The 137,247-nt window shown below is 54.1% G+C and overlaps 8 protein-coding genes across 8 annotated transcripts in view; 5 read left to right on the top strand and 3 right to left on the bottom strand.

The window, feature by feature from the left end:
* Positions 1–40,879: 40,879 nt before the first annotated feature.
* Positions 40,880–42,721, bottom strand: CEBPB (CCAAT enhancer binding protein beta). The gene has a single exon (XM_063404154.1). The coding sequence runs from the start codon at positions 42,408–42,410 to the stop codon at positions 41,436–41,438; it is 975 nt and encodes a 324-aa protein (XP_063260224.1). The 5' UTR covers positions 42,411–42,721; the 3' UTR covers positions 40,880–41,435.
* On the top strand, positions 42,425–49,079 carry LOC134554369 (zinc finger protein 318-like). The gene is made up of 3 exons (XM_063404914.1): positions 42,425–42,646; positions 42,721–43,518; positions 46,922–49,079. The coding sequence occupies exons 1-3, from the start codon at positions 42,425–42,427 to the stop codon at positions 47,051–47,053; spliced, it is 1,152 nt and encodes a 383-aa protein (XP_063260984.1). The 3' UTR covers positions 47,054–49,079.
* A 473-nt stretch (positions 49,080–49,552) lies between these two features.
* Positions 49,553–63,961, top strand: PEDS1 (plasmanylethanolamine desaturase 1). Its single transcript, XM_063404151.1, has 6 exons — positions 49,553–49,766; positions 52,808–52,927; positions 59,696–59,787; positions 61,090–61,234; positions 61,870–62,082; positions 62,817–63,961. Exons 1-6 carry the CDS (start codon positions 49,640–49,642, stop codon positions 62,936–62,938), a joined length of 819 nt encoding a protein of 272 aa, XP_063260221.1. The 5' UTR covers positions 49,553–49,639; the 3' UTR covers positions 62,939–63,961.
* Positions 63,962–66,681: 2,720 nt separating this feature from the next.
* On the top strand, positions 66,682–80,088 carry UBE2V1 (ubiquitin conjugating enzyme E2 V1). The gene is made up of 4 exons (XM_063404152.1): positions 66,682–66,806; positions 75,737–75,885; positions 77,865–77,990; positions 78,278–80,088. Exons 1-4 carry the CDS (start codon positions 66,785–66,787, stop codon positions 78,422–78,424), a joined length of 444 nt encoding a protein of 147 aa, XP_063260222.1. The 5' UTR covers positions 66,682–66,784; the 3' UTR covers positions 78,425–80,088.
* Positions 80,089–87,857: 7,769 nt separating this feature from the next.
* Positions 87,858–103,955, top strand: LOC134554368 (uncharacterized). The gene is made up of 5 exons (XM_063404913.1): positions 87,858–87,914; positions 99,959–100,172; positions 101,254–101,453; positions 102,257–102,428; positions 103,296–103,955. The coding sequence occupies exons 1-5, from the start codon at positions 87,858–87,860 to the stop codon at positions 103,382–103,384; spliced, it is 732 nt and encodes a 243-aa protein (XP_063260983.1). The 3' UTR covers positions 103,385–103,955.
* A 19,299-nt stretch (positions 103,956–123,254) lies between these two features.
* Positions 123,255–126,946, bottom strand: SNAI1 (snail family transcriptional repressor 1). The gene is made up of 3 exons (XM_063404150.1): positions 126,787–126,946; positions 125,754–126,257; positions 123,255–124,616 (listed from the first exon to the last, which is right to left on the bottom strand). The coding sequence occupies exons 1-3, from the start codon at positions 126,863–126,865 to the stop codon at positions 124,435–124,437; spliced, it is 765 nt and encodes a 254-aa protein (XP_063260220.1). The 5' UTR covers positions 126,866–126,946; the 3' UTR covers positions 123,255–124,434.
* Positions 126,947–131,282: 4,336 nt separating this feature from the next.
* Positions 131,283–134,984, bottom strand: RNF114 (ring finger protein 114). The gene is made up of 6 exons (XM_063404149.1): positions 134,670–134,984; positions 133,771–133,921; positions 133,199–133,305; positions 132,578–132,692; positions 132,295–132,402; positions 131,283–132,155 (listed from the first exon to the last, which is right to left on the bottom strand). The coding sequence occupies exons 1-6, from the start codon at positions 134,927–134,929 to the stop codon at positions 132,090–132,092; spliced, it is 807 nt and encodes a 268-aa protein (XP_063260219.1). The 5' UTR covers positions 134,930–134,984; the 3' UTR covers positions 131,283–132,089.
* A 148-nt stretch (positions 134,985–135,132) lies between these two features.
* SPATA2 (spermatogenesis associated 2) overlaps positions 135,133–137,247 on the top strand; it is a 7,879-nt gene continuing 5,764 nt past the window's right edge. Inside the window, exon 1 of the mRNA XM_063404148.1 lies at positions 135,133–135,318. The gene's annotated coding sequence lies outside the window, so the exon portion shown is untranslated. The remainder of the gene's footprint in view (positions 135,319–137,247) is intronic.

Below are 137,247 nucleotides of genomic sequence, written 5' to 3'. Positions count from 1 at the left end.
CTGCCCGCCCCGGCTGCCCCCACCCGCGGCTGCTCCCACCGCAGCTCCCCGAGCCCCGGCAGCCTCTGCCCCTGCAGGGCAGGTATGCAGACTCTCCAGCTGCCCCGTGTCCCCTTCAGCTGCAATCCAACTATCCATTTTTCTCAGGAATGTGAGTTTGGCCACAAATTCACAGCAATTTCACTGAAGTAACTTTCAAAATTGAAACGATGCCAGCTGAGGAATATTCTTTAGGGTGTATCTAGGAGTGTTCTGTGAGAAATATTAATCCTTTGGAAGCCAGAGATAAATTGCATCCTGGATCACCCTGGGAACTGAATCTTCCCATCCCTGGACACTTTCTGCCCTAAGCATCAGTATTTAGTCTAAGCTGATGTGGCTCAGAATCACAGTACTCAAACCACTTTTGCTGGTTCGTGTGGAATACATCACCATCAGTAAAAAGTGTGAAGAAACCTGGTCCAAGGGCACTGTGCATGCGTGGTTTCAGATATGAAATTTTAAATTTGAGAAAGTTACCTGACGAGGAGCCTGAGGAGCTGTGTCTTTGTTACAACAGAGCTGCCATGGTGCCCAGCAGCTTTCAGCCAGCTGAAGGTCCCGCTGGTGGGGCGAGTGAGGAGGGGAAAAGGCCTTGGCTCTGAGCAGGGGCTGCTGAGCAGTGAGGAAAACACCCCTGCGTTATCAGCACTGTTTCCAGCACAGCTCCAAAGCACAGCCCCACAGCAGCTACCGGGAAGGAAATTAACCCTTTCCTGACCAAGGCCAGCACAGAGATCTGTGGGAGCCCTGGCAGAGGCTGTGCCACCCTCCCTCCTGTCTGGGACCACAGGAGCTCGTTTGGTCCAAGCAGTTTCCTGAGCTGCTGCCAGGAGCTGGAGGGTGAAGCCTGGAGATAAAATGTCTGTACAGCTCCACTGGAGAATCATGGGGACCCAGTGGAACATGGCTTGTGTTCAAAAGGTTCACAACATTTAACCTCACAGAGCTCTTGGGCACTGGGACCTGAGTGCTTTAGCCTTTACTAAGCAAATATTTTAATGATTTGAGTCTTAACAGGAAAGTCCAGTGGGGGCTGTTGAACTCTGGAATTCGCTGCAGGGGGGCATAGGAGAGATTAGAGGCCATGGCTAATCAAAGAAAATCTGCTTTACATTGTAGTACTGCTTGCAGGGCTCCAATTCATATCTGTGACTCCCTTTTGCCTCAGAGGGAGGTGCATGTGTAGACTGACCCTTTCTGTGCTGTGCTTTCCTATCAAGATCTCCCAGAACAACCTCAGTTTCTCAGGCAGTGGATCCATGGCAGTTTTTGCAGTGACATTTCTCTCCCTGCAGGCAGTTGTCCCAGTTCTTGCCCTGCTCCTTTTTGGTTCAGCACACCTTTTCCCATGGTTGTGGGGTAAATGGAACTGTCAGCTGAAAGGAATTTTTCAGCTGCTCTGGTTGAGTGTGCAGCTGCACAACCAGCTGTGCCAGCAGCACGGGGAGTGTGGAGGGTGGGGGCTGCCCCAGCCACGGGAGGTGAAACCACAGCGTCCCTGGTTAAACCGAAACGCGCCGGCACCGTGCTGGCACCGAGCCACCAACAGCCCCTTCTGCCGGGCACGGAGGGAGAGAGACACAGACCTGCAGGGCCAGGGCTGCCAGGGGCTCCTCAGCCCAGGAGGCACAGACATTTGAAATAAAAAGCCTCCTGACACAAGTGTGAGCGTCAGCTGGTTTGTGCCAAGGTTTGTCACAGCTGTCACCAGGGTCTCACAGTAGTGCTCAGGGCCATGGATGTGTGTGATCCCAGCAGGTCACACTGTGCCAGTGTGTGATTTGTGTGTGTGATTTGTGTGTGTGATCTGTGTGTGTGATCCCAGCAGGTCACACTGTGCCAGTGTGTGATTTGTGTGTGTGATTTGTGTGTGTGATCTGTGTGTGTGATCCCAGCAGGTCACACTGTGCCAGTGTGTGATTTGTGTGTGTGATTTGTGTGTGTGATCTGTGTGTGTGATCCCAGCAGCTCACACTGTGCCAGGGTGTGATTTGTGTGTGTGATTTGTGTGTGTGATTTGTGTGTGTGATTTGTGTGTGATCCCAGCAGCTCACACTGTCCCAGTGTGAGCCTCCACTGCCCACAGGCTGCTTGTTCCCACACCGCTGCCAGAGCAGCTCATGCATCTGGAGCACAGCTGGCAGGGCTTTGTGGCATTGCTGCACATCAGCTTTGGGCAAAGCCTCCCTTTATGTTTGTGGTAGTTGGAGGCAACCTGGATGACTTTGTACCAAAGCAGATGAGGCAAATGCTGTTGTGCTAACTCATCTTCCCTTGAAGCACCTGTGGAGCAATAACTTTTAGAAACACAGTGGAAAGATGAAGCCAGTGTGAAGAAACAGCTCAAACAGCTTCCTCTGTTTCTGCAATGCTTCTCTAACTATGTTTGTAAACAGGTTTGAAAACACTTAACCCTGAGCTGTGCACCCACACTGATCCCTCAACTCCTCTTTGCTCCTGGGTAAGAGTCACATTGATGGGCCCAGGCACCAGAGCACAGCCACACACATCCCAAATGATCCTTTGACAGCATCTACATCCCAGTTGGAATATGTATTTTTAAAGGCAGCTTTTTGCAGTTTCATACTTAACTACCAACTAAACTCCTTATCAGTGTGATTCTATCAACAGGAAACTGGTAAGAAAAAAAGAAGTACCCACCCCATAGCCCACGATGTTATCTAATCTCTGTCCAATCTGCTTTCTGCTTGGGGACACATGCAACAGGCTGCAGCAACTGTGTGTCAGAAGGTCAGGGAATGCAGACAGGGACAGCAGTGCAAACAACCAGCTGCGACTCACAGAATCCAAAGTTGAAGCAGATTTTTAAAGCTGCTTAGTAATCAAAATGTCTCACTGTGCAAATCAGCCTTTTTCTTGTGGTCACAGCTCCTCTGTGCTCACTGTAGTGTTTGTCACTGTGCCACAGGTGTGACAAGAGCCTTGTGAGCACAGAAAGACACCCAGGACATGGGCTGTGGTGGGCTTGGCAGTGCAGGGTCAACAGTTGGACCTGATGACCTTAAAGGTCTTTTCCAACTTAAACAGTTCTGTGATCCTATGATAGAAACAGCTTTTAGGTTAAACCATGTACTTGTACTTTGCAGGAATAAAGTGGTTTCACTCACAGTAAAAGACTTTTTCTGAGTGCAGAAGTCAGTTCCTGAAGTGTCCAGCTCTTGCAGTTGTGTGTGATATCAGACTTAGCCAAAAGCTCTTACAAAAAGTATATTGTAAAATGATGTATGGGTGTGCAGTTGCTACAGGTGGCTGCTGGTGTTTGCAGTTACAGCTCTTGGCACTGGAAGATGCTCTAGAACTGCTTTATTGTTCTACATGTTAGAAAATATTCACTCTCTGGTGCTTCTTTTCAGTTGAGGTTGTGAGACTGAATGTCAGCCACAATGACTGAAACAAGGCCCTGATGTGAGACACAGCCCTGGCTGAAACTAAACCTCGGGCAGCAGATCATGTCCCTGTCCTGCCCTGCAGAAAGGGTGCAGTAAGAATGACAAAACACGGCCAGGGCACCTCTGACCAGCTGGGGCAGGTGGCACAGCAACCTTGTAATCCCTTCCCACTGACCCCAGGGTTGCCTAAAACCCCTGCAATCGCATTATCCGTGTTAATCTGTTGGTGTTATTGCACTAAGCATGTTAATGAGGGACTGTACAGGTATGGTGAGCTGGAATTTGTGTGAGGCTGGAGAACTGAACAGATTAATGGATGTGTGCGTGACGACATCCATTTACCAGCAGAGTGAGAAGCAACCAAAGTGGGAAGATTGAGAATGAGAATTCAGAGTCAAAGCTTCTTAGCACTTTCATAGACCATGGAATTAATTAATCCCCAGTTCTGGGATGCTTTTCTTGGAATTGGTGGGGTAACAAAAGAGTCTAAGGCCAAATGTACACAATACTGCTGCACTGAGGGGGTGAATACAGAAAATGACAACAGATCTTCAGTGTATAAAGGCCTAGAATATTTTTATTCAGAAAAAGTAATTATTGGAAAAATTTACTTAGCTGCTCTAGTTTGGCAGAGTTCAATAGGAAAACTTGTTATCACCAAAGCAGCAATCACGCTGGGAAGGACTTTAACCCACCTGCTCCTCTCTCCCTGGAAAGACTGAGGGTTTTTTCTTTTTTTTCTGTCTATGGCACTTCTTAGTATTCTATTTCTAAACACTTAGTTAATTCAATAAAATATGTCATTAAGGTCTGCTTTAGAAGGAGAGCTCTGACTTGGGTTTTGCAGTTGCTGAAACCTATGAAAACTGTCTTGTCTCTTGCTGTGTTTAACATCCAACATTCAGCCTGAGTTACTGGTGCATCTCCCTGGCTGCCTGGCCCTGTGCTCACTTCCCTTCAAGTGGTTAAGGCAGTGGTTGGTTTGTGTCTCTAATTTAGCCATGGGAAACAGATCTTCCCAGCAATGTGGTACTAGAAAAATCCCTAGAACCATTTCGTGTTTTTTCTTCCCACTCAGTATTATGAAACATTCATGATAATTACTGAACACTAGCAAATGCTGGGCTCTGATGATGTGTGCAACAAGGCTGATAATATGCTTTTTATAGCATAGGTAGGTTCACAACAAGATCTCCAAGATCCTGCCCTGCTCTGGGTGACACAGTGGGGTGGCACCTCACTGGTGTTTCTGCCCACAGCTTCAGCTAAAGGAACCCCTATTAGACATGAGGAGGGAGCAAAGGGATTTAAAAAGGGATTGTTTATATCACCTTACAGCTAAAGTAAGACAAGTCTTATTACACCTCTGAGGTGCCTTTATCAATGTAACTTCTCATGGCAAGTTAATTTAGTCCTGCCATAACTCAGTGATATTTCTCGGTTTGGACTGGGCTCTTTCTGTGGAGAGAGCTGTATGGGTGTGAAAAGCAGGGGTTACACTGACAAAGCTCCGTCCCCTGCACGCAGACAGAGTTTTTGTGAGGGGAATGTGCCAGAGCCCACAAGAGGTGAAGGGACATGCAGAGCCGCCTCCACCCTCCCTGCTCCTCACACGCAGCCACTGCAAAACAAACAAACAAGACACGACTGGCTTGGCCAGGACGGGTTTGGAGACTGAGTCAGGCCCGGCATTCTGGCTGCGAAAGAAGGGATCTGCTTTACTTGGGAACGGAACGCATTGACACAAGGATCCCTGTGCAGACAGCGGCCAGCAGCGCCCAGCAGTGCCAGAGCCTGGCTGGGCACCAGGAGCGTGTGCCCGAGCGGGACCGCCACTCCCGGGAGGGGGGACAGCCCCGGTGTGCGGAATGCACCGGCACCGCGTCCCGGGGGACAGCCCCGGTGTGCGGGGTGCACCGGCACCGCGGGGGGACAGCCCCGGTGTGCGGGGCGGCACCGGCACCGCGTCCCGGGGGACAGCCCCGGTGTGCGGAATGCACCGGCACCGCGTCCCGGGGGACAGCCCCGGTGTGCGGAATGCACCGGCACCGCGGGGGGACAGCCCCGGTGTGCGGGATGCACCGGCACCGCGTCCCAGGGGGACAGCCCCGGTGTGCGGGATGCACCGGCACCGCGTCCCGGGGGGACAGCCCCGGTGCGCGGGGTGCCGGGCCGTGCCCTCCTGCGGGCTGTGCCCGCCTGCCGGAGCTGCCCCGAGCGCGTCCCGCTGCCAGCGGTGTCCTGCGGGCACAGAGGTGTCAATGCCGCGGGTCCCCGCTGCACACGAGTGTTTGTGAGCACAGGTGTGCACAGACAGGTGTGAGCACAGACAGGTGTGTGCACATACAGCTGTGAGCACAGACAGGTGTGTGCACAGACAGGTGTGTGCACAGACAGGTGTGAGCACAGAGGTTTGAGCAGACAGGTATGAGCACAGACAGGTGTGAGCACAGACAGGTGTGTGCACACACAGGTGTGAGCACACACAGGTGTGAGCACAGAGGTTTGAGCAGACAGGTGTGAGCACAGACAGGTGTGAGCACAGACAGGTGTGAGCACAGACAGGTGTGAGCAGACAGGTGTGTACACAGACAGCTGTGAGCACAGACAGGTGTGAGCACACACAGGTGTGAGCACACACAGGTGTGAGCACAGAGGTGTGAGCAGACAGGTGTGAGCACACACAGGTGTGAGCACAGAGGTGTGAGCAGACAGGTGTGAGCAGACAGGTGTGAGCAGACAGGTGTGAGCACAGACAGGTGTGAGCACACAGGTGTGAACACACCTGCTGCAGTGCCATGCGCAATGCCAGGTGCAGCTGTACCTGTGGGCAGGTCCCTGCAGGTGTTGGTGGCACCGTGTGTCCTGCATGTGCGTGTGCAGGAGGCTGGGTAGATCCGAGTGGTTTGGGCCTTTTTGTGCCATAGCTGGGATTCCTCTGGCAGGAGAGTTTCTTCCTTGGTTTCCACAGCCATAAAATTAAACGAATCCTCAAAAACAAGTTAATTGCCAAGGCCTGTGTAGTAACTATGATCGGTGTTTAATTGGCTTTAGATTCCAGACAATGTGTAACAAATTAGCCTCAGTCCAAGGAATCCATCTGTCTGCAGGCAAATTAAAGAGCTGCACACAGATCCTGATGACCCAGCTGTGATGTGGTGTGTCTCTCTTGTGTCATTTAAGTGCACAGTATTGTGGTTCACTTTTGACTTCATAATTAAAACAAGTCAAAATAATGCTCAATAATTTTGACTATTTTGTTTGACTAGTTATTCGAACAGTGCCTGATTGTTCGGGAGAAAAAAACAAAAAAGAAGAAAGTTAAAAGCGTGTGCCTGTGTAGAAAATACTTATTGCACAATTTTTGCATGCACAATTACCCCAATGGCAAATGCAATTACACACTGAGCACCTCCGGCTGCATGCACACATTGGCAAGTGCTCAGCTCCGGGTTTTATGTAGTCTGGTGAATTTATTTGGCATGAGAGGATTTCAGGAATGAAGTCTCAGTCTGTGGACACAAGGAGCTGACCTTGCTGTAAGACATGCCCTATCCTAGCTTCCCTCAGACGTGAGGACTGAATTCCATGCCCACTGCCTGTTCAGGCACTGGCTTTTTCCCTGGAAAGCAGTGATGAATTTTGAACTCCACAGGATGCTCCTGTGTCCCTGAGGAGCACACAGCACTGCTCTCTGAGTGACTCAGGCACGAGTTCCTCCTCAGGAGTGTCTCCTCCACGAGCAGAAATCTGGATCTGTCTGGATCTTCGCTAAATCCTCTGGAAGGGTCACTGCTGGTGTTTGCATGGTGCTCCAGGAGCGAGCACTAAAATTATTTTGCTGGCTTACACAGTGGATCTGATTCTCCCATCACTTATGAAAACTTTGTAATCTTATCTGACCTGCTTAATTCACTTCCATGCAAGAGAAAAGAGAATCCAGGCTGTTGCTGCTCAGAGAAGTGACCAAGAGCTGGGGCAGTGTTTGGCTCCATCTTAGCCTTGTTGCTTTTTACTCAGCCCTCTTGTTAAGCTCCTACTTCTTGAGTGTCTTCTATCAGTAAATAATAGTTTTCAGTACGTGAAAAGAACGTGACTGAGAGGATCCTTTGCACAAGGATACAGAGACAAGAAGGCCCTCCCATCTGTGGAATGACCTCAGGCGGCCTGTCCTGGTGATGGACTTGTTAAGGGAAAGAGGAAGGAAGCAGCAGGGCTGCAGCCCCCCTCCCGTGTTAGGCTGCTGAGTTCCCATGTGGTGGAGGAGCCTCTGGTTATTACACAACCTTCCCCACCAAGGCCAGCCCGTGTGCCCTGCTGAGCCCTTGGCTGGAGGATTCTCGCTGTAGTCTCGCTCAGGGGCCCTCCTTGGCCGTCCCTCCCTGCCTGTCCCTCCCTGCCTGTCCCTCCTTGCCTGTCCCTCCCTGCCTGTCCCTCCTTGGCTGTCCCTCCCTGCCTGTCCCTCTTTTCCCGCACCCCAGAAGCGCAAACCCCGCGCTAACCCTGCCCGGAGCCGCTGCGGGGCAGCGCGGGCTGCGGGCTCGGCACACGCAGGTGTGCGGGGAGGTGACACTGCCCCGTCCCCAGGGAAAGGTTTGTCCCTTTTTCACAGCGTGAGTCAGGGAGCAGCTCCCCAGCTGACAGCAGCAAAACCAGCCAGGGCAAGAACATGTGGCAACACAAAACGTTGTTTAAGAGGCCAACGCTTGACAATCCTGAATTTAGCTGCAGTTCCCTGAGGCTGGCAATATCGAGGGGAAAAAAGACTATTTTTAATGCTCTTCCAGCTCAGCATTATAAATCAGCAACTGCTCTGATTTAGTTACAGCACAAGCAGAAAGATGTTTTTCTCCTGTTGCTGTCCTAAGGAATTCACTTGGAGATCTAAATGTCAGGGTCTCTCCTTTGTTTCGTGCTTGAAATGTGCCCTTATCTCCAGATCTGAATGGGAAGTGTTTTGCCATCCTGACAAGCTCCTCAGAAATGGGAGAATGTTGCTGCACACACGCTGAGCTGAAGCTGCCATCCTCTGTGCTCTGCACTGTGCCCAAGGCAGAGGCCCGTGCCAGTGAGAGGAGCAGCCTGGTGATCCTGGCAGCCTCCTGGGGTAGGGACAGGTGCTGATCTTGGTTCTCCCTACCCCTGGCAAGTGTCATTGCGGGGCTGCTCCTCCTAGTCCAGGCTGGGAGGCCTTTCTCTGCCATCACTCCCGTAAAAAATACCTACAGAGATGAAGCTTGGTAGAGATCTCTTCCCTCTGTTTAAAATCCTTTCCACTGAAGATTCCCAAGCAGCTGCAAATGGCAAAGCTGCAAAGTGAAGGCTTTCCTGGCCCATGTAGAGCTGGGTTTGGCTTTGCAAGGAGAGCCAGCAGCCACAGCGAGGTCAGCAGAGCTGGTTGCCGGCTGGAAGAGCCCATTTTTCTCCTCTCTGTTTTGTTTTCTACATTATCCCATCGCTCTAGCTCTTCTGGGCAGGAGGTGATGGGTTGTACCCCTGACCACCACAGCCAGGCTGACAAGAGTCCCTGCAGCAAACCCAGTCCAGCTGGGACAGAGCTCCCAGTTCATGCTGGTCAAGAGTTACTGGCAGGTACTGGCTCAGCTGTGCTGGTGAGGTGAGACAGGTACTCAGTGCCTGAATCATACACGGAGGATTTGTTTACAACATGAGCAACAAAGTCTTCGCTTGTCCTTTCAGTCAAAGAGGAGGCACTATGTAAATGGGATAATTTACACTATTTAACTATATATCAGTTTTTACCTTCAAAGGCTGTCCAAGTGGTTTATTTGCCATAAATTTAACCTTGGACTAAAGCTGAGATGCTTAGATACCCCAGTGATAGGGACCTTAGAAATGCTAAGGCAGAGATAAAGAGAGCAGCATCAGATTGAGGGAAATGAGAACTGTCTGGCCCCTTCACAAACACCGAGGATAAACAATGGGGATCTTTGTGCTTGGGCTGTAGGCGTGTTGTCAAGGTAAATGAGACCTGGCAGAGGGCCCTATTGTCTCCTTTCCCACAACTCATTAAGATTTACTTGTTTTATCATCAATGAGTATAATAACCAGAGCTCTGATTATGCCACAAAGACATCCCAATGCCAGTGATTCATGAGACAGAGATTGTGTGAGTCACCAGAAGGGTCTTCCCAGAGGTGCCCTCCGTGTCTGCTGGGAGGGGATCAACATCTCAGGGTGGGCTCGGCAGGGAGCACCAGGCTGATGCTGCCCCTGTGTGAAGCCCTCTCTGCTCTTCACCCAGCCCTCTCGGCTGCAGTTTCTCAGCACACCCTCCCTGGTGTGCATCAACACCCCCACACAGCCGAGCTGCAATAGGGCTGCAGGCTGCCTCACCTCAGAGGCTTTGCCAGAAACGATTGCAGCACATAATGAATCAGCTGGATTATGCTCACCTGGAACAGGCCTGCCAAAAACTCTGACCTGGTTTCCTCTCCCCCCACTCTCATTTCGCTGTGAGAGCCAAATGGGCTCTGGGTGCAATACAGTGCCACTAGATAAATTGCCAACCCACAAAATTTTGCAATAATCCGCTTTTGTCTTTCAGTAGCATCTCTTATCAAGCAGCTCAGAGTTATTGTTACAGACCTCAGTGCAGCAGATAAGTGTTGTTCCCCAAGCTACAGAGGACCAAATGAGATACTGAAAGACGAACAAGATCTCAGAGTAACTCAGTAGTAAAAGTGAGACCACGCTGGGCTGCTCTGCCACCTGAGCTATTTATGAACCTACACCCAGTAATTCCCAGCTGCAACAGAAGTCCACGAGATCCCAACACAGTTCCGTGTGCTGCCCCACAGTTCAGCTGCTAAGGAGGCAGTGGAAGATCTGTGATCTCCCTGATGCAGGGGCCTTGTTCCTCTACAGATGAAAGTTCAATTTCTGCTGTCCCAGCACCTTCCTCCTGAGCTCGGTTCAGGGGAACAGAACTGCTGCCCATGCCAGCCTTGGCAGAACCCATTAGAGATGCAAATTTAGAACACAGACTTGTATTCCAAATCTGTAATTGTAAATACAGGTGATTGTAAATAGTCTGTAACACTGGAATACTGCATTTAATCCTTGGCCTGCCTGTGGACAAGGAGTAGCCTTATGAAGCCTTTAGTCTGGTAATCTGGGTTTGTGCTCCTGGTGGTTGTTTTGCTGGAGATAATGCTTGCAAAACAGCAAATATAGCATGCCTATCTCTCCTAGTTTCTGGTTGAATTAGTGGATGTACCCTAATTATTGAAGAGTTCATTGCACAAGTCGTGTTGTAGGGTTTTGTCCTCACATATATATGATGTGTCAGATAAAAAGACTATTTTTGAGGATTAACTGTGCCCCAAACATCTTTAAAATCATGTAAGTGCCCAGAACTGAATTATTTTCTCGAATAAGATAAATCATTTATTTGCATATATTTGGAGTTTTACAAACAAGTTAATTTTTGAGGCTAGTGCTGCATAATTTCGTGAAAGAAAAAAAATGACAAAGCTTTTTCATGAGTGATTTTTGCATCAATTGTTTCAGCAGAAGTGAAGTAACTCTGAAAGAGCCATCCTGCCACTTGCAGAATTGTACTTCCTGGGAGCCAAGCACTGGACATCATTGCAGGCATGTGCTGCCTTTGAACCTTGTCAAAATCAGTTCAGAAACTGGATGGGGGTTTGATCCATATGAATCTTAGCAGGACAGTGCTTTTCAGAATAAAAGCCATCAAGACTATTTGCAGGAAAATCATAGCATGACGTTTTTCTCCACATCCACCCCAAAGCTCTCTCATGAGTAAGACTCCATTGCTGTATTTTTTCAGTCAGTTGAAAAACATATTTGCAATAATATGCAAAATAGATATAGGCAACACCTTACACAACACAGGCTATAATGCACCAACCACCTCAGCTCCCAGCATATCCATAGGCTCTGTAAAACAGGGCAAACCTGGGCATTGTTTGCAGGACAAATGAAATGACATTTTCAGTAAAGATTCTGCTCAATGTAGGGCAGAGAAAAATTCCTGCTGGTTTTCTGTGGGAAGAGATGGCCTTTTGACCAAACAGTCCTCCAAAAGTTTAAATTCTGGTGAAATGTCACAATCAATTTTAAATATCATAGTTTTAGCACCTGTGCCATTGTCTCCCCCAGTCAGATATATCTGGGCAGGAGACCCCCCTGGATGGCTGATAGGAAAGTGCTTCTGCCTATGGATCACTTTCAAAGTATTTGCCCCCATAATTAGTGTGTAATTAACAGTGGCCATCAAATACCTGGCCCTGAGAATGGGTGACTCCCACAGACCTTTCCAGGCAGCTGCCAGGACACTGTGAATGGGATTTGCCTTTGCTGGAATTCTGTGCATCCCCTCAGGAACCTCAGAGGTTTTGCCAGCTTCAGACCATTCAAATCGAAAAAGGAGCAGGGCATTTCTGTGGGGCATGGGACCTGTTTAGCCAGGGACCTTCCAGTCTGCTGACTCCTCGAGGTTTTGCAATCTCCCTGCTCTTTTCACTGCCTTCTCATCCCCTGAGTGTGGATGTGAGAACATGGGAAGAGCTCTGCACTGAGTCACAGCACGCTCTGCTGAGCCCATCGGGCCGGGATGCCAGGCTGGTTCAGTTCTGCTCTGGAGCAGGGTGACAACAGCAAAATATCCAGAGAAACGAGGGACAGGGAGAGGGGCAGTGAGTGCTGGGCTGTCAGTGCTGCAAGGCAGCTCCTCTGCCTTGGGGGACAGAGCCTGCAGGGCTGGAGCTGCCCAGCCTGTCCCAGGCCATCTCCTCTCCCCCCTGAATCCCCGGGAGCCCCAGCAGAGGGACTGGGTTTCACTGCAGCACACAAGGCAGCTCCATCAGGAGAGTGAGAGAAAAGTGAGAGTGTTTGTGAGGCAATAAAGCAGGGCAGGGGAAGGCAGGGCAGGCTGAGGGTGACCCAGAGGGCAGAGTCAGCCCTGTGCCCCTCTGCCGTGTGCCAGGGGTGTCAGTGCTGCTCTTGGCAAACCCTGTCCCTTGGCCAGGCCCTGTGCCTCAGACTTGCACTGTTTGTGCTCACCCAGCTGTACTTTGAATTGCTTTCCTGAAAACTACTGGGAAAATCCCAGCTGCCTCTAGGAGTTGTGGAAGGTCCTGGCTGGCATAATGAGACAGAAATCAATTGACTCTTTTAGAGTGGCACTTGCTGATGCCAACAATGTAATTTGGTTCATTAGTCTGTATGGACTTGATCTAACTCTTGCTAAAGCCAAGGAGTGAAGGCAGAGCCTGTCCTGACAGTCAGCCTTATCACCATCAGGAGAGAAGGGGCTCACAGCACCTGCTGTGTGCTGCCAAGAATTAATTGTGTTCAAGTTAATGCCTGAGTTAAGATTAAGCCCTGCCTGATTGACAACTATTGCTATGGCAGGAAGCATAATCCACGAGGAGATAACAGGAATTAGCCATTTTGTCTGGGTCACCTCTGCAGACGGGAAAAAAGGGAATCCTGCTTTGCTGGTGTGTTGAAATGCAGCACAGTGTGTGCCAGGGCTGCAGGCAGGTGTGCCCCGCACAGACAGGGGCCGTGGCTGGCCCTCAGCAGCTGTGGGGCCATGCCACAAAGGGACGGGCAGGGAAAAGGGCTCCCATGGTGCCAGGGGGCAGAGCAGGCTGGCAGGGTGGGGAACAGGGCTGGGCTCCAGCCTGAGCTCTCTGGGGGAACAGGACAGGCTGGGACTGACTGCTCATGAAGGGGCAGAGCAGAGGGGATAAACCAAGCCTGGAGTCATCAACATATCTGCTGTAGGAACAAAATCCCCCTGGGGTAGGACAGAGCCTGGCAGGGGGATGGACAAGGAGCATGGAGGATGGGGAAAAGGAGCAGTGGTTTAGGGGTGGGCACTGGGTGCTGTGAGCCCTTACACTCTGTGTCCATTGAGGTTTCCCCACTGCTGAGCAGGTTCTGTGATGAGAATTGTTCCAGAGTACAATAATAATAATAACTTTAACCTTGCAGCCCTTAACAGTGTGTCAGGTGTGCCCCTGTGCCAGGGTCTGTGCCAGGCCTGAGGCAGGTCAGGTTAAGCACTCAAACACTGCAGCAGTGTCTGCTCAGTCCTGTGTGCCCGAACGGCCAGGGAACATCAGAGAGCTGGAACACAGCACTGCAGGGACTGGAAACAGCAGCACTTCTGAGAAATGTTTTCTTCATTATGAATGTGTTTTGTTGGGGGTTTGTTTGTTTGGTTGTTGTTTGTTTTGGTTTGTGTTAAGAGTTATGAATATATATGGCAGGGACAGTTTGTGGCTCAGAGCCTCCAGCTGGCACAGACTGGCCAGGGGTCACTCCCTGGTGCTCACACACTCAAAGGGCCTCGAGAGCTCCTTGTCTTTGCTTTGGTGCAAACAGGGCCTCATGGGTGAGTCTGTCCATCCTGACACCCTGCTGCTCCCTGGGGCTCCACAGGAATAAGCAGGGATTTTTTTTTTTTTTCCATTAGAGATTACTATTATTTACAAGTATTATTGTTCCATTTCAAAGTGCAGCTTAGCAATTGCAACATTTTCCACTTCTCCCTTGGCATATCTCCTGGCATTGCAGACTAGGCTGGGAGGTGCTGGCAGGAGGGACCAGAAGGGATGTCCCAGGTGGGAAAAGGCATCAGCCTCAGTCAGAGGGGCATTTATGACCTCCAGGCTGCCCGGTGGTCCCGAGCACTCAGTGCAGTGCACCCCGGGCTGAGCACCCGGGGCGGGGAGCGGGGCTTGGGGGACACGGCCGGGATGTCCCAGACGGGGCAGGACGGATCCTCACTGGCACGGCTCCCTGCGAGCCCCTGGGACAGGCTGGGGCTCGGATCCTCACTGACACGGCTCCCTGCGAGTCCCTGGGACAGGCCAGGGCTCGGATCCTCACTGACACGGCTCCCTGCGAGCCCCTGGGACAGGCCAGGGCTCGGATCCTCACTGACACGGCTCCCTGCGAGCCCCTGGGACAGGCCAGGGCTCGGATCCTCACTGACACGGCTCCCTGCGAGCCCCTGGGACAGGCTGGGTGGAACTGCTGTCCCTGCACCCCGCGGGTCACACCCTGCCTGCCCAGGGTCAGTCACTACCCATGGTCAGACACTGCCCAGGGCCACACATTGCCCGGGGTCAGTCACTGCCTGGGGTCAGTCACTGCCCAGGGTCAGACATTGCCCAGGGTCAGACACTGCCCAGGGTCACACCCTGCCTGCCCAGGGTCAGTCACTGCCTGGGGTCAGTCACTACCCAGGGTCGGTCACTGCCTGGGGTCAGTCACTGCCTGCCCAGGGTCACACATTGCCTGCTCAGGGTCAGTCACTGCCTGGGGTCAGTCACTGCCCGGGGTCAGTCACTGCCCAGGGTCAGACACTGCCCATGGTCAGACACTGCCCGGGGTCAGTCACTGCCTATCCAGGGTCAGTCACTGCCTGGGGTCAGACACTGCCCAGGGTCAGACACTGTCCAGGGTCAGTCACTGCCTGCCCAGGGCTGGGTACCAGCTGGGAGCTGCAGCTGGCAGCAGAAGCACCGCCCCAGTTAAATCCCAGTCCTGTGTGGGACTGCCAGCCATGAACCCTTCTCCCCAGCTGTGGGGCCGTGCTGGATCTGCTGCTGCCTGGGCAGCTCCTCGCTCTGTCTCCTCTCCCTTCACAGGGCTCAGCCTCACTGGAAAGGAATCGAGAGGGGAAATTGCTGGGAAAGGGCTGTGCCTTCCCCATCTCTCCTGAGGGATCCAGTTCAGAATGTCCAGCCTGTTTGAAGCCTGAGCTCTTCAGGCCAAGAACGTGTATTATCTAGTTTGTATTTTATGGCAGTATATGAATGTTTTGTTGCAGTAACAACAACAACAATAATAATTAGGGCCGTGAGAGCCCTGGAGGGCTGGACAGGAACCAAGCCCTGCAGGTTCTCTCGGATGTTCAAGTTTGACGAGGTTGATCCATCCAGGTTTAACCCCCGTGGCTGGTGCCCTCTCTCACCCTCCCGGCTGCCAGCACCACCAGGAAGTCTGCGCCCTCCTCCCCTGTCAGCTGGGAACTGGGATACCCTGGGGCTTCTCGAGGGAGGAACCCACAGTTCCTGAGGAGGATGTGAGTGAAACTCACTGAAATTCCGTGAATGTGGGATGAGGGTCGTGAATCATCCGATCTTCAGCCGCCGCCAAGCCCGAGCGGGACTGAGAGCCCGCACAGAGCCAGCCGGGCTCGGGGATTGCCACACTCCCCTTTGGCCAGACAGTGCTCGGGATCTCTGGGTGAAAGTCCCCCTCTGTGTCCCTCTAAAAACTCCGTGGACACGATGAGGCTGTGTGAGGTGCTGCCACAGGTAACTGGAGCCATCCTCTTCCAGAACCTCAGTCCCAGTGTCTTGGTTTCAATCTGCTCTCCGGGTGACAGCAGGAGCTGGAACTCACACTGGAAGATGAAAAAGAAATTTCTTTTTCAGATTCCCACACAGAAAAGCTATGTGGGCCTGGAAGGTCGGATGTTGCTGATGCACCCAAGGCTCAGCAGTGGTTGTGTTTAAGACATTGCAGTGCACTTGGGCCCCACTCCTTCCCAATGAGGCAGCTGCAGTGTGGGACGGGGGTCCAGGCACCCCGAGCTCTCCTGAGCTCTAATCCCAATTCCCACAGTGTTGCCTCAGCTAATCGCTGCCTCAGTTTTCCTCACTTGTAAAATGTGGGGGTAATAACTGTGCATAGCTCACAGAGGGCTGTGAGGATTCATTAATTAAATGATGTTCGGGAAGTGCTTTGAAGATGAAAAGCCCTATATAAATGCTGGGTGTTACTAGTGCTTAGTGAGTACCTTCACAGCCACAAGCAGGGTGTGCCTGCAGGAAGCAGAGCCATAGGCTGAGGCTTATGGCTAAGTGCCTTTAAAAATAAATATGATCAGTAAATGCTTTAGGGAGGTCAGCTTCCCTCTCCTCCCCCTGGGGGTGAGCTCCCACCTCAAAGGAACTGGGGTTTCTCTTTGCCTCCTCCACTTCTGGAAAACCAAAAGAAGTTTGGGAGTGCTGAGGAGAGAGCTGTACTCAGACACCACTCGAGTGGTGATGCTGGGAGCTGAGCCATCCCAGGCAGGCAGTGTGCTCTGAGGCAGACAGGCCCCGAGAGCAGGGACGGGCTCCAGCAGTGCAGGGGGCTGGCAGGGCAGCGGCTGTGCCAGTGCCCCTGGGCAGAGCCAGCGCTGCCACCCAGGACCAGGGCTGCACACTGGCACTGAGCTGGGCAGGTAGCACTGGCACTGGCACTGAGGTGGGCAGGTGTCCCTGTCTCTGTCATGGAGATGGCCAGGTGTCCCTGTCCCTGTCACCGAGGTGGGCAGGTGTCCCTGTCTCTGTCATGGAGATGGCCAGGTGGCACTGTCCCTGTCATGGAGGTGGGCAGGTGTCCCTGTCCCTGTCACAGAGGTGGGCAGGTGTCCCTGTCCCTGTCACCGAGGTGGGCAGGTGTCCCTGTCCCTGTCACGGAGGTGGGCAGGGGCTGCTGCTGCCCTGACTGCTCTCAGCTAATGACATGCATGCTTTGGGGAGCCAGAGGCAAATCTGTACTTGCTGCTTCCTACACCTGTTGGACTGAAAACACAGATGCTGATTTCCTCTTCTCTGTGCCCCTGGAAAATCTAGTATTTAATATTCACCTGACTGGGCAGAAAGAAGAGAAAAGGGATTTTTGATTAAGTTAATTGTTTTTAATGACAGCCTGCCACATTTGACAGATCCCTGTTGTGAAGCCTCAAGACAGGCAGCATTTTCTCTCAGATGCACTCTGTGTGTGTCTGTATTTTGTAAGCTGAGCTGAAGTTTCATTTGCTGGTTTGGGCAGGGAGATCACTTCTTCCACAGTTGTCCCCAGGTTTCTCTGGGGGTGCCAGGCCCAAGTAATGAGGTGTTACCTGGGGGAGATGTGCAGGTGGGACTAATGGCAGACACTGGTAAGGGGAAAGCTGCATCTCCTGGCCTAAACTAGCCTTGGTGACTGAAAATCAACCTAAGACCAAACACTGAACCAGAGTCAAATGTGATATATATATTTGTATATGAGATTGAGGCAAAAATTGGACATTCTTCTGAGACAGACATATGAGTGCTTCAAAAACACATGCTAGTTATTAAATGATATATAACACTAACATTAATCAGATATATTATTAGTTCTTTATCATCTAAAATTATACAAAAAAAGAACATGTAAATACCTGAGTCATATCTGAGGCTGAGGCCAGAGGGTATGTATCACATTGGGAATTCTTGCTGATGGACTGCTGAAGAGATCAAAAGAACAAGGGGATGTTCCAAGGGCAGGACAGACCTGGGTTTGGGAACACAGAGACTGTGGGAGCAGGCAGTGATTAACAGGTTCTGTGCAGTCTGAAGGGTTTTATTCCACCCATCCTGGAATGCCCCCTCGGTTTGTCCCTTATCATGAAGCCTATCAGGTGGCTTGGGTCTGGAACACAGGCTGGGACACAGGCCTGCTGTGACACCTTACCCATTGATTAGGATGATAGCCTTCCCAGAGTGTTGTGATGATTAATTATTAATGTCAGTAAAGCGTTTTGAAGATGAGGAGTGCTACATGCTGGCTAAAGATCTTAATTACCTCAGCCTCATGATGAAATTTTTATATTTACATAATGAACCAGGCACAGAAGAGGCACAGAGATGGTCTCTCCTGGTGGACAGATTCTTACAGCTCAGTTATCTGTGCCATTATCACTATCTAAATGGAATCAAATCTTTTTTTCTACGGGGAATCTGCTTTTGGAGTGAGCAAAGCCCACACGCTCCATGTGAGGCTCCCGGCGTGGCAAACAGCCACGGTACCTTGGCTAATTCCAGTCCCTGCCCATGAAACTCACCTCACCCAGAACTTGTTTCAACTTCTCCAGCTGTTCTTGGCATGTGTTGAGATTTCATAAAGTTGATGCCATCAACTCCCACACATATGGCAAGCCAGAGTGAGAGAGAAAACCCACACACAGTAACTAATATATAGGGAGAAGAGGTATTTGCATGGGAGAGCACAAACACGAGGCTGTGCTCGCTGGCTCCTGGCTGCTCACGCCGAGATGCAAAGGGATATGCAGATGGGGAGGGTGACTCAGAGAGCCCTGGCCAACGCAGAACTCCAGGAAGACACGGGATGCTTCCAGCAGGGCCCTGCATGGGTTCTGGTGGTCAGCGGGGTCACTGGTGGCCAGCGGGGTCACTGTGGTCAGTGGGGTCACTGTGGCCAGCGGGGTCACTGTCACTGGTGCCCACAGGCAGCGTGGAGCAGAGTCAGGGAGCAGCAGGCTCCTGGCTGGGCACAGGGACACAGCAGCTGCTCCCTGGGACACTGCAGAGGAGTGTCCAAGGTGGCACATGGCTAGGCCACTGCAGCAGCTCTCATTCACAAAATCATTTCCCCACTGAGTTAGTTTTGCTGAGACATTTGGCCTGTGATACAGAAGGTTTGTTCTCCTTGTGTGTCCTTTTTCCTTTTCCTTTAGAGGCAAGTGCACAATTTTTCAAACTTTCAACGAGACTCATTTTCAATCCATAATGCATTATCAAGATGACACCTAATTATTATCAATTTACGATCTCACCCTAGTTAGGAAAAAACTGGAAACTGCAGGCAAGAGAGAGTTTGGTGACAAACACGGAGTGCAGGCAATAAAACCCATTTCCATATGCACTTTTAGACCTGGGCAGATTTCCAGGGGAATCCATGCCTGTCTCCTAGAGACAGCTCCAGGAGAGCCAGTGGGGATTGTCAGCACTGAGCACCCACACCAAACCTCTCCATGGGGTTTGATCTGCCAAGCTGGGCAGCAAGCTGGGGTGCTGGGGACAGAGCCAGGCTGGGAACGACACCAGGACTCAGCACAGCACAGGGGATGAACCCTACACTCCTCTGCCCGCTCAGCCCCAGGCCAGGGGTGCCAGTGGGCCCTGGCTGTGTGTGGGTGAGGCACCTGGCAGTGCCCTCCTTGCCGGGGTCTCCACCTGAGCTCCAGTCACCCCTGGGAGCTCCCCAGCCCCGTGCACCTGCCCTGCAGTGGGACCAGCGCTGCAGGGGCTTCGTTAGTCACTGACGGGCTGCACACCTAGAGAGCATTTAAATCTGTTTTATAGTGATTGAAAGACTGCAATGAGATTTTGCTAATTAACTCATTGCATACCCAGCGAGCCCTGCAAAAGCTTGGCCACATTGTGGGGTTTATTGGACACCAAGTATCAGGCTTTCCATTTCCTCTTCTATTTATATTCTCTGCTCAAATGAAAACCACAAATCTTTCCAGGTGACCTGTTTATTAAATGAATTTAGAGCACTTAACATTTGCATTTATTAATTTTCTAGAAAAACTGGTATTACTAGTTACTGAGAGGTAACTGCTATCTCAGATTTCACTGGATGCCAGCTGCAAATCTTGGTGATAAGACTTTGGAGATGATTAAGCCAATGACGTGATTTTTTCGGTGGCACTTGTAGCCAGCTCCAGCTTTGCAGTGACCTGCGAGGACTCAGCACCTCGGACAACACCTCCACAACCCCTGGGCACAGCCAAAATAAATGCAGAACATGTGTAGGAGCAGATTTTTCACCCGTGTGCACAGAGAGCCCTGGGAGCTGCGAGGGAATGGCAAGTTGGAATTATTTGTGTGAATTGCACGTTCCAGCAGAATCCCAGAGCCAAACTCCTAAAGCTGCTCATGTCCCAGCACATCAGCACGATCTGGTTGTGTTTTTAGTGAGAATGTTTGGGTTTCTGAGCTCAGGCCCTGGACTCTGAGATTCCCTTTTCTGAAGAAGAGTCTGTAGTTCCTTATTCCCAGGCGAGGACTCACTGACCCCTCTGTGCTCTGGAGTTTTGTTCTACATTTCCTTGGTTGCATGATCAGAAATGCTCTTTCAGTAATTTAATCTCATTTCTTTTCAGTAATGACAGATCTTTTCTCTTGGCAAAACCACCTTTATATTCCTTTACTGGGTCACTGTTAACTCTTCTACGCTCTACATAATAACACTGGAGATTTTTCGTAGATAGGCTTTCTGCCAGTCTCCTTCATAAAAATGAATTATGTCTGGAGTAGCTATGAACTTGGAACAATTCCTACCTCCCAGGTAAAATAACTCATCTGATGCAGAGACATACCATGAATCCTGCACAGACTGAAGAGCCTGGGAAGATGGAAGGAAATTTTTCTAATTCGTAGCTGAATTTTCTGATGAAGGACATGTACAACCAGCTGCAAGAAAACAAATGATTGTTCTGATTATTTCTCACTGTAGGAATAATTGGTAACATTGTTCTTCTTGGCAAAGATGAATAGTTGGAACCAGACTATTTCACAGAGACAAAATATCCACAGGGAGAGATTTTTGAGGCAGTCATAGGATGCACCCTACAGAGTGTGATTCTCATGACATTAAAGCTGTGCTAATGGTGTTGTGATCAACTTCTAATGAAGAGAGAAATGAACCTGATAAACACAGCGTAAATGTTCTATGGAAAGGACAATAAAAATATCACATTTTAGGCAAGGTCTGTCTCTCATTGAAGCCAAAAGGGTTGAATTCATTGAACTCATCCAAAACAGGAAAAAGAATTTATGACTGTGGAGGACGAAGAAACACTGCTGTGAGTCCGAGCCACTGAGTAACTCCATACCACAGAAGAGATCCCCCAGCGTTTTGCAATAGTAACTGTTGTGTTACTTTGTGGAATTCTCTGATCCTTTGATAATGTTTCCTTCTTTTAACAGCAAAATCCACACTGCTTCTTGAAAGCTTTTAGAATATTTTTCCTTATGCTTTTATCCTAGGGAAGGCAGGACCACATTTGGTATTTAGGACAGGGAGCTGGCAATCTGGATTCTTTTCAGCTTTGTCACTAACCCGTGGTGTGGCTTTGATCTCCTCAGTGTACAGCACCACTTGGAGAAGCCCTGGGGAGTCTCCTGTGCCTCGGGAAGGGTCCTGTCCGTGCCACCAAAGGCAGCCCCAGTGCAAACCTGGCACTGCCAGCCCCTGCACTGGTCCTTGGCAGCCTGGCACTGCCCTTGCAGAGGCTCCTCAGGGTTATCCTCGTGTGCTGCTTTCCCTCAGTCTGGGACCTCCAGGCTTGGAGCTCTGCAGCTTTGGCTTCTCCCACCTCTCCCCCAAGGACAGGCAAAGCAAGTGTTTATTTAGAAACAATTAAAATTGAACATTTAGATACTAGACTGGAAGGAAGCAAACAAGTAAAATGTAAAGCAAACAAATATAAAATATTTCAATTCTGGCTCCAGTTTTGCTTTTAAAGGCTTTCCCCTGGAATGCCAAAGAATCCCCACTTGCTCAGGGACTGGCACCCATTGGTCCCAGGCTCAATGTACGCTGTGCTCCAACCTCCTGTGGACAGCCCTTTGAAGTTCTCCACTCTTTTATTTCCTAAAATGAGGTTTTATAATATAAATGGGTCTCTAATTGACTTTTACCAAAGCCAGAAGCAATGGATACTTTAGCAGTGGTTCCTCTGGGTTTAGACCTAATTGACCAGAAGGTGTGTGACCTCTGTAAATACAGCTCTGGCCCTTCCTGCCTCATTATTCCTGCCTTCCTCCGGCCAGCCTGCTCCCCACCCTCTCTGAGCTGCTCCCTTTGTTTCTTTATACAGTTATTAGTGCTATTCAAGACACTGCTCATACTCAGGTTCTATTAACTTATGGCTTGTTACAGTTTCCTACAGAGACCCGGATATGCTACTCTGTGTGAATATAGATTATTGATTGGTAACTGTTGTTCTCACAGGACTTTGTCTATGAGTGCAATAATTCCAGTTCCATCCTCTCCCAGTTTCAGGCTAAAATTCTGAAACCTCCTCAAAAATGCCTCCACTTTTATTGCCAGCCTTGAAAGGAGTCACTGAGCATCTCTGATGGCTGTGCTTGATTTTGGGAGCTTTGTTTGAAGTGAGGCAGCCCCTCGAGATCCCCCTGACTGCTGGGATGTGGGGTCCTTGCTCTGGGGGGTGAACACACTGCAAACAACAAGCTAAATAAAAACATGGGCTTTTTGTAAATGCCTTTAAAATGGGACTTTCAGTTTCTAAAGGCTGGCAGGGAGCTGGTTTTGAGTCAGTCTTTGTGTGGTCATTTTCATTCTGGAATGAGACTGTTCTTGCACAGAATTACTCTAAAATGTGTTGTCAAGAGACATTGTCTTTTGTTTCCATGAGTTTGCAAATACTCCCAAACAAGTTTGATGTAAGCCAGAGTGTCCCAGCTTTTATCTTGCCGAATAAAAGCTTCTCCCTGAGCACCAGGAGCCCTGGGCTGGCAGGGAGCTCCGGGAGCTGCTGGAATGAGCACATTCCTGCCCTGCCGGTGCCAGGCTCTGTGCCACGGCCTGCAGAGGTGCCTCTCAGCTGCTTCAGGGGGTCTCCCTGCAGTGCTGCCACCGCTCCTCGTCCTGATGAGACTGTAATGAACTTTCTGAGCTGCCTGGATTCTTCTGATGAAGGGCATTGTATGCGTACAGTTTGTTTGTATTGTTGCCTAATTATGAACAGCAATTAAGACTTCACACCTACAATTTGCATTCACAATTTGTAAAATTCCCTTGCCTGGAGTTCTCCACTACTGCTGCCAACAAGGCATACAGCAAATTTTATTCTTGTCCCCAGTGCCATAGAACGGAGCTCTCCATCAGCCTCACATCTCCAGCTGGCAGCACAAAGAGCCAAAGCTGTGACTGGAAGCCACAGTGGCTCACGTGTCCCCTGGCAGGGCTTGTCCACACCTCGGGCAGGAGGAGGGCAATGACAGTGCCCAGGCAGCCAGCACACAGCACCAGGGCTGGCCCTGAAGATCCCGGGCAGGAGTGACTGTCCCACAGGACGGGGCACGGCCACTGCAGGGAGGCTTGGCAGGACAGGAGCTGTGTGGGGACATCCTTGTTCTCATCCAACCCTGCACTCCCCAGGTGCCACCGGCTGGCAGTGGCCTTCCCAGGAGCTGGCACAGTTCAGGGCTTCATCGTGGTCCAAGCACCAATCCTCATCCATGTAACTGTGTCCACAGATATCCTGAAATGGTTTGTGGGATGGGGAACACACTGAGCACATTTATACACACCCAATCTGCAGTTTAGTTGTACCTTAAAAACACAGCTTTGGAAACAGTTCTCCTGGGGAAGGATAAAGCCAATGCTGTATTTTTTGAGCTTTTCTGCTGTGCTCTCAGGCTGGCTGGGGTTGGGCAATGCGTGAGCAGGAGGCAGCAGCAGGGAGGAGCAGCCAGTCCATGCCAATGGCATTTCTGGGGAGCCCACAGCGCTGTGCCACAGCAGCCACAGCACAAATGCCATACCCAGGCACGGCACTCACTCATGGAAGTGCTCACCTTGGAGCCACAGGCACTCACCAGGGGCTGTATCATTAATTTTGTTGCTAATTCTTTACGTTGTGACCAGAACATGGCAGCATTGTTTGGACAAAGAGAACAGCACCAGTCCTTCCTTTGTGGATGCATCTCCTGGAAAATGCTCCTTTTCTGACTCTGCTGGGGAGTTTTGCAACAGTATCTAGGAAATATATTCCAATGGGAATGTCTCCAAATGGTGACTATAACATGAGTATAAAGTCTTGCTAATAAATTAATTGACTTTGGGTTTTTTAGCTAGAAAAATAAACGCAGGCTCATGTTGTTTGAGTGAAATGTGATTCAGCATGGGCAACATCAAGAACACAACTAGGATAAAACCTACCACACAGTAAATCAAAGAACAAGAAAAGTACAGGGCTATTAATGCTTTACTACAACATTCCTCACAGCCTCTCTGCACTGTGGATAACTGCAAGCCAACATTTTTCAACTGTCCTAAAGAATGTGAAATGTAAATGTTTAGAAGAATGTTTTTGTGCCAAGCTGAGAGTGATCATAAACATCAGCTTCTAATAGAAACATTTTCAAAAGATGCTCTCCGTGCTGCCAGCGTTTGAGAGCAACACCATGTAAATTAGGTCGGAGTCTCCTTGGATTCCTGACACTCCATTCCTGCCTTTTAATTGCCAAGAATTGTTGGATTGGTGCTATGTTTGAATTTAAAGTATGAACTGCAACTGTATTAAATATGCTGCTTAAATGTCGTGTGGATAAACAATAAATCACCTGCCTGGGATTTCTTTTGGGGACAGGCCTGAAGAAAATGTTAAGGGAAAAGAAGCACTGCTCTAATGATGACCCCTATTCCTGTGGCATCAGGAATGTGCCCGGCGTTTGGCTGTTTGTGTGCAGTTTGTGTGTTGGGTGTCCCTGCGGGCCAGTGACACACCGGGAGCAAAGCGGGACCCGCCCTGCACAGCAGGGAGGGGACAGAGGGGACAGGGCCATCCCCTGCACGTGCTGGGCTGAGCCCTGCTCTGCTCCTCCACAGGAACCCCCTCCAGCAGTCATCAGCAGAGAATCCTGGCCAAAATGCTCAAATCTAGGGAAATCAAAAAGCCTTGGGAACTACAACCAGTTTCAGCTGACTGGTTTGGTTATATCACCCCGAGATTCCCAACAAATTTACATTTTGTAGGTGAAATATTTTAGCTTTGGGATTTAGAGTTTCCATTTTAGTTTGGTACTTAATAATATTTTAAAGACCCTTAAAACAAAATTAAATATTTGGATCAAAGTATCAAATGTCTTTTTTGTCACTGCTGCTAGTGAATCCAATTTAGTATCTTTCCAGAAAAAGACCCCTCTCTGATCACAACTCAGAGCATTTCCTTATATAATCAGTGTTCAAATTCTCCCACTTCCCACCATCCGTGACAGCAGATGGTCACTGATGACATGAGGGTTAGACATGACGTGGTTATTAGTGGATCATGGTTATGGATCTTTGCAGGGTTTATTTTAATAAAAGCCTTGGAATAACTTCAGAAAAATCTGGGTTTAGATAAACTTTCCAGGTTTTATGTGCAGCCAGCCCTGGATTGGGAAGCAATTTAAAAGGAGATGTTGGGAGGCAGAGAGGGCAGCTGTAGGTGCCAAGCCCAGGAACTCAGAGCTGACCCCAAAGCCAGGGCTGGTTGGAACCCACACTGCTGAAAGAGCAGTGCAGACAAGTGCAGTCCTGGGGATTCATTCTCAAGGGCAGCAAGACATTTTTGTTCATTCTTTGGTTTTGCATTTGTGCTTTGGGATGTTCACATCTCCCTTTACAGACTGCTTGCCCAGGGGCCCTGCTCTCCAACTCTTTTGATTGCTAAAGAAACAAATATGATCTTTAGATGGAGTTAACACCTGTGTCAGAGAAAGAGAGACCAAGAAGGAGCAGGAGAGGGGAGGGGACCAGTGCAGCCTCGCAGCTGGGAAGAGGGGGAAAGGACTGAGCAGAGAACGGGAGGATGTGAGCTGTGCTCACAGTGAAATCACTGGGAACTCTGCCATGAAAACAGAACTGAGTTGTTCTTTCAGGTATGAAAAGTACTGTGAATGACAAACACAACTCCCATTAAGAGGTTAGGACAGGAAGCTGTTTTCTTCCAGGGATGAGCCAAGAAGCTGCAAAAGCTGAGTCCCTAAATTTGTGTGTTTAAGCCAAGCCTGGACAGAAGCCTTGCTTCCGGCATCCCATGAGGGTTTCTTTTAATTCCCATTCATATCTCTTGAAGTCCTTCCACCTTTCCCTTGATTTCTACTGGCTTTCCTTCTCTTTTCCACCTTTTCTCTGCAGTCTAAAGCATGCAGGAGTCAGAGGATATCTTTGCATTGTCTTTAGGAGCCTTCAAATCAGAGCAGGGAAGTCACAGTTCTCAGGTTTATAATTTGTTTTGCAGATAGATCAGGATATTTTGCTAATGTTTTGATTTGAGCCTCAGAAAGCCCTGGAAATAACAGAGGCAGCAAATGGATAAAACACAGTCTGTGCCAAAGGGACAACCAAAATCTTCATCCCAATACAAGCAGGTCTTGGTGCAGAACTAGGACTGAAGGCTAAGTCCCGGCTTCCCTCCTTGTGCTTTTACAATTCCATCATGAAAACTCCCCCAAATTATCATAAAATTGTGCAAAGAGCAACAGCCAGCAGAGACCAGCTCTGCCTGGCTCCTGTGAGCCTGCAAGGCTGTTGGGATAGCGAGGGAAGGGACACACACTATTCATCTGGAGAAGGGTTTTTTCCCCCCTTTTTGTCGCTGTCTTTGTGGTGGTTTGTGAAATGCTGGGAAGGAGCAGCACAATGAAGAGAAAACGTTCCAAGGAAAGCGGGCATTGCCCAAGCAGCACCCAGTGCTCCAACCACGGGGCTCTGCTGAGGGTGGCACACACTGGGGACTGGACTCTGCTGGCAGGGGCCCTCCCTGCCCCTCTGAACGCACAGAGCAGGGGCAGGCAGAGACCCAGAGCCTCTCCGTGCCTGGCTGAGGCTCTCCCTCACTCCAACACAAATGCAGGTGCAAAGTGAAAGAGTCCAGAATTTTTTTGCACAGTTTAGAGCCATAAAATGGAAGCTGCCTCTGAGCATTTGGCTCTTCCTCTTTTGCAAGTTTGGGCCAGATGCAAAAGAGGACTTAAGCACTTACAATTCCATAGGTTACTCCCTTCTCAGGATAACATTTCTTCCAGTACCAGCAGCTTTTTGTCTGGACATGCCCAGAACTGCTGGGATCTGAGCAGCTCAGTGCAGAGTTCCCACCTAAACCCCACAGGGATCCTCCAAGGAGGAAAGGAGGGTCCCTTTTCCCAAGACAGCCAGGCCAGGAGTGCTCCAGCCCTGAGGCACCCCAGCAGGACCAGTCCCCTCTCAGGATGCAGGGGCAGCTGCTGCCCTTCAAACCTGGACAGGCAGGGGAGGCAGGACGGGGCTGCAGAGTTTGGTTTGCACTGGGAGCTCAGCAGAGGGAGAGTGCTGGGCTGTGTGGTGTGAGAGTCAGCTGGGACTGGCCAGGAAAATGAGGATTCTCTGAGGAGAACGAGCATTCCCTCCAGGAGATCGAGCATTCCCTCCAGGAGAACGAGCATTCCCTCCAGGAGAATGAACATTCTCTCCAGGAGATCGAGCATTCCCTCCAGGAGAATCAGCATTCTCTCCAGGAGAATCAGCATTCCCTCCAGGAGATCGAGCATTCCCTCCAGGAGAATCAGCATTCCCTCCAGGAGTGAGACCAGGAATCTGAACACTTCCAACACAAAGAAGAAGAAAAACTCCAGGCCCTTTCAAGGAAAACATAATGTAGTGAATTAGAACAAAACCAAAACAAAACCAGAAAAACAACCAACCAGAAAAACACACCACCAAAAAACTGAAGAAACCACAGTTATTCTGCTGGCTAATATCACCAAGACATGATGGTACTTGCAGCTTCCTGCTTGGACCTGGCTTGCTCCAAAGTTATTTTGTGTGTTAATCCTGTGGTTTAGATGATGAAGATTAGGTCTGAGTGAGCTGGTTCAGATAAAAGAGGAAAAAGGCAGCAACCATGCCTTCACCCAAACTCCAACCCAAACTTTGCTAAGCTTTGAATAAAATAAAAAAAAAAAGCATTAACTTTTCCTTATTGTTCCTTTCTTTTGCAATTAAGATTTTGTTTGTAGGTGCAGTTATTCATCAGCTACAGTTATTCATTCAGAGCTTTGGAAGTCACCGTGCTGTGAGGAGGAGGGCTCTTATGCCTGCAAACACAAAAACTCACATTCCAGGTTCACAAAAATAGGTTTCTGCTGCCTCTCCTGAACCTGGCTTTTTAATGGAACTGGGATTTTTAACCCTGTTACTGCTTCACATACTGCAGTGTGACTGCCACCGTTCCATGCAAGTTTCTGCCCAGTTTTGGTTTCTGTGCATCTTGGCCTGGAATGTTCAGTTACAGATTTCCTGATAAAGATCCCAGCTGATAGGCAGCAATTTGGCCAATGTTCCTCAAAAAAATAGGGATATAAAGTCATGTTCCAAAACCTAGGCGGAAATGTGTGAGTGATTGATTCTCAAGAAAAACCCCAAACCCAAAACTAAACAAACAAGAGCTGCCTGCTGCTTGGCAATTCTGAAAATCAAATTAAAACAATGTTCTTTTACTCTACTACGTAATACTTTTTTCAGTACCTATTTTTAAATGGTGCCTCAGCCAATAGCACACTTTAGGGCTTGATTAGCACATATTTGGCATGCGGAGCACCAGGGAAAAACTCAATTACTGCATTTATTCTGGAGCTGGACCACTCTTTGCAGATTTTGAGTACACATGTGACAAGGCCAGTGTTTGCTCCTGTGCAAAGACTCTGTGAGTACTGGCACAGCTCTCGTAGCTCCTGGCCTTGTCCTCATGCCTGTGAGTCCCAGACAGGTCCTGGCAGCTCCGGGGTTCTCGGCAGCCCCTTGCACACGCTGTGAGCCCCGGGGGCTGCAGGAATATTGCCCATGGACACCTCTGTGCAGACAATCCCCCTTCCCTGGTGCAGCCCATCACAGCACAGCAAGGGCAGGAAAACCCATGGATCTGTCCCCTGGGGGATGCACATCCCACGAGGGAGGAGCTGTGGGGCCAGCTCACCACAGCATCAGCATCTCACCAGGCAGCTGCACCTCGCTCTTCCCAACGTGCAGGCACATAAATGAGATCAGACCGGGGTCTGGCTCCTTCACTGGCACTGGCAAGAGGCAAGAGCCTTCAAAAAGAGGCTGAGCTTCCCAAATGGTCGGGAAATGAGGATTCTAACAGTTCAACAGGATTAATCTGAGCCTTCCAGCCCTAAAGCCGGGTGAAGTGCCACAGAGGGTACGAGACTGCAGGAGGGGCTGTGTGGACACTGCTGCTCACACCTGCAATCCCTGGTTCGGGTGGGCACCGAGGAGGGAGCTGCTTTCTGTGCCAGCTGCTGTTTGTGCAGGGCTTTGGTCAGGAAATATCAAAGGTGGGATGAGTGAGGCAGCTCCAGAGAGTGACTCCCATCATGATAACAGAAGAGACTCTGCTTAACATTTGAACTTTCTGACTGCTTATTCTAATTCAACCACAGAACCTTCTGAGAGTTCAGCCGTCACTAATTAAGACCTGCAACCATTTCTCTGTGGTTTACCTGTGCACTTGGCAGCTTTTGCTTCAGAGGGACTGAGCACTGCAAAGTGTCCGTGCTGGGAATGCCCCTCAGAGCAGAGCAGGGACCAACCACCTCCACAGCCCTGCGTTAACTCCCTTGCCCCTTCCATGGCTGGGGATGCTTCTGTGTGGCCTCACTTTCAGGGTGAAAACAAATAACCCACTTCAAAAATAAACTGCCCTAGGAAGTGTCTTTGAAAATTTTTAATGCCAAATTACAAAAACATAACATGCAAATGTAAATAATTTCCCCTGCAATGAATGCAGGAAATAAAGAAATGGTATGAACAATAGGGAATTGGACACATCTGTTTTATTTCCTTCCTCCTCCATCTCCCCACAGTGTGATTTAATAAATATTAATGAAAAAGAGAAGGAATAACATTTATCTATTAATTTTTCTGCTTTTCTTTTCTGATCATGCCTAATTTAGGAGTGTTTTGGGGTTACATTTAGTCACATATATGGTTGTTTGTTTGAGCCCTTTGCTATCCATGATTCATTCTGCATATCAGCCCAGCGTGGAGCTCATGCCTTCGGTGTCTGTTCCATGATGCTCAGTTATCTGCCTGCCCCGAGCCATCCTAAGGGATGGATTTGCATGGACACTCTTCCCCTGTGGAGAATGCCAGGAATGACTGGTCTGGTACTACCTGGCCAGGTGAGCTTCCATTCAAATGATGCACATGCCACCAAAACAATCCAGATCAAAGGTCTGCCTCCCAACAGAATTCAAATGTAAGGACTTCTAAAGCAATTTTAGCAGTTGGCTTTACAAATGAACTTATGTCAGCTGCTCTGTATGATGAGTGCCTAAATTACTTCTGTATCTAATCTTATCTCGCTATCTGTCTGTCTGTTTTTCAGCATTTCAGTGCCCATCACCACATTATCCAGGCGCCACCATAAGATTAAGAAGCTTTGCAGTGACATTCCCAACATGGCCTGTTCAAAGGTCATTAGCAGAGCCCTTCATACTGGAAAAGCCTGGAGGAGAGCAGGGAAGTGAGCCACAGGAGAGGAAAAGGGAAAGGAAATGGAAACGGAGGCAGCAGCTGCTGGGGCCTTTCTGGTTGTGCTCACACCGTGTGGATTGCTCAGGTGAGGCTGCAGTGCAGGGGCATCGTGGCAGTGGCCTTTGTGCTGCTGCAGGGACTGTCACCCCTCTATGCTCCTGTCACCTCAGACTCTGGCTGGCATGGCCTCGGCACTGCTGTCCCTGTGCTCCCCTGTGCCATTCCCATGCTGGCTCTTTATGATTTCTGTAGCTCCAGCCTCAGAGCAGGGTATTTCTCTCAAAGATCCCAAGCAGAGAGCGGGCACTGCAACCCAGGAACCACCTTCTCTGAGAGAATATATTAGTTAAATTTGATTTTCCTCCCAGTGGGCAAATCCCCCCAACTCTCCGTGCTTGAGGCAGCAGAAAGGGAGATTTCAATGTACACAAAGCTCCACAGGACCGTGGAACCAGGAGAGAGGACTGTGCCCCAGGAGTCCCAGTGCTGCTCCCACTGCAGCTGTGGTGTCCCTGGGGACAGCCTGGGACCCCGGGCTCCGGGCAGGTGGCACTGCCCACCCCTGGTGCTCTGCTCCAGGCAGGTACTGGTAAGTGAAAATGTGCCAAAGCTGTTTTCTCCAGTGCTGCCTTCAGAAGCCTGGCCCCGTCCTGAGGAGCCAATGGCAATTTGCTGAGTGCTGCTCAAACAAACCCCGGAGCCCTTTGTGCCCCTCTCGGCACAAAAGCAGCCGGGGATTTACGCTGGGGGATAAATAGGTGGTTCCAAAGTGAGAAGGAAAGAGCCCAAGTTGGAAGCTAACCACAAAACGTGGGTGTAAAGGATTACCAAAGGCTTCCAGTAACTCTGCTATCATCAGAGACTGGCTTTATGGGTATGGCCTCAAGAAGTTTCCCTCCACTTAATTAAAGAGGCAGATAAGTATCTAGGTGGAGTGTGCAGAGAGGTTCTGAATGAGTTATCCACTAAGGCTGGTTCGCTGCACCTATTGTTAAAGCCAGAATATAATATCAGATTAATGCATTATATTTGCCTATTATAGCACTATGTCATCATTATATGACATGTTATAATTAAAGCCCTGCATTAGAAACAAAACTATTTGGCTTGGGATAAGTTGCCTTTATGACTTCTGTGGTTATGATTTCCTCCTTTTCTTAACCCCTTAAAAATGCATAATATAGCTATTTGTAGCTGTATAAAGAAAGTTTCTAGTTTCAGATTCTAATCTCAGGTAATTCAATGTAAATAGAGTCAAAATCTGGCACATAGGTCTTTTCCTGTGTCAGAATATTTGCTAGTAGAGGGAAATCCACGTTGTTTGGGTTGACACAATCCCAGAGATGGGCAGATTAAAGAAGAGGGTGCCTGACTCGCCATCCTTCCTGCTCGTCCCCAGCTGTCCCCACCAGCTCCTGTCTCTGTACCACTCCCCAGGACTGTCAGGAAGTCTCTTGGCAAACCGTCTCCCTTCCTTTTCCTTCCTGGAACTACACGAGGAAAAGTCGGTTCTTGGAGCAGTTTGTGGGGCGGCTGCCGGGAACCCAGCGCTCGCAAACGCCAGCCCGGAGCGGGGCTGTGGGACGGCTCCGCACGGGAACTGCAGCTTGGGTAACTGCCTATGCTAATGGCTTTAATTAGCATTTGCATATGCACGCTTTTCAATCGCACTGCCTGGTGACTCACGGGGGTGAGCGCCAGCCTCAGCCTTGCTGTCGGCTGAGGCAGAGGTGCCAGAGGTGCCAGCGGTGCCAGCGGTGCCAGCGGTGCCAGCAGTGTCCCTTGTCCCCCACACCAGCTGCACGGAGCAAGGGCTGGCACCAGGCAGGGCAATTCCCAAAAACTGCCGGGCCGGGGCTGCTGCCCAGGCGAACCTGGCAGAGCACAGAATCCTCCTGCTGCTCTTTGGAGGCACCATTTATTACCCAGCATTTTGCAATGCCCTTATATAAATCTAATTGATGTCTTTCATGTTAGTGGCTGGAGTGTGTGCTTGTTTGGCTTGGACATGACCACCTTAATGAGGCTAAGGACGAGGGGACCGCTGCCAGTAGCCGGGGGTGACATCCCACTGTCCCCGCCAGTCCCTCCCTGCGAGCTGATTCTGTTGCTGCAATGTTGGTAATGCAGCAATTTTCTTCCTGATCCGTGATGACCTTTCCCCTGGACTTGCAGAGAGCTGGATTTGGCCTTGGAAATTGGCTTTGTGCACCAGAAACTGTTCTGTTGTTTCTGTTTCGCTCGGAAATGTGCATTCTCCTCCCTGGGCCATTTCTCCCATGCGGGAAGGCCCCCAGAGTAAGTGCCAGATGTGTCACATCATCAGGCTGGGCACTCACAGGCTGCTGATGGAGCTGCTGGAGACACGTTTTTAGCATTTCATCTAAAATATAAAATTCCTACAGCGAGAAGTAGACAAGTAAGAATAATAATATGAAAATTTTGATTTTAACTTTTGCCTTGAACAGATATTTACCTGGCTTTTGCCACTGGTCCCGTGGCCACTGCTGAAGGGAAATTCCCCTCTCTGGTGTCGCTCAGGCAGGGAAGGCACGGAGCTCACCCCACCCAGGGTGACCCAGGGGATGTGCTGGGCCACACTCGGGCATCCAGCAGAGTCCTGTGCTGCTTCATTTTCTGCTCTGCAGGAACTCAACACTACAGAACACTGCTCATTTCCCTGAACCTTTCCATCAGCCTCTTCAAGGTGCCTTTAGAACCCCCTTCAGTGCTTCCCCATCCTGACTGAGGAGCCAGGTGTGAACATGGGAGGTTTATTGTCATTGTCCCTGAGCCCCTGTCACTGTGCTCTGGGGGACACCCAACAGCACCACGAGTCACAAACTGGCACAGGACAGGGCTGAGGGCTCAGTGCAGCTCAGGGAAGGCAGAGTTTTCAAGGTACAAAAGGGAAGATGCTATCCAGTTCTGAGGGTGATCTTAAATACCTTGAGATTATGGGGCAGGATAAAAATATGGCCCCTGCAGAAGATTTCCTATGAGGGACAGGCTGCTCAGCTGGGGAAAAAATTACTTTCTAATAGCATCTGCCTATTTAACATGTATTGTATAATGAGCCAGACTCTGTGTGGTCAAATTACTGTCTGGGAAGGGTTTGGGGTGAGGGACAGCTGTGCTTCTGGCCCTTGCAGTAACCAGTATTGCCCTGAGAGAGAGCAGAGCGGAAACACAGAGCAATGTCTGCAGAAACCAACAGGTAACAAACCCAAAGGTCCATTTGGCTCCTCATTGCAGGAATTTGAGGATCAGATTAGGAAGGCACTGACTGAGAGCACAGCTCCTGCCCTGATTAGCACTTTCAGTCTTGTAAAAGGATCTCATTTTGCTCTCCCAAGCAGGTGGCACTTTGTTGGCAGCTGGAGCCTGGGAAAGGGTGACCCCTGTGTGTCTTTCCCCACTCCTGGTGCCAGCTGGAATGAGGGGGTCCCTGCAGGGGACAGGGTGCTGTGGGGGACTGCAGCCCCCTGCCCAGCCCTGGGGGCTCCCTGCAGACAGGCACTGCTGGAGGGGCACACGAGCAGTCAGGAGGGATTTGTCCCTGAGCTGCTCAGTGCTGCAGAATCCTGCCCACCCCTGCCTGTCTGGGCAAGGTCAGGCACCCCACAGAGCCCCTGCTCTGTGTTGGAGCAAGGTTTTGCCTCTTAAAAAAAAAATAGGAGAAACATTTTTGCTTTGCCTGTCATAGTAAACTGGCTCTCATGCCAGTAAAGCATTCCTAATTGGCAGGATTTAGAGACTGATCATTTCAATTTATGCCCAGAACAGGTAGGGCAGCAATGAAAGCCTCTCCCACCCAACCCCACCCCTTCTCACCAGTGTGCCTCAACCCTGCCCTGGAGGGACCACCTGGAGGGCTGAGCAGGGAGTTCCCTCCTCTGTGCAATAAAAGGCCCCGTCCTGCAGTAAACAGCAGGCTGAGCTTAGGGCTCATTAATAGTCAGAGTCCCTCTGGTCATAAAGCTCCTGCAGGGCTCGTGCAGAGGAGCACCTGCTACTGAAGTCCTCAGTCCTTCTCTAGGACTGCCTTTGAGACTTGGCAGAAAACACCAGAGTGAAATTTTCACTTCACATTGCCCTGAGGTCAGTGGGGAAATCGTCCCTGGGCTGTTGGAAGTGGTTCCCATCACTGGCACAGCTTGCAGCAGCCTTCCCAGAACCCTGGGCTGGTGAGTGTAGCTTCCTTCTTCCCAGGCCCCTTCACCTCATGCAGATTTGCCTCCTTGTCCTCTTTGCCAATCCCTTCCCACCCTGCCAGCCTTGCTCAAGGGCTGTGTCCCCCACAACCAGGCAAGAGGACTGAGTGCCCCGTCCCTCACAAGCCGGGCTGGCAGGAAAGCCCCCCTCATTCTGGGGGAAGGCACAATCAACCTGGATTTGTCACAGGCAGAGGAAGAACTGCCAAAGGGTATTAGATTTCCCCATAAAGTGGGAGTATCTATTCCTCTAAATAAAATGCTCTGCAAAAATAGAAACTAAACCCAAGCACGGTACAAACTGGGAGCCATTAGCAAATCAGGCTTCTGCAATTGCAGAGCTAAAATCCAAATTACATTTTCCAGTAGCCATTAGTCTCACTCTGATTGCCCAATGCAGGCATCACTGCTTTTCTCAGCATCTGCTTTATCAGTTGTCTTCCAGCCCAGAGAAGTCCGTGGCTCTTGGCAGCAGCTCCTGCTGATGTGCAGTGGGTTATTGCTCAAGAGCCCTTTGATCGGCAGCCAGGCACTATCACACCGAGCTCTGGGGCCCTGGCTGCCAGGCCTGGCCAGCACCGAAGCTGGATGGGCTCCCTAAGTGCAGCAGGGTTCCTTGGGGCTGCTGGGGGCTCCTCGCTCCCAGGACAGCCGGGTTTGCCCTGGGGGTCTCCATGCCCCCGCAGGGTGGGCAGGCTCTGCCCTCCACACACCCACACCCTGACAGCCTCTGTGCTGCTCTGCTGTGCTGTGTGGGCACCACACACACCCGAGAGTGCAGCTGGAACCCAGGAGCTGATGGAACACCGGCTGTATCCCACTTTTTGGGTGTCCTGGTGTTGGAAGTTTTTTCCCTGGGAAATGCAGAAGTGCTGAAGCCACCACCAGCTCCTTTTGCTCAGCAAGTGGCAGCCAAATCAGCTCTCTCACCTTTGAAAACACATGAAATGAAGTGCTCAGAATTTGCCAGGGCATGTGGTGCAAAACTGAGCAAGGCACAACAATTTTCCCAGAGACACCGTGATCTGAGATCCATGTATATACAGATCCATGTATATACATCCCATGTAAATACAGATTTATGCATTTATCATTACTCATGCCAGTAATAACAGTTCCACTGAAATCACTATAGCTACATGTACAAAATGAAGCTCCTGTGTAAGATCAGGATCTAAATATGGAACAGGCAAATCCACCTGCAGCTATGGCAACTGCACCTGGAACTGCAGATGCACATACCTGCCTGAGCCTCTCTTCTGTTTAGGGGCTAGCTGTTAACAGAAAGGTCTATGAAAAACTGGTGCAAAAGGCAGGACCAGAAACTGTCTCGCTTGTTCCAAAGCTCTGTATTTATCCCTTGCATCTTAATTTCTGTCAGTGTTCTGCACTCATTAACTCTGCAGCTCTGTAATTTAGGAGGGGTTGAGGACACTGTAGCTGCACTCAGACATCAAGGCCTTCTGCCATCTCTCCTGCTCCTTCAGATTTGGGGACTCAGCCCAGCAATCAGCACAGTTCTTAACTTCAAGCACAGAAACGTTTTGTGCCACCCTGAGTGGTCATCAATAACTCAGCAGCAGGAGAGCAGCCCTGTGCAGAGGTTGGGTTTCTTCACAGAGCTGGCACCGAGGCTGGCTTGTGTGCTTAACTGAAGTGTTCTTGGCTGGGGGCCAGCTTGCATTCCTCTAAGCAACCAAACTCCTTGATAATTACTCCTTATTTTTGTAACTCTCTTCATCTCATTGTGCCAAGTTATCCCCCAGATATTCCTTGTACACTGAGGTGTTAGACACGCTAAAATAGCTCAATATGTTACATTCTTGGTTTATTTTTTGGCCTTTTGCACTGCAGAAAGCAACAGAGACAGGAGCTGTGTTTTACTGTTCCAGGACACCTGGGCTCAGAATCCCTGTCAGAAACATCCACCTCGGAGTTGTGTGTGGATGGCAGAGGCTGGGAGTGAGCAAAGCTCTGTTTCTGCTGGAGCCACCGCGCCCCTTGTGCTTTGCAGAGCGGCTCCAGGCACTTTCTCTAGTTCTTGTGATTCCCTTCCTGAATTGCTGCAGCCAAGTAATTGTTTCATCATGTTGCTCTGAAATATTTTCCCATCGTGTCACCATCACATTTATTTCTCAAACCGAAGCTCCTCTGTTCACTTATAGAAAATGTGTCCCAAAGCATCCGTAGCCCCCGCGCCCCAGTGGGGAGGGGACACGGCAGGTGAGGCTCAGGGGGTTCGGGTGTTTGGAGCCTGGGGTTCCTGTCACTGTCATTTCTGGGCACCGCCAGCGAGCTGCTCACCACAGCCTTAATGAGCTGTTGCAATCCACTGGCACAGCCCCGGTGTTTACAGCAAACAAACACGTCTGGGTCCGTGTGGGGCTGGGGGCTGGGGCCTCCCGCAGCTCCGAGGAGTCTGCCCTGGAGCCCACCAGGGCCAGGCTGCTGCTCCAGCCTCCGCTGGGACAGGATTTATTCTGCAAACTGCACAACATTAGGAGACCTAACTGAACCCTCTGAGTGAATACCCTGAGCTCTGGGAAGGTGCTTTGATTGCTGTGGAATGTGTGATACAGGAATCCCAAAAGCAAGGGCCAACAGGACAGGGCAAGGTGAAAACCAGATGTAGATCACAGTCTTTCTTGATTTTTAATTAGCTAGAATTTTTTATTGGAATTTATTATTATTAATTATTTTACATTAATAATTTCCATAGTAAATATATTTGGGGGGGAACTTACAATAAGTGAGGGTTAAATTTGGCACTACTTTGTGAAATCGTGGCACCCAGTTGGAAGACTTGGAATTAAATATTGCCCTGTCATAAATGCAAATCAATTATCTTGGGCAAGTGTCAACCCACTTATCCTCATTTTGAATTCCAGCCCTATAGTTTCCCACATCCAGGCAGATGTATCCACCAGCACATCTAGGAGGGGAGAAAAGCCTTTTATTCAAAATAAAACATTTGAACCCCTGAGCAGGTGGGGAAATGATCACAATAGGCAAGTTGGTTTCCAGTAGAGTTTCCAATTTCCAGTAGATCACATACAGCATATTTAGGGAATGAGGGCCCTGCCAGCCCTGGGAGCTGCAGTGCCCAAGCAGCATGATTTTTATTTGACAGAGGAGCAGGATGATCTTTATTTGACAGAGGAGGAGGATGATTTTTATTTGACAGAGGAGCAAAAATGAGTATAGAAGGATGCATGAATTTTCCTGCATCTTCCAAGAGCCCCCGATGGAAGGCAGTGGGAGAAGTGGAAAAGCAGCACCACAGTGTCAGAACTGCACTGGGTTACACACGCTCTGGGCAGATAACAGAGTGATAGTTGAAGAACTGCTTTCAAAACTATAATTGTATTTTTAAATATATTTTTTTAGCTGCTACATCGTTTTGCAGAACTAAGCACTACTGAATTCAAACACCTTATAAACCAGTGCTCTGCAAAGGGGATGGCAGTGCCAAGGATTTACAGACTGACTTCTACAGAGGAAAAACCTCTGTTATTTTAGTAGCAATAAGAAAGAGATGTAGAAGTTAACCAATTAATACATTGTTTGAAAAGAAAGGCAAAAGTAAAAAGCCCAAATGAAATGTTACTTATGAATTTCTGTAAAACTGAGAACAGCTCTCTGGTGCCTGGAGCTCTCTACAAGGTTTGCCTACCACGACCTGTCCTGAGTGGCTTTAGGAGGAGAAGCTCGGGAAGCTCTGTCCGAGGCCAGCTGAGACATTCCAAGTCCTGCTCTCTGCCAGCAGAATCTTATTTGTCATGGGAAACTAAATCAATATTTGGAGCTGAGACACTGTTTGGGCAGGGATTTTCCAATCCCCCCACTGCAATTAGAAAAGGTATTTGGAATCTTTTGTCTACTTAAGTGTTTGGAATTTTCCCAGATTCATTTACAAGCTGTTTTTTCCAGACTATTATTTTCTAGGAAATGTTTTAATTGCCTGGGCTTTTTCACAGACTGTTTTAGAGGGTAGAGTATTTTGTGACCTCCATGCATTTAATGGAGGCGCTACAAAGCTCCTACAATGTAAGTTATGAGGGTAATACAAGATTAAAAATTAAGGATTGGGGAATTCTCTTTCCAAGTCTTTCACGGATTTCTTCTGAGACCACTGTAAAATTGGTGCACTTAAGGCCCTAATTTTCCTGTCTGTACAAGAAATCATTGCTGGACAAGGTTTCTCCTGAACTGGAAATCTGTCATCCTAATTAGGAGATACCTTGGAATACAGCAGTAATTTAAACATCATTCTTTAAATTGCAGCCCTGGCTCTCCTGCACTGGGCAGGCAGGGTTTAAGGATGGGGATTAGCTCCTTCATGCCTGGTAGAGCTCAATCTCCACAACTGGACTATTATTTAAACAGATATAAATACCTTCAGTACATCTTATCTTCCAATCTACCCTCCCTTCCAGCCCCACAAACTGAACTCTTGTTGGAAACTTTGTTATTTAGAAAGAAAGAAAGAAAGAAATGTATCTGAGGACTTCTCCAGTCCTCCAGCAGTTCCACCTTGGGCAGCGCTGGGCTCGGACTGGGAACGCTGCTGGCGAGTTTGGGTGACATTGTGTGGCCTCCAGCACAAGAAGAAAATAGGATCTAACGATGTGGATGAGTTTCGTAATGATACAAATAGTAGAATAAACAGCCACAGGAGGCTGCAGTAATCATCGTCACGAGGGACAGCCAAGACAAGATCTAACGTCTGTCCTGCCTGCAAGAACTTGAGTCACGCTGGTGCAGGAGCGAGCTCACCCAAGAAATCTATTTTAGGGGCTCGTAAAAAACAACCAAAGTACACTGAACAAATGGGAAAGCAAAAGGGGGAAATCTGCATGGGGCTAACCCTGCCCTGCTCACTGCTGCACAGCTCTGGGGCTCCAGCTGATGGACCTGCCGGAGGCTCCAGTCTTAAAAGTCAAAAAAAGCAGAGCAGTTCCTTCAGCAGAAAACATATTTTGCTTAAAGAGACACTAAAAATAAGCACCAAAATTTGGATTTGTCCTGCAGCCCACAACTGTTTGTGTGGAATGTATAGGAACAAATTCAAGGCCACTGTCTTTGTGCTGAAACCCTTTTGTGCTCAGCTGTCAGAGCACAGGCAGTAAAGGAGTTTCTTTCCTCGGGCACTGGGAATCTGGATCTAAAAACTTCACGCCTAAGTTTGGCCTAACAGGAAAATGGAAAATGCTGACTAAGACCTGATCTTTCGCCCAACTCCCTCCACAGAACCAGCCTGAGACTGTTCACTCCTTACAGAGCTCACAGCAGGGAATAACCCAGCCAGGAGCCCCGGCTGTTCCAGCAGCAGGCAGAGCTTGGATCTCCCCAAAACAAAGTCCTGGCCTGCTACAAACCTCCTCCTCTGCCCCCCCCAGTCTGTCTCCTGCCCCCAAACACCTCTCATCAGAGGATCTGCCCGCAGATTTTAGGAAAATGTCTCAAAGCAAAGGGAAGGGGGTGGTTCAGGAGCCTCTCACCTGGTTGGGTCTCATGGGAGCTTCCTGAGCAATGCCCGAAATTACCGAAATCCAACAGAAATGCTACTTTCTCATGTTTATTCCTGTAAACTACAAACATAAGAAATGCTGAATCATAGAGAATAGAAACTCTGTAAAGGAAAAAAAAAAAAAAAAAAAAAAAAAAAAGCAACAAACCACCAAACACAAACAAAACCTCATTTCAGGCTTCCTCCCTTACTTTTTCTTCCTCCCTCCCACTTCAGACTCGGCGTTATTTGCCAAGGATTGGTCATGGTTTGGATAGCACATCTTGCTCTACACGTTCAAAACAGCATGAAGTGCAGAAAAAACCCAGCACAAACACCTCCTCCCCAAACAACACCCAAGCATCAGCTAAAGCAGGTGATTAGAGGAAATAAAATGAGGCAACAAGAACTGGCTAAGGCTTCCAGCTCTGCTCTTTGCTGAGTTTCTCTTGGGGGTTTGGAGGTTTGGTTATTAGGGCTTTTTTTCCTTTCTCGCAGAGAAAGCTAAAAGACCAACAAAAATCACTATCCATGATCACAGCATTGAGCCGGAATCAGCTGGAATTTCAGCCCTGTGTTTAATCTAACTTTAAGCATGCCTTCAAAATAAAACAAGCTACTTTTTTTTAACCTAGTCATAAAGTTTATTAAAATTGTTCATTAATGCTTCAAATGTAGCAAGAATGCATAGATCCCAAAATATACATATGTATTTTCTTATAGAAATAGATTATTCTTTATAATAAAAAAAACTGTAGGAACATCTTTAACAGATTACTCAATCCATGACTGACAGTTACACGAGATTGCATCATGTACACAGCATTCCCAGCCATGCTTAAAGGATTGCATCACTTTGCCCTTGCTCTCCTCTCGCTCTTTTAAATAACCCAGCGCCCAGCAGAGCCCGCCCGGGCCGGGGCCGGGGTCCCTCCGCGCCCCCTCCGCGCCCGCCCCGCTGCAGCCCCGGCCCCGCGCAGCCCCCGCGCGGCGGCGGAGCCTTCCGCCAACATGTCGGTAAAGACAAAAAAAAAAAAAATCCAACAACAACAACATCACAAATTGAAACCAAACCCGCCCGCCCGCCGCGGGCTCTCGCCCCCCTCGCCCCGGCCCCAGGATGCGGAGCGGGGTCGGGAGCCCGCGGCTCCGCTCGCCCCGCCGCCCGGCCGGGGGTCAGCAGCGCGGCGAGGAGGCGAGCAGCGGCTCGGGCAGCTGTTTGAACAAGTTCCTGAGGGTGCTCAGCTCCCGGGAGAGCTGCTCCACCTTCTTCTGCAGCCGCTCGTTCTCGGCCGTCAGTTCCAAGACTTTATGCTGCGTCTCCAGGTTGCGCATTTTGGCTTTGTCGCGGCTCTTGCGCACCGCGATGTTGTTCCTCTCCCGGCGGAGCTTGTACTCGTCGCTGTGCTTGTCCACGCACTTCTTGGGCTTGTTCTTGCCCGCCGGGGCGGTGGAGTAGCCCCCGCCGGCGGCGGCGGACTTGGAGGACTCGGAGGGGTTGGGGGTGCCGGGGGGGCTGGAGGAGGATGATGTGGACAGGTTCCCGCTGCTGCCGCTCGGCACCGACTGGTAACCCAGGTAGGAGCGCACGGTGCTGCCGTAGGGAGAGGACATGCCCCCCGGTCCCGGCCCCGCGCCCCCTTCTTCCTTACGGGGCCCTTTGCAAGAGTCCAGGGTCTCGAAGACCGGCTCCACTTTGGTTTCCACGATCTGGGGCGGGAAGCAGCCCGGCAGCCCCCCCGGCTTGTGGCTCTGGCTGGCGCAGGGGTGGCTGTGCCGGGCGAGGCTGATGTAGGTGTAGTCGGGCTTCTTGCTGCCGCCGCTGCCTTTATAGTCCTCGGCGAAGAGATCGGAAAGGAAATCTTGGCCGGCGCCGCTGCTGCACGGAGGCTCAAAGTTGCCCCCTGCTGCTGCCGCGGGAGGCGGCGGCTGCGACGCCAAAGGCTCCAGGTACGGGCTGAAGTCGATGGCTCGCTCGTGGTCCCCGACGGTGAGCTCGGTCATGGAGCGGCCCCCGGCCGCCCGCGGGTGCAGCTTGTTGAGAGCAGCCAGACAGTCCGCCTCGTAATAGAAATTAGCCACTTCCATGGATTTAAAGGCGGGCGGCTGGATGGGGAGGCATGCTGCGTCCCAGGCCACCAGGCGTTGCATGAAAGCAAAGGGGGATGCGGGGAGGAGGAAACTACGCAGGGGGGCCCCCCCGGCAGAGGGTCAAGCTGCCGCCGTCGGGGTGGGGGGCTCCAGACCCTGCCGCAGTCTCTGGCCTGGGCACGGCCCCGCGGCGCTGCCCGGCCGGGCTGGATCAGTCCCTGCGGCGCGGCGGGGCTTCACCGCTCCGGCAGCTGCGGCGGGGGCTGGCGCGTCTCCTCCGGACCATCTGGTTCTGGGTCCCGTGTCCTAAAGTCTCTGACTTAGGAAAGTTCCTTTCCCCAGTTATTTATAGGGGCGGTGGATCCCATAGCAACAGGCGCGTCACCGCCTGGCCGCCTGCCACTCCGCACGCTCGGCGCTGCCGGTCCCGGCCCCGGAGGAGGCTCCCGGGGCGGGTGCGCCGGTGCGCTGCCGTGCCCGCCGGGCCGCCCACAACAAACCGGGCAGGGACGAGGGAGGGGCCGGGCCGCGGGCCCGCAGGTGCGGGAGCTCGGGGCTGGTCCCGGGACGGCAGCGGGCAGCGCTCGGCCCCGGGGCCGGGGGACGCGAAAGCGCCGGGCTCTGCTGCTGCGGCCGCCCCGTGCCCGCCCGGGCTCCGCTCGGGCACCGCAGAGCGAGGCAGTGCCCGGGGCCGGCAGCGCCGAGCCGGGCTGGGCGAGATCGCTCTGGGTCCCGCTTCACCCCAGGGAAAATCAAGGCGGGAGAGATTTTTCCGAGTTCTTTTGGAAAAGCAGGGGGAAAGCTGCAAACCAAAGGCGGATCCCGTTACTCTCCGTCCCGGGCTTGCTCTGGTGAATCCCACTGGCAGGCAGGAGTGTCCCCAGGGCCGTGCCCAGAGCCACCTTCCAGTGGCGAGCCAGGGCCGAGCGACGGGCGCTGCCCCGGCCTCGTCCAGGCCGCCGCCAGCAGCGGAGTCCAGGCAAGGCCGCGCTGCCCCCCGGCCCTGCAGCACCCGCGGGGGCCCGAGCCTGTCCTGGCATTATTTGCTTTGTGTGATACGGTGCAACCGCCGGGGCACACACGGGACAGGGAACGAGACCCAATGGGGTCAGAGCAGAGAGAGACCCGTGCATCACAACGTGGAATCCAAACGTTTCTAGATTTGCGGGTAAGTTTGGGAAGGAAGACTGAATCCTGATGTCCGTTTTAATTAAAGACACCCACCTTGGGAATCAAACTTATATTTTCACTCTCTTACTCCCACATTTACCTGTCTACAAGCCGATGATTCATGCCCAGAATAAAGGACATTAATTTAAAACAAAACATATAATTAAAGGAAGTAGGAGTGTCCTCCCTCAGTAAAGAAGACCTAGCACTGCAGGGAAAATGACACTGCCTCTTAGAATAATGTGAAGCAATCCTGCGGTGTGGGAAATATTGTAACGTTAAGCCAGAGGAACAGGTATTGCATTATATGATTCAAACAGTCAACTGTTCTTAATGTTCAAACCTCAGAACTCTGAAAAGAGGAAGAATTCAAGAATCGGTCAGTGGATCATCAGACTTTTTCTTTCTTTCTTTTTTTAATTTTATTTTTCTTTTCACGTTTTAATGGGAATTTTTTTGTTTGTTTGTTTCCATAACAAAAGCTCCCCAACAGGTTTTCAGGCTTCAAATATTTCTAGTTCCATCTTTATCTACCAAGTTAATCTTTGGTGAATGCACTAGAGATTAAATTGGAGCTGGGCCTGGCCAGAGAGCTGGGTCTGGAGATTGTAGTTGGAGCCCATAGCTTCATAAATACCAATATCTGTATTGGGTGCAAATACTGGCAAGTTGCAGTGAGCCAGGGCTTGTTCTTCTGGCTGTTTACTCCCTCATCCTGTGCCTTTATCCTGCATTCTGATCTGGCAGTTACATCCAGTGGCTGCCCTAACTGGCCCTTCCAACCGAACTCTTCAAAATCGGTCTCGTGTGCTTCCTACCCCGAACCGTCCCAGGAGCCCAGGGGCAGCAGCTCTGCTGGGTGGGACCTGCCACAGGTACAGCTGGCCTGCCTTGGCATTGCCCTGACAGGCCTCCAGCTTGCCGTGGTCCCTGGCTAAAGTCAAACACTAAAGCTGCTCAGTAAAATTCCTGAATTTTCAAGATGTTTTTGGAGATCCAAGTCTGCCCTCCTCAAATTTCTGCCCTATTCTCTACTATTCTGCAGCAGAAAGTGGTGTTCCTGCCTGGGGTTAGCCTTCCCCAGCAAAATAAAATGTCTGTGCATGTGTCATGTGAAGCAGATGCTATCGGGGCCGGCGGGGCCCACACCTGCTCTCCCGGCCAGTGCTGAGTAATCCCGCAGTCACCCCGATCACGTCAGCTGGGGCGGTAATTCAGGTTGGATGCCCAGCTCGTCCCCTCCTTCCCTTCTCCCCCTCACCTCCCTGCTCCGCCTGGACCTCTTTCAACTTCCTCCAGCTCACCTCAAATCCCAGCATCCACTCTCACGGAGCCAACGTCCGTTCTCAGCTTCTCATGGGAACCTTGTTGGCGGGACTAACCACTCATCCAAAACCCCAGCGTTCGGCAAGCAGGTTTTGAGCTAACTCTGGTCTCTTTTAAATTATTTCTGCACTTGTCACAACAAATGCGTGGCCAGAAGTGGGGGTTTTGAAATGGGAACAGGTGCAGAGCGAGGCTCACACCACAGGAGTGAGCCGAGGTCTGGGCACACAGAGCTCTGTCCCTGCCAGTGCCTGGCTTGGCCCTGCCAGATGTGCAGAGGCTGCTAATAATGGACCTGGAAAAGCTCCTCAGAGGTGCTTTAGGCAGGGAGATGCAGACATTCCTGATGAAGGGACCCAGGCAGGGACCCAGCCCTTCTTCATCTGGTCTCTCAACAGAGCAATTTTCATTAGAAAAGCAGCGCTTCTGTGAAAAGCACCTTCCTTCTAGTGATTTCAGTTTCTTTTTTTCAGAATTATTCAGCTGAGGGAGGAGACAGCAAAATTTCTTAGTAAGAACATAACATTTTTGAGAAAAAATTCTGATGCAATAGCATCCAGATTTCTGTACATTCATGTGTGAAACAATCCAGACACGGGGAGGGGAGCAGGAGGAGACCTGCATGGTGAAAATGTGGAGGGAAGGACCTCATCCTCACTGCTCATCTCTGTCATGAATTAAATTCTTTTCTCTTTGTACTGTAGAAGTCTCAACTTTGCAGCTCTGGGCTCAGACCTACATTAAAGCATTGAAGAGGAATTTTCTTCCTGGAAATTGTCTTCTTTTCCAGGGTTTCTTGCAAGCTTTCCAGTTCACGCACCCCAGGTCTGCAGCAGCTGTTTCTGGAATGACACCAGCTTTGGGGAGATGCTGTTAGTTTAGTGGTGATGGCTCAAACACCGAACTGCTTATCAGAAGGTCTCTGGACCGAGGGTCATGCCCTAGAAAGAGCCTGGCTGACATTTCTGCTCAGTTTCTTGCTCAGTTTAGTCCCATTTATTATTTCCCTGGCAGTAGCTCTTAGCAGGTCAGTGAGATCAGAGCTGCACCACGCCGGAGCTGCCGTGTGGAACAGCAGAGGGGCAGAGCAGGGACAGAGCAGGGACAGCAGGGGCAGAGCAGGGGCTGAGCAGGGACAGAGCAGGGACAGCAGGGGCAGAGCAGGGGCAGAGCAGGGGCTGAGCAGGGGCTGAGCAGGGACAGAGCAGGGACAGAGCAGGGGCAGAGCAGGGGCAGAGCAGGGACAGAGCAGGGGCAGAGCAGGGGCAGAGCAGGGGCAGCAGGGGCAGAGCAGGGGCAGCAGGGGCAGAGCAGGGACAGCAGGGGAAGAGGGCGATGCCAGCAGCCGAAGCTGCAGCAGTGCCTGGGATGCTGGGGGGTGTTGGAGGTGAGCTGGAGGAGAACGTGAGGGATCCCAGAGCAGTGTCCTGCAAGCCAGCACAGAGGGGGTGTGGGGAGGTCTCGGGGGGTAGGAGGGGACCTTGCCTAAAAGACTGACTTAAGTAGAGCAACGTTGTGATAAAGGCTGTAAAATAGAGAAGTAACGTTGAAAATTATTTCTGAGCATGTAGAGCACTTTCTTTCCCTTCTCCCTAGCCCCAGGTCTCTCTTTATTCAGCCACATACCATATGCCAACAGCAACTCACCAGCTGTACCTGGCAGAGCTCAGGTTTGAAGCTATTGCTCCCTACTTGCTGTTCCCTGCTGTAAAACAAGAGCCCTTACGAAATGTCAGACAGGGACAATGTCTCAACTCAGAGAGAGGTTGACTCCTTCTGTCTGCCCCGGCTCCTAGAGCAGGCTGGAGACTTTGCCTCATTTTAACACAAAAAGGGATTGCCACACGCTTTCCCGTCCTGCCCGCGCAGCTGGATGCCGCGCTGGCAGTCCCAGGGGCCGGCAGCTCCCCGGGCGGTCGCAGCCTGTGTCTCCTGGCCTCCCTCGCTTCTTTTGTTACACAGCAGAACCCTCCCCCGGAGCGCTCCCTCACCCTGTTCCCGTGTGACACCGTGATGGGCTCTGACATGGTTTTTGTTGGTCCTCTGCTGATTTTGTGCTCACCTCTGACCCACAGGCTTGGCCTCTGCAGCGCTGCGTTGCTCAATCCCCCTTTATCTCCACCTTGCTCTTTGCCCTACCGGGCGCGCGGAGACGACACCTGGAGCCTGACACCGGTGGGACAACATCAGCCAAATACCCTCCCTGACCAGGCTGAAAATTTTCCAGAGCATATTTGAGGTCAGAGCACCCACTCTGTGGCTCTGACAAACAAAGAAAGCAGGAAGAGTCAGAGCACACGAAGGCCCATGGAAGGGAACAGTGACAAAGCCCAAGCCACAATCTCCGTCCTGAATGGCAGAGAAAGTCCCTGCAGGAGCTGCCTGGATGGAAGGATTGGGCTCAGCCTGAGCAGGGACAGTGAGAGGTGACTTTGTATTTTATGAGTAGCCTATTTCCTTGTGCTCTGAAAGCTGCTATCCACTAGCTTTCCAAAAGTTCTCTGTAGTTTCCTGACATTTCCTGGGTAATTGCAGCCTCCTGCTTTAATGAATGTTACAGGTCATGTATTTCTGACCTCTAGTGTATCCAAGCTTTCAAAAGATCCATCAAGGCAAAATGAATTCTATCCTTCCAGGGTACCCTGCGAAGTGTCAGAAGTTCCTAGTAAGAGCACTTGGTAATTCATTTAGGAAATTTCTAAAAGAGGAGAACTCTCCCGAGGCCCTGAGGCTGTGGGACTGGAACTGCACGGGCTGTGTGGCCAGGGGCAACTAAAACAAGGGAAGTCTGAGGGGGCGACAGGAGAAGGGGCTTACACGAAATAGAAGATTTTTTCTTTATTAAAAGTCTGTGCTCTAGACCGTACAAATACTTGTTTTCCATCTGTTCTCATCCTGTGTCAAGCACCATGGGGAAAGTGGGGCTGCCAGGGAATCGGTTCAGGCTTGTTTGTGACTCCTGGCACTTGGAACAGCCCCGGGGCTGGCCTGTGTCACCTGGCTGTGACCAGGGCTGCCAGGTGGGGATAACCACGGTGTTCTGTCCTCCTCACGCCGCGCTCCTCGGTCCCTGTCATCTCCCCACCTTTGCGTTTACGGCTTTGGACGGGAGCCGTGGGAGTGGCAGTTCCAGCTCTGCCACCCACGGACACTTTCCCATGCCAGAGAGAGTCCAGCGAGGAACCGCGGGCAGGCCCTGCTCCCCTGAGCCCCGCGGGGCTGCGCTCACCCGGGGGATGCGACAGGAGCCGGGGCAAGGCCAGGCGGCACCGCTGGCACCGGTGGCACCAGTGCCGGCTCTCGCCTCTCCGCTGCGGGGTCAGGGGACGAGTCCAGCGTGGGACGCGCTAAGAACCGCAGTTCGGGGATGGCTCCGGGCAAACGGGCTCCGCAGTCCGGAGAGGATTCCCCGTGTCCCGTCCGGGTCCGTCCGGTCCCGGCGGGGCTGAGGCGCAGCAGGGCCGTGCGGAGGGCGCGGGCACCGGGCGAGGCTGCCCCGGCAAGGAACCTCCGAGCCCCGCCGTGGCCCAGATCCGGTCCTGATCCCGAGTCCGAGCCCGGTCCCGGTCCCAATCTGGATCCCGAGCCCGATCGCGGCCCGGCAGCAGGCTTGGAGCGCCACCTAGCGGGCAGGACCATGCCGTGCCGTGCCATGCCGGGCCGTGCCGTGCCGGGCCGTGCCCTGTCGGGCCATGCCGGGCCAGGCCGGGCCGTGCCGCTGTACGGACAGGTGCGGCTCTGGTCCGGCCGATCCTAAGCCATTTCCCAAGGAAGTTTGATGGCCCATCCACAGCCGAACTTTGGCAGCAGCGTGCCGGTGTTTGTTCCTCCCCACAGCCCCTTGTCCTTGGCAAACCAAGATCACCAACACACCTTGGAGGTGACCTGGGAACCGCTCCCGGCAACGTCCAGAACCGGTGACATCTTTCCCTAACTTACACATTCGGACCGGGCACGTGTGGCCGCCTGCCGCAGACCCACCGGGAGCGCCCCGGCAGCCGCGGTTGACAGCGGCTGTGCGAGAGCGAGCTGCTCTCATTGCCGAGCGCACGGCGCCTGCCTCCGCTCGCAGCTGGGCAGCGCCGCGGGCGGCGCCACCAAAGGCACCCGCAGTGCCTTCATTGTCGCTGTTGTGGCGGGGCGCGGGAACAGCGCCCTGCGCCCGCAGAGGGCGCGCGAAGCACCGGGAGGAGGGGGCGGTGGGAACGGGAACACCTGGGACCGCCCGGGACCGCCCGGAACATCCCAGGACCGCCCGGGACCGCCCGGCCCCGCCCTAGCCCCTTCCCGGCCCCGCCCCGACCCCGCTTCCGCTCCCGTTCGAACGGCACCGCAGCGCGCCCGCCGTCCCGCCCCGGCCCCGCCCCGGCCCCGCCCCGGCCCCGCCCCGGCCCCGCCCCGGCCCCGCCCCGGCCCCGCCCCGGCCCCGCCCTGGCCCCGCCCCGGCCCCGGCCCCGGCCCCGCCCCGGCCCCGCCCCGGCCCCGCCCCGGCCCCGCGCCGGCCCCGCCCCGGCCCCGCCCCGGCCCCGCCCCGGCCCCGCGCCGGCCCCGCGCCCGGCCCGGCCACCGCCCGGCTCCGCCCCTCTCTGCGCCGCCGGCCGTGCCGCCGCGCCATTGGCTGCTGCGCGCCGTGCGGCGCTGCCCATTGGTCCGGCTGCCGCGAGCCGGCGTCGGCGATTGGCGGGAGGCGGCGGGGGCGGGGCCCGGCGCGCGCGCCCCCCCCGCCGCAGCGCGGCCCGTTCCCGTCGCTGCCGGGCGGGTCCGCGGGCCCTGCGCGCCCATCCCGGCCGGACATGGCCGAGAGCGGCCCGGGGGCGGCCGCGCCGCGGGACGAGGCCGCGGAGGAGCCCGAGGGCGGCGGGCGGCGCTGGGGCGCTCAGCACGCCGGGGCCCGCGAGCTGGCCGAGCTCTACTCGCCAGGTGAGGCGGCGCGGACGGGCGGGGCCCTCGGGCCGGGTGCTCGCGGTCGCTCCCCCAGGACCCGTTCCCCTCGAGCCCGGTGCTCCCCGGGCCCGGTTCTCCCCGGGGCGGCTCCCCTCGGGCCCGGTTCTCCCCGGCCCGGCTCCCCCGCCGCTCCGGGGCCCCGGAAGAGCGCTCGGGGCTGCCGGCGCTGGGCCCGGCGGGCAGCGCGGGGCTCGGAGCGGGGCTGCGGCACGGGCCGGGCCGCGGCGGGAGCGTTCCGGCCCGAAACCGCCCCGAATGGGCGTTCTGCTCCCTAAAGCCGGCACACAGACAGCCGGCCTTTCCCTCTAGACGCAGGCGGGAGATGCGGTCGCAGCACAGGGTTACCACAGCAGCTTTGCCCTCAGAACATCTGTCCGGTGAGGCACTCTGAGATCTGCAGGCCTGGCACCCCAGAAACGGGCAGAGGGATGCCTGGATTCCTGACTCGCTCCTCCTGAAGCTTGGAACTCTTCAAACAAGCTTCAGCCTGTCATTTAAATTCTCAGTAAATGACTGTTTAATTCTACTGAGGAAATGATCGCAAACTCCTTCTAAAAAAATCATTTGTTTTTAGCTCACAGTGTGAGCGCTGCTGGGTATTGCTGCCATTCCTAGTGAATGATGAGGAATTAGGGAAGATGTGTTTTCAGTGTCTTGTGGTTTCCAGCAGATCAGCTGAGCCCAGCTTGCACATCCAAGGCAATCCCTGCAGTAGATTGTCGATGTAGCTGTTCTTACTCACACAGAGCCATGTGATGATAAGGAATCCAAGGCCTTTGCTGGTTTGTGTGACTGGAGCAAGTCTGCCCATTGCAGTTTCTTTTCACCTCCTGCTTGCCTTGAGGAAGTCCTGTGTGACACTTTTCAGCCGCTCTGGTCCAGCCAGGACTGATTCCTGTGCTTTACACACAAACAGTCACTGACTTTACCTCTGCTCTGGCTCGTAGGGAAAAGCTTTTCCTCCCTGGAGCACTTGCTGCCCTTCTGGCTGGCTGTAGCACATGTCCAGTGATATGTCAGAGAGCTGAGGGTGTATTAGATATGCAGGTTTCTTCTGGCATTACATAAATAATTTACATAAACAATGCCAGAATATGTATTATGGTGGAAGTGTATCATGTTCGAATTCTGAATTCATAACAACGGGGGTAACGTTGAATTGTGCAGAGTGAACATGACTGGAATGTTTCTCTGATTTCTTTAAGCACATACTTTGTAGCTTTGGCACTTCATTCCTTCCCACAGAACACACTTTGGGATTTGAGTGCCCTTTAACACAAGTTATCAGCACTGACTCAGTTCCTTGACTGCTTTGCCTTCCCAGTGCAGAGCTGAGGCTGCATTTTTGAACCTGGATGTCTCAAGAGCCGTCCTGGATCCCTGTGTTCAGAGGTGTTTGCACACCCTGAACTCAGGAGAGTAGCCAGCCTTCTTTCCAGCACTCAGCTAATTGTTCCATGAGGATCTACCCACTTAGCTCCTCTAATCAGGGTGTGGCTTTCTTATGCAGGAAGTGATTGTTAATTAACTCTTACTTTCATTACTCCAGGGATCTCTTTATAGAATCACCCACGTTGTGACCTGATGCTGCTGTCAAATATGGCTGTTCTTGTGTCTTAATTTAATTTTACTGTTCTCTCCTCTGCTCCTGCAGAGGGTGTTAATTTGTACACCCATGGCCCTTCTAAAACCAACCTGTCAAAGTCTTTGTTCACACTTTGAAATGTTGCCTTGTAGGCATACTAAAGATAAGACTGATCCTTCATTTATGTTCCGATTTCCCTGCTCATTGCGTGGTACAGTTGAGAAGGAGGACTTGATTTAGCATTTAGGAGGAGAAATTTGATCAGGCATTAGGTCAGCAGAGAGGAGGAGCAGGACAGAAGCTGGACACATGCCAGGCCTGAGAGTGCCTCTGCCCCTGGGGAGGATGTGCCCCTCTCTGGAGCCCTCCCTGAGCCTTTCCTGTGCTCTGCTTTGGCAGAGGGAGCGGGCAAGGGGCTGTGGGGTCCCTGCTCCAGGGAGCCCTGGGCTGGAGGAGGCTGTGCTGGCTGACCCCTAAAACAGGCAGGGACCGGCCTGGCAGCTCCTGAGGGCAGCTCCTGCAGCCCCGGCCCTTCTGGTGGCAGTTCAGATCTTCTTGGGTATTAAAGATCTGATTCTGTGCCCTAATCCTGCAGGTCTCACCCTGAGTGCTCCCTGCGCTCTGCCCCGGTGCCTCGTGGGGATCCAGCAGTGAGGAACAGGGAGCAGCTTTCTGTGCTAATCTGATACTCCAAGTGTCACCGTGGCTGATGTGCCTGTTCCCTTTTTATAGCCAGTAAATGATTTTTTTCTAGAGGTACAAAGTGGTACAGCAAGGTGCAGGAGAGAATTTGCCCCAGTTCTTTCTCTTTTCTGGTTCTGTCCCTTGTCACCTCAGAGAATTCCCAGCCTTTCCCTGGGAGCAGGAAGGCACAGACAGTTCAGGGAGAAGCTTCAGGGGAATACTTGTGACATTAGACAAGCCATGCCAGGGCCACCAAAACACAGAGTGGTGACAATGGTGCTTTTTCCTGTTAGTGCTATAGCTTTATTTCAAATCTCCGAGCTTGTAAATATTACAGACCACAAGGTGATTTAAATATGTTCGAGGCCAGAAATTTGTTCCCAGATTCAGCCCTTCCAGCAGCACTGAATATTGGATGAAATGCAAATTGAGAAAATATGTGACGTGGAGCAACTTTATGCCAGCAGTCTCAGGGAAAGTGGGACAGTGTGAGATGATGTCTGACTTGGCCCTGTTAATTGGACAAGGGCAGAGGAAAGAGGTTAGTAGTGGCTTGGGGAAGAGCAATGCCATTTAACAAAATGTGTGCACCTCCCATGGATTAAGTTGCTGTTTCAGTTCCCTGTCAGACAAATGGAGCAACTCATCCAGGCAGTAGAATGATCTGTCTCTGTTATTTCAGGCTTCCAAATGTCCTCTCAGATGAAAGTAAAACATGCTCTTTCTCCCCCCTTTTTTTTCCCAACAGGAAAGAGACTACAAGAATGGATCTCTGTCATCTTATGCTTCTCTCTGATCTGTTTCAATTTCTACAATCTCCTCTTCTACTTGCGACTGGAGCACACGCCCTCGGTTCTCGTTGGGATATGTAAGTGGGAACTGTTTGCTGCCCTGAGCAGGGCAGGGCTGTTGTGGTGTGGGAAGCAAATGTGGGATCCTTTAGGCTTGACTTGCAGTTGGAAAGGGAGAGGGACATTTGTGTGTGAGCCTCTGAGACTGAGACCATCTGCAAAATGTGTTACTGCCTTGTCTTTGCATTTCAGTGGCTCCTCAGTATCTCAGAGGGGAAGTTTGGATGTAGCTTTGTGAGTTTGGTGTTCTTGGGTAGTCACTGCAAGTGTGAGGGCTATTGAGAAGGAAAAGAGCTGTCAAAAGGGTTAGAGCTGGAAACAAAACACATTGGTCGACAAAAATATTCACAAGAGCTTTTCAGAAAGCAAAAGCTCAAGGGAAATGTTGTAAAAGGTGCTTCAGGCATCAAACTGGCTTCACTTCTGGGGACTGCAACCTGAACACAAGAATTTTGGACAATTGTGCTTTCATGCCAGCATGTGATGTTTGGCCTTTCTCCTGAATGATGGCTTTTTCCAGGAGTATAAGGAAAGCTGATCCCACCTCTTCTGTGGAGGAGAGCAAGAACCAGTGAAGGATTCTGATAAATGTTCTGTGCTTTAGGAAGGAATAACTTCCCTATGAGCTGTGTGTGGTGTCTGTTTTAGGAGAGCTGTACTTGTTCATAATCAGTGCTGTGCATTGCTAATGAGCTGAAACAAAACAAACAAACCCCAAACACTGCACCAGGTTCAAGCAGTGGTCCAAAACAGAAGCTCTGGATTCCTGCCAGAGCTGGGACCTGGTGATTCCTGAGGTGTGTGTAGAGGTTATTGGCTTTGTTGGGGCTGGGGGGCAGCAGGGTCCTCCCCTGTGAGCCACACCAGCCCTCCTGGCCTAATTCAGCCTTGCGTGCTCCAGCTGGGGAGGTGGAGGTGTTGGGAGGAGTGGGGAGAACAGGGGAGCTGCTCCTTGGGGACGAGGGCAGAGCCAGACACGAGAGTCAGCAGTGATGGTTAACCTGTGGTGCAATCTGTCTGCAGCTGGCTTTCATCTCAGCATTAATGTTGATAAAAGCTGGAGTTCTCTGATATCCTGGTTACCAATTTAACTGATAAAGCAGCCAGTTCACTGATAGTATTATTTAAGTAGCAGTGAATGATTGAAGTAGCAGAATCTGGATTCTGTGTAAATAAAGTGGTGTGGAAATAACTGATAGTGTGTACAAAAATGAGTGTCATAAAATAGGAAGTGCTTCAAGCTATCTTGTTTTGCTGCCTTCAACACATTATTTCTCCAGGTGAAGTGTGAACGATGTCTGTAGTTCACAGTGATTATTAAGTTTTATTGCATATTGTGAAAGTCATATCCATAAAGGTCCTGATTCCTAAATACGTGAGCAGCTCCATGGGCTCGGGATTTACTGTTGGGAATCCTGAGTCACCCACAGGATGAGGTGTGTTCCACTGACAGCTTGCCTCAGGCTTGGTTTGGAATATTGACCTTTGAGCTGAATCACAAAATAAACATTCTGCTAATAAAGACAGCTCTGGATCAGGTTCCTGTCGGGCCTTTGGGAATCTGAAAGGAGTCACTGTTCCAGTGGCTGTTCTCTGCATGGGGACCCTCTGTGTGCTCTTATGTAAATGCACAAATACATTTTCTATTAGGAAATGAAGTCGTTTGAACATTCTGCATCATTTCACTGAGCCTAAACCCTGTGTCTGTAATTAAAGACCGTGTCACAGCTTCTTTCATTGTGCCTTTAAAGGGTGATACTATAAATACCTTAACCTGGGGGTTCTTGGAGGATGTTCTGTTGGAGACAGGGGAGGTCTGCTCGTGCTGTGGCAGTCAGGCAGTCGTTCCCAGCTCTCACAGCCTCCCTGAGTGCTGTGGCAGTGTGGGAGGCGGGTGCTGGCCGTGCTGAGTCACTCAGGGTCCCGGGGACACCTCCCTGGCCCTGGTTCAGAGCAGCTCCTGGCCTGGGTCGTGTCCTGCTGACTGAAGATGAGCTTGCTGGGCAGGGGGAGCCACGGGACTCTCTTGTGTTCCAGGCTGGTTTAGCAGAGATGAGACAATTTTCTTCCCCTCCTCACCATTCAAAAAAAAAAAACCACAGAAAAAGATGGGCAGAGCATGGATTTCTGCTGTGGTTGTGCTAACTGCAGCCATGCCCTGTTCTGGACAGCCTCAGCTGCTGGGCAGCCATGGAGCTGTTCTCTTCCTGCAGGCTGAGCGCTGTGCAGATCTGAGTGTGGTGTTTTATTTGCATGCACACAAGCACCCGGTGGAGTCAGGCAGCCTGGCTGGGAACGGGGCTGTGAGGGAGGTTGGACACCCCCGTTTTTCCCACTGCAGCATCCCAGCGGTGCCACAGAACCACAGCAGCCTCTGCCACTGTCAGTGAAGGTTGCTGGTGCCAGGGACAAGGCTGGCAAAGGGGTTATTGTGTGGTAAGCAGAAAAGCCTCACCAAGATGTGTAATATTGGGCTTGAAAGGTGAGCTTGTGGTGTCCAGCATATTCAATATACATGAGTATATAGTTCATATATTAATAGCATCTAGATAAAAAGTTTGGCAAGTTACAGCATGAATCTTGGTTTTCATTTTCCTCTCCTTCCTCCTGTTTTTGTAAAGGGTTTTAAACCCCTTCTGTCCAAGTTGTTTGACTTTTTTCAGACATTTGACTGTTATCTGCAGCCACATTTGTTCGTGACAGGGACTGTTCATTGCAGTCTACAAAAAAAGAAGTTTACCTTGTGTTGTAACCTGTTTATATTCCTAAGAACTGCCCTACATAGGGCAGATATCTTTAGGAACATCTTGTGACGTGATACAAGTTACAATTAATTAGTGCTCTTTCGAAAGATGGGCAACTGATTTTTTTAACCCATTTGAGGTACATGTTTCATTATTGCAGAGGTTGTGGGTTAGCCAGAGAGAGCACACAGGAAGAAATCACTTAGTGCAGCTTCAGAATAGAAAATGGATCGCATCAAGGCCCAGAACCTCTTTGTTTCAAGCCCCGGCAGCTCTGCAGGGCTGCTCTTGGTCAGCTGCATTGCAGAGCCAGACGCTGAGTGTGTAACACACGGAAGCTGTGGCACACGTTGGAGAAAAAGCACTCCAGACACGTCAGTGCCGACTGCAGGGGGTGCTGGGCAGGGGGTCAGGTGTGCACACCCTGCTGCCTCACAGCTCCAAGGACAGCACTTCATCGTGGATTTGTTATGTGCATTGGAATGAGTTTCCATGTGAAATTTTGTTTGAAAAGGTTCTTGAAATTACACCAGAAGCCTCAGCTAGCAAAGGGAAATGATCCTTAACTTCAGTGCTGGTCCAAGTCAGTGGGTTCTGTGTCACCTGCTGTCTCACCCGCTGAAGTAACCTTCAGTTACTTGGTAGCTGTGAGTAACTTTGTGTTTCCATTTCCTAGAGAGGAAACTGGGCAGGTTGTGGTTAAAGAGCTTTGGTTCTGTTCCCCTCTGCAGAGCTGCCTGTGGTGTGGTGTCTGCTGCGGGTCCCTGGGCAGAACCCGCCTGGGCTCCCCTGGGGCACCAGGAGGAGGAGGGGGTGCTGCTCCTGGGAGCGAAGGGAGCTGGCACAGTTACTGCTGGTTTGCACTCAGCAGGTGATGCTGGCACCATCACCTGTGCTTGGTGTCACTGGGGCTGGGCATGGACCCTCGGCAGCTGCTGTGGGGCAGGCCCTGCCCAGGCTGCTGCCCTGGCGCTGCGGGGCCGCTGGTGGCACGGCCCATCCGTGTCCCCACGGCTGCACAGGGGACAAAGGCAGCTCTGTCTGCCTGCCCAGTTGTCAGGGGCTCTCTTAAAGTTGCAGCAGAGTTTGCCTGGAGGATTACATCAATCAGGCGGTGATTCTGAGCCAAGCTGTGCTTTTGTAGACAAGTATTTGTTTGAGGTCTGCTGCTGTTCATCCCTGGAGGAGACGGGACCCTGATTCCTTGGGGGCCCCTCTCCCTGTCAGAGCTGCTGTGGCTGCTCCCCGAGGCTGGAGAGCTGCGCCCTGCTCGGGAGGCATTGCTGGAGGCAGGACATGGAGCAGGGAGGAGCCCCAGGGAGACGTGCCAGGCTTGCCGGGGGGCTGCTGTGGCAGCCCTGGCTGTTCCTGGCCCCAGGGCACCACGGACAGGACTTGTTGGAAGCCCTGGTGACAGTGGGATAGAGCTGCTGGACATGGTGACACCTCTGCTGTCCCCGCCCTGCTTGTGGGCACTCCCAGGTCCAGCTCTGACTGAATGTTTCTTAGCTTTATTAGCCAAAATTATGAACTCTTCTTTTTTTGCTTCCAAGCTGTTACAGTCTATACTTATTGAAATGTCCAGGGATTATTATCTTAGCCTCATAACTTGTCATAATATCAGACTTCTGCCTTCCCTGTACTGAAAGTCACTAAGTGGGAACTGCAGGTGACTAAGGCATTTTATTTTCATAAGCATATGAGTGACAAACAACTGGTACTTTGGCATATTGCTGTTTAGACAACAAGATCTTTTTCTGTGTGAAGTTGGCCACGCCAACCCTTTAGTGCTGTTCAACCAGTTCATACAGTCACTGAGTAAACACGACTCTACTTCTCAGTGACGTTACACAATAGCATCAGGTTATTTAATAACATCTTATCATGGTTTCTTTCTCTCCAGAGACTCTAACTGAATTTTCACAGTCAATAGGAAACTTTGTATACTTTGATGTAAGACTTCCAGGTTACAATTTGATAATTCTGTCTATGCAAAGCCAAGCTTATGCTCACTCATAAAATTTTGGTGAAGTACAACTTTTAATGGTAAATACACCCAGCAGTTTTGTCTCTCAAAGCTCTTGTGGTGCTTCCTCCTTCCGTGGCCCCGGGAGCAGCCTGGCCACGGGAAGTGGTTTGAGAGTCACCCACAAGTGCAGAGCTTGCAGGTTGTCTCCAGTGTGACTGGAGCAGTGGAGAGGGGCCTTTCCCAGGCCACAAACCCTACACACTCCCTGGCTTCTGAGCAGACACGAGCAGGACCTGTGTCCATGGTGTGTGGGGCTTGTCCAGCCCCATGTCCTGCTCTGGGGTTTGAGGGCCCCGCTGTAGCTGTGAAGTTCCCACACAGAGGATCACAAGTGTGGGGAAATGGGGCAGAGCTGCATTTCCAGCAAATGTGTGTGGCAGTGCAGTGTTCACTTGGATACTGCTTGGAGTCATTTTGTGCACCTTTGGGCTCCCTTCGTGCTGGGCTGCCTTCCTTCCTCCTTACTTTGCAGTCTGCTTGTAAACCAAAAAACCCCAGTGTTCTGAGCAAGTCCTGCAGCTGGTGTCCTTCAGCCTCCCCCTGTGTTCTCTGAGCTTCCCCTCCCCCTGGAGCTTCCCCTCCCCCTGGAGCTTCCCCTCCCCCTGGAGCTTCCCCTCCCCCTGGAGCTTCCCCTCCCCCTGGAGCTTCCCCTCCCCCTGGAGCTTCCCCTCCCCCTGGAGCTTCACCTCCTCCTCAGGGATAACCCCTGGACAGGCCCATCCCTGCCCCTCTCTCCATGAGCCAGGGAGAGCTCCTGTGTGTGGGTCAGGACTGCCCTGCTGCTGCCCTGAGCTGGCTTCTGGGCAGTGCTGGATCCACCGCTGGCAGTTCTATGCCTGAGCTGGGGTTATTGTGCTTTTCCTGACTGTGGTCAACACTTCACCCACGCTCAGGGCTGTCCATCTCCTCTCGCTCTCCCAGCCCTGATGAGGGAGCATCAACATCCTTTACCACCTCTGAGCCCCCGTGCCAGGCCCTTGGCGTGTTCAGTGAGGGCAGTGCTGGGGCTGGGGGGTGCTGAGCGGTTCTTTGGGGGGCTGTGCCCTCTGAGCCAGGGACAGACACACACCCAGTGTCCCCAGTGTGCACCTCAGCACAGCTCTTGCTCTTGTGTTGTATCTCATCCTCCACGAGCACAGAGTGAGCACACTCCGACTGGAACAAGATTGCTGGTACTTAGGCATTTTCCCGATTGCTGTAGTGTAATGCACTGCTCCAGGCACCCTCCCTTCTTGCCTTTACCAGCTGACATCATCTATTGAACTGTCAGTATTTTGCCTCACTTAGTGCTGCTGTTCCTGCAGTTATTTCACTGAAGATGCAGCAGCTGGAGGCCAGGCAGGCTAATGGGGGCATTACCTCAGTGAGAATGGCATTTGAGCTGTTGCAAAGAGAAGTGTTGTTTGGATATCTTCCCCTGAACAAGCTGCTTGCCCTTTCAGCTGCTAGGAGCAGATCTAAACGCTATTGTGTCCCACCGGGTCTTGCTATAGCCTGCATGTGTGGTCTGAGACAACAACAAATGCAGAATTTACTGCTTATGAAGTAAGCTGTCTTCAGTGTAATAAGGCCATAGATAAAGAATGAAATGTCTCCTGCTGCATTTGAGAGTTTGGGCCAACTGGATAATGGATTCAACAGTGGGGGCTGATTTATAATATGAAAAGAGCTTTTTATTTCTTCTCCCTTTTTGAAAATGAAAGGTGCAGGGAAGGACTGCAGAGATGAGGGGTCAGCCAAGCAAAAGGCACCCACTAGGGGAGGTATTTCTGTTCTGTAGGAGACGGGCTAAACACAAATACAGATTTAATGAAGATTGTACTGTCCAAATGGTGTCTTGCTAGCCTCTTTTTCCTAATTGCCTGACCATATGTTTGAGACTGGGTAGATCTCATGTGGTTGTAAATACCTAAGTTAGAGGCAGATGAACAAGTGAACTCGTAAAACAAGAACAAGATGTGACTGAGTCAGTAAAATGCTGTGCTTGTCTGACTCTGTGTGTCTCATTCCAGTTGCAGGAGTTATCACGGCCGACTTCCTCTCAGGATTGTTCCACTGGGGAGCAGATACCTGGGGCTCTGTGGAGCTGCCCATCGTTGGAAAGGTCTGGCGTTGTTATTCTCAAGCTTGAGAAAGTTCTGAAGGTCCTTTCTGCAGCACTGCCAGTGCCCCAGCTGGGCTGGGCTCTGTGCCACTCCCAGCCCAGGGCAGGGCCTGGGCACTGCCGGGCAGGGCTGTGTCTGCACCTGGCCTGGGGGACACATTCACAAGGTCAGGAACACAGATTTGGAGAGTTGTCCCTGCAGCTGAACTCCTAAAAATGTGTCAAACATGAGGCTGCTCCAGGAAGGATCTTCCCAGTTCCCTCTTCCCTGGTGTAGCACAGTAATATTAGAATGGTGATGACTGAAGATTTCATTTGACATGTATTATACACCTGCAGCTACAAATGCCACTTGCTTAGTGGAGGGTGCACTGGCTTCTGTAGTAAGCAACAATCTGTTTTCTTAATTAAATTTCTTAATAGCTACTATTAATTACTCCTCACAGTGCAATATTAGAAGGATCATTATTAAAAAGAAAAAAAAAAGTGGGCTATTCCTTGTTATTATCCAGAGTTACATGAACTCCAACAGCAGAATTAAAAGTGTTGAGTTTGACTTGATTTTGTTCACCTTCAATAGACTTAGTAGGCTTGAGCCCCTGTATCTCTGGAGTACAGTTTAAATAATTTTACAAACCCTACTGCTAGAGATTCTGCACTAAATAACCACGAGCTGAGGCTGCTCAGGACACCTTTGCACAGACTGGACATGCTGGCAGTGTTAAAGGCAAACCAGTAACTGGTCTGACTGTCCCACACACTGAAACAATTGCTCTGTGTGTTCAGGTGTGATTGCTGCTCCTAGAGGTGATTTCTGTATGGTCTCTTTGTCTTCCACTGCTTTGTCCAGTCACTTAATTCACGTCTAGTCTGTTAGTGCTGGCATCTGTAGCCCGTAAATATGGTAGGCTGAATTCTAATTTTTAGTGGGTTTTTTCTCCTTGGTTGATTCTGCTTAGCAAGCTTGTTTTGCCTGTGAAATTAGGGTGCTGATGCTTTGTTTTAATATTAGTAAAGGTCCTAAGTGACAATTCAGAAGAAGAAAACTGAAAAGCAAAGAAAACTTGGGTGTGGGAACTGAATTGCTTTGCAAATGTAAATCGAATTATCTGAAATGCCATCATGACAGAAGTGTGAGTCCTGCTTACATGCTGTGTACTATGGAATTGTCTTCAACTCAGTCATCAGATCTGAGTGTATGTGAGGGGTTTTTGGGGTTTGTTTGGGTTATATTTTTGTAATATTTTTCTTTTCCAAGACACTATTGAGTGTGGTATTGTGTTTATCCAATTAATTTCGCAGGCTTTCATCAGACCCTTTAGGGAACACCATATTGACCCCACAGCAATCACCAGACACGATTTCATAGAGACCAATGGAGACAACTGCTTCATGACACTGGTCCCCTTGGCAAACATGGCATACAAATTTGTTTCTTTCTCCCCCGGTAAGCTGTTACTTCTAACTGCTGTGGATTTATTGTTCTTGTTGCTATTGAATGAACATTTGTCTGTGGGAAGTTTGGAGGAGTCCATGGACATGATATGACAAGAAATAGCTGTTGGAAGTGTGGTGCTCCTGGCAGGAGGGAGGGAAACTTTCTTTCCTTTGAGGTGTGGTGGCAGAAGGTGGCACAGTGAGGTTCTCTGGCTCAGCAGAGAATCTGGGGCTGGGACTTGTGCAAGGAACAGTAGAAGTTATGCTAAATACTCTTTTTATAAGAGAGACCAAGCTCAGAACATCTGGGGAAGCTCATTGTTCCAAAGCGTGTAACACAAAACAATCCTTCACCTCTGTGCACAAGGACTTTATGTGCAAACCAGAGGTCAGGAACTAAAGGATCAAATTATTTTTTTAACAGTAAATTCGGTTTGACTTTCTGTTTATGGTGTGTTGACAGACTCTGGCACTTCCCAGCCTGTCTTGTGACATTTGGGAGTTGCTTATGGCTCACTGGCTCTTGTGACACTTGTGCCAAAGCAGCTTTGGCGAGGCCTGTGTCAGCTGTGCAGCAGCTCTGGCTGGAGGACGCTGTCCTGGGGGAGCTGTGCCTTTGCTCACAGCTGCCCCGCTGTTTTGCAGAGGCGCTGTGTGAGAGCTGTCCCTGGGAGTGTTACGTCTTTGCCCTCGTCATCTTCATCACCATGACGAACCAGATCCACAAGTGGTCCCACACGTACTTTGGCCTCCCACGCTGGGTCGTGTTCCTGCAGGACTGGCACATCATCCTGCCCCGCAAGCACCACAGGATCCACCACGTGTCCCCCCACGAGACCTACTTCTGCATCACCACGGGTACTGCCCTGCCAGCCGGGCCACTGCGGCCTCCTGCACGGAGCTGGGCTCTCACAAGCCCCTGGGAAAACTGCGCCGGGGTTTTTGCATAAAAGCGTGGGGGAAGGTTGGTGATCAGCTGCAGGGAGCCCAAGGAGCAGTCAGTGGTGCTGAGATCCCACTGCGTGGGGTCTTGGTGAGCTCAGGCCACTAATGGGCTTTGTTCACTAAGGCTGCTGTTCCTGTAAAGAGCAGAATGTCTGCAGCTGGTCTGGAATGCTCATTTCTAAAAGCCAGGCTTCATTCTGTCTCAGAGGAGGGGACAGGTTTGCAGAAAGCTTTAGCTTCCCTTTGTATCTGTGCAGGTGGGAATGCTCAGTCACCAGTGTTGCACGATCCTAAATAAGTTATCAAGTTAATTAGACAGCTGGAAATAAACCACTCTGGTTCTTCATTCTGTCATTGGCTTCAACAAACGGTTCATGTGGGTTTTGGAACCTCTGCCAAGAAAAAAATCTAATTCTCATTAGCAGAATGTCGTGTAGAAACATGGTACAATTAAGAAGCCTGACCTGACAGATGGTGGCAAAAATCTTGCCACCCAAAGAGCTATTTTTAAGTCCTACTATGTCCTGAGAGTTTAAGCCTAACCATTATTAGCAGTATTGGGTTGGTTGCTTTTTTTTCTCATTAAAAAAACGTTGAACTTTGGACGCTATGACAAAGTAATCCTCTTTTTCCTTTGCAATCCTTAGGTTGGCTGAATTATCCGTTAGAGAAGATAAGATTTTGGAGATGCTTGGAGAACATCATCCAAGGACTTACTGGGGAGAAGCCGAGAGCAGATGACATGAAATGGGCTCAGAAAATCAAGTAACTTTTGCCAGCCTTCTGCAATCCTTAACTTGTTGCCAATGTTGTTTTTAAAAGAAAAAAAAATAATAAAGCCATCAGCCAAATCCAAGACCTGCAAAGAAATAACAGACTCTAAAGCACAAACTAAAAAGTGCTAACACAGACTGCAATGAAAAGAACTAATTCTTAAAACAATACTTGAAATGAAGATGATTACTCTCACTGAGCACCTTTTTGTGTAGCCATGTCTGCTTACACCTTAGAACTCGCTTCGTCGCTGTATCCGCGAGGTCCGGGCACGCCAGAGGCAGCGCAGGCACTCCAGGGCACGGGGGGCGTAGGAAACGTGTGTTGTATCAACATTTGTGAACACTTGCCAGCAGCTCGCTGCCTCACACCCGCAGGGAGCAGCGGTCACTGGGTGTTTGTTGGAGTGCAGGGCACTGCGCGAGGACAGCGGGGAGCAGGGGAGCCTCGGGTGCAATCATGACTGCGCGATGCTCTCAGTGACTGACACGTCAGCTCTGTGCTCACGATCATGTTCAACCCCACTGGTGGCACGTGGAACGGACTCCGAGGATCCTCCGGGGGCCACCAATCCTCAAGTGTCTTCAGTTTCCCTTAAATCAGAATTGTTCTACTCTCCACGTGGAATTGAGCAAACAGTTTCTGCGTAAGCCTTCAGCTTCCGGAGCCTCTGGAGGAGAGGGAGGGCACCCTACAACACCTGTGTCTGATCGTGTGGAGTGCTCACTGCTGAGTCTTCTATTAAGTGTTTCCTACCCTGACAATAAATGTTTGAAATAGTTCTAGCATTGGGCACACTGCAAATAGCTGTATTCAAGAGCTCAAGGTATCAAACTCGTAATGTTAGAAGGGAAATGTCAATGACTGGTGTTTTGTTCTTTTTATTTTTTTTAAGGTGCTTGCTTGTTTCTGTAAATAATATAAAGCCTTAATCTCTTCTGGTGTAATGGAATAATATTTTAATGTGATGTTTGAATGTATATAATATATTTATAACAAAGCAGTTGGATAATACTAATCATGTTCAAGTCTTGTTGCTGTTTTTCATGGCTGCGCTGGCAGCACTGAGTGCAAGAGCTGGATCAGTGGTGTCCCAGCACCTCGTGCAGTCCCACACAGACACCTGGCAGCCTGCCAGGGCCTGTTTGGGTTGGAGTGATCTGCCAGCGTTTTAGGGGCCTGGCACTGTGTTATACCTGACTTAGGCACCTTTCAGGAAGTGTAATTAATTCATTCTCCTCTGGATGCAAAGGTGTAACCCCAACTGAATTTGGGTGAAGAGGTTTCTCTAAAAACATCCAACAGGCACTTTATCAAGTTAATGTAATTTGGATCTTGTTTAATTCTTGCCTGACTGAAAGCTTACTTATGATCAAATGTAAGGTATGTTCCCTCCTCTAGCTGTAAATTGTGTTAAATTCAAACTGCCCCTTCCTGAAGAGCAGGGCAAGATGGTTTTGAGTCACAGGTTTAGACTCACCTTGATCTCCACTTCTTCAGATGTGGTGGATGGATTGTGAATGAGTTGGGACCTGACAACTCTCCTTCAGTGGGAAGTGCTGAATGCAGATGCCTCTGAGCAGATCAAAATCACAGTTGGTATCTTGGTCACAAAATATTTCATGTAAGTGTTCAGACCCCTGCAGAACTTTATGCCAGTACATGAAACTGTTCCCATCACCAGAATCAACACCAGGTCTCTGTGCAGCTTTGACATTAAAGAATTCTTCCACTTCACCAGGAGTCCCAAAATGCTTTCAGCTCATTGTGGAGAGCTCTGGACAGAACTGGGTGGATGCTCAGGGCTCCTGTGTAAATCACCCTGAAGCACTGGGTCCTCTTGAGAGCTCTTTTCACTGCAGGTTTAAATGCCAAGTGAGCAGCAGTGGTGCAGTGGATGGAACAAACGGATTTGGGACACAGAAATCACCACAATTTGTACTTCCAAAGTGCTGTTTAAGGCATTGCTGCTGCCCAAACCTCTCTTGGCCACTGTTGCCTTACTGGAAACAAATCTGAGCTACTCATACTGGTGGCTGCTGGGACAATCTATCTGTTAATCTTGCTTAATTATGAGAAACTGGGACAGAGCTAATCTCCAGCTGCATTTTCCATGCGGATGCTGTGCCGGGCTCCTGGGGCAGCCCTGGCCCTGTGACTCCCCACACGCGATGTCCTGCGGCTCCCAAGGTCCCTGTTCCACCCGCTCTCGGGCGTGGATGCTCCCACAAAATCTGTATGGCAGTTCTGGAGCAAAAGGCTGCGTGGATCCTTCTTAACAGCTGTAAATCTGGCTTAAGAAAATTTGTCTTAAGTTGATTTGGAGCAGATTAGAGCTGAAGCAGAATAAGGCACTCCTGTTAAACTCCTCAGGGATGGATGGCCTGCATTTCAGTTCAATGCTTTTAAAAGCTCTCTGGTTTCAGTCTCACCTCCACGGAGAACTCTGGTCAGGCTCCTGCTGTCTGGACCCTCAGAAGGACTCTCAGGCCTCCAGCTTCTGCCAGGGCTGCAGTTGCCCTCCATGAGTGGATCTTGTGGTCAGGAGGCCTTGGAGGAGCAGCTGTGGTCCCTTACGTGCATCCCAGGAGCAGGGGTGATCCCTTATGTACATCCCAGGAGCAGGGGGGATCCCTTATGTACATCCCAGGAGCAGGGGGGATCCCTTATGTACATCCCAGGAGCAGCTGTGATCCCTTACGTGCATCCCAGGAGCAGCTGTGATCCCTTTTGTGCATCCCAGGAACAGGGGGGATCCCTTATGTACATCCCAGGAGCAGCTGTGATCCCTTTTGTGCATCCCAGGGGCAGGGGTGATCCCTTATGTACATCCCAGGGGCAGGGGTGATCCCTTAGGTGCAGCTGTGGCACTGCAGAAGCCCTCCAGACGGAGCTGTCTGGGAAGTGTTGCACTGTGGTAAAGTGAGGAAAATTGCTGCGAAGTGCCTCAAAATCCCACTCGGAGGCTTTGGCTCAGGTGTGGTGCCTGTCTCTGTGATCCTCCTGGGACTTGACTCAGCAGCCCAAAAGGTGGAGGGGAACGCTGGTTGGAAGGGTGTGAGAGGGGTCACCCAGCCTCACCCCGGCTGCTGGAGAAGCGCCTCAGCTGGGCTCTTGTGCCATCTAGCTGCCTTCTGCCCCTGCCTTCTGCCCCTGCCTTCTGCCCCTGCCTTCTGCCCCTGCCTTCTGCCCCTGCCTTCTGCCCCTGCCTTGTCCTCTTTCCTTCCTGCTGCCTTTTCCTGCTGCCGTGCTCAGCCTGGCTGAAGTGGAACATTACCGGGTGAAATAAAAGCCAACAGTCAGCGCAGCACTGCTGCTCTAAAGCGGCCTCCAAGGACCATTGGCTCCCGTCGCTGCTCAAAGCTGGGTCTGGGAGGGCTCACTGCAGAGCGGGGCTTAAGGTGCGGTGGGTCTCCTGAAGGTTTTGTTCCCTAAATGTTCCTGGGTATTTCCGTAGGACGTTCTGGGGCTCAGATTTTGTGTTGCAAAGTGAAGTGAAGCAGATCTAGTTTCTTTCCTATTTCTTTTAACTTTTTTTCGCACTCTGCACGAAGCGGAGCTGGCTGAGGGAAGCTGGGCCGGAGTGTAAGGGGTGTTACGCGCCCGACACGGCGCCGGTGTCCCGGAGCCCCGGGGCCGGTGTCCGGGGCCGCACCGAGCGGCGATAACGCCCGCCCGCGCCGCCGAGCTGCGGAGCGCTGCGCGTGCACCACAGAGCTCCCCGCGTGGCCCCGCCCCGCCGCGAGCTCCCCTTAGCGCGCCCGCCCGCGCCGGGCCGTGCCCGCAGTTCCCGCGTTGCGGTGACGTCAGGCGGGGGCGGGCCCGGCGGCGGCGGCGCAAGATGGCGGCGACCACGGGCGCGGGTGAGCGGGGCCGGGCCGGGCCGGGCGGCGGGGCCGCGCCGGGGCCGCCGAGCCCCGGGGCGCCCGCGGGGCCGCGGCCGGGGACGGCGGGGCGGGAGGCGCCCTGACGGAGGGGTGGCCGCGGCCGGGGGGACGGCGCGGCGGCGCGGCCCGAGCGGGGCCCGTTGGGGCGGGGGTGGAGCCGGAGCCGTCCCCGCTCCCGTCCGCGGGTCCCGGCGGGCCCGACCGCGCCTCCCCGGGGGCTGCCGAGGCCTGGCGGAGGGAGCGGCCCCGGTGCGGGTCCGGGGGCCAGCGGGGCCGCTCGGGCGCTGCGGGACGCGTGTCCCGGGGCGCCGGCACCGCGCTGGGCCGGGCCCGTGGCGGGGCCGGGGCTCCCGGGGCCGCGCCGCCGCTCGGGCTCTTCTCCTGCCGTGCTCCTCTCCGGGCCGGGTCCGTGTGGCCAGGGCTGAGCCCGGTGCTCTCGTCCCGGTAGTCCCCAGGCTGTGGCGGGAGCTCCGTGAGTGAAATGAGCCGCTTTATTCGCCTTTTGGCCAACAGCCGCTCTCTGTTCCGTGGGACGTGTGCAGCTCCCGTGTCAGGACGGGTGTGCTCCAGGAAGGCAGGGAAATTTTTATTTCCTTCAAACCTGCTCCACACCAGCTTTAAGTAGTTACACACACTCTCCCCTTGCAGTTATCGCTACACATTAAACAAAAATGCTGCAACTAGATTTGGAGTGAGGTTTTTTTCCTGTTAACATCCTCTAATGAACTTCACCAGATCGAGTAAATCAGAGTCACTTCTGTTGAGGCAGTTTCATTTTCCAAAGTCCATGGAGGGTCTCACATGTGCCTCTGTAGTGCTTATTTTCAAATTGCACCCTCTCAAGTTGGACTCGTGCTCCCCAGAATATGACTGGTGGGCATATAATAGAAGTATTTTGGAGTTCTTTTTTTTACAAACAACTCTCTATCAATGACCACTCAGATTTTAGGGATAACCATCACAGTGCACGTAATTCATACAAATCAAGTTAATAAAAACACTTGTAAAGTGCAGTGGTTGCCGTCCTGAGAGCCGTGTCACAGGTGTGTGTGTGACCGTGTCGAGGTGTTGACTAAAGACACAAAAGCTGTAGCTTGGGAGAGGGGACCCTTCTTCCCCGTTGGGTCACGTTCTCCTGCCTGCTCTGCGTCCCAGTGATCCTTTCCAGCTGCTGACTTTGCAGTTTGTCTTTGGCTGGAAGAACAAGGCAGATCCTTTCCTTTGCAAGCAGTGCAGCTCTTCATTCAGTGAGTGAATTGTTAGGTGCTCACAGAGGGCCCGGGTGGGAAGGGCTGGGCTGCAGTGACAGCCCCAGCGCGGCCTTGGGGACAGGCTGTTGTTACCTGGCAGCCGTTGTCCCCAGGGTTTGTGTCTGCTGCCCTGTTCCCGGTGTCCCCAGGGTTTGTGTCTGCTGCCCTGTTCCCGGTGTCCCCAGGGTTTGTGTCTGCTGCCCTGTTCCCGGTGTCCCCAGGGTTTGTGTCTGCTGCGCTGTTCCCGTTGTCCCCAGGGTTTGTGTCTGCTGCCCTGTTCCCGGTGTCCCCAGGGTTTGTGTCTCCTGCCCTGTTCCCGGTGTCCCCAGGGTTTGTGTCTGCTGCGCTGTTCCCGTTGTCCCCGGGGTTGTGACAGCTCTCTGGTGTCCCCAGCGCTGGGAGCAGGGCCCTGGGTGCCCTGTGTGCAGTGTGGGCCCTGCAGCTGCCCCGGGGGTGACTTACAGACTCGTGCTGCAGGAGCACTAAGTGTCTGCAGTCAGCCCGAAGTTCAGGCTGGGAGCTTCAGCTGTAGCTCCTGGGCTGCCCTCGCAGCGTTCTGTGGTGCTGGGAGAGGAGGGAGATTTCCCTGTGGCAGGGGCAGCCCGGTGCCAGCAGGGCAGGGCAGCGCAGGCTGTGCGGGCACGGCCTGGCACGGGCAGGGGGCTGCAGGTGGCACCTGCACTGCTGACTCCTCCCTGGGGCTGGGGAACGTGCCTCAGGGCTGCCTTCACTCCTCTGCGAATCACAGTTTGCTGAAACTTGTTTTGTGGAATCCTAAAGTGTTCCTGTTTGTCTGTAAAACATTGGAATAAGTGTGATACCTTGAGCTCACAGTGGTTTGGCAGTGGAGCCTAAACACATACTGAAGATGGAAAATGCTCGTCTGTCTTCAAAAGCAGCTACTGACCCAGAGGAAGAAGTGGTAACAAATGTCCCTGTAACCTAAAAAAGTAATAGGCCTGGTCCTGGCAATTAGAGAGGTAGACAGATTAGATATTTGTATCTATTAAACAGGTAGAAATTATTAACAAGGGGCAAAACCCAACAATTGACCTGGAAGGAATGTTAGGTTGTGAGGTCCATCTGTACCACTGGGAGAGGGGAATCCTGTGTTGCTGATGATGAGGGTTTCCCACACACCCCATTACCATATGAATAAAAAGAAAGGGTTGACTTCAATGATTTTAATAAGACTGTTCCTCGGAGACTCCACTCTGTGTGTGTGCATCCCTCAGACTGAGGTGTCCTGCAGGAATGCTCAGCTACCAGAGCTGATCCAGCAGGAATCCAAGGCTTCCTCAGAGGCTCCTGCACTTGCTGGGTGCAGTTACACTACAGACCTTGCACTTTGTTGCTGTCCTGCAGATTCAGGTTTTACAATGAGTCAAAACCTAGCCGTGCTGGCCCGGGGGATTGTGTTTCTCTGACTTTAACCCTGGGAAAGGTTTAATGACCTCACTTAACCCACTTTTCTTTCACGGTTCCGTTTAGTGGGTCTGTTGCAGGGCTGTGAGGCAAGGTGTTTGTTTGCCAACAGCCTGGAAGTGCTGAGTAGTAAAATGGTTTGCCCAGATTAAGTTTTTCCAAGTCTGAGGAAGGTGAAGAACTGCACAAGAAGGTGAAGAACTGCAGTCGTTGGGTGTGACAGTGCTGGTACATGTGGCTTAACGCTCCTAACATAGGAGAGCACACACTGGGGCTAGTACAGTGTGTTAGAAGTGTCTGTTTCTAACTGTTTGGGGGCCCTGTAACATCCCTGTAAACCCCAGGAGATGCTTGTGAAAAGCACAGGAGAGGTGCAGGGTGAGTGTTGTACAAGGCAAGAGCCCCAGGACTGCTTCTTGGAGTGACAGCAGTCATCCTTATCTCAAAGGAGCAGTGCCAGCACCAAGGGCTCTCTGGGACTGTAAGTAAAAGGCTCAAGGGTAGGGGAAAAGTAATTGCAGAGAGAATGCGAGATAAATTCTGCATTCTTAAATAAGATGGGCTGTAAGTGCACGTGAAATAGTGCCAGAGGAGTTGATTGCAGTGCTTTGTGTACTGTAATGGAAGGATGCAGTAGATTGAATAGAAAGGTAAATAGTTCAACACTCCCACAAGATGATACTGGATTGAGTATTTTCTTCTTCAACAAGACAAATTATATAATATGTTTGAAAAGCAGCTTTCTGGCTGAGAACAGTACTAATTAGTGTATTAAAGGATTAATTACAGGTAAGGATCCTGGCAGGTGTAACACTGATAGAGTTGGTGAGGAATTTTCAGGTTGTGAGGGTGCTGTTAACTCCTGCAAGTGGAGCTGCAGTTCCTGCTGGCTTGTGCCCCATCCCCTGGGTGTGAGCTGGGGCTGTGCCTGCCCCTGGGGGCCTCAGACTGATGTTTTAGTGACCTTTTTCCAAGGAATCTGCCTGAAGCATTGGAAGGTAGAACCAGTGCTGAAGCTTGCACAGAAAACACTTCTGATTGTTGAGGTGCACAGGAAATTATTTTTGTGTCTGCAGAATATGTCAGTACCTGTCTGCATCATCAGAGTGGAAATTGTGACTGTAAAGACAATGTGAGGAATCCAAAGTTCCTGTCTCCTGAAAGCTTTTGTGACAATTGCTGAAAGCCTTTATTTGGTATAAGTAGTCCATCGATTCAGAAACTTTATATACCGTTGTGGCAAGGAATGACTTGTGTATTTTTTACAGTCCCAGTGCTGCAGGGATAAGCTGTCCAATTAATTATCTGCAGTCAATGCAAAGACATGAAACACTGACTGGAAAGGATGTAATTAAGGCTGAATATCAAATACACAGAACTGAGCAACAGAAAGCACTTTAAAGTATTGAGCAACAGAGGTGTTTAAAGCTGTTGGATTTCAGCTCACTTGAGTTACTGTAAATCAGAAACTAGTACAGAAAGCAGAGTTTAAATGTCCAGAAAGGCCAGTGTGATAAGCTGCTTGTTACCAGTGAAGATGTGGAAAAACCTTCAGTAAAAGACAGTTCCTCTCCTCAGAGCCCATTTTCTGGGTACTTTGCTGAGGTGTGCTGTGCCCTGTGCCTGTGCTTTAGAGAAGAGAAATGCTTGTGATTCAATCTCACTTCAGAAAGGAGAGAGAAATGTGTTGTTGAGAGGTGTATTTTTTGTTCTGCTGCCACGGATCAGAAGGGTTGGAGGAGAGAATCTACCCCAAGGGCACATGGCTTCCCTGGTTTCACAGTGCTGCTCTCAGCTTCACAAAGTGTCTGGATGTGAAATTGCTTCGGCTCCTGACTGAGGAGAATGGAGATGGGAAAAATCTCAGCCTGATAAGATCACTCTTAAAGTTGCTGCAAGAAACATTCAGTCTTATATCTGTATCTTTAGTAGTGCTGCATTAAAAGGTAAATCTGAGAGTGCTTTAAGATCTTTAAACGTCCAAGCTGACATTTAACTGTCTTTCAGGATCATTCTGTCCCTCCTTTGGTGAGATTCTGACCAGGTCAGACTCCTTTTGTCCCCATTTCAGTGTGCTGGCTCTGCCGTGCAACTCATTGGTTTACAAACAGCTGGGTTCTGAGGTGCCAAGGAAATTCTGTCGAGTAAAAGAGAAGGTCCTGATTTGGTTGGAGGATGAAGAGGATGTCACAAAGTCAGCCAGCTTTTTAACTGCAACTCTGAGCCCCATCAAGTACAGTCTGTGGTTCAGTTCTCCTCTCTGGTTGCCATGAAATTATTCCTTAACATTTTGTAGCTTGTGAACTCGTGTGGGGTAGAGGTTTCACAAGTGCACGTTGCTGAAAGGTGTACTTTGAGAAGGATTGTTCAAATCTGTCACTGGAGATCTCGCCGAGTCAGTACAGTTACAATTTAGCTTTCACCAGTTTGCCATTGTGATTATTAGTGAATATCTCCTTTTGCTCTGAAATATGTTTTCAGTTTCATTTCTGGGAGTATTTCTGTGAGGTTAGGCCAGCTGCAAGTGAAGCAGTTGCTGAGATATGACTATATTTATGTTTCAAACAAAGCTGCCATTCGAGAGTCATCTTGAACCATGGTGAAGGCTAAGTTAAAATGCATAACTGAAAGTACTTTAGACAAGCTGATTACTTTTTAATTGCCTCTCACTTTATTTAGGCTTTCTTGTGCTAAATGAAGGGCTCTTAAAAAAACAGGTTGGTTTGGTTACTGCCATGGAAGTCTCCATTGCTACACTGAGAGGGTTATGCAAGGTATTTATTGGGGGGTGGGAGCAGGAAACACCAGGGACTCGTGGCACTGTCATCAGGACATCTCCTGACCCTGCAGCTGCCGTGCTGCAGCATGGACGTGATTTGGCAAATGCTGTGTATGCCTAGGACAGAGCTGGCCACGTTCTAGGAATCTTGGTGGACAGCAAACACGATGGTGATGTGTTTGTGTATGATCACAAGTGATAAAGTTCGTGTGGCTTCTGAGGCTCAGGTCCCAGCAGGATGTGGTAGCAGACCATGAGTGCTCCAGGCCCTTGAAAATGAGGAGATGGGGTTAATGGCCTTGTGCATCTTTACAGACTGACCAGAAGGACAAATCTGGTCTTTATTCTGCCTTGCTTAAGGGAAGTTTATTTATATCAGCATAATCTTTTAGATTAATATGTGTGATTCTGTTTCTATTGAATGAATTTCCTGAGAATGTGTCAGGGAAGGAGCTGAATTGCCACCTCTGTGGTGATGCCCTTCATGTTACACCCTGAGCTTTAGAATAGGGGTAAAACACGTTTAGAAAGCAGCAATGCTGTTGGACAGGGTCATCTCTTGTAGAATCACCAGTTGTCTCCCATGAGCACTTTATTTTCTGTGAAGTGCATAAACTCAAATGTGTGTCCTTCCCTTTGGGCACCCCCCTGCCATGATGTTCCTGCAGTGCTCGCAGGGAGCAGTTCCTGTGGAATGAGCACTCATTCCTGGTAAGGATTTCCGTGTGGCAGGAGTCAGTGCACAGCATGACTCCCCACCTCTCTGGAGACCTCACGCTTGCCAAAGAACTCTGAAATCCTGTGTGACTCTTTTATGGCTCTGATTCATGCTGGATTCATGCTGAATCAGAGCAGCTGTGTCTGGGGAGAGCCCAGCAATTAAGTTGCCTTCTCTTCCCGTAAGGTTGTAAAGCCAAGCCCGGCTCTGGGTAGCAAATGTCAGAACTAAGGCTGCCTTTCAGTCTTGGTTGGGCCTGCTGGATATGTACGTGGTGATGTCATTTTTAATTACACGCTCACTTAAAGATTCCTGCTTGGCTCAGTGCACAGGGTGTGATGCTCAGAGGGATCACTCAGAGCTGATGCTCAGAAGAAGGGTGGACGGGCAGTATTTTTGGTTTTCTTCTGTGGTGTGGGGCCTGTGTCTGCCATAAAGCTGATTCTTCCTGGGTAATTCAGTTTGGTCTAAGTAGATACCAGTACATTATCTTTGCACCACTGATAGCTGTGAAGTGATGTTGTTAAGGAGCAGGCACAGACAGAGGTGATGCTTGTTAAGCGCTGTGATGTGGTGTGGAAGTGAGAGCATTTTTTGGCATTCATGTGACTCATTCCAGGTGGGTCTGCCACTGGCTCTGGCTGGTGGCTGCTCGGGCTGGGGTTGTGCTGACAGCCACAGGGTGTCCTCTGTGGCACCCCCTGGCCTGGGGAGGAGCTTCTGGGCCCCCTTCAGAAGAACCTTCTGTTTGCCCTTCTCCTCTGGCCCTTTTTTCCCCAGGGCACCAGCAGGCAGCGGCTTAGCTGTGAGTCACTCCCCATCAGCAGCTCTCCCGTGCATCCACTGCAGCAAATAGAGAAATAGGCAGGGTGTGTGCAAGCAGAGGTTGCCCCTTGTCCTTCAGCTCGTGCTCCGTGTCTCCTGTCCCCCAGCTCTTTTATCCCAGGTGTTGGAACTGCTCTGCCTTCCCAGCCTACAGCATGGAGAGCTTGGGAATGGAATTAAACACGGGGTGGCTCCTCTGTCATGGCTCAGGTGACTCGCAGCCTTGAACCCTCACGTGTCTGAGGCACACAGGATACACACCTCATCATTTAAAGATTGTGTGGGAGTGGAAATGCTGGAGTTTGTCATGCAGGGGATGACAGTGGTGCTCAGGAGATCCTGTTGCCACCCGGGGTCTGGGGCTCAGGCAGTCTCATGGCCATGGCTTTAGCAGCCCCAGCTGACTCATTTCCTTTCACAGCCAGAGATTTGTGTTGCTCAGCAGCCCTGGAGCAGCACGGTGTGGCTGGGAGCTCAGCAGCCCCCGTGTGGGAGGTTTGGTGCTGCCAGTGCAGGTCGGGTGTCTGCTGGCACCCTGCTGGATCTGAGCTCCTGTGCTGCTGCTGCAGCTGTCTCTGGGTCCTGCTGCCCAGGGTGTTCTTGGACATGGTCACGTTAGATGTGCACCCAACTGTCAGCAAACTACTGTCTTTAGTCATTTGCTGGTTTGGTTTCTTTGATGCATGCTTTGTAGTGAATGAAACTTGGACACCTCTGATTGCGCAGCAAAATCATCTCTGCCATTTAGTTTCCTTATGCCATTAATATATTTAAAGGAGAGTTGAAAACTACCAGATCCTCTGTATTTTGTCCATGGCCAAGGAGTGGGCTGCAGGTGGATCTCTGCTTCCCCAGGGGCCTCCACGGGCTGCAGGGGCATCTCTGCCCGTCCATGGCTGCCCCTGGTGTCTGCACAGCTGCTCCTCTGGCACGTTCTCACTCCTCCCTCCAGCTGCTCCTGTGCAGTAACTTTGTCCCTCCCAAACACCTGATCCAGCAGTGCTGCTGGGCTGGGCCGTGGCCAGCAGTGGGTCTGTCCTAGAGCTGCCCAGGACTGGCCCTGAGACACAAAGGGGGAGCTTCCAGCAGCTTCTGACAGGAACCAGCCCTGGAGCCCCACCACCAGACCCTGGCCCCAGACCCCAGGGAGCTCAGCGGGCTCGATGCGGTTCTGCTCTGTGATGCCTCGAGTGCAGACACCTTGGAGGGCAGTGGAACCAGGACCCTCCTTCACCACGGGCTTGGTGTGTGACCTTGGCTGTGTCACCTTAGCTCTCTGTGCCATTGTTTTCCATTAATGTCATGGGGAGAAGGAAATCTCCCTGGTTTTGCTGTCTGTTTTGAGGAGAAATGTGCCAGCAATTACAAAGTGCTAAAATTCCTTGGTGATGGAGGTCACAAGTACAAAGGATGCTATTGCTGCTGACAAAGCCCACTTCAATTAACTTCAGATTAACCTACTAATGTTATGAAAGAGTTTTATTTGCTTTGAAAGGTATTTTTAAAGCTCTGAGTGAGTCGACTGCTGCCAAGCCTCTCATGGTGTCATTTTGTAGAAACTTCTAAATTTTTATACTATAAATCATATAGACAAGTGCTAATTAGAGCTCCATAATACCGGGTGTATCTTTGAGGGAACAGATTTCCTTTCATTTTACTGCCTGCTGTAACATGTGGCCTGTGAGCCTTCTATGTTTATGTGGGGATACCCTGATTTTGCTTGTAAAATCCAAGCTAAACATGGGAATAGCTTTTTTGTAATGTTCAAATATTGTCATTCAAAAAGTGGTATTTTCATGGTTTTGCCCAAAATGCCATTTGTAGAGTGATCAGAAGTATCAGGGAAATTACCCTAGCTTTTTTTCTTTACTAGATTTTTCAACTGAAAATATATTTCTGATTGTTTCAGGAGTAAAAGTTCCTCGTAATTTTCGTCTTTTGGAAGAACTTGAAGAAGGTCAGAAGGGAGTAGGGGATGGAACAGTTAGCTGGGGCCTTGAAGATGATGAAGATATGACACTTACAAGATGGACAGGAATGATTATTGGGCCTCCAAGAGTAAGTATCCACTTAAATACTAAAATAGTACTGTTATTTTTCCCTCCCTTCTCCTAACCTAACCACTGAAGTAGAAAATAAAGGCAAATGAGTGAAAAAACACTTTGGGAAGTGATTCATGTTGAAGTTCTTTATTATAATGGGTTCCATGTATCTATATGGCTTTTTGCTTATAATTTGAAACACTTTGGTGTTACTTGTCTGCTTTATATTTGCAGATTCAATAGGAGGTAACTTTTGAGATCTCAGAATTGTAACGTTCTGTATCCTTGAATCCAGCATGGTTTAAAATCCCCCAGCTGGGGAGGTCCCAAGGGGAGCTGCTGCAGGTGCCAGGGGTTGCTGTGTGCTGCTTTTTCTGCTGTTCCTGTTCAGTTTATGGGGTGCTGTTTATGGCAGCACTACTGAGGAGCTCTTGTAAATTCCAGCTGACTGAGGAAACTCAAATTTTAGTGATTTTAGTGATTTAGTCACTTCTCTGAACGTCCTCTCCCAAAGCAGCATCTTACAATGCAGGTGCTCTTTGTGGGAGTATTGTTGTGCTCTCTTTCCCCCAGCCCTACTGAACTGTGGGTTTACACTCTAGCAGTGAACGTGGGGGCTTCACTGTGTGTTAATGTGTGCATGTGTTCTAAAACCAGAATTTGTCTGCTGTCTCCATTTTCACTGTTCTGTTTCCTTTATATCCTTGGATGGAGTGCAGGTACCCAGTTCTCCTTCCTGCAGTAGCAAATGTCTTCTACACCTGGCCTCAGATTCATCTCTCAGTAATTCCAGGGGTCATGACATGAAAATCTTTACAGACCTTTAATCACGTTCCTGCTCTCTGTTCCCATTCTGTCACTTGCCTTTTTTGACATACAGTGAGGTTGTACAAGAACACGTATTATGAAGGCATTATACATGCAGTGTTTTCTGTCTCACCCAGAAATGTTGTTTACTTGTTGTCTGCCTTTGCTAATCTCTCCCCAGTCACGAGCATTTCATTTGTTTATGATGTACCCAAATTGTTTTCTAGAACAGCATTTGATTTTAGAACATTAGGAGAGTGCTAATGAGCCTGTGAAAAAAGCTCACTGTGTGCATGGGCTTTATGGAAAATTTAAACAACCTTGAAATCTAATTTAGAAAATTAAATAGGAATTGAAATGTGCAGACAGGAGCGTGCAGCCTTGTCAGCAGTGATGGAAGTTTGCAGTTCCTGTCGTGCTGCAAACCAAGGCTACAGGACCATCACAGCAGAGGAGTCAGCTCTGCCTCTCCTGCTTTTCTGACACACTTAGGAATATAGATCTTCATGCCAGAAGTGTCATGACTTCTTTTGAGCTTCTTGCTTGAAGGCAGCAGGCTGTATTGAGAGAGATCCTGGGGGCTTGCAGCCATTCTTGTTTGCTGTCCTCCTTTTAACACTGCTCATGTCGGTTATTGCCATTTTGGTTCTTCTGTGGATGTGGAAATCCTGGCTGGGGACAGAAGCTGGGCCCTGTTTCCCTCTGGGTGGAAGCAGTCACGCCTGTACAGGTGAGGGGACGCAGGATTCCAGTGGGAAAAACGAGCAGCTGTGCAGAGCTGGAGTTCCCTGTGTGCTGCTGCCCCGAGCTGTCCTGCAGGGGAGTTGTTCCCCCAGCCAGGGAGTCCCTTGTTGACACAGGCTGTTCAAAGCCAGGGCACTGGCAGAGCTGCAGCCTGCTCTGCACCAGGTCTGTGCTGGCTGTGCACAGCCAGGGCTCCCCCTGCCTGCCCCGTGTGCTCCAGAGACCCCAGGGCCTGCAGGAGCTCAGGGCTGGTCCCTTATGACCCTGGAGAAACATTTGATACTCTGAATATTGTAACATTAACTAAAAACAGGTAGCCAGCATCGTACCTACATGGCTGCCCTCACTTTTGGTAGTTCCCATGTTCCTAAAGTAGCCACTGCTTTAACCACGTGCTTAGTGAACTGCCTGATATAATTGTTTCCCCCTTTCTCTTCCCCTCAGACAATTTATGAAAACAGAATATACAGCCTTAAAATAGAATGTGGGCCTAAGTATCCAGAAGCACCTCCATTTGTAAGATTTGTAACAAAAATTAATATGAATGGAGTAAATAGTTCTAATGGAGTGGTAAGTTTCTTGCTTTTATTCATTTTAATGTTGTATTTTTTGTGCAGCTTCAATGCTTTGTTTATACTTGTAGCTTGCTTAGCTACTCATTGCTTGTGGTGCTGTTTGTTGGAGAAGGAAAGGGGGTAGAAGGGAAGTGGACAAGTAGAGATTTATTATGCATTTAGGAAAATGTTTTTAATTTCTCCCACTCAGATTTCATGTGGGATCTTCAGCTGGGGGTGGGGGAGAGTTAAGTGTATCCAGTGCACCAGTTCTGACAGGAATGGTCTTTTTGTCTGTTTTAGGTGGACCCCAGAGCCATATCAGTCCTAGCAAAATGGCAGAATTCTTATAGTATCAAAGTTGTTCTGCAAGAGCTGCGGCGTCTAATGATGTCTAAAGAAAATATGAAACTTCCTCAGCCACCTGAAGGACAATGTTACAGCAATTAATTAAAAAAAAAAAAAAACATGCCCCCCCCTATTCAATTTAAGCTGTCTTCATTTTCCACAGTAGTAAATTTTCTAGATGCATCTTGTAGACCTCAAAATACTGGAAAGGAAGTTCCCATTCAAAGGAAGTTTTTCTTGAGATACTGTAAATGATACTAATTTTTTTTTTCATTTGAAATATAAGTTGTGCTATAACAAATAATCCTGTCGTGTAACCACTGTCCACATAGCTGAACTTCTGGTATCAGGAAAAGTCTATTTAAATTTATTACTGTCAAGACCAGTGTGGCACATCCAACTTAACTGTGAAAGGATCCATCCCACAATCACCTTGCTGTGTGTCTGGCCTGGGTTATTTTTTTCTTTCTCTGTCTTTTGCAATAGAGTCGAAGCTCAGGGCTATTTATTAGAGTAGACACAAAGGTTTTTGCTTCCAGTACTACACTGGGCTGTATGGACTACTACTGGGGATGTGTGCTAACCTCAGTCATCCCTCCCTTTGTGCTCGCTCTAGTAAAGGCTGAATGTGACTGTGGTCGTTTTTGGGTTTTTATTATTTTTTTAAATGCCCTGATAATCTGGGGCCAGCTTTCCTTCTTTCCTTTGGCCAAGGCATAGATTGTATTTCTCTTCCTGGTCCCCTCACCAGTGACGTGAGCTTTCTTTGGTGAGGGATTCAGGGTTCTTTTAATCTCTTCCCTCTTCCCCTCTTTTTAGTGGGGGTGCTGCTTTCTTTTTGCCCCTCTTGGTGACTCTTCTCACCCCTGGCCCAGGGGTGAGCATCGGGGCAATCACTTGACCTGTTCCCTCCTGCTTATCATTTTGGTTTTGCAACAAATTTAGTCTTCACCAGCCTGGGAAACAAGAGTATCTGTTCTGCTGGCAAGCGTGGGTTTTCCCTTCCCTCCAGCACTGCTGCCACACCGCCAAGCTGGCCACGGCCGTGCTCTTAGATAGGCTTTGACGTGGGGAAAAGAGCAGTAATTTACCAGGATTGCCCAAACCTGCTGCTGCCAAACCTCGGTGGGGGAGACAGTGCACGCAGGGATTCTGAACACGCTCCAGGTACCCGCAAATCGCTGTTCTGGTGCTTTGGATTGACCCAAGAATGTTCATTAACAAAACGTTGCACTTGCGTTTGTCCTTCTAAAGATGTGACAACCACAGACAAATCAAATCCCGGTGGCAGATTTTATTAGGGTTCTGTAAGTCTTAGAAATCTCTTCAGTGAAGATTTTGGGGAAGCGGTGGCACAGCAGATTAAGGACCTTGATTGGCTTTGCATCCTGGCAAATCACTGCCTTTTCTGGTTTACTGTTCCGGACCACTAACTGCTGCAATGTGGATGCAAGCTTACAGGAAACCAACCTAGTGTGTCCTAAGTTTTATGAAAAATTCAGTGTTTGTGTAAAAAAAAAAAAAAAAAAAAAAGAAAAAATAAGGAAAAAAGGAAAAGAGTAAAAATAAACACATTTTGAAGCAGCAGCTGTCAAGTCAATGAACAATTGATGTTTCCATTAACTTCTGAGGAAAATATTAGTTGTAAGGATTTAACATCCTCTGTACTGAAAGTTTAACATAACAGTATTCCATAAGCAGCCTTTTTATTGTATCAGACCATTGCCTGATTTTAATATAATAAAAAGTGTGCATTAATATTAGAAGGCTTTAATTGTATTTATGTTTAGAATTCTGATCCCTTATGGAATTCTTGATCTGTTGGCAGTATCTTCCTACAGATCACGTTTAGCTGACAGAATGTAAACTGGTGGTGAAAGGCAATTGTCTCTATCCAGCTGCTGCTGCTGTGCCCAGGAGCATCTGTAGTTTTGTTTAAGCCTCAGGCTGCCCCAGGTGAGGCCCCGGAGCTGCCAGGGCGTTCCTGGGTCCCTGTGCTGTGCTGGAGTCCCGAGGAAACGGAATCCCTGTGCAGTGTTACACTGCCAAGGTCAAGGAGTGCTTCACAACCTGAAATTGTGAGTGTTTTCCTCAGAGTGGGAAGAGTGTCTGCCTGCAACGCGCCCTGCAACAAGCTGAGCTTTTCTCCCAGCCTGGGTAAAAACAAGGCTGTGAAATGTTGGCCTTTCCCAGTGTAAAGTGTCTCCAGTTCCGAGGATTCCTGGAAGGTCCTGATGCATCACTGCAGTGATGGGCTGAACAAGGTTCTTCCTGCGCTGGGAATGAAACAGGGTAATGAAACCCTGTGGAGCTTTGTGAAACGTGCTGCGGGTTTCTGGGCTGGAATGAATGCTGCTCACTCTGGGGCAGCCCCGAGGTGTCTGTGAAGACAATGGGACTAATGCTGTGTGTGTTTGTTTAAAATAGCTTACTGTCAAAGGTGGTAAACCGGCATTGGAACAACGTCATAATTACAGTGGGCTGCTTGATTGTCTCTTTCTCAGAGTGCACTTGCCTTGTTTGGGAGGTTATGGTTGTTGCGTGTTTGGAGGTTTGCAACCTTCCTACTTCAAGTAATGATTTTAAAACCGTGAAAGCATCTGGTTTGCTTTGCAAGTTGTACAGGTGAGAGCGTCCCGCCCTGGCTGGGAGCTGTGCTGGCAGGAGCCACCTCTCACAGCACAAAGCTGGATGCTGCTTTGGAAAGAAGGGTTCACTGCCACTGTTGTCCCCAGGAGCTGAGCTCTGCACACCTCGGAGCTGCGTGGTGGCTCTGTCAGCGTGTGTCACTGCAGGGGAAGGGACCATTCACCCCCAGGCTGGGGCCTGGTGGTGCTTCAGAAACGAGGTGTGGAACAAAGCCGTGTCACAGCCCTGCTTATCCAAACTCTGGCAGAGTGCTCAGGTGATCCCTGCCAGCCTCAGGCTGTGCCCCGAACCACAGAGAAGGCTGTAAAGGGATAATAAATAAAACGAGGGCATTGGCCATGAGATAAATAATGTGCTTAGACCAGGTGCTGCTGGAGGTGGCTGAGCAGCGCTTGGAGGAGGCTGCTCTGAGCTGGACCCACCCTGCATAGAGCCCTCAGAGGGTCCCCCAGAGGGTCCCTGTGCCCGCAGAAGGTCGCTGCCCCCGCTGCCCCCGCTGTCCCCGCTGCCCCCGCTGTGCCCGCTGTCCCCGCTGTGCCCGCTGTCCCCGCTGTCCCCGCTGTGCCCGCTGTGCCCGCTGTGCCCGCTGTCCCCGCTGTCCCCGCTGTCCCCGCTGTGCCCGCTGTGCCCGCTGCCCCCGCTGCCCCCGCTGTCCCCGCTGTGCCCGCTGTCCCCGCTGTGCCCGCTGTCCCCGCTGTCCCCGCTGTCCCCGCTGTCCCCGCTGTCCCCGCTGCCAGCAGCGCCGCGGGCGGGGCAGCGCCGGGCTGGCCGGGCCGCGGGACGGCAGGGGGAGCCCGCAGGCTTCCCAAGGCCTCGCTTCGGGCTCTCCTCGTGTGGGAGCCGCTTCGCGTGTCCGTCCGGAGTCGTTTCCATTTGAGAGGCCTGAGTATCGTGACTGTCCTACTGCAAGCAGTCACCTGCTGGGGGAACTCCAGCACCGCAGTGAGACCTTAATTGTTAATAAAGACTAATGGTTGCCTCTTGGTGTGCTGGAATTAAGCTCTCTGTGTAAGTAGGGAGTGTGTGCTTAAACGTGCCCTTTCTGCTCTCTTACAACCCCATGCAGTGCTTTATATTTAAAATTTGAGTTCCTCCCACTATTGTTATAGTAACAATTTTGAAGCCAGGGCATGCCATCAGCTGCTCTGTGAGACACCAGTGTTATCCATGGCTCATCCCAGCGTGGGACAAGGACACGGACAGGAGGGACAAGGACACGGACAGGAGGGACAAGGACACAGACAGGAGGGACAAGGACACGGACAGGAGGGACAAGGACACAGACAGGAGGGACAAGGACACGGAGCAGGAGGGACAAGGACACAGACAGGAGGGACAAGGACACGGACAGGAGGGACAAGGACACGGACAGGAGGGACAAGGACACAGTGCCCCTCGGCCCTGGGCAGGCCCTCTCCATCGCGGAGCCGGGAGCCCCTGGCCCTGCAGGGGGGTGTGAGCAGAGCACAGTGCTGAGCTGTGGAGCCAAACCCGCGGGGATGAGCCGGGCTGTGCTCCTGCTCCTTGGCCAGCGCTTTGCAGGGCACTGCAGGGCTGTGGGAGCTGTCGGTGGTTACCTTGGTGTTTGTGGGATTTGGCCACAGCCTCTGAGGTTGGTGCTTTGCCTACAGGACAGTGTTTGCTACTCCAAGGCACAGCACAGTGGGTTCAATGTGTTTTTTCAAGCTGGCACAGACATGCTCTGCAACAGGGGAGTTTCAGTTCTGCAGGTACCTGCAAATATGCCTGCATCAGGCTCTACTTGCCTTGAGCTGAAAGAAGCTGAAGAGAAATTGATATTGATAATCTTAATAACTAAACTTTTTTACTTCTTCTTTTATGTTTAAGAAGGTATTCCTGATGGCTAAGGGATTTCCTGTCAGTGGAATTGCCATGTTGCATTAATCTTGGCTAATGTGCTCTCCCAGTGCTCGCTAACCTGGCTGCTGACTGGGACTCAGCTCCCTTAATAGCTCCTCGTTTTCCCTGGTCCTGCTGCAGCAGATTGCTGGAGAATGTGCCGAAGCCTGCGAAGAGCCCCAGTAAAGGCAAATTTAATTTAGGCACATGCTTAAGTGCTTTGTTGGACCAGAGCCAGCGTGCTCAGCCTCTGCTAGGAAAAGAGGCTTTTTTAGCCCTTGTTGAGCATCTTCTTCCTTGTCCTCCCTTCTTGGTGCTAAGTCTCTGGTGCTTGTGCCTTTACACTTTCCCTGATGTCTCTTACATTTGTTGTCACAAAAAAGTAAAGAGCAGGAGACATTGAGGATAGGGAGATAAGCTGGATGTTCATCATTTTATGTCTGATAAGCATCTTTTCAAATCACCTTTTTTCATCCTTATCTCCTTTTAAATAAAGCCTACAAAAGGTTTTCAGAAATGTGGGTCTTGTCCTATTTTTCTGCCTCTTGAGCAGGTTGCTGGTGGCTTTGCCCTGACACGTCTAGAAAGCCCTGCAGAACCTTGAGGGGTGATGGGAGGGGAGAGTAAATGTCAAATGGTCTGAAAGTCTCTTCCCCCTCTCTATTGCTCAGCATCTTTTATATTGTCTTACTTTTTACCTTTCCACTTGCCAAAGGATGTTTCAGGATAGTCAAAGCTGAAGATTCTTTGGGAGGAAAAACCAACGAAGCAGGAGTTTTGAAAAGAAAAGTGATGCAAATTTTGAGCCATCTTCATCAGAAACAATGGGGCCGTTTCCCCTCCTGCTTGCTCTGCTTTAAAACCACGTGTTCCCAATTGCCTTCACTGTGGTCTGCAGATCTGTAGGGAAGAGGATTTTTGTTTGCCTGGTGCTGGAGACTTTCTGGGACTGATTTGCTGTAAGTGAGGCGGGGGAAGAGAAGCCGAGGGGAGGCTGCAGGGCTGCTCCAGTCCTGTGCACATGGGCTGGGGCAGAGAGGCGGAGAAGGGCCTGGTTTGGTGAGCTGGCAGCGAGCTGCTGTGTGTCCCCAGGAGGACACAGTCCCACAGGAGCATTCCTGGTGGCAGTGCCCAGCTGCAGCTCTGTGCAGCCGCTCTGGATGCTGCAGGTGCGGGCTGTAGGTGTCAGCCTGGAGCGGGAGTGAGGAACAGCCACAGCAGGACAGAGATCTCAGCAGGATCTGCCAAACTTCTGTCCCTCCGAAGAGACCTCTTAAATCCCTGGGCTACCAGATTAGAAGCTGTCCAAGGTTAGCGGCCAGATGTTTCTCAGCTGCTTGGACTGGTTTCCAGCTGAGGCCAAATGAGTGGCTATCCAACATGTACGTATTAATATAAACATTTTAGAGGCCTTGCCTTGAGTGAGCCATTAAAAACTTCCCACGATCCTGTGAGCGATGCTGCTTCCTTGGAGAGCATCAGAATTTTGTATCTCTCACTGGAGTGTCCCGGGCGGGTCAGCCTGGGCTGCCACCTGCTCACTCAGTGCTGGGGCCGGGCCTCCCCCTTGCTTTAGTGGCGCCAGAGCAGTGTGGTCCCTGGAATTTGATTATTTGTGTTAGCAGATAATTTAGGCCAGAAGGCTGAGAGTGTTCCCTTCCTTCCTTGGATGTCGTCATGCTTCCCAGCAAAAAACAGTCCTGGCTCCTGTGTCCCTTGCCCACCCCCCGCACCAAAAGTACAACAAAACCCCTTTCAATGTCTCTTCTTGTGCAGGGTCACTGTCCACTCGTTTTAAGCTTGGTTTTGGTCTGTGCAGACCTACAGAAGGGGAGGATTTCATTAACTCCACCGTGCAGAGCCATGTTTTAAATTATTATGTGCATTAAAAAAATAGTTGGTTTTTGATGTGTGGTTCTTCTAAAATATTCCTGATGCCACCCATGAGCTTTGGTGTTCAAACAAGAGTGACAAGAAATGACCCCTGTGGTCTCCCACTGCCATGAAACAAAACCCTTCTAACCCTTTCCATCATTTTCATCAGATTTCAGTGCCTTGGTTCCCCCAGCCCCGGCGTGGGACCTGCCCGGGGCGTTGAGTGGGAAATCTCCCAGTGATGTTTTTAATGAGATTATCGGATCAGGGGGCCAGCAGCCGTGCTGACATGTGCCTTGGCTCGTGCCATTGCTTGCCTGAGAGCCTCAGCTGTCCCCCCACCAGCAAGGCCCAGGGTGGCACCTGACTGGTGTCCTCTCATGACACAGCCCAGGGTCTGGCTTCGGGAACAATTGTAATTCCACAAGGACAGCTTTGGTGTTGTGTACAATAACCTCTGTTCTTGATGAGTGCTGGTGTGAACAAGAGCAGGGTGCAGCTTTTGTGATTGCTTTTCAATGCTTTTTAAGAATGTCAGGTAGTTGAGACGCTCTGAAGGGAGTGGTGTGATGAAGTGAAAGCTTTTCCCAAGCCTTCAGCCCCTGGCTGGGCCCTGTCCATGTCTGCAGCTCCCACAGTTCAGTCACCACCAAGAACCCACATCCCTTGGTGGGAGAGATGTGTGCCAGCACAGATCCAGTCCCGTGTGCCAGCACAGATCCAGTCAGGGTCCAGGAGCCATCAAACCCAGGGCTGGGTGTTGGATCTTTTCCTCTCCATTCCCCACAGCTTGGCACCCACAGCTGAGAAAGGATGCAGTTTTTTGAAAAGAAAAACGAGAAGTTATTTTCCCCTCTCTGTAGCACAGAGGTATTCTTGTGAGCAGGAATTGTCAGCCCTGGATGATGGGATGGGTGTTTTCAATCTTCCATTTCCTTGTATTCCTTGCTCATTTTTCATTCATTTTGATTTATTTTTAATGGCCCTGACACCCTTGTTTATAATAATAAACAGCAAACGTGTGGACACAATGAGTCTGTTTCAGGTTCAAGTGTTTTTAATAACCTTGCAGCGAGAAATAGACCCGAGCCCAGATCTGGAGAAACCCGATGAAGACTCTGTGCTGCTGCAGTGAAATCCGATTTCGGGGTGGCTGCTGTGCAAACAGCGCGGACAGCGACGGCCGCGCCGCTCTGACTGCGGCCAGGCCTCCCACACAACACTCCCCTTTGTGTCCTCCAAACCCTGACTCCCGGGCCGTGTTTTTGTCTTCCAGACACGACCTGATTTAAGCAAAGGCAAGACAAGGGGGTAGGTATAAATATCTTTTTATTATTATTATTTATCAGTGCCTCTGCAGCCCTCCTGGCACACGGCCCGTCCGGAGCAGAGCCGGGTGATCCCACCTGGGATGTGGCAGCAGCACAAGGCAGAGGGAGAAAGGGACCATCAGCATTGGGAGGCCTCGTGCTGATTAATTCAGTAAAACCTTGTTAGCTGTTTTCAGTGGTGTAACCACTTTGAGGGAGTTGCCTTTTGCCAAGAAAAGTGCCCAGGTGGGTCTGCCATGGCCGAGTGGGCTCAGTGTGGCCCTGGTGCCTGGCAGCAGTCAGGGGGTGGCTGCTGGAAAAGTGCCCAGCCTGGGAGGTGGGATCAGCCTCCTGGGAAAGGAGGGTTTGATTCTGGGGAGCACAGGGTGGTATCGCTGCCCCCAGGGACGGGAGCCCTGGCAGGGCTGGGAGGGGCAGCACAGGCTCTGGGTCTGAGGGTCCCGAGGAGCCCTGGAGAGCTGGGACAGGCCCCCCCTGTGGCCCCCAGCCCCAGCAGCTCATCCCCTCTGCCATGTCCTCATGCTGCGCTTCCCTGCCTGTGCAGGGGGGAGCCAGGGCTCTCCTGCTCGCTCAGGGCTGCCCACTTCCCTGGCAGAGAGGTGCCAGGTCCCAGCAGGGAGGGAAGTGTGGGCATCTGCAGCTCCCTCCGTGTGTGCCTGCTGTGCCACAGGGTGGGAAGGAAAGGGGTGTCCATGGAAGCCAGGCCCTGCTGTGCTGGGGATTGCCTATAAAGGATCCTAGTCCTCACTAGCAGAGGAACCCCTGTGCTGGAGCAGGTCCTGCCTGTGCAGGAGCAGCCCGGGAGTGTGCACCAAGCTGTGCCCGTCCTCAGCCAGAGCTGGAGCTGGGAAATTCTCTCCCTGCCCCTCTGCAGCCCTGTCCGAGCCGGGCCTGCTCAGCCCTTTGTCTTTGCAGGGTCTTCTGCCCTATTTATCTTCCCCAAATGTCATCTCCCCTCCCCACTCCATGCAACACCCCCCAAAAAATAATAAACGGCGGCAGGCTCTGTAAACAGAGCCTATCTGCAGAGCTGTTTGAAATGTAGACAGGCTCAAGTGAATTAGTTCAGCGAGGACTTAATTGCTGTCCTGTCTGTCAGCGTGCGGCGCTGAGGGTTAGCAGGGGAGGCCTGGCAGGGAGATGGATGGGGTCCTGGCCGGGTGGCAGCCGGGGTCACTGCTCCAGGAACCACGTCCCGGCGTGACCCCGCGCAGATAAGCAGACTCTGCACCATCCCCATCGCTGCATCCTGCTGCTCTGACCCTTCCTGGCCTGCCCCGATCCAGCCTGGAACAAACACACTGGGAGAAGGGCCTGGGCTGGCAAAAATGACCTGTTGTCCAGGCCTTGTGCCAGCCTTTTTGGGGCTCAGGGCTGCTGCTGTCCTGGGATTGTGAGGACTGGCTGCTGGTGGCAGTGTCATTGTCCCCAAAGCGCGAGGCACTGCAGGGATATCTCCATCCCAGGCAGGAGAAATTCCCTCAGTCATGCATGGGAGGAGCGCGACATTCACTCCTGTCCCCTCGTGAGCAGAGCCGTAACCCTGGTGCCTTGCGGTGTCCCCTGCCCGCCCAACAATCGCGGCCCCGGCAGAGCAGCGGGAGCGCGGCTGGCGACAAGGACACTGCGGGGACAGCCCCGGAGAGGCACCGGGCGGCGGCGCCGGGCCCGGGGCCGGCAGGAGATACCGGGGGGCGAAGGGCCCCGCAGAGAGGGCGCAGCACCCTCGGGTGCGGGGGGACAGGGCGCAGCACCCTCGGGTGCGGGGGGACAGGGCGCAGCACCCTCGGGTGCGGGGCGGGCGGGCTGTGAGTGCGGGAATGCGGCGGGGGCAGCCGTCAGAGGCGCGTCTGGCCGGGCTCTTCCCCACCTCCCCGGTAATTAAAGAGCAGCCTCTGATGCATGTGGAAAAGGAAGGAGAGAAAGAAAAAAGGATCAGCAAACCCAAGCCTTTAGATTACTGTTTACCCCCTCGAGGAGCACAGAAGTATATTGTCCATTTAATAGAAGCCTATAAATCACTGAAAAACATTTATAAAATAATTGAAGGTAATGGGAACCATTTGTTTAAATAACATCACGTTCATGCCCCAGAGGTGCAATAAAAGTTAGATTAATTGATAGGATTTTATATCTCACTGTGAAAAACTGAGTCACATTCTAGACACCGACAGTTTGGGAAAGTTGCAAATTCATCAGGCACCCAGCTACTATCAAAATAGTCTCTTCCATGTGAAGAGGCACATTTATATGACCCTGAAGGGTTTTGGGATGAGAACTATTTACTTAAACTGTGAAGTGAACTAGCCAGTGTGAGATCCTGACCCAGATTGGGGTTTTTTCCTTCCTCTTCTATCTGCTGTTGCATTTTTTTCCCATTATGATAAAAAGCAAATAAATATTTCTAAACCAGAGGCTCATTCCTAATCCAGGGCTCTAGTGTCCTGCATCCATCTGTGCCCACGGGAATGGCACCTCAGAGGCATCCAGTGAGGAGGCTGGAGCAGGGATTGGGGCTGGGGCCAGCCCCCCATGCTGGGCTGCTCCCCCAAAGCTTGCCCAGTGCCCGCCAGCCCCGGCCCAGGGCAGGGCTTGCCCTCCTCAGGCTCCTCTGCCTGCAGCCTGGGCCAGCAGCAAGCTGTTCTCAGGCTGTGAACCATCCGACCCTCCCCTTTTCCCTGTCACTGTTTTGTGGTTTAGCTGGTGGGAGGGCAGAGAAGTGGAACAGAGCAGGGGTCTCAGCAGAAGGGCCCTTGGTGGGGCCCTGGGAGCTGTGGGCAGGGACTCCCCAGCTCTGCCGCTGCTCTGCCTTCCCACACTCTGCTCTGCTTTTGCCTGGTTTTCCCCAAGCTCCATTTTCACTTCTTTTCTCTCCTTCCATCAACTCCGGTTTGCCTGAGAGCGAGGCCAAAGTGAGGCAGGGTTCTGCCAGGGGAGCCTGTGGCACTGTCACCCCCGGGTCACCCCATGGCCCTGCAGCCCCGGGGCTCCCGGAGCAGCAGGGACTTTGCACTGCTCGAAACGCTTCAGGGCTCATCTGTTCAAGGGCTCAGTCAGCAGGGTGGAGGTGCACCCGCAGCACAGGTGTCCCCAGGACAGCCCTGGTGGATGGCACGGTGGGGACCCGGCTGTCCAGGATCAGGCACGAGCCCATCCCTGGGGAGGGAGCAGCTCCCAGCCACCCTCGGCAGCGCCGCAGAGCCCGGGCTTCGCATCGGCTTTTGATAAAGGCTCCCTGTCAAACAAGGGCTGAATAAATCATGATGTGTTACCAAGACGCATTACAGCTTTTAAAACAACCACCATGGCATTCTACCCCACGGACTGATGAGTCTGGGGATGCCAGATCCCTGGCGCTCCGCAGCCTTGCTGGAGCCAGCTCACATCTGGAGTGCAGTAAACGTACCCAGAAGCAAGAAAGCAGCTCTGTAAGGGTCAGGAGTACAGAGAGCGGCTGCTGACTCCAGGCGCCACCCCAAAACCCACATGCATTTCCTTGTGTAAACACATGTGGCCAAAAGGCAGCCATGGTCACCTTTCTCCAACGTGAGCCCTATAAAACCGCCAGCAAAGTGAGGAACAATGTCACTATTATTGTTTTAGAGGAATTCCTCTGAAGCAGAAAAGCACAGCCGGGCTGCCGACAAGGGTGTCTTTAAAAGCAGGGCTGACAATTGACTCCAGAGCCGCGGGAAGGAAAAAAATTCCCCCAGGGTTGATCATTTGCAGTTGTTGGGGGCTTCCAGAGCTGCCCAATAACCTGCTGGGTGCTGCTGCCAGGGGCACAGCTGGGCACAGCTGGGCACACAGAGCCCTGACACACTCCTCACCCCGGCAGGGCTGGTGCCAAGCCAGCCCACCCCAGGGATGAGGTGCTCTGGGGCCAGCCCAGGGGAAACCCAGGGTGTTGGATTTGGATGCTGATGGAAAGCATCCATGGAGCCTCTTCTATCTGAGCAGTGTGCAGGGAAGGGACTCGCTGAGAGCCAAGCAACTGCTCCCAAAGCTGAGCTGGGTTAATTGCCCCACAAGAGGATTTCTCCCCCCACCCAGTACCAGCTGCATCTGCAGCCCTGCTCCTGCAATCAGAAGTGGCATCCTTCAGCCTGAGAGTTCACTGTACCCAGAGAAGAAAACCACGGGTGCCTTCACGAGGGGTAAATCTTTGGGGTCTGGGCCTGCTTTCTCTTGGGGGTGCATGGATGGAGACCTTGTAGCTGCTTCTCCTTGGGGATTTATTGCCCGTCTGTAAAACCAGACATGGGCTGCCAGAGGCAGCAGGAGAGATAACCTGGAGCCAGATCTTGCTGGTGATGGGGAACCACAGCCTGGATCTGCCCCAGCTGCAGCTGGGGGACGTGAGCACAGACCCCCAGCACTGCCCAGGGCTGGGACCCGGCAGCAGGCACAGGGCTCCTGCCACCAGGGATGCCACCCTCTGTCCAGGGCCCCACTGAGCAGGGCTCCAGCACCAGAGGGTCTCTGAGTCCCTGTGGGAGCCCAGGGCAGGAGGGGTTTGGGGACAGCACAGAGAAAGGGCTGTGAATATGTAGGGAGGTGCAGATAGGATGACTCTCCAGGCTTAGCACCTGATTGGGGTGACCTTGCTCCTGGATCAGAGCTATCCTCCGATGACCATAGATGAGCATTTGAATTTCACTGATAAACCCATCAAGTAGTTGAGTGTGTTAGAGGCTGTATGAATGCACTGCAGAAAGTTTCTCCAGTGAGTCAGGGTCCCAAAACCTTTCTTTGGGGCGCTTATCTTATCGGGCAGGGATGCCTCGCTCCCCAGGAAACAGGGCCAGCTCAGCCTGAGTAATGAGGCTCTGAGCAAGAGCATTGCAAAACTAAAGGTGCTTTTTAAAAAGTCTGACATGGCAGAGAGACGGGTGAGCAGAGAGGAAGAGGAGGCTTAGTCACGTTGGCCACAGCCCAACACCGCGGAGCCTCTCCAGGGCAAGGTCTTCATTGTCCTTCCTAGGACAAAGCCGTACATCTGCCTTCCCCCTTTCCCTGTGAGAGAACCTGGGGGCTGTTCCCAGCCAAATCCGCTCCTTAATTCCCTCCATCAGGGCTGGGGCCAGCGAGAGGGATTCTGCCGGCATCCTCCCGAGGAGCCGGCAAGCCCCGCTCCCCCGGGCTGCGCGGGGGCCGGGGTCCCTCAGCCACCGCCACCCTGCGCTCCCGGGGACGCCTCCAGCCCGGGCAGCGCCTGTGCCCTCCCGGGGGCGGCCGTGGGAGGATGAGCTGTCGGGAGCCACCGAGACAAGCAGCGAGTTTGATCCTGAGTGAAAACAAACCATCTGGCCAGCCAGCTCCCTCCCTCTCCCTCCCGCCGGAGCTGAGCCCGAGCCTGAGCCGAGCCTGGAAAGCCCCTGCGGTCCTTCGGGTCCCCTCACCACCGGAGCCAGGCGGGTGGGGAGCCAAAGGCTGGAGTAAATAACACGCAAATAGTGGGTAAAGTTTTAAAGCTCCGAGTACTCCTGGGAAAGAGTAATATCAGTGTCTGGGGAATAGACATCCCCACGAGGAGGAATATTAGTGCGTAAGGATGATGCCGTCCCTGCTCCTCCTTTCTCCCCAGGTTGATGGAGATCACAAATTTCCACCTACTTGGGAAATTCTTCCCAGGGTAAGCACCAGCACTAAATTAAAACCTCCTTGGAGCCCTTGCCTGACAGCCAGCGTGTCACAGCGGCCGCGGGAGCGTGGCCAGGCGGGAGCCTGCTGACCCTGCCCACCCTGGTCCCTCTGAGCACCCGTGGGCACCGTTCCTGTGGCTCGGGAAGCTCCGGACCACGGGCAGCCTTCGGCTCCTGCCCACTGGGCGTGTGAATCCCTGGACACCCACGCACTGGAGACGGAGTGGAACTGAGGGACCGGCCCTGCAGCAGCCTGACCACGCTCTGCTCTCGGGGTGGGCTCCCAGGACACCCCAACAGTGACACGTCCTTGGCACTGAGCAGGGAGTGGGTGTGGGGACCTCTGTGCCCTCCCTGGGTGAGCGTAAGGCACTTGCACCCCCAGAGGCTTTGCAGCACACAGCTGCAGGACATGTGTGATTATTGTTGTCTTTACTTTCATTTTCTGTGTTTCAGATTAGTGGTTGCCCTTAGGATGGGTATCTAGAGGTGGCTGTGGAGGAGCTGGCAGTGTTTGCTGCTGGGCTCTGTGAAGGTGGAAGAAAAGGAACTTTTTTATGTGGATTTTTCATAGTTGATTTAAAAAAAGATGATGAGTCTCGTTTGCCACGGCAGAAGGAAGTGTCATTAGTGATTAATGGCTTTGTAAGCTCCTTGTTGAAATAGGGTCAAAGCTATTGTGTAGGAGACATTTGGGGCCAGTTCTGCCACCTGCCCAGTGTCTGCTGGGGACTGGGGCTGCTGGGGGACTCATCTCCAGGTGTCCTCCAAGATTCCTCCTGCTTCCACCAGCTCAGCGCGGGAAGTTTGGCAGCTCCAGCGATGTGCGTGTGGCTCAAGCCAGCCGTGTGCTCCAGGACTGCACCCCAGCTGCTCCCACGTGGAGCGAGCTCGGAGCTTTCCTCGTGAGCACCCACGTGGATGTTCAGACCCAGCTCACGGTCTGCTCTATGGGATGCAATTTTGGGAAGGGTCCGAGAGGAGGTCACAGGGAATCTTGTTGAGGGCACTGCCCTGTGCACCAGCCTGTCTCTCACATCCTGGCAGCCCCAGATTCTCACCACGGTGGAAGATGAGTGCAGAGGACCTGAGGAGCAGCTGTGGGGGACAGACACCCCCAGCTCTGTGGGCCCTGTCCCCAGGACTGGCCTGGGACACAGCCCCATCATGTCACCCCCTCTGCACACCGCCAGGATCCCAGCCCGCCTCTCTTTGTAGTGCTATTTTTAAAACACCAAAGGAGAACTCCCACCTCTGTCTGCTGGAAACGTGATGTGTCCCCCGCAGCCAAGAGCTCTGCTCATTTTCAAACCTGCCGGAGTTAGCCTCAGATATAAAACCAAACAAGCAAACTGAAAGGGGCTTGTTGTGTAAGAAAGTTCCTCCGAATTAGTTATATCTGGCTTGTGATCCCTTTTTGATTGAATGCTTAATAGCAGCCAGGTGCAGGCAGTGCGGGACGCTTGCCCGCGCCTCTGGAAGCAGCCTGGGAAGGCCGGGCGGCGGGGCAGCCCACGGGTGTCTCGGTGTGTGGGCTGCTGCTGCCCTTCCTCTGCCTCCCCGCTTAGCCACGGGGATCCCGGCCTTTGTTTCCTTCCCTCGGCGCTGAACCAGCTCAGGAGATGCACACACGTGTGTGAGAGTGTGAGAGTGTGTGTGTGTGTGTGTGAGTGTGTGTGTGTGTGTGTGTGTGTGCAGTGCTCTGGCTGCCAGGCGTGCAGGAGCGTGGGCACGGGCACAGACGTGGGCATGGACATGGACATGGACATGGAACATGGACATGGACATGGACATGGACATGGAACATGGACATGGACATGGACATGGACATGGAACATGGACATGGACATGGACATGGACTTGGACATGGACATGGACATGGAACATGGACATGGACACAGACATGGACAGACACAGGCATGCACGTGGGCACGGCTGGGCTGCGCTGGGCAGGTCCCAGGTGTGCAGCACACGAGTGTGCAGCGTGTGATGAAGGCGTTCTGTGGCAGCCGAGCCCTCTGTGCCGCCCAGCACAGGGCAGGAGCCCTCCCTGCCCCCGGCTCCTGCAGAGGACCTCACGTGGCATCCGAGACATTTTTCCATCCTGGCACTTCCAGAGACGTCTGCTGGTGTTTGAGCCCCATCCCCCGGTACGTGTGTGTGCAGTTTGAGTGAATTAATTATAGAAACAAACTGCCTGCGTAGACGATAATAAAAAAGTGGATGCCAGGGAGAGAGACTGTCCAGAAACTGCCAAGTTCAAGACATTGCTCTTCTGGAGCGTGCCATGTCCCTGGGAGCACAGGGCCCAGGCAGGAGTGCTCCTGCAGGCAGCAATGTTAACCTGACCAATTCTGGGTCAGGGCACAGCAGTGCCGTGGTGCGCCCTGGCCCTTGGTCCCTGTGCCCATGCCAGGCTGTGGGAGCAGCCCTGCCAGGCAGCTGGAGATGCCTGAGCTGCTCCTGGCTTCATGTGGCCTTGGGGTCCTTTTCTATCCAATGTCCCCGTTGCCAATACAGGATTTTTCTTCCTTCCCTATCCCCCCCATATTTTTTTCCCAAGTGATGCAATTTCCACCCAACGCTGTCCTAGAGAAAGATTCACAGCTTGTCTCTTCCAGCTGGAACTCCTGCAGTGGTGGCTGTAGCCTGTCTGATTACTGAACTTCTGAATCCTCCAAAGAAATCAAATGATTTTATACAAACACTTTCCTGGTGCCTGAAAATAGGCAGAAAGGATTTGCCAGAGCTCTTTCTGGGTGTCAGCATCCAGCGGGATGTCAGTGCCAACAGGAGAAGGAATTGTTGGGTCAAACACGCTGTGCCCTGCAGAGGTGCAGCCCAAGGTGAGCTGGAGCCACGTTTCCCCGGGCTCCAGGGCTGTGGGCTGAGGGGTTGTGGGGGTTTTGCCATCTGCAGGCACTGGAGGCCAGCCAAGAGCTGGGCTGGCACAGTGGGTGAGGTATCCACTGGCAAAAAATCATCTGGACAAAACTGACTTGTCAAAACCTTCTGAGTGCACACGATCGTGCCCAACACCCCGACACTGGATCTGCCCTTGGCATGGTGCAGGGGCAGCGCTCACACCAGGCTTCCTCCATCACTGAACACAGCCCCAGTTCTCCACCTGCAAGCAGGGCTGATGACACCTTCAAGCTGTGGAAAGGAAGATCCAAGGGGAAAAGGTGCCAGGCAGGAGCCATTTCATTCATTATCACCCCAAGGTTTCAGGTGTGTGCAAATGGCTGCAGAGAAAAATCAGCCTGAGGTCTGTTCCTTCTCCTGGAGGGGAACTGTTTGTGGGATTAGGGCATATTTAGACATGGCAGAAATGGGATTCCTAAACAAAGGGCTGGGGGAGGTGAGTCCCTGCTCTGCTGCTGCTGCTCCCACCATAGAGGGTTTCCAGATTCACTGCCTACCTGCCTGCGGGAGTAAAACTGTCCAGACCCACTGCCCAGAGCTCCAGACTTCCATTTTAGGAGCTGGTGGAAACAGGGTGAGGCCTTTCTAATCCCCTGCTTTCTTCCCAGAGCAGGGAGGTGGGCTGGGAACAGGCTGCTGCCTGCCAGGACTGTCCCGGTCCCTCTGGGCACTCACCCAGGGCCACAGGAGCCACCCCGGGGCTGATCCTGCAGCAGGGTCCTCCCCTGGAGCCCTGGCCCCGCCAGCCAAACCTCCAGCAGGGGCCCAGCTGCCCTTCAGCCAGGGTCCTTTGCCTGCTTTGTGTGGGTCATGGGATGCAGCCTCTTCTCCATGAACAGCCACAGAATAAATGAAATGCTAAATTGCAGCACGGCAGGCCTTTGATACAGATTTTCTTTGGGATTGTGCAATTAGCACAGGGGGACATGCAATCCTTGGAGCTGCTGTGCAGGAGCAAATTCCTTCCTATGGAAGGAATCAGGGCAGGCTGAGGGAAGGTGTCAGAGCCAGCTGTCACACAGTGACAGGGCCGGGCCAGTGAAGGTTTGGCCTGAGTTTAGGAAATAAAGGTGCGTGGTGCCAGATTGGTGCTGCAGGGTGAGGAAGGGATGCTGCTGAGGGGTTTGGGTGCTGCAGCTGGAGCCAGAGCTGCACCCCAGGCACAGAGGGGATGGTGGCCGTGTCCTCTGGGCTGTGTGAAGCCTCCCTGTGAGCAGAGCCCTTGGAGATGTCTCTCCTCCCCCTGGTCCTGTGTGTGCTCAGCCCGGCCCGTGCACGTGTGGGGCTGTGGGGTGTGCGTGGAGCAAGGCACAGATGCAGGGAGGGTCCCGTGCTGGGCTTGGCGTGCAGGGCTGCACATGAAACTCCTTTATTTACGCCCACAATCACTTTACAACCTCTGGCCACAGCTTCATCCCCTGTATGGGAAGGTTTGGCCTGCAGAGAGACATTAACACGAGAGTGAATGGGAAATATGAGAGAGCTCTCCACATGAGAGCAGCTCTGATCACTGCCAGTGCACAGCCAAGGATTTTCCATCCTTTGGGCTCGGAGAGGCCTCTGTGCCACGAGCTCTGCCCTGAGTGCTGCCTGTGGCTGGGCAGCAGTGCCCAGAGCGCCAGAGCTGCTCCCACTGCTGCAGGGGGATGGTGAGGGAGGGCTGGGGGCACTGGAGCTGCCACGGCCCTGCTCCTGTGCAGAGTCAAAGCTGGGGTCTGTGCTGTTTGGCTTTTCAGCTCTGGGGCTCTGAGCATCATTCAGGAGCGCTGCCTCGTTTTTCCTCAGTGGGAGGGGATGGAGCTGGCCCTGCTCCCAGGGGTCCCGGTGGATTGGCAGTGTTGGGAAAGCACCAGGTCCAGCAGCCTCAGATGGACCCTGGCCACCCCCTGGGCACCTGGGGATGCAGGGCTCCCTCCCGGCCCTGGAAATGAGGGGTGCAGGCAGCAGGCTGCCACAGTGCCCGATTGGCACTAGATTTCCTTGGGAGTTAATGGAAAAGATTTTAAAAATGCAACTTGCTGTAAAACTCAGAATGAAGAAGGGGAACGAAGGAGGCTGCTGGTGTGCAGCTGATCTGACTCAGGCAGCCCTCGGGAGGGTGGAGGAAAATCCTCGGGCTGCAGGGTGCCGAGCCTTGGGCTCCCAGCGGTGCCCGTGCCGGGGCAGCAGGGACCGGCCCCAGCCCCGCCAGCCGGGGCGATGCTGCTCTCACACGTGCACTGAGGTGTGGGGCCTCAGCCCGGCACTGCTCCCGCCCCTGCCCCTGCAAGGCTTAATTGTTTTCTGCAAAGAAAAAAATCATTTGGGGAATAGATGGAGAAAGGAGATAGCGTCAGGCAGTCATGGCCTGTTCTCCACCTGTTGTTATTTTGGTCTGGCCCAATCAACCTGCTAGCCAGGCTGGAGCCAGAGACCATCTGGAAAAACTGCCGTGTTTATAAAACTGACATGGAGCAGCACCCCAGGGCCCTGACCTCCCACACAAATCTGGAAATGATTAAAATGGCCCTGGCTGCCTTGGCGGCGCGGAGCTGCCTGCGGAGCAGCCCACCGACCGCATTTGGAGTTCTCATCAGCGGGGCGGGAGCGCGGCCCCGCCCGTGCCCGAGCCCGGGGGATGCTCGGGGGATGCTCGGGGGAGGCTCTGGGGATGCTCGGGGGATGCTCGGGGGATGCTGCGGGGGAGGCACCGCTGCAGCTCATCCTCCTGCACCTCTCGCTGCGCCCGCAGCTGCAGTGCTGCTCTGCTCTCATGCCTGGCTGCAATGACAGCGTGCAGTAGCACCCGTGGCTGTGACTGCAGCGGGACCAGCCAAAGGCAGGCAGTGAGAGCCCCAGCGAGCTGGCTGTGAGCTTCACCAGCTCCTTCTGCGGGCACTGAACGCCTGCACGGCTCCAAGGCACTGCTGCGGGACTGGTGCCACGTCCAGCCCTTCCTTGGGAGCAGAAAGGCTCCGGCAGGGCTTTGAGTTGGGCTCCAGATTTGGAGAAACACTCCCAAAAGGCTGCTGCCCTCCCCTCTGCGCTCTCACACCTCCCAGCTCCGGGATCTCGCTCATCAAAGCAGCCCCGTGTCCCCTGTGCAGCACAGGGTGACACCACAGCCCAAACTCAAGCCACATTGGACCTTGCTGACCTGCCCTGGCCTGGGGACATGTGGCTGCTCTCAGCCCTGCCTCGCCTGCTAGGCAGCAGCTTAATTAGAGAGGTGTGAATAATGAATTATCCGTGACTCTGAGCCATCCGTGGAAAATTCAAATCAACCTGCTTTGTGGTTACAGGACGTCAGCAAACTCTCTGCCAAGAGAGCAGGGGGAGAGCGCAGAGCCAGCCCGATTCTTGGTGGGGCACCTGGGTACAGAGGGGGAGCAGGGCAGGGAGGGGCCCCAGCCCCAGCCCCTGGCACACCAGGGGTGGCCACAGCTCCTTCCTTCACACAGGGACTGATAGCCAGGGCCTTGGCAAACTCTTGCTTCACCCCAGCACAAGGGGAGCTAATCCCTGAAGGTCCCTGGCCTTGGGCCCCGGGGAGCCCTTCTGGCCGTGTTTGTCTCTGTCCCGCCCTGTTTTACCTGTCCGGCCCCCCAGCCCTGGCCCCATTGTTCCCGTGCTATCAGGGAGGACGATGGGGACAGGGACAGGAGCAGGAGGGGCTGCTCAGGCTGCAGAGGGTGGCTGGGGACAGCCAGGAGCTTGAACTTGGCACAGCCACTGCCAAGATTGGCACAGCTGGGCAGGATGTCCTGGGCAGTCTGTCCTTCCCTCCAGGTGCAGCCCTGACCTGCCTGCGAGGGTGGCAGCTCCTCCCCTGCTCTCCAGCCTGCCCACTCGTCCTGCTCTCGTGTGCTGGGAAAGACACAGCCCCAGCGCCTCCTCCCAAGGCAGGCAGGGGTTTGATGGAAAAACCTGCAAAAAAGTCCACCCTGAATTTCAGATTCTTTAATTGGCTGCTGATAACGAGGGGCAGCCTCATGCTGCTAACAGGATGAAGGATTTGAAAGAAGCAGAAAGAGCTACCACGTCTCTGTCCAGGGCCAGCTCTGCCCACTGATCTCTCTGTCAAGGGAGTAAACCCACATCTATTAACCTGGAGCCAAAGCAAACACCTGAGTGCTGAAGAAGCTCAGGTAACTCATTTTGTCCCCCAGGAAGATGGAGCTGAAGCCCTGGCTGGGGACAGCCGTGTGATCCCAGCCCAGCCCCTGGCACAGGCTCGTCGGGGACGTGTGGCTGTGTGTGCCTCAGTTTCCCTGCCTGGGGGGGGGATGGGAGCCCCCACGGTGGGTTCATCCTGGGCCCCCACCCCAGAGCCCTCTGCCATTGCTCCCCTGCCCCAGGGGACGTGACTGTGGGCACCCAGCAGCCCTCCTGCCTCAGCCCCCTCTGCCTGCAGAGATTATTGAATCCCCGGGTTGCAGAGGGACGGGCTCCCGGCTGATTGTCCGGGAGAAAGGAGGGTGATAACAGCAGGGAGATAAAACCCTGCTGCAGCCCCGGCCAGGGCTCCCATGGCAGCCCCTGCACACACCCACCTGCAGGGACCACGAGGGACTATCAGCCCCTACTTTACTGTCACCTGTTAAAAAATTACCATTACGACCTATGACATGAATGGATTTTGTGAGTAAACTGCCCTCCAGGGAAGTTCAATACTTGGAAACACAAGAAAAACCTGTGGCTGATTCAATCACTGGCCAGGGGTGATAAGTGGGGCTGACCTGGGTTTCTTCTCCCTTGGTCCTAAATGAGCAGCACTGGGCTGTGAGGGAGACTCTGGGCTGCTGGACCCACCTGCCTGGGCAGCCACAAGTGAAACACTTCTGCAGGACATGAGGGTTTCGGTGCTTTTTCCCTGGGGGAGAGTTGAAATGACTCACACTAATGGGGGTTTTGGCACAATGAGGCCTGATTTTTTTAAAATAAGCTTCAAAGTTTCATTTCCACATGATTACTTTGGTCCATTTTGCTTCAATTTTTATACTAAGAACTGTGCTAGATACTTCTGCTTCACATTTTCCTTTAAATGATGTGCTAAACACGTTGTGAACGCAGTATGTTACAGGGACACCGTCATTTGGATAGTACAAAACTCGATTTGATTCAAATGGCAGTCCAGGAAGGAGGAGAGAGCATCCCTGCGGTGCCGCAGGCAGCCCTCGTCCCCTCCATCATTCCCACCCTCTCCAGCCCCGGCTGTCCCCACCGAGCCGAGGGGGGATGGAAACGGCGCCTGAGGAGCTCCCAAGGACAGAGGGGGAGCCAAGGGAAGTGACTCGTGTGTCCCCCCGGGCTGTGTCACCGGGGCAGCGGGGAGGCCGCGGTGCCCGCCCGGTCCCGCGGTGCCCTCCCAGGCCGAACCAGCACCAGAGAAACCCCCGGACACGCTGCCAGCCTGGGAGCCCTCCCCAGGGCCGGGGAGCGGCACCGCGGCTGGTGCAGGCCCGGGCTGCACCTTGCAGAGGCTGGGCAGCGGCCAGAGGAAGCTGCAGCAGCTGAGGCCGCGCTGGGAGCGGCAGCGGAAAGCAGGACAGCCCCAGCGCCGCGACCTTTCCTCCCTCCGGGAATGTGCTGCCTCAGCAGGAAACGCTCGGGGCTCTCCAGGCGCTCCCGGACGCCGCTGCTCCCCAGGAGCGCTGCCAGCTCCGTGCTGTCCCGGGGAAGGGCTGGAGAAGCCCTGAGTCAGAGCATCCCCAGCAGGGCTCTGGAGAGCAGGGCTGGCTGTGGGCACACCCGGCCACCGGGAGAAGAGGGGCTGCAGGAGCCCGGGCAGGACAGCCCACCCCGGGCCAGGCTGCTCCCACCGCACCCGTGGGATTTCTGCCCTCGGGTCTCGTCCAGTCTTTTTAAGTGGTAAATAAATTGCCTGGGAAATGAGGACAAAGGATGGGAAAAGCTGGCATTGGAATGTGATTCCTGTTCTCCATCCACACTGTGATGCGATTCTGGGGAAAAGCAGCATCCCGTGGGGGTGTGAAGCTGCCAGCCCCGCCCAAGCACCTCCAGCCCCGCCCAAGCACCTCCAGCCCTGCCCAAGCACCTCAGCATCCCTCAGCCTGCCCGCTCCCAGGGGAGCTGTGCACAAGTGTTGCAGGTGGCCAAAAGGACAGAGCCCGGCTGGACTGGCGGGGCCAGAGCGGGCAGTGCAAGCTCCTGGCTGTGAATGCTGCAGAGCAAAGCTCAGCCCCAGCTGTGGGGATCCACACTGTAAAACCTCTGTGAACTGAAAATCAAAATGTGTGCCCAAGGAACAGCCTGTCTCACTCAAAACTCAGCCTAGGTAAGGCCCTAATGGCATCCAGGTTTCACTGACCATGGCTGGAGGCTGCCAGAATATCAAGCCAGGCTGGGGTTCAGATTTGTGATTAAACCCTTGGGGTCTGGGGGCTCACGGGGCACAGGGACTCTGGCACAGCCCCTGCCTTCACCTTCTTCAGCCAGGGGTGAATTTGGAAAGGCTTTGGCTGGCCCAGCCCTGGCGCCAGAGGCAGCTCTGTGGCAGCAGGGTCAGTCCCTGGGGGTGAAACACCCCGAGGAGCACCGGCATAGGAAGCAGGGGCCCGTTCCGGTGAGGAAACGGTGCGAATGCTATTTATTTGCAGAGTTTTGTTTTCATTAACTCCAGCATGAGTCAAACCCTTCCTGCCAGCGTTCCGCCCGGCACGGTGCCTGCGGCTGGCACGGCTCTGCAGGGTGGAAGCTGCGGCGGCGTGGGCGCAGGAAGGTGACAACGCGGCCCGGAGCAGGTGCCGGCCGGGCCGGCGAGCGCCGCTGGCGACAGTCGCCGTGCAGATGTGTCCCTGTGTCCCCGGGCCGCTCCTCGGGGCTTTCCAGGGAGGCTCCAGAGCTGTGCGCATGAGTCACGGGCTGGCTGGGAAAAGAGAAACGCGGCGGTGACGGGGGGACAGGGAGGTGGGGGAGGGCTGCAGCAGCCCCCCGGAGGCAGCCGGGGCTGTGCTGGCAGCAGCTGCCTGCGGGGCCGGTGCTAAGTTTAGGGGTGGGATTGGGCGGACAGCCCGGAGCCAGGCTCCGCTGCCGGCGCTGCCGCGGCCGGAGCGCAGCGCGGAGCCGGAGCCACCCGGCCCATCCTGTCTGCCGCGGCCGGGCGGGCCGGGGCCGGGGTAAGAATAGCACGGCCGTGCTTCCCGGCGCCCCTGGCCAGGGATTTCCTGAGCCGGGCGGGGCCCGCGCTGCCGGGGATGCGGCGCCTGCCGTGCACCGGCGGCCCCGGGTGCCCGCGCCGTCCCCGCAGCTCCGTGCCAGGGAACCGCATCTCCTCTGTCCCGGCCGAACCCAGCGCTGCCGAGGAGCAGCTGCAGGTGCTAGTGCCAGCTCCTCCCGCGGCAGCCAGAGCGCACCATGGGGCGGGAGGGGGATCCAGAACGGGGAGCCTTGTGACCATTCCAGGTCCCAGCCAGTTCAGCTCGGAGAAGGGCCCCTTCGAGGTGAATTAACGGGGACATGCAGAACCAGACCGGTGACAGCCATGAGAAACACCCTGCCAGGAACACACGACATTTTCCCAGTCTGTTCACTTTTCCCAGAGATGCTCCAGCGTGGTTGAAAACAAACCAAAGACAAGTTGGGGGGCTTTTATTTCTGCAGCTGAGAGCTGCAGCACCCCATGCCCTCGCCCTGCCCTTCCCCTGCAGATGTCCTCTCCTATCCTCCCCTCAGCAGAGAGGAACGGCTGCTGCAGCCTGCACAGCCCTGCAGAGCAAAGGTCTTTGTGTGAGGAGGAGCCGGTTCCCCACCGTTTCCTCCGCCCGCCGCCTGTGACCCACCGCGTCCTGCGGGCCCAGCGCCGGCCCCGGCAGGAAACAGGTGGGATAAATATTTGTGCAAAGCAGAGTGAGATTTCCCTTGAAGGCCGTGCAATGTGTTTCCCTCCCAGGGCTGTGAATGGAAGGTAGCGGCCGGCACAGCAGCAGGTGCTGCCAGGGCGGGGTGGGGCCGCTGCTGCCGCCTTCCCGGGGAAAGTGAGCCCAGCACTCCTACTGCACCCCAAAGACAGGCTCAGGAAGGTGCTGGGGGCTGCAGGAAAGCAATCCTGGAAAAACCTAGGCATTTAACCGCTGTGGCTTGAACCCAAGGCCCATGGGAGGGAGCCCTGCAAGGCAGGACCAGCACACCCCACCCCAGGAGATCCAGGGCGCTGTGGGATCAGCACAGCAGCTCCCGTGCTGCTGGGACGGGACATTCCCAAAGAGCTGTGCCTGCCCTTTGCAAGGCTGGTCAAAAAAATTACCGAGGGCCACATGCTCCAGCAAGCAGGGCAGGCAGCAGGAGGTGCTGGCAGTGTGGGAGCAGAGGGTTCCCAGCTCTGATGTGGACTGCTCCCCTGGGATGTACCCTGCCTGCTGGGGGGGACCAGGCCGTGAGAGCACAAGGGAGCACATGGCTCTGGTGCCTCCTGACACCAAAGGGTTGCTGGGAACAGTGTGCTGGTGGGGCTGGAGCAGGCCCAGGAGCTCTCGCTTTCCCCTTGGAGAAGGGCAGCCAGGATCTGATCTGCTGAGCCCACCAGCACCAGTGTGAAGGAGGGGCGAGTGCCCTGCAAGCCCTCTGCAGTGGGAGCCTGCAGCTACAGTGCCAGCTGCACCGGGGGATGAGTAGATTCAGAGGACAATCTTTATCTAGAACCCAAACTGAACAAGTCTGAGGTCTCAAACTTCCTCTGGTTGGTTTCAGAGTCGGTCAGTGAGAAAAGGAGTGGGAATTTTCTGTCTGAAGCAGCGGGCGAGGTGGGCCTGGGCAGCACAGGATGCAGGCGCCGCTGAGCTAACGCACTGCTCACGGCCCCAACATCTGCTCCCTGACCTCTGCAGCTCCCAGTGCTGAGAACCTGATGCTGCTGCCTCTCCCCTCTTGGGTTTCCTCCTCCTCCTGCGTGCAGAGACCACGAGGAGCAGGTGGGCACCCGCTTCCCCCACTGCACTCCAGTAGCTGAGCCCTGTGATTTGGGGGCTGGAGGGTGGGGACAGACTCTGTAAACCAGCGAGGTTTCACAATAGTTTGCTTAAGGGCTTGTGACTTAGGCTCAGGTGCTCTGGGAGCAGCCCAGCCCTGGGGGGACAGCCCTGCACCCCGGGGCCGCGGCTGCCCCCGGGACACCGCGGGAGGCTGAGCCACACCGTGCCCTGGCACCAGCTACTCACACCCACCGAACCTGCCAGCATCCCCCAGGGCAGCTGCTCACACTGCCCAGAGTGTGAGATCCACCCAGCAGAAATCAGCACGGCCAGCTCGATCCTTTCCCCTCCTCTAACTCTCCCCTTTTTCCCTCCCTCTCCTTCCCCCTTCCCCCCAAAGCTCTTTGTCTCCAGGCTCTGCGGAGGAAGCAGACCTTCTGAAAATAAACTCTCCCTGCTTTGATCTGGTTTATGGGCACGCACTGTTTATAGCTCCGTGTGTACGACTTGACACCTTCCCACCTGTGGCCCCAGCAACTGCTTCTTATCACAGCCACTTTGGATATTAACAGGGCGGCAGGGAGGGCGATCTGGAGGTCCCCAAGGCCCCTGGCCCCCCACACCCCGCTGCCCCTCCCCGGGCAGGAGGGAGACAGGCTGGTGTCTCCCTGCATGTGATAATTGCATCAGCCCGTGTTTATTGGGATGTTTATCTCGACCAGCAAGGTGGGAGGGTCCTCACAGGTTGGATCCGTCCCTTCCCCACAGGAATTGGCTCCTTTGACCGGTCCCCGTGCACAGCCAGGACATCACTGGGTTCCCATGCCTGTGCTCTGACCTGTGGATATCCACCTGTGGGCAGTGGGGCAGGAAAGGCCTGGAAAGCCCCAAATCTGCTGTTCTGACCTGCTGAAGGGTATGCTGAAGCAGGTGTCACCCACCCGGCTGTGGGACTGGGGCCCATGAAGGCACCAGTGAGCTCTGGAGCACCCAAATCCCCAGTGGGGCTGCCACCGTGTCAGGGGGGCTGGGGGGACGAGCTCAAGGCACGGGGGGCTTTGCTTCAGCCCACCACAAACCCAGGGCATCAGCCAGGAGCTGCCATGCAGTGCCAGTCCTGCTGTTGTGCTGTGGGACAGGGGGGACAGGGGGGACAGCCCTGACCCTGCCCTGCAGCGCCAGAGGGAGGGCAGGCACTGCTGCCTGCCCCAGAGCCTGTTCCACAGAGCTTTCTGCTGCATCACAACTGCCTGGAAAGGGCCCAGGGTGCTGCAATAAAATGTCTGTTCATAAACAGTGTCAAGTCTGGGCTGCACTTACAATCATCTTTTATCCAGGCTGGCCCTCAGAACATCCTCCAACAGGGCATCTCTGCTGGTAACACAATGAGCCAACGTGCCCAGCAGGTCCCTGGCATCCCCACGCTGCTCCCCTCCCTCAACCACATCACAGGGCCAAGGGACTGTGCCCACGCTGCCTGAGCACCCCAGGGTCCCAAGGGACCCCTGTCTCCACCCCCGCCTCCTCCACCGACCCCAGGCAGCTGCTGCCCCGACCCCAGTGCTGCAGAGGTGGCCCCAGTGCCAGATTTTGGCCCTGACCCTGACACGTCTGGCCCTGTCACCCCATCCCTGCATCCCACACGTGTCTGGCTGTGCCCCCCCTGCTCAGCCTGGTACCCTCAGAGCCGTACAAGTGGCACCAAATCCCCGCTGTAACACCCAGGTCAGTCGGCTACACAGAAGATCAGTAGAGGCTTTGAAAATTTCCTGTTCAAAAGGTGGGGGAAAACGAAATTTCAAGGCTCATTCCCAAGTCTTGGATTAGATCAGCCTTGGTCAGTTCTTCCACCCTCATTCAGACACTTCTGAAATATTTTGTTTTCACTTTGAACATATAGAATGTTTTTAAGTGCATTTAATTAGCTTATATTTCATGGGGAAAAAAAGAGATCATTGGGACTTGGAAAAAATTAGATTTTTTACAGAGCTCCAATGGCAGGGGCATATTTTCAAGGAGAGAAATGAATCAAAATCCACTTTTCCCCACCATATCGATTGCAGGTTTCTTGCTAAAGGAACACCATTTCTTTGAAACATTCCTGCTAGCTCTGGCAGCAGCACTCACTGCACAGCTCCTGCTGCACAGAAGGAGAGGGTAACACCCAAAACTCCCATTTAAAGCTGACACAGGGGCGCAGGGGGGCACTCCTGGCCCTGAGGTGTTTCTGAGGTCAAGCACAGCACAGCTCCCCCGACACCGCCAGAGACGGGGATGCTCCTCTGCCCTGGGACCCTCGGGGCCGCCTGTGCCCGGGCAGGAGCCCTGGGTAGGAACCACAGTCCCGGGCAGGACCCAGGGCAGGACCCAGGGCAGGACCCAGGGCAGGAGCCGCAGCCCCGCGGGCTCTGCCCGAGCACCTGTGCGAGGTTTCCGAGCTCGGCTGTGCTCGCACAGGCGCTGCTGTCAGCGCTCGGCAGCCAGCACAGGGCCAGGCAGGGCCGGGCAGGGCTCGCTCTTGGCCCGCAGCTCTGGGGCTGCAGCCAGGCGCCGAGGCTGGGGAACAGCCTGCACTGCCACGCTGCGAGCCAGCAGCTCCAGCGCACGGAAACGCGTGGAAAGCAGCCCAGAAATCCCCGGGCTTGGCCTGCTGTGGGGAATGACTCTCCCTTGGCATCCTCCCCCGGCACATCCCTGCCTTCCCGGCAGGCTGCAAGGGCAGGGGATCCCTCACACCAACATCCCCCAGTGTGACAGGACCTGCACCTGGAGCTGCCAGCTGGATGTGGAACTGCTGTGTGAGACACCCAGGGGAGGGTCTGATCCTGCCACACACCGTGTCTCACAGGGGCTCTGCACTGTGCATTTCTCACCTTCGCTTCCCACCTCTCCTGGCTTTGATCCAAGCCCCAGGTGAGAGTCTGGGCCGAGCAGGGGTCCCTGCGCCCTCCCCAGGAGCACATTAAGCACATCCCAGTCCAACCCAAACCCTCAGAGGGAAGCCCCATCCTCCTCTCGGGCAGACCCTTGCTGGGGCTGCATCACACAGGAGGGTCTGGTTTTCTTCATGTACTTTAAGGGACACAAGGCACGCTTGTCAAACACTGTCACCACAGCAGGGACCTGGCAGTGAGCAATGCAGGGGCAGTTTCTGAGCATCCCCTGTGAGCCCCAACAACTACAACAGCAGAGGAAGGTGAGCAGCCCTTGCTGTGGAGCCTCCTGAGGCAGTAGAACACTTGTATCCAGGTCTCAGGGCAGCTCCTGGGCTCTGCAGGACCTGGAGCAGGACTGAGGAGCGTGGCCACCGTGCCAAGCCAGCCAGGTGTCCCCCACACCTCTGTTTGATGTGGGGACACCTCTGCCTGCCCCTCCCCAGCCTGTGTGTGGTGGTGAGGGCCCGAGGGGCGCTCAGTGGCAGCTCTGCCCCCCGTGCCCGTGCTGCAGCCCGGAGCTGCACGCTATCAATCACTGCAGCCACACCCAGCCTCCCACCCGAGAGCTTCTTGAAAGAAACTCCTAATTTTCAACACCTACTTAAGGCACTTGAGGCTGTGTGGCTGCCGGCAGACGTGAGCTCATGCCGGTGCTCGGAGGCATGTGCCACCCTGCTCCAAGGCTGACGCCCTCAGCAAAACATCTCCCCCAGCTTCTGGCTGCACCAGCGGGCGCCAGACGGGCACCAGCTGAGGGACAAAAGGTGGGGTCACAGGTCCGTGGGGCTCCCAAGCCCTCACGGTTTTAAATATGAAAGTCTCAGAATAATTAACCAGGTGGCGACAGGAGAGACCCCATGTTTACCTGCCCTGGTGACACGGGGACAGTCCTGCACCCCCACTGAGTTTGTGACTCACCAGCACAGGGGTTGGGAGGGGGTTTCACACCCCAGGGAGGTCCTGCCATGCTGCAGCACCCCTGCCACAGACATGGGGTACAGTTCTTGGGATGGTGCTTCTGTCCTGTCTTGTCTGGTCTGGATTGTCCTGCCCCTGTGGCAGCCAAGACCTTCCCTCCCCAGCTGATTCCTGAATCGAGCAGAGAAAGAGGAAGGTCCCATTTCAGTGGGAAGCTCAAAGGTAAAAGACTTTCAGCTGCTCCTGTGCCAAGGTGTGAGCAATCAAGCCCTGGAGCTCCTGCCAAGGGTCGCTGTCACCCCCTGAGTCACTGTCACCACAGGCAGTGAGGCACCGGGGTGCCTGTGCCCCCAGGAGGCTCCTCCAGGCAGAAATTGCGTGGGTGGCACCCAAGGGGGGCAGCTGGGCCCTGTCCCTGTCACTGTCCCTCACATGTGGAGGGGTTGGTGTCCCATCTGCCCTGCAGCTCTGCGGGTGCCCAGCACAGCCCCTTCCCCTGGCAGCAGCCTGGGCTGGGTGAGCACAGCCACGAGTGGATGGTTCCTTTGGGTTCTCACCAGCCCTTGGCTACCACAAATGTTTTCTTCTGGCTAACCACAGCCCGGCTGCTGTGGAGGTCCCAGGCCCCAGGGGATGAAAGCTTTGGTGATTTCCCCTCCTTCATGCAAACGAGGCTCCTGTGAACACCACATGAAAGGGACGGGGCGGAGAGGGCACAGGAGAGGTTCCCAAGGAGAGAGAGCTTTGTGCCCTGGCAATGGGCCATGCTGGGAAGCCTAAATAGCACTGAGACACCAAGCTGTCCTCAACCACCTGAGCAGGAGAAGCCCCACGTCCAGGGCCACCAGGCAGCCTTGATGCACGGATTTCCAGGGCATTTATGGTGTGTGAAACAGAAGAGGTGCCTGATACCAAACACTTCTGGGGTGAGGGCCCTCATGGGGCACAGTAACCGTGCACCCCAGAGAAAAGGCTGGAGCTGGGAGGGGGTGCTCAGCATCCCAGGGCAGACTGAGGCTAGGTGGGGATAAAGGGGTTAAAAATGCAGGAAAAAGCTGCAAATGGATTTCACAGATGGCCCTTTAGGCACCATTGCAAACCTCCCCAGGTTGCACTCTGGCTGTGGGGGTCCCTGTGGGTGCTGGGGCAAGGGGGCAGGGCGGCATTTGGAGATCCCCTCCCCGTCCAGGAGACAGCACGGGGCAGAGGCTGGGACAGAATGCGGCCTTGGTTTCAGCAGGAGGCATGGAAAATAAGAAAGATGAGGTCACTGCAAAGCAGTCGTGTAGGATGTGATACAGGAGAGGAGTGGGGCTCACAGAGGAACAAGGAGCTATTGTAACCTCGCCGAGCAAGGAAAAACCAGCTGTGGGGATGGCAGGTCACCTCCTGCTCACGCCAGGCACTCGGGATTCAGCTTGTCTGAGGTCACACACAGCGGGTGTAGAAGAGGAGTGGGTAGAAGGAGGTGGTGGAGGCCAGGTGGGATCCTGTGGCAAAAGCAAGGACACGGCTTTTCCCTGCACTGCACCAGCCCTGCTGGGGGAAAGGACAGCAGGTACCAGTGCAGCCAGCTCAGGCACACAGGAACAGCTGGAAAACACCTGGCACAATGCTGGGAATGCCCTGTGCATGGATCTGCCCTGTGTTCAGCCCCATCCCCTGCTCCCCAGGGCACTCACCGGACAGGCCATGGTTTGGGGGTGCTCAGAATCACCCCTCATCCCTCCGCCCTTTGACCTCCCGGTTTTTCACTCACAGTGGAAAACTCCCGGTGCCGTGCTGTGCCCAGCTGGCAGAGGGTGGCTCCCTTCTCCCTGCCACGGGGACCCCCAGCGTTACCCCAGACGTGCAGGAGGTGCCAGCCCCGGGCCAGCCCTTCGCTGGGTCTGCCGCAGCCCCGAGCCCCGCGGTGCCGCGCCGGAGCCCCAGACTTTCTGTCTGCACGGGGACTTCCCGTCCCCGCTCGGCGCTGCCGCCGCCAAACCAAAGCGCGGCTTGTCGGGCTCGCCCCCGCGCTGACTGCCCCGCTCTGTTCCCCCAGCAATAACACACCCACAGCCCCGCGCATAAATTGAGAGCCAGGCCGGTGGGGAGACTTTAATGGGAAGGAAAATAAACTGTGTCCTCGGCACGCGGGGAGGTGTGCTGCTGGCAGAGGGGCGCCGCGGGAAGGCTCCTCTCGGCCGCTTTTTTTTTTCCCCGACTTGTTTGCTGAGGGAGCACACGTATGCACGGCTGCCTGTGCGGCGTGTTTGCTTCCCAGGATGCCAAGGAAAAGAGAGGCGCTCTGAAGTAGCTGGTTGAGAGCTCCGAGCTCTCTGAGCTGCCAAAGCGCTGGCAGCAGCCAGCCCGGCCCTGCTCTGCTGCGGGAGAAGCTGCGGGAGCAGCCACCGCTCCCCTGCCCACGCCGCCCCTCGGAGGCTGCGGTGCACCCGGGAGCGATGGATGTTGCTGTGCCGGGGCCACGGCAGCGTGTTTGTGATTTCTCAGCACAATGCTGCGATTCAGAGCCTGGGGAAGCACATGAGTCACGCTGAACTTCCCCAGCCGGCACCGCTGGGAATCGCTCGCATCTGCCCAGCCACCCTCGCAGTGCCTCCTGCTCAGGGCCAGCTCCGTCCCTTCCCTCCCCGCCTGCTCTCGCCGCTCTCGGCAGCCCAGGGACGGGGTGCAGGGGAAGCAGTGAGGGAACCCAGGAAGGGGGAAAGCAACAGGGTTTGGACGGGGGAGAAGTGCCCGTGTTTAGTGGCTTGTCCGTGCAGGGTGGACACCAGCCAGTGCTTTCAGGGTGGCTGGGACCTGCACCGCCCGTGCCCGTCCCCCCGGCAGAGGAGGCTCTGTTGACTTAGCTCTGGGGCTATTCCTGTTTGCGAAGTCTTTGAAGCCCTCGGGGAGAAGAGCAGAGCCTTGGGAGCCGCCCGTGACTCAGGAGAATCCGCCCCTCCATGACCAACAATTACCCCGAGCGGGAGGGGGTCGGGGGCGGTGGGCATCCCCACCCGCGGGCAGCGCCGGGAGCAGGAGGGACAGCTCGGGCTTCCCCGGGCCACGCTGGGGCTGGGAAAAGTCCGCAGGTTCGGGAAACAGCGCTTCCCTTTGAACATGCTGTCAGTTCTCAACAAACGTCAGAAATACAAATGGGAAGTGAAATCCCACTTTTACAAAAATATTTGCTTTGAGCTGAACGAGGCTTATTAAGGCACAGGGTGGGTTTGGGTTTCTTTTCGCTGCGATGCTCCTCTCGTCCTGCTCCCAGGGAAGGCAGCCTCCCCTCGCCCTGCTGCATCCCCAGGGCCACGCGCTGGCGGTCACGTCCCTCCTGTGTCCCCTCGCTCGCACAGAGCCTTGCTGGGGATCCCCAGGAGCAGCCCTGGCACTGCCCAGGGCGGGTGGAGGGCGCTGCCCTGCGCCCCGCGGCGCGGCAGGGCCCTCCCGTGCCCCTTCCCGGGGGGAGGCAGCCCCGGCGCCTCCGTCTGTGCCGCATCCTGCTGAGTAACGCCGGGCACAGCCTTACATGGGGAAGAGCCGGCCCGGAGCCTGCCGGGGCTCTCCTGCTCGGTAAATAACATTCCTGCTCAGCTGGTATGCAGGGAAGTGTCCAGCTCCCCTCTCACGCAGCACAGGCTGCACGGCTGCCTGGCAGCAGGGCTGGGGATGCACCCTGCCCACAGCCCGGGCTGCAGGGGGGTCCCTGCCCTCCCACCACTCCCAGCTCACACACACGGGCAGCATTTCACTCTGGGGACATAGGAAAACCTCTCCAATGGTTTGGGGCTCCCTGTGCCCCCTCGGGGATTGAGGAGGGGGGTGCCTGTGGAACCCTGGTTCCTTAGTGACCAGTGCACCAGCAAAAGCCCGGTTTGTGTTAGCCTGAACACCCCAGACCTCCACCAAATCCCCGCTCCCCTGCTCCTGCCACGGTGGCTCCCAGGGTCAATGGCCAGGAGCCAAGAGGGGAATTTTTGCCTTTGTTCCTCAGCAGCCAGGCCTTCCCCTGAGGGGGCTGGTGTGCTGGACACCTCCCCACTTCCTGGGCTGGGAACCCACACCTTCCAGGGAAGTCACACCCTCATCCCAGACTGGTGCAGTCAGGCTCCCAGCTCATTTTATGGCCTCAGAGGGAATTCCAGGGCTGGGGGATGAGCCCATGTGTGCCTGTAGCACAGCCTGGCAGCCTTGGAAGAGGGGCTATTCCTGCTGACATCCAGCTGGATACGGCAAAAAGGGGGCTTGAAGCCCTGGGTAGCTGATGTCAAAGTGGGCTCCCTGCTGGAAAATAGGAATAGGAGCCAGAACTCCAGGACTCAGCATGGAGATGGCCCCACTATCCACTGGAGCCCTTCCTGGCCACTGGGCAGAGGAAATGTGTACGGAGGGGATGGGCCATTTCCTCCCCTGGGCTTTTCCTTCTCTCCTTTGGCCTTTTGAGGTACATAAGGATCAGTGGAGGAGAGCTTGGCTGGTGTGGGGCAGGGGCTGTGCAGAGCTGTGGTGCTGCAGGACCCCTCGGCTCCTGCCAGGACCTTCCATGGCCCTGTGCCCATGGGTTGGCCGTGGCTGGGAAGTGGGTTTGTGCCAAGCTGTACTTACCATGAGGGGAAATGAAAATAAAATACAGCTCCCAACTGTCTCCCACCGAGCCCCCAGAAGTGGTGGGATGGCTGTCTCAGCCCAGCCAGCGCCGTGGGGACTGGGGGAAGACGTGGCTGGGGCCTGGCTGCAATCCCTGCAGGAGCCCGGGATGCCAGAGAGATAATGAGAGGGGATGTTAAACATTACTGCAGTCACAGGGCTATTTATCTGACACGAACAGAGGCAGCCGGGAATCCTCCAGGGTGCACAACTCAACTTAGACCCCATTAAAGTTCCTTTTATTCCCTGTGTTTTGGCTGATGTCGAAGCAGGGCCTGAATTGCTCCTGTGGGAGGTGAGTTCCCTGCCTGGCGTCAGGTCTGCTCCTCTCCTGCCCCCTGTGCTCCTCTGTCCTGCACCCCAGCCCCAGGGCAGCGCTGCAGGGCGGGCAGGGAGTGCAGGGCAGCAGCTGAGGGAGCCCCGGGCCGTGCCAGGCTCTGCGGGGTGGGGACAGGGGGGGATGCCCAAGGGGCCACGTTTGCAGGGCCAGGCCTGGGCTGCCCTCCAGCAGCTCCCCAGTGCTGCCAGGGTGCCACCTCCCTCTGCTCCAAGATTTCTGGGGGATCCTTTTCTGCCCAGAAATAGGAAAATACCTGATCAAGCTTGGGGTTTTTCTGTACCTGGGCAGCGGAGCTGCCACTAAAGAGCTTGCACTTCCAAGGCGAGCCTGTTGGGAACTAGAAACACGTTTAGTTTGGGGGGGGAACACACTAAAATGAGACAATTTGCAAAATTCCCAAATATTTTTTTGGACCCCTGAGTTCCTGCCCTGCGCTTCCCCAGTAGCCTCTCCTGCAAGTGGCTTTGGGGCTACAGAAGGACCCTGGCTGGGCCAGCAGTGCCACGGAGCTGCGTTTCCAGCCAAGCTGGCAGTGGCCGAGCCGGGTGTCCCAGCAGCGCCCAGGGGACGCCCAGCCAGCGCAGGGGCCACCACACGTCACCCCCTGGCCAGGAGGGTGAGCAGGAGCTGGGAGCTGCTCCCGAGGCAGGGCCGGGCAGGCAGGAGGGCAGGAGGCAGCTGGAGGCGGGGAATTCACCTCCAGAAGCGGAACAGGCGATTTCCAAGCCGCGGTGACGGTGCGCAGTGATGAGCCGGGGCTGCTTCAAAGGGAACCAGCCTTAACTGGATCAAACCCCGAGCCAAAAGCATAAACACTAGGAGGAAGTTTGGCTGAAGTTAAATCATGTTTTATTTAAAAATCTCCCTCTCCCCGTTGTAAGATGGAAACTCTACATCTGAAAAGTGAAACTAAGATTGGAAACAGTCTGCAGTCATTAAGTTTATGCTACTTTTTTTTTTATCCAGCTTCTCAAGTAAAATATCAACTGGCTCCACTGTCAGGGACAGGAAACATTAGTAATAAGTTCATAGATTTACATTTTCCCCAGGGAAATACAGGAATATCAGAGATCAAAAGTTGGAGAAAGGAGTTATTTTTATACAGTGATTTGCAACCAGCATTCATTGAGGGGAGTAAATAAATTACAGGCCCTTCACTTTGGGGTTGTTTAAGTTCTTTTTCTTTAATGCTGTCCCTTTTAACTACTGTAGAGAGTCTGTCAGGCCTTACACAGAGCAGGAAACCCTCCCTGCCTGCCAGAGAGGCTCTTTTCCAGCAAACCCGGTTGGTCACTGCAGTTTGTTGTCATGTGAGATTGTCACGGCTGGGCCTGCGGGCAGGGGGGCTTTGGGGTGGCTCGGGGCAGGACGGGGCACAGGCCAGCCTGGCACGCAGGGACAACATGGGGAGATGGCTCTGCTGGCCAAAAGGGTTCATTTGGGTCTGTCAGAGCCAGCGAGGGGTCCCTGTGTGAGGCAGCCCTGCTGCCTGGGCTGGGGTTGTTCCTCTGCCTCTGCCAGCCCCGGTCGCTGCTGCTTGGGCCAAGCCAGGGCAATGCCCCGAGCACTCGCTCTCCAGGATGGCAGGGGTGGCCCCAGGGGCTTTGCTGCCACCCAGCCTGCTCCTGCCCACCACCCAGGGGGTGGCTTGTGGCACCCTCAGGGTGTCTCTGCCTGAGGTCACGGCCCAGCCCAGGGACACCCTGTGCCCCGTGCCAGGTCTGCTGCCACTGCCCCTGCTCCTGTGAGCTGCACCGTGGGACACCAGAGCTCCTGGTGGCCGTGTCCCCCTTGTCCTCCGGGTCACTCTCAGGGGCTGAGCTGCTCTGGCAGGGTCTGGGGTGGCAGGGAGCCAGTCCCAGTTGTGGTGGAGACACTGGAAACTCTGACCAGGCATTTTGTCTGGTGTCATCAATTAAAGGTGAGGCACTGGCTGGCTGGGCAGGATAATGAATGATGGGTTTAAGCACAACTGGAAAAACAATAAAATACTCTATTAGGGTGACACAGCTGTGAACAATGAACATTAAACAACTTCACACGAGCAAGCTGCCGCAGCCACACTTAGCCCTGGCGCTTGATGGATTCCTGTTTGGAGTGCTCCTCACAAAGCCACTCTGCATCCAGCCCGGGCTGGGAACCACTCTCCTTCTGCTTAAAAATACATCCACATAAAATGTGCCTTAAGAATCCCTAAAGGTTCATTAATGTCACAAGCAGAGGAGGAGAAGGGAGTTGGAAGGTCTTGAAGTACATGTCGGAAACACTCCAGAGAAAACTGTAAATGCTGCTGGGATGAACTGCAGGCTCTGGAGGATCAGTCGTGCTGGAAGACTATTTATTTTCCAGTCTATTTTAAACACTGGACTGTTTCAGATAAGAGTTGCCTGTGGTGGCAGACAGGATCGTGGGACTGGTGTGCAGGAACTCATGCCAGATTCATTTCTGGGGAGTATTTCCTCCCTGCCTTGATAAATCTGCCTTGTCTGCTGTACCAGGTTACTTCCTTTAGAGTTCTCTCTCATTATTATTACTTATTAAAGTTGCCTGCAAATAGCACTTGGGCTTCATGCAACATCCTGTACGACAATTCATCCTTCTCGTTATCTCAAAGCTGACAATTCCCACCAGGGCCAGGGAGGGTGGGTGGAAAAATGCCTTGAGAAGAAACAGAAATGGCCATCCCTGCTTGTGAGGCTGGAGAAACCACACTGGGGAGGCTGGAAAGGGCAGGAGATAAGTGGTGACTTCCCCCCTTCAGGGACAGAACCATGAAAGGGAGGAAAAGAAGAAACAAAGCTGGCAGCACCGAGCAGTGTCTTCCCCTGGACCCCACTGCTGGGGTCCTGGGCTGGTGTCCGAGGGGTCAGCGAGCCCCCCATGACCTGACCTTGCAAACTGCCCCCCTTTGCCTGATGTTATCTAGGGGATGTGCTCAGGTTACAGAGCTCCCCGGCAGGGCTTTCCCTGCAGACAGAGCCCACACCTTCACCCTGCACCTCCAGCACGGCCAGAGGGGCCCGGGCAGGGTCACCGGGCTCTGGACTTTGGAACTCTGATCAGCCCTGGCTGAGGGAGCACGGGCAGGGGCTCAGGGACCGGGGCTGCCTGCAGGGCAGCGCTGGGGAGTCAAACTGCTGCCTGGGGCAAGTGCTGCAAGCAGGCTGCAAACGGCATTAGCTGGGGATGCTGTGCTGGAGCTGCCCTGGGATGGCCCTTCTTGCCTTCCTGGCCTCCAGGGTTTCATCCCTGGCCGCATGAGCTGTTGGGTTGCAGCTCCCAGCCCTCATCTCACCCAGTTCTCTCAGCATATGGAGCCCAGCTGGGCTCCCACAAGCGCGGGGCACTGCCCTCAGGGAGCTGCACTGGTGCATGAGCCCGTTTCCCCCTGAGCACACAGCAGCAGCTCCCCTGGCCCCATCCTGCTGGCCCTCCTAGCCCTGGCTGTCTGGTCCCTCCCTTGTGTCCCCGCCTGAGCCATCCCTGCCCGGAGCAGCCTTTGCAGGGGCCGTGCCCCCAGTCCCTGGTGCAGGCACCACGGCCCTGCTGGGGGCACAGCCCAGCCCTGCCCGTGGGGGCTCAGTCATGGAGCATCTGCTGCCCCTTGCAGCCCCCAGGCAGGCTCCTGGCAGCCTCCTGCAAGGGGCTGATTTTATGTGCACAGGCTCCTTCAGGAGGGAATCAGGAGCGCTGGGCAGCAGCAGGGGAGGGGTCCCTGCCCTGGCAGGGGGAGTGGGGCAGAGCGGGGCCAAGGGATGCAGAGGGAGGGAGGCTCCTCCTCCCAGGGGCTACGGGGAGGCTGGAAGCGAGTCTCAGAGACACTTGGCCCTGCAGAGCAGCGTGGAGGGGTGCCAGGGACTATTTTGGGAAAGCTGGCTCACGGTGAGAACCCAAGGCCGGGGCAGCGCTAACGCGGCGTCGCTGGCACGGCCTGGTGGTCCCAGAGCTGCGGGGTTTGTCAGACAGCTCCTCTGAGGGATGGGCAGCCCCAGCGCCAGCAGGAATCTGAACTATCACTTCCCAGCCACAGCTCCTAGAAATGGCAGATTCTGCTGGTGCCAGACGATGGATGACTCCTCCAGACGTCTTGGAGAAGCCTCTGGAAAACTGTCTCTTCAAGGGAGCTCAATTTTGGCTTTCTAAATTGAGGCTCCCCAAATTACTTTTGGAAGCATTAGCCATTATTATTTTCCTTCTGTTTAATCACAGTATTTTCCTCAGTGATAGCAGACATCCCAGATCTCCATGCTCCCCCAGAGAGTCACTGCCACCCTCCAGCCCCCAGGCTGTGACTGACCCCAGCACGGTGCCAGCGCTGCCACCACCCCCTGTCCACAGGCAGGACTGGTGACAGTGAGCAGAGACTGGAAGTTCTGGCCTTGGCAAGGGGCAGGGGGCACTGCAAAGCCCAGCTTCCCCACAAACCCCAGCTCTGCTGCAAACCCCCAGGAGCTCCGTGCCGGGGATGCCGAGAGCCCTCAGACCCGGCCGAGTGCCTGCCTGCAGCACGAGTGACAAGGGGGTGGCTGTGACACTGTGACAGGTCAGGGACAAGCCCATCCCCATGGCCAGGGGCTGCTGACAGCAGCACTTCACCCTCTGAGAGCGCTTCAGCTGCTCAAGGAAAACCTGGGAGTGCTTTGATCTGGGAAGGGCCCCTTGATGTAAAGCAGGCCCTGGGTGAGGTGGCTGTGGATGAGCCCTGCAGCTGCCTGTCCCTTCTGTCCCTCCTGTCCCTCCCTGTCCCTCCCTGTCCCTCCTGTCCCTCCCGGGGAGCAGAGGGCTGGCTGCCCTGGTGGCACGGAGCTGGAGCACACTGGGAAAAGCATCCTGTGTCTGTGCTCACAGCCTCCCCCACGCTCCCCCACCACCCTTTATTTATGGGACAGCTACTTCCTTTCTGACAGAAGTAGCCAGCAGTATGAAATGGCAAAAGGGTTTGAATGAAAACAAGGTGTTTGCTGGAATTGTGGATGATCTGAAGTTTCCGCTGGGTGATGGTGTGTGACATCCCAGCCCTCCCTTTCTCCCCAGCAGCCAGCAGGGACTGTCCCACAGGCACGTGCCAGGGGCTGTTTTGGCTCCTGGGATGCTCTGAGGACCATTTGAAGGAAACCATTTGCAGTCTACCAGAGCGTCTGCATTCAGGTCCTCATCTGAGTCACAACTCCCAATAACTACGGATTTTTCCAGCAAGCGTGGGCCCCATGTTGCTGCCCTCCAGCTCTGTGGAAGCGATGATGGAAGGTTATTGCTGTAAAGTGAGGTTTAGGGGGGGAAAATTTAGATGATATTGATTACAGGCAGCATCTACTGTAACCAGGACAGTAAACTTTCCTACCCCAGTACTTCTTTTGACATAAAGTAGCTTCTGTCTTAAGATGAATATTCACAAGTCTAACAAGGGTTATTTTTTATGGGTTAGGGAAGCCCAGCTCCTCCCACGGCAGCACAGCCGTGAAGGGGCACTCAGCTGGTGGATGCCCTGGGGAGGGTGGACGTGTGTGGGTGAGGCTGTGGCAGGCTGAGGCCCCAGGCTGTGGGGCCACCCCTGAGGACGCTCTGGCCATTGTGGTGGGGGGACTTGGGGGGCCAGGCCCCTGCAGGACCCAGCGGGCTTTGAGGCCAACTGGATGGGCAGGACATGGGGAACATTTCCCAACACTCGGTGCCACCCCGGGCTGGGCTGGGATGTCCCTGCCCCTCTGTTTGCTCTGTCCCCACCTGGAATGGCAGCAGGTGCCTTCACAGGCAGAGGAAAGGCTCTGTGTGCGTCCTGCCCCTGCAGCCGTCAGGAGGGCAGTGCAGGCAGGGCAGGGCAGGGCAGGCAGGGCAGCCCCCGGCAGCCGCTGTCCCTCGGTCCCTGCCACCTCTCCTGACACACATCGGTTTCCTGCGTGTGGCTCCACTTCCGACCGCGCCTCGGTTTTCACCATCACTGCCTGTCACAGGCGTGTGGGGGAGGAAATAAAGAAGAAATAGGATGAGTTGCTTTTCCTCCTGGCCCCCTGTGGGCCGAAGCGAGGCTCAGGCTGGGCGGGCAGTGCCCGAGCCCACGGCCCGTCCCACGGGAGCATCCCTGGCACGGGCTCACGTCCGCCGGGTGGGGAGAGGCCACGCTCTGTGCTCACCCATGGCCTGACACCAAGACTCACTTGTTCCCCCATTAACAGCCTGATTTTTGAGAGGGGCAGGTGCTCTGCCCTCCCCACCGTCCCTGAGCTGCTGGGGCTGCCTGCTGCCACCCGTGTCTGCGAGTGGCAGCAGTGGCAGCAGTGGCAGCAGTGGCAGGAGTGGCAGGAGTGGCAGGAGTGGCAGGAGTGGCAGGAGGCTGCCCTGGCCGCAGGGGACTGCCCTGGCCACAGGGGACTGCCCGGCCACGGCAGCAGGGTCACTCCCCCTCTGCCCGCTGCAGGGCCACTCTCCAAAACCACTTTCTGCCTCATCAGGAAAGCGGGAAAGGCGATCAATGGCTCTAGCCCTGGCTTTAGAAAGTGGATTAAGGCCAGTGAATAGGAGCTGTCTCTCTAATGAAGTGCTATTACCAACAGGCTAATTGAGTAATGACATAATGCAGGCCCTTGAAGCTCTTTATAACGGGCCATGACTCTGCCACAACACGCCGCCACTTCCTCGCCCTGCCCCGCTCTGCCTGCAGCCCATGGCGCAAAGGAGGCTCAGTGTGCAGCACCGTCCTCCGGAGCAGCCACAGACAAAGTGTCGCCAGCATAACCCTGCGTGGAAAATGCGGAGGTGGAGGGGAACCCGGGCTAATTAGCTCGGGAGCCGCCAATCTCCTCCCTGTGAAATGTGAGCCTTTTTATTGGGAGAAGTAAAACAGGCCTCACATTGCTTTCAGGGAGCCCAGTAAAACAGAAGGTGACCCATACATATGTATATTATGCTAGATTTAAAATAGTTTCTGATGATTTTCTGGGCAGATCTCCAATGAGTTACAGCACGGCATTGCTGTTGTAGAGCGGGCACAGGCTGGTGGTTCCCCCGGCACCTCTTCCTGTGGAGAGGACAGTGGGCACTGCCGTGCGTGTGCTGGTGGCCCTTGTGCCAGTGTCCATCCCCAGGTACAGGAATTAATCACACCAGCTCTATGGCAGCTGGGCCGTGCTCTGCTGGGGCGGGGTGGGGTGGGCATCACCCCTGTGCCCCTGCTCTGGGGGCGGGCAGGGGCACTCCCTGGAGAGGGGCTGCCTGAAAGGTGAGTGCAGACAGTGCCAGGCCACAGCGGTGCCGCCCAGACCATCTCCATCCACAGGGACACAGCACCTTTATTTCAGTTCTCCAGCTCACAGCCCTGCCCGGGGCTGCCTGGCCCTTTCCTTCTGCCTTTCCCGAGCTTTACCTGCACGGGAAGATTCGCACCTCCCCAGCCCCGCTATCAGTTCATCATCCCATTAAAGATTAATTTGAGATTGTTGCTCCTGTCAATAGCCCAGAGGCACAGAAACAATAGCTACACCTGCAGTTTGTTTGTGAGCCCGCTCCTGCTGCCCCTGTCCGGACAGGGAAATCCTCGGGCACCTTCCCGGGCCTGCTGCATCCCGGCTGTCACAGCTGGGAAACCCAAATTGTCCCTGCCTGTCACCTCAGGAGCCTCCCAGCTCCTGCCACCGAGGGTCACCCCCTGCCCGGGCCAGGAGCAGCCAGAGCCTGGCCCCGCTCTCGGGCCCTCCCTGCGCCCTGCCCGGGTTCGTTGTTTGTTCGTTGTTTGTTTGTTCAGCCTCCTCCTGCTAGGTGAGAGCCAGAGAGGAATTAGGCTGCTACACTTTGTAGGGCTGAGCTTTGGCTGCCTTCTCTGGGGGCTGCAGAGTGCTGGAAGTGCTCCTGCAGAGGCTGTGGGGGATGCAGGAGATCACAGAATCGTGAGAACATTTCTATCAGATAGGTTTACAGTGACAGGAGAAGAAAGTGGGAATTTCGTTGCTTGGAGCCCTGGAGGTGGGAGGAGGCATTCTGGGGGGCCCAAGGCTCCTCTTCACCCTCACAGCACAAGGACCAGCTGTGCCTCGTGCCTGTCCTTGGGAGAGATGGGGACAGAAGGGGGTGAAAAAGGAAATTTTGGGAACTGGGGCCCCCAAATGACTGAGGAGATGAAGCTTAGCCCTTGCAAAGGTGGCTGTAATCCTCCTGCTTCCCTTCTCATCGCCTCTGGGATGCTCCAGATGCTTGCAGAGACAGGACAAAGTGAGTTCAAAAGGTAGCATGGAAATCTTAAAGCCCTTTTAACCCAGTATCTCCACATGGGCCTGCCCCAGGGGGCTCCCACGGCAGGGTGGGTTTCCCAACACCCTTAATTCTACATCGGATCAGGGAACAGGGAAAACACTAGTGCTTTCAGGGAAGAAAAGGCACTTTGTGGTACCCCTGCAGCCTTTGAAAAGGAACGAACGTGCTCGTTTCAAGGTCTCATGGAGCTGCGTGGAGATGAAGCAGCGCAGTTCAAACGGCAGCCCCGGGCCGGCACCGCCCACACCCCGGGGCCCCGCTACCTGCCGGGCGCTTGATTGAATCCCGGCCTTTACAAGCGCTGACGCCGTAATCTGTCACAGATGGTCACACAAGGTGGTCACCAAATGGCTCCTCCGCCCGTCGCCCCCGCCGCAGAGCGCAGCCTGCGCTACCTGCCGAGCCCGCGGGGCTTTGAGGGGACACGGGCTCCTTCCTGGGCATCGCCGGAGAGCGGGGACATCGCTGCGCTGCGGGCACGGCCCCCAGGCCCGTCCGGGTGAGCACCAGGGACCGAGGGCAGGGCACCACAGCCCTGCCGCCAGGGATGCTGCTCTGCCGCTTTCCTTCAGAAAAGGAAATGAAAAAGAAATTGTTACTCATCCTCAGGCCAGCCCCCGGTGCATTTCTCTGTCACAGAGCCCCAAAGGTCTGCAGGGGTGGAGAAAGGCCAGACGGGATGACCCCTGTGTGGAGCTGGCTAGAGCTGGACCCAAGGGTGTCCTGGCCATGGTGCTGCACCCCCTGCTCACCCCAGCATCCCTCAGGTAGAAAGAAGAAATGCTTTTGCAGTAGTCATTGAGCAGCTGGTCAGAAACGGAGAGATGTGGAGCACATCCATCAGCCTAGGACGGGACAGCCTCCACCTGCACAGGTCTGCGGCACTGGCCCAGGGGCGGGACATCACCTGAGCCGCCGTGTCCCCGGGGCACAGCGTGCTGGGCAGGGCCAGAAGCAGATGCAGCAGCAGCCCAAGTGCCAGTGGGCTGTGCTTTTGTGATTCAGAACAGGCAGCATTTCTTTTTTCCAGTGTTTTAAGGCTGCATTTGTGTTTGAATGCCAGCGGGATTTGTCAGTGGAGCCTAGGCTGCTCTCCACCCGGTTTATACCTTCCCTCTAAAGGCCTGCCGTCCCCGCCAGGCGCTGCACAAAGCCAGGAGCACAAGGGAGAGCAGCAGAGCTGGCTAAGGAGGAGCTTTCTCACAGCTCTCACCGCCGGCCTGACCAATATCAGTTGAAGCCCATTGAGAGGGAGCTGGCAGGGGTCCCCGGGGGTGCCAGTGCGGGGTGGAGGCGATCCTGAATGACACGGGAAGGGTCGGGGTGCCCGTGTGGGGACAGCCCTGGCACTGGGGGCAAGGCACAGCCGGTGCAGGGCCCTGATCGGAGCTGCAAAGCCAAACCCTGCCAGGGCTGCCAGGGCTGCTGCTCCAAGCACACCCACTCCTCCATCCTCCCTTCCAGCTCCTGCAGGTGGTCCCTTCTCAAAATTGGTCTATTTTTTCCTTTTTTTTTTTTTTTTTTTTTTTTTTTAACTGTTTAGCTGCTTTTGCGGCTCCAGGAATTTATGGATGGAAAGCTGAAAGTAATTAGTGCCCCTCCCCCGCTTCCTGTTGGGAAAAGGAAGAAAAGCACACACAAGAGCAAACCCAAAACTTCCTGCCCTGCTTAATAATCGAGTAATGAGTCCAACTCGGCTGGGAAAAGTCAGTTTATACCGGGTGAGCTCTTAATTAAAGAAGGGCCGAGCAGCAGCTCTGCTGACTTTTACAGCCACACACATCTTCCTGCTCCGAGCAGCCCCTGGGAGGGCGCAGGGAGCGGGCTGGAGGGGAAGGACGAGCTTGGACGAGCATGGCCTTTCATTCCCTGGCTGGAAGCAATGTCTGGGAGATGGCACCGAGGAAATGCAAAGAGGACAAACCTCCTGGCCTGGGAGAGGCAGGCAGCAAGCCTGGCTGCAGTCTCTGAGGCACCCCAGATCCGGACGAGGCTGGGACGGTGCAGGGCAGGTGTTTTAGGGCATTGGGAGTTCCATTGTGGGAATTCTCGAGGCAGACCCTGGGGTACTCCGCAGCACCTGCCCCTGGTGCCCCCAGGCCAGGGACAGCCCCTCCTGTGTGTCAAGAGCTCTGCGGTGACATCGGGGGGTGTCAGCTCTGTTGCTGCACCCCCGCATCGGGTCCCCCACCCGGGGACCCTCGGGAGCCTGCCGGGTCCCTGGGGGGGGTCGGGGTCCTGCCGGGTCCCTGGGGAAGCCTCGGGGTCCTGCCAGGAGCCAGAGGCAGCTCTGCCACCCCCGAGGGACAGCACCCTGTGCTGTGGCAAGGCGCTGCTCCCCAGGGAGGGTCCAGGGCCACGGGGCAGCCAGGAGTGCTCCAGCAGCTCCGTGGGGACGCCAGCACCCTCCCGGCCAGGCTGGAGGGACACGGCAGGCTCCTGTGCCTTCCCACGTGGAGCTGGGAGATCCAGTGCACCCCAGCCCGCCCCACCGTGCAGCTGCCCAGCCTGACTTTTCCTCTCCACATTCCCTCCGGCAAATGCCCCTTTCTGGTCACCTGCAGCCCGAGAGCACCGGGTGGGGGAGAGCTGAGCCCAGCACCCGGCTCCGCACAGCATTCCTCCCTTACAGCTGCACATTCGCCCCAAGCACTCACAAAACCCTATTATAAATTAACGATTTTATTGAATATCAATAAATTGTATATCATTATATAAAAAGTTTCATCAGTACAAAATTGTGGCACAAAAATATAAATACCAGTGTACCTTTGAAATGTAAACATCCTCTTTGTAATGATTCATGAAAACAATGTCCAAAGAAAGATGCATTCAGGAGGCACCTGTCAATAGCCATAAATAGGGCTTTTGGCACACACCTGTCGATGGACAGCCCTGGGACAGGCCACCATTGTATCAGCTGACAAGTGCCTGCTATTAGTCACAGTTCTCTTGAAAAGCAGTTGTTAAGAGTCATATTAACAGGTGCTTGAGTGCATAGCTGCTCTGTAAACAGGGCTGGGGTTTGAAATGGCTACCCCTGCCTTTCATGGACACTGTTAATCTCGCAGGCATTGCAAATTGTCATTGTGCTGGGGAGAAGCAGCTGCTTCACAACTACCGGGATACTGTATTATTGCATAGTTACACCTTCTACAGGCGGGTTATATACACTGGGGGTATGGGGGGAAGTGTCTTGTCCTTCATCAAAAAAATACTGGTTCTCAAAAGTTACCAAGTGGTTATGGTGTTATTAAAAAATAAAACAAAAAAACCCAAACCAGAACTTAAAAATAAAAAATAAAAAAAGAAAAGAAAAAAACCAAAAAAACACAAAATACAAAAAAACCAAGCCCCAACCCCCCAGCTACACGGTGGCAGTGTTCAATACCAGCCGAAGGGGCAGGTCCAGCCCTGCAAGGTGCGAGTGCCCCTGGCATGGGGGGCACTGCCGAGGGGCCAGGGCAGGAGCGCGACCCCCGAGTGTCACACCCGGCACCGAGTCCAGGCCCGCACCTCCGATGGGAGGAGCGGTCACAGCACCAAGCCTGTGTGAGCTCAGGAAGTGTCTGGACAATGTTCTCAGGCACACGGAGGGGTTCCTGGGATGTCCCAACTCCTGGAGGAGTCGATGGTCCCGGCGGGTCCCTTCCAACCCAGCATTCTCTATGATGAGGCTCTTGCATTGCACTGGAGGCACCAAGTGAGGAGTGTGAGGGTCCCAAGGGCCAGAGGAGCAGTGTCCAGCCCGGTGCACACTGCCGCGGCCGTGGAGGAAACTAACTCCTACAAAACTAGTTACAATATGGGTATTTGTGACGAGAGAGGCCCGGGGAGCGGAGTCCTCAGCGAGAGCCGGAGCAGCCTGTCTCCTGGTGCTTGTGGAGCAGCGACATGCGGGAGAAAGTCCGGGAGCAGGTTTTGCACTGGTACTTCTTTACATCTGAATGGGTCTGCAGGTGGGCGCGGAGATTAGAGCGGTCAGCAAAGGCCCGGTTGCAGTGTGTACAGGAAAAGGGCTTTTCACCTATGGGACAAAGAGAAACGCTCCCAATTAACCAGTGCATCAACACATGGGGAATATCAAAGAGAGAGCCATTCATTAGCCAAAGTTTGTGCGGAGCACAGTGAAAGAAGTGCTGGCTGTTATTGTTCAGGGTATGCACAGCATTGCTTGGGGGAGAACTGCCAGCTTGGGAATTGGCCGCTCCCAGAAAAACCCTTCCTACGAACCACGGAAAATTCACGCTGGAAACATCTGCAAGGAGCGGGGCAGTCGCACACACAACGAGGACACGATACCGGCCTCCTGCGCGGAGCCGAGCGAGGAGCTCGCAGCAAGGCAGGAAAGCCGAGCGCTGTGTGTTAATTATATCATAGCAGGCAGCGGCTGCGAGGCGCCAGCCCAGGGTGAGTGCAGCTATTTCCTCTGCGCTCCCCCTTCTCCTGCCCGGCTCGCATTGAAAAGCCTGGCCAGGGCGAATTCCTCCCAGAAAGGCTCCTTTGGAGGAAACAAATGTGTATGCTCAATTTGGAAAGCACAATTAAGTCTACCCGGCTTCCTTCAGCCATCATCTTTAGTACGTTAAGAGGGTGTGAAATCAGTGCCAAGTCACAATTACACCGTCCCACGGCCCCACAAAGGATGCTCGGGAGATGCTTTGTCGGGGCGGCCGCGGCCGCGGGGTGGGCTGCAGCTGCGCTCCCGGGCCCGCGCCAACAGGTGCCCGCAGCACCTGCCCGGAGCCCCGAGCCGGGCTCGGCCGGGGCCCGGAGCCTAGCGGTGGGTGGGCAGCTGAGGCTGCGGCTCTGCCATGGCTGGGGCAGGGAGGGATGCTCTGGGCACGGCAGGGAGCACGAGGGGGGCTCCGGCAGTCTCCCAGCCCCACTTTATGACACTTTGGTGAGGCATGTGTTGTTTTTGGTGGGCCGGCTCCTGGGCAGGCCCTGCACTCACAGCAAAGCACAGATTTACAGCCGGGCCTTGACCCTGCGCTCCGTTCCAAGGGGATATTTAAAGGACATTTTAGAGAGATGTGCCAAGGGGGTCTGGGAAGCCCTTATCTTCCCAGATAACACCCGGCCCGCCGATTCGCTGGGGCGGCGGAGCAGAGAAGAGGGAGGTGATAAGGGAGGGAGGGAGACGGACGAGAGGGGACGTTACCAGTGTGCGTCCGGATGTGGCCCTGCAGCAGCCAGGGTCGGGAGAAGGCCTTCCCGCACATCTTGCAGACGCAGGGCAGCGTGTGGCTCCGGATGTGCATCTTGAGAGCCCCCAGGCTCACGTACTCCTTCTCACAGTACTTGCAGCTGAAGGATTTCCTGGCCTGGGCGTCGCAGTGCAATTGCTTGTGCTTGGAGAGCCCGGCGAAGGTGGAGTACGCCTTGGCACACTGGGCACAGCGGAAGCGCTCGGCGGCGGCGGGGGCCGAGGCCGGGCTGGGGGGCCCCGAGCTCTTGCCTTCATCCTCCTCGCTGGAGAGCGCCGTCAGGTCCAGGGCGGGGGCCGCGCCGCCCTCGGCCTCGCTGCCCGCGCCGCCCGGGAACAGGCTGGACAGCAGCCCCGCGTCCCACACCAGCGGAGGGTAGTAGGCTCCGGGCCCGAGCACCTCGGGCGGGGGGATGACGGGCAGCGGGCACGTCTCGTACAGCAGCGGGGCGCCCAGCACTGCGGGAGGCGGCGGCGGTCAGCGGGGCCTCGGAACGGGGGCGGCGGGGCCCGACCCTCCCCCGCGGGCTCAGGGACCCCATCCCAGGCCATCCCTCGGGACCCCCGCGCCGCTGAGTCGGAGGGGCAAAGGGACCCCAGGCCCGCCCCGGGGCAAAGGGGTCCGACCTCGCACCACAGGGACCCCGCACCCCTGCCCGCCCTGCCGCGAGAGACGCGGTGAGAGGAGAACCCCACGCTCCCGCCCACTGCCGGCACGGGGAGCTCCCCACGCACCCGTGGGCACCCCATGAGAGAGCCAGCGGTGCCACCGACATCCCCGGGGTACCAGGGAGCGGCTCAGCATCCCGGGACACGGGATCGCCCGCCACGAGACGCACAAAATTGAAACAAACGGCAAATCCGCACCCCTGCTAAAAGTCGGTCAGTCCCGCCCGCTCCTGTGCGGAGCCTCGGGGAGATCCCGCAGCGGAGCCCCCGCCCCACCCCGCGGAGCGCCCCCCGTGCACGGCCCGTCCTGTCCACGCACCGGCCTGGCTCTCCAGCTCGCTGTAGTTGGGCTTCTTGCTGGCCGAGAAGTGCTTCTTCACCAGGAAGGAGCGCGGCATCTTGCAGCCCCGGTGCCGCCGCCGCCGCGGGGCCGCGGGCAGCCGCGCCCGCTGATAAGCGCGCGGGGCCGGGGGGCGGCGCGGGGCGGGCCAGGGCCGCCCCCGGGGGCCGCAGCCAATGGGCCGGGCGGGACGGGGCGGGCACGGGCAGGTGGCGGCCCCGCCGAGCCGGAGCCCGGGGGCGGCTCCCACGGTGCGGCCGCGCTGCCCGGCCGGTGCTGGAGTGCGAACGCTGCTGCTGCCGCATCAGCCGCTCCCGGCTTCTCTCCCGAGCGTTTCCCCGGGCCACGCTCCCGCGGGTCCAGCCGGTGCTCCGGAGGGCGGCGGTGGGGGTGGAACCCTGGAGTGCCCACAGCCCGTGCCCAGCGCGGGCAGACCGGCCGTGCGGGCTGGAGGAAGGCGCTGTGCCTGGCCCTGATCCCCGCACGCCCTGCTGCCTGTCCTTCCCCTGCCCCTTCCCCACGGCTGTGCACTGCCGTGCAGGGCGGGACAAGCCCCTGCCGTGCCCCGCCGGGACACAGGCTGGTAATCCTCTGGGAAGAGGCAGCGACTTTTGGAGCAACGGGAAGGATCCGGCACAGCCCTCGCTGGCTCCCTCCTGCTGCCAGGGCTCAGGAACACCTGCCCAGACACGTTTTCTTTTCTGCTGGGAAGGTTTTGAGCAGCTTTCCCCCAGCAAGCTCCCCTCAGTTCTCTTCCCTCGTGCCTTCCCCTGGCTCTTTTCCACGGGTCACCCAGGCCCGCTGAGGCACAGGCTCCCCGTGGCTCCCGCTCCCCAGGGGCGTGGGAAGGTTCCAGGCGTGGCTGGCGGCTGCTGGGCAGCGGCGAGCAGAGACTCACCGGCCCTGCAGCCGGACAGAGCCCGGGCTCGCAGCTCCTGCCGGCCCCGTGGGGGTTTCCCCGCTGGAGGGGCTCAGGGCACGGCTCCAGCCACCTGCTGCAGGAGCGCGGGGCCGGGGCAGCTGCTGGGCGGGAGCAGCGGGTCCTGCCGGGAATGCCTCCCCCGGGCCCGCCGCTCGGGAAAGGGCCCCGTGCTGGGCCACCCGTGACTCACCGTCACACACGGCACACCGCCGCGCCAGCCCCTGCTGACCGCATCTCACTGCTCAGCCACAGCGCGAAATGCAGAAGTGGGAGCAAAGCTTTCCACTGGCACGGCTGCAGCGCGGGGCTGAGCTCACCGCCAGCCTTTCCTCGGGGCAGGAGCAGCCTGTCCTGCCAGCCACCGCATCCTGCCCAGACCAGACGCGTTTGCAAACCCTTCCCCTGCAGCCATGTGCTCCGGCACTGGAACATCCCTCCTTTGCCGCGGAATCGCCCGTGGCTTTCAGCAGGTGTTTATCTGCAAACTCATCCCTGGATCAGCCTGAAGTTCAGGGGGAAAGGTGCCCCCGAAGGCCCGGGGGGATACAAATCACAAAGGTCGGGTGCGGAGGTGCCGCCCCGGGCCGTGCAGGTGCCCCCCCGCCTCCCCACCTGCCGCGGATGTGGTCACAGTGGGGACACTCGCACGAGGAACACATGAGGTGGTTTTCTTTCAAGAAGCAAAGCCGACTCCTGTGTTCTTTCTGAAATGGTAATAATCAGATCTGTTCCAACCACTGCGTGTGAAAAAAACTTGCCCGTGCGAGGGAAAAAAACGAGATCAAGGGAGAAAGCCACCTGACCTACCTGTACCTGTGAGCCAGCATGGCAGGGGACAGAGCGGGACGCAGGGGAGGGGGAGCTCTGCTCGTGGGCTGGAAGTGGCCCTGAGTTTCTCAGCCACCCCATCCTCACCGTCAGAGGGGGGGCATCAGCTGAGCCCCGAGGTGTCAGAGCAGCCCTGCCACCGGCCCGTGGCTCAGCTCCAGTCCCAGAGGACTGGTCCAAGGAGCTCACAAATACACTTCAACCACCTCCAGAGCAACAAGTCTGCTAAGAATTCTTTTTATTTCCCTGGCCCCACGAATCCATCAAGTATCTTGAATATCCGGCTGCAGAGCAAAGCTCCTCCCGCCGAGCGAGGCTGCAGTAGGAAAAAGAGAAGCTCTGGCCGTGGGATGGGGTGTGAACCCCATCCGCAAGGCTGGAGAAGCTCCCCGAAAGCCGCGGCAGCCCCCCGAGCCCGGCGGAGGGGCTGGCACGGAGCAGAGCGCCGGGAGCAGCGAGCCCCGCTCTCTCCGAGATGCAAGACCTCCCTCTGCCGTCAGCCCCGCCAGGCTCATCCCCGCACCCGGCCCGGGCCAGGGACCCCTGGGCGAGGGACCCCTGGGCGAGGGACCCTCCCTCACTGCATCCGCAGCTCCCCGCAGCTCCAGCGAATTATTTTTTTAAAACCCCAGCATCTGTAAAGACAGAATAAATGTGAGAAGAACTAGAAGAGAGATCTAAGCCAGTAGCAATGACACCTACTTTTCACCAAGTGCTGAGTATTTTCTGGAGCTTTGTGGAAGGAGTAAGGAAGGGAAAGCAAGCTTTCATTGTGGCTTCAACAGTCCTCATTGGTACCACCCAGAGAATAATGTAATTCGCCCATGAGTTGGTTTTGATGAAGCACAGACCAATGCAACTGTGACACAAAGCTGAATGTCAGAAAAGAGAACAAAAACCCACCCCCAAAACAGGCAAATGCTCCACTGTATTTTTTAGTATATTTAAACCAAAGAAAAGGTTTAGGACTGCAAGCACATCCCTCATTTGCTTTTCCAAGACTTAACACAGCCTTGGCTGGTTAACCTGTTTTGAGATGGGCTCCCCAGGGAGTGTCCAGTACAGCAGGGCAAAGGCCTTGAAGAAAATTTGCTGTTCTCTTTTCAGTCAGGTGATGTGAGGACCTGGAATACAGCACTCACGCTTTGGCAAGGTCTCATCCCCAGCCTAAGGAGACCACGGGGATTTTCCGCTGCAGTTCCAGATGAAGCAATGTCTGTGCCTTAGGAAATTAATGCTGACAACAATTTATCAGGACTATTAAGAGCAGTCGTTGTCTGGAGACAAATCCATTTGATAGAACAGCTCAACGGCAAGCGCGGCTCCTCCCATTGCGCCTCTCGTGCTGATTGTCCTGCTCGGGCTGGCTCCTTGTGCCAGACGGGGGGAATTTCACAGCTCCGGGCTGGCCCGATTGCATTATCCCCTCAATGCGGCTGCGGATCAGCTGCTGACGAGGCGAGAGCAGCCCTGGCTGCAGGGACTCACCGCGTTCGGAAGCCCAAATTGGCCTGTTCTGGCCTGTTCTGCACCAAGGCTCGTTTCCAGCACCCAACGAGAGGAGTGCAGGCCGTGCACACACACGGGCGCCTCCCACCACACTGGCTCTAAATCAATCAGCGAGTGCAAACGCTGGGTGCTCAAAGGAAACACGTGCACCATGAGGAAGAAACGACCAGAGGCGACACAAGGGTAGGATTTTATAAATTAAATGGCCTTTATTTGTAACTTGTCTTCAAAAGTCAGAAACGTGACAAAGTAATTGCTCGGAAGCTTCTAATTGCTCCTTGAACGTTTTATCAGAATTGCATGGAAGTGCACTTAGAACAGAAGAGGAATCCGGGTTCCTGGCAATGGGCATCACAAACTGCACCGCAGCAGATCCCAGAGCCCCCACCCAGTCCCCGCAGGCCAGGCGTTAAAGAACCACCCCACACACGGCCCCTTCCCCACCGAGGCAGGAGCTCCGCGTTTCCCGGCGCTGGGCTCCCCGTCCCCACACGGGGCAGGGAACAGCCCTGCCACGGGTGAGGAACACAACCCAAGGCAGCTGAGAGCCGCCGGAGCTCCGGCTCCACACAAGGCCGAGCCACACGGCTTTAGCTGGAGCGTGTCGTTATTTCAGGGTAAGGCTCCGCTGCTGCCTGCAGGGCACGAGGGGAGAAGGTGACTGCTCCGATCCATTAGCTGGTACTCAGCTCTGGGCGGAGCAGGCCCCTGCTCCAATCGCACCTCAGCACTCTGGGATTTACACGTTCTGCTCAGGTGCCTCGGATCTCAGCAGCTCCACTGGGAACTTATGAGAGCATCAAATTAAAAATTAAGGAATCTCCATGGCAAAAGTGTAGGCTTGAACACAGAGTATCCACTTACTAGGGGCTGGAACTGTCCTGCTTTCAGGGCTGTGTTTCACTTTTCCTTGAAAGCTACACCTGTCTCCACACACACTGCCAGATGGCAAACAATCCAAGTACAGCTCCTGCTACTTTAGGAACATTTAAATGAAGAACAGGAATTCAAAATACCTGATAAAATCTGTGATGCAGAAAGGAAGTGCTGTGCCAGTGCTATGACTTACTTGTAAGTTTTTCCACCAGCTTGCCTTGAGAGATGGAAAACCCAAGAACATGTATGAAAATTTTAGTTTAAATAGAAAGCCGAGGTATTGAAAATAACCTTCTGAATTCCCCTATCAGCATAAGGCTTAAAATTACTAGGAAACCAGTTTCAAACCCAGCAATTTAATCATAAAGCCAGCAATTTTGATTAATATTTGCTAAGATAGTTAAGTTATGCAATTTAACTAAGACCAACACTAAAGATCCTTTTCCAGGCTAGAAATTATAGTAAGAACATGGAGGAAAGTAATCATCATGCATACAACTGAAGTATTTTGAACTAGCTTTTACACAGTGCAAAGACTTCCTAGGAAAGTTTGCAGTTTGAACACTCATACAGAAGTTATGTTTTCCATACAGTGGGAGGCTGCCTGTAAGGATTGAAACACTGGGAAACATTATGGAATCACAGGTATCAGAGGTCACTTCAATGAGAGCTGGTCTGACAGTTACAGTTAGCACCTGAAGTCTCACTACAGGGGAACAGAGCTACCAGTACACCTCACATACAATCACTTGAGATATGTACATGAGATTGGGAAGATATTTATTAACTAGTTCAGGCCATTCCATTTGGAATGTTTTGGATTTCAGACAGTCAAATAAACACAGCTTCCAAAGAAACCAATAGGCATAGGTAAAGGAAAAAGCCTTGGTTCCCACGTGTTGATCTACAATGAAACTGAGTCTAAGCAAGTAGAAAAATGGGGCTGACAGGGCTGAATGTCAGAGACCATGATACCAAAAGACTGAATGGTACAGAAATATCAAACCAGGATTTAAAACTGAGATAGGAATAAAGTCTTCTGTACTTCTGGATGCCTGAGTTAATCTTGGGATGTGCAGGGAGAAGTGCAGGGATGCTGGGCATTTCCCCCTCCTGGAAGCTTGGGTTTGCAGTACATCTGGCTGGCTCATTTATCCCGCAGGGAGCGCATCAGAACCTGCGCCATCATGTCATCTTCATCAGCATCGTAATCCTGCAACGAGGGCAACAAACACTGCCACTGCAGCAGCCACGCTGCTCAGGGCAGGCACGCAGCACGAGCTGCACTCTGCCAGGAGCTGGGATCCCCAGCAGTGCCCGGGAGCTGCGCCCCAAGGCCTGCAAACACCTACCACAAAGGTGTCGTAGGAGAAGCGGTGCCGCCTCTGCAGGTGCTCCATGAAGTTGGCACTCCTGTAGTTGGGGTCTCCCCACGGCATTGAGGCACAAATTGGGCAAACCTTCAAGGCAGAAAAGCCAGTTAGGCCCAGAGGGTCAGTGCTTCAGTGCTGGCAGCAGGGAGGGCAGGGACAGCCTGGGGGAGCGGAGCTCAGGGTTTGTGCTGTCACTGCTCTGTGGGCACAGGGCTTTAAGACTAGACTTCACTGCAATTCTTGCACCAAGACTTTTTCTTACCACTTGTTTTGCATCCATGCTGTGCAAAGCTTTGCAGTGTTCAACCAGCCCTTCCTGATCAAAGTTCTTCTCGCTGCAGTACGGGCAGGGGAAGGTGAAGCGATTGGGGAAGCTCCTGGTTGGGGGAGAAAAGGAGGTTATTTACAAATACAGATTATTCAAAGCAACCATTTTTGGACTCAATCAAGGTAAGCTAATTATAACAATCAGTTTGTAAACTCCTAACAGTATTTTAGGGAACTCAGTACTGTCCATATTTAGACTGAATTACAGTTCTTCTACAAATGTTCTAAGTGCCATTTATCACCTTCTTCTCACGTGCCAGGGCACCACCCACTAGCTGCACACAAGAGTGCACTGCCACCAATTTGCACTTCCCTCCACTGTGGACAAAAGGTATTTTAAAAACCAGCTACATCTACAGAATGCCCTGATCTTAGAGATGTCCTGTGCAGGACCAAGCAGAAGCAGCAGAGTTTACCTGGGCACAGCCAGCTGCAGGATCAAGGCTGGTTTTAACTAGGTAAAAATCGGCAGCCAAACTGAGCAAAGAGGTAAAGTCTGCTTTTACTTCAAAATTCTTGTGACGGAAAGCACAGGATTTCAGAGCAGACGTGTTACCTGGTGTTGTGGAGGGGCTCTTTAGTAACAGCTTTCACTCCTTCCATGATGTAGTTCTGGTACTTGGAGCAGGAGGCAGCGTGGCTGCGCATCTTGGACAGGAATATCTGTCAGGCAAGGACAGCACAGCCAGGTGAGCTCTAACCCCCTGCACCTCCTGCTACACCTCTGAGCAAAGCAGCAATCAGGTAAACCCCAGCAGCTCACAGCAGAAGTGTTAAAGCAGAAAATCCAAATACTTCAGCTGGCCAGGTGGAAAACTTTTGAGATTCCAGGTTGGTTAAGCTGTAACTCTGCTGTGTGTGGCATGTTACCACACACCCCTGCTGACAGGGGCGTTTCCCTGTAACTTTAAAATCATAATCTTTCATTTGAAATTCATTTCCTGAAGAGGTAACAACAAAAAACTGTGGAAAGACTATCAACATCTGGCTGCTGCCTATATCAAACACCTTTAGCACACAGCAGAACAAACATTTTGACCTGATTTTTGCAGAAAGCTGAGGAGGATGCAGTTTATTTTCCCCTAGGCAGACACATCCCATGTACTTGATTTCCAAACCCTTTCATACTTTTTTATTGCAGCCGTTGCAAGTGGTCTCTGTCGTCTCCAGCTGCTTTTCCAAGTCCAGAGCCTTGCTCCCGGCCGACAGGGTGCTGCGGCACACCCCACACACCGGCTTCTTGGGCTTCAGGCACTCCTGCAGGCACGGCGTGCAGAACCTGCGGGGAGAGAGCAGGTGAGACAGCCCTTGGGCACCAGCAGTGCCCAGGGCCGTGCACGGCCTCTGCCCAAAGGGGTAAAGAGGCTGAGACTCCATAAAGAAGGTAAGAAGGAGCTGCTGGCACCTGGGCACAAAGGGAGGAGGTGGAGGACCCCAGGCTGTCATGCCCTGAGTTGTTTGCTGTTGGACAGTGCTCTGTGCCCCCAGTTTCTGGACAGGATCATGGAGTGGTTTGGGTTGCAAGGGCCCTTAAAGCCATCCAGTGCCACCTTGCCATGGGCAGGGACCCCTTCCACCAGCCCGGGGTGCTCCCAACCCCATCAGCCTGGCCTTGGGCACTGCCAGGGATGCAGGGGCAGCCACAGCTGCTCTGGCACCCTGTGCCAGGGCCTGCCCACCCTCACAGGCAGCAATTTCATCCCATCATCCAACCCGGGCCTGCCCCTTGACAGTGTGGAGCCATTCCCCCCTGTCCTGTCACTCCACGCCCGCATTCCTCAGCAGAGACGGGAAGCGAAAGTAAAAGAACACTGGCTTCCCTTTCCCCCGCTTTTCTTTCCTTTCTCTCCGTCTCAAGGCCGCTGCAGGCCCCCCGTGCCCCGCTGCCGGGGCGCCGAGCAGCGAGCGGAGCCCTCAGCGCCCCGAGCCGCGGCTCCTCCCGAGGCCCGCAGCCCCCGCGGCCCCAGCCCCGGCCCCCGCGGCCCCAGCCCCGGCCCCCGCGGCCCGGCCCGGCGGCGGGCGCTCACACGTGTCCGCAGGGGACGCGCATCGGGCTGTCGAACACCTCCAGGCACACGGGGCAGGTGAGGCGGGACAGCGGGTCCGGCCGCCGCTCCGGGGCCCGCGACGGCCCGCCCGCCGCCATCTTCCGCCGCGCCGCCAGGGGGCGGCCCTGCGCACGCGCGGGCCCGCCCGGCCCCGCCCCGCGGCCTGACCGACCCCGTGTGGGCGTGGCCGTGGGCGTGACCAGGACGGTGGGCGGGGCTGCCGGGGGCGCGGCCGCCATCCCCGGGCAGCTGCGGGCGGGGGCGGGCCTCGCTGCGGAGCCCCGCAAGGTGCCAGCGCCGTCCCGGGCACGGCAGTGGCCTAACGGGCGGTGGTGTCGCCGCCCCGCAGCCGTTTCACGGCCTCTGCTTTACCGGCAGCGCCCCTCGCGCCCCGCCCCTCGCGCCCCGCCCCTCGCGCCCCGCCCCGATGACGTCACGCGGCGGAAGTGCTCCCGCCCCGCCGTTCACTTCCGGGCCGCCGCTGCCGCCGCCGCGGCCCTGCCGAGCCGTGAGGGCGGGCGCGCTCCGTCCGCGGCACCGGCCGGGCTCCGCGGCACCGCCGGGCAGCATCCCGGGCAGCGGGCGCTTGAGGCGGAGCGGCGGCGGGTCCCGGCGGCGGAGCGGAGCGGTGAGGGACGGGACAGGCCGCGGAGCGGGGGCTTAGCCCGGGCGGGTGGGCGGGCGCCGTGGCCGCGGCACAGCGAGGGCGGCGGGGCGGCGGGAGCTCCCGGGGCCGGGGCCGCCGCAGAGGCCCAGGCGGTGTCCCGGGGCTCCTCGACCCGGCTCTGCAACAAGTGTCCCGGGCGCGGAGCGGCCCGGCCCGTGCTCCCGGGCCGTTTGCAGCGCCGTGTCCGGGAGCGTTTCGGGCGTTCGGAGCCCGGCGGGCGGTTCCGGCCCGGGCGCGGCGGGAGCGGGCTGTGCCGTGGGGGAAGGCTGCGTTCGCCCCGTCCCTCCCCGCTGCTGTGGGGTTTTTGTACACCCGGGTGTTCCAGCGCGGTCAGAGCAGGTGGGGTCCTCGGGGGAGGGTTTGACCCTGGCGATGGATGGGAACATTCTCTTGGCTCAACAGCAGACACTGCACTGTGATCAGGAATTATTATTCTTGCACGTCTGGGAAATGTTGAGGTTTGGAGTCACTGCTTTGCAGCAAAGCCGCCTTGTTCCTTCTGTGCGTTCTGTCATTCAGGGTGCTGCTGAAGCCTATATTTATCCGTGCTGCTCGCATCGTGCGGCTCTCGGGAGCCTGTAACCATGGCTGTGGCTGCGGGGTGGGTGCCGGCAGGGGAAGCTGTGCCGCGGGGCTCTGCAGGCTCAGCCCTGCCCTGCTCCGTGTGCTGTGGCGGGGCCCTGGCTCGGGGCGGGCACGGGGCACGGGCAGGGCTGGCACGGCGCTGGGAGCCTGCAGGGCCTCGGGGAGGGGCTGTCCTGGCGTGCGGCACTCGCTGACCCTGCCGCCGCTCAGGTGTAGCCCAGCGCTTTGTTGGGTGGCTGTCGGCAGTGGGATTGGCAGAGCTGTGGTTCTGAGCCCAGCTCCCTGCCAGCACAGGGTCCCCCGTGCTGGGGGTGTTCTGCTGACGTGCCAGACAAAGATCTCTCCCTGCAGTTCTCGTGTGCAGCTCTTCTTGCCAAGGAACAGACTCTGCTGTCTTTGTCCACAGGCTCCATCCTGCACAACTTGCGGAGGAACGTGGGGAGGGGAGGGACTGCTCCTGGCCCTTCTGCTCAGATGTTAATTTAGCACTCCACATTTCCTGTGATTCACAGCCTGTCTCTTGACAAGAGCGTGTGTGCCTTGCAGCAGAAGCAGAACTGCTTCTTAACTTTCCCCACACGGGGCTGGCGCTGAGCACAGCCTTCCATCAAGGAGTGCTAGCTGCCAGACTGCTGGTTTTGCTGTTTGCTTGTTTCCCTGGCCTCTTGCTTGTTGGTACTTTGTGGTTTGGCTCCTTCCATTCAGTTGATCTTGCTCTTAAAGTGATTTTCCTTTAACAGGAGCATTGATCAGTGTTCTAGCAGCTGCAGTTAATACTGAAAAGTCGTTTCTGAAGTGCTGTTTGAGACTGACCACGTCTGAAACAGTGCACTGATTTCTCCCAACTCCTCTCCCCCCAGGTCAAGAGCTGGTTTGTCTTTTCATGTAATAAACAAAGCTTGTGGTCTGCTTTTTGGCCAGGAGTTGCTCAGGCATTGCAGATGGAGCCTGTTGCTCTGTTGTACCTTGGCTGTGGTAAAGCAGCACTGGGGACATTCTTTTGTCACCAGCTATTTCAGCTCAGTGTGTGAGCTCAGGGCTCTGAAGATGCAGATCAGGATGTCCATAAAAACACCGTCCCTGCAAACAGAAGCACACGTGGTGCAGACACAGGCGTGGATTTACCGCGTTCCCATACAGCAGCTGAAGGTGGCAGGTGAAGAGGTCTCGGAGGTGTTTGCAGCTGGAATTTGGGCTGTGGTTTGGGAGTGGGTCCTCTGGAGGCGACTGCAGCGCTGCCCCAGCTGCACTGGGGGTGCCAGCAGGAGGAGTGTCAGTGGCTGTCCAAAGCCTTGGAAATGTTGG

This window comes from Prinia subflava, chromosome 8 (genome assembly GCF_021018805.1).
Source record: "Prinia subflava isolate CZ2003 ecotype Zambia chromosome 8, Cam_Psub_1.2, whole genome shotgun sequence".
NCBI classification, from domain to species: domain Eukaryota; kingdom Metazoa; phylum Chordata; class Aves; order Passeriformes; family Cisticolidae; genus Prinia; species Prinia subflava.
Note: the sequence above shows the minus strand (reverse complement) of the source record. Positions and strands in the feature narration are given on the sequence as shown.

What these genes read in the sequence shown, in the direction of transcription:
- CEBPB (XM_063404154.1), bottom strand. Translation starts at nt 42,410, where the DNA reads ATGCAACGCCTGGTGGCCTGGGACGCAGCATGCCTCCCCATCCAGCCG.
- LOC134554369 (XM_063404914.1), top strand. Translation starts at nt 42,425, where the DNA reads ATGCGGGGAGGAGGAAACTACGCAGGGGGGCCCCCCCGGCAGAGGGTC. An exon ending in TCCGGACCATCTGGTTCTGG is followed by an intron (nt 42,647 to 42,720) that starts GTCCCGTGTCCT and finishes TGGATCCCATAG; the next exon opens with CAACAGGCGCGTCACCGCCT. An exon ending in AAACGTTTCTAGATTTGCGG is followed by an intron (nt 43,519 to 46,921) that starts GTAAGTTTGGGA and finishes TCTGACCCACAG; the next exon opens with GCTTGGCCTCTGCAGCGCTG.
- PEDS1 (XM_063404151.1), top strand. Translation starts at nt 49,640, where the DNA reads ATGGCCGAGAGCGGCCCGGGGGCGGCCGCGCCGCGGGACGAGGCCGCG. An exon ending in ATTTGTTTCTTTCTCCCCCG is followed by an intron (nt 61,235 to 61,869) that starts GTAAGCTGTTAC and finishes GCTGTTTTGCAG; the next exon opens with AGGCGCTGTGTGAGAGCTGT. An exon ending in CTACTTCTGCATCACCACGG is followed by an intron (nt 62,083 to 62,816) that starts GTACTGCCCTGC and finishes TGCAATCCTTAG; the next exon opens with GTTGGCTGAATTATCCGTTA.
- UBE2V1 (XM_063404152.1), top strand. Translation starts at nt 66,785, where the DNA reads ATGGCGGCGACCACGGGCGCGG. An exon ending in TGATTATTGGGCCTCCAAGA is followed by an intron (nt 75,886 to 77,864) that starts GTAAGTATCCAC and finishes TCTTCCCCTCAG; the next exon opens with ACAATTTATGAAAACAGAAT. An exon ending in TAAATAGTTCTAATGGAGTG is followed by an intron (nt 77,991 to 78,277) that starts GTAAGTTTCTTG and finishes TGTCTGTTTTAG; the next exon opens with GTGGACCCCAGAGCCATATC.
- LOC134554368 (XM_063404913.1), top strand. Translation starts at nt 87,858, where the DNA reads ATGCGGCGGGGGCAGCCGTCAGAGGCGCGTCTGGCCGGGCTCTTCCCC. An exon ending in GGCTCTTCCCCACCTCCCCG is followed by an intron (nt 87,915 to 99,958) that starts GTAATTAAAGAG and finishes GTGCCCTCCCAG; the next exon opens with GCCGAACCAGCACCAGAGAA. An exon ending in CCTTTCCTCCCTCCGGGAAT is followed by an intron (nt 100,173 to 101,253) that starts GTGCTGCCTCAG and finishes CCTTCCTGCCAG; the next exon opens with CGTTCCGCCCGGCACGGTGC.
- SNAI1 (XM_063404150.1), bottom strand. Translation starts at nt 126,865, where the DNA reads ATGCCGCGCTCCTTCCTGGTGAAGAAGCACTTCTCGGCCAGCAAGAAG. An exon ending in CGAGCTGGAGAGCCAGGCCG is followed by an intron (nt 126,258 to 126,786) that starts GTGCGTGGACAG and finishes CGCCTCCCGCAG; the next exon opens with TGCTGGGCGCCCCGCTGCTG. An exon ending in CCACATCCGGACGCACACTG is followed by an intron (nt 124,617 to 125,753) that starts GTAACGTCCCCT and finishes TTTGTCCCATAG; the next exon opens with GTGAAAAGCCCTTTTCCTGT.
- RNF114 (XM_063404149.1), bottom strand. Translation starts at nt 134,929, where the DNA reads ATGGCGGCCGCGCCCCCGGCAGCCCCGCCCACCGTCCTGGTCACGCCC. An exon ending in CGCGTCCCCTGCGGACACGT is followed by an intron (nt 133,922 to 134,669) that starts GTGAGCGCCCGC and finishes CTCTCCCCGCAG; the next exon opens with GTTCTGCACGCCGTGCCTGC. An exon ending in GCATGGATGCAAAACAAGTG is followed by an intron (nt 132,403 to 132,577) that starts GTAAGAAAAAGT and finishes TCTGCCTTGAAG; the next exon opens with GTTTGCCCAATTTGTGCCTC.